The following is a 124,885-nucleotide window of genomic DNA, read 5'->3' on the forward strand; positions in this document are numbered from 1 at the left end:
TTGTCTTGTTGATTTTGAGCGTTTTTAAAATTCTGACTGGAACGTGGAAATCTTTGTTTTTTGGCCTGTTTTACGTAACGCGAGCAGAATTAGGACGAGCATGCTTTCCGTTGTGACTTGCTGGTTCAACCCTCATCAATCAGCTTCAAATAAACGTTCACGATGAGGTCAAAGAGCCGACCAGCAGAGTTCAGAGTTCAGAGTTCATCGTTACGTTTTGACTGATTAATGACACGTCATGCTGCGGCACCTGTTCCCACAATGAAATTAGCATTTTATCTCATTTCTTCTCACCGAGCGTCGAGTCAGAAACTCCAACATCTCGATGATCTCGATGTTTTCAGTGTTTCAATACGTTTTTGTCAAAGGCCAGAAGAATATTTCTAATATTTTATGTATTTTCTACCTTGAAGGTAATGAACCTTCAGGCTTGATGTCTTTTATTCAGCTAAGAAATCTGAAATTAATTGTGTTTTCTTTTATCACACTAAATACTCATAAAAAAAGGTCACGTTTATTTTGATTAAATTTAGTCGTTTTCCATAAAACCAATAAGAATGTAGCAGCAACAAATGGAGCATATAAATACCGGCTGTCTTTAAATTCCCGGGATACTCAGATGTAATTATGTTTCTTTTGTTTTGTTTCTCTTTCTAGTGGAAAATTTTCAATAATTTTAAAATATAAATTTAAAAATGTAGATGAGTAGAAAAGATTTAAGTTGGACCAGGAGATCAACCACCACACAATTTTGGGGTTTTGCAAACAATAGCAAAAACTGATTAATAAAAATAATGACTTACATTATTAACTGCTTGCTATGAAGTCAGTTTTGACTCTTAGTTCTGTTTTGGGAAGAGCACGATTTAAAAATTTGCCTTCTCTGGTTTGTCTTTTACTTCTTTTTACATGAAGCATAATTAAATAAGGATGTGTAGCTTTATTTTGAGGGCATATTTTAATATTTAATACAATATCACAGTGCAAAATGTATTAAAAGCAATCTTTAAGAAAATGTATTCAATGTTGAGAAAATCCAATGTTATCAGATTTAATTGTGTGCCAGTCAGTAGCATCTTTAGAAGTTCAGCTAAAATGCGTGTAATTGAAGCACAGCAGAGGGAGGCAGGTGGATGAATTGCTCAGCAGATGCAGCTTACAGTTGATTAATATAATGACACTTGTGACAGTTTGATGACTGAGAGCCCTCATTAAAAATAAAGATGAAAAAGATGCATCTTCATTTTGTTTCCTGTCTGTGCAAAGTCATGTTTATTTCTCTAGAAATACACATGGTAAAAAGATTAAAATGGAAATAAAACAAAGAAAATGAGCTACTTAACACAGATTGTTCATAAAATAAACGATTATAAGTTTGTTTTTAAAGAATTCTTCATCTTTTTTGTGTTAAACCTGTAAAGATTTATCTGTTTTAGGAGGATTAAACAACAGTAACAGAAAAATAGGTCCCACATTTGCATATTCAGTTTAATCAGGCTGTAAAAAAATGTGCCCTGTGGAGAGTAATGATGCCTTCGCATCCTGACGGATGACTGATTTTCTGCAAGTGTCGATCACAGTTAATGTCATAGCTGCTGAGTTTCTGAATAGATTCATGCTGCAGGTCATCGTCCTCAGCCTCCTGAACAAGAAAACACATTAAAACTTAACATGTAAGGGGAAAATCTTAGGAAATCTAAATATTTATCCTGGATGCTACGTAGGTGAGCAGATGGGCAACAGCTGTAGAAGAGCAGGAAGCTGAGGCACTGAGGAAAACACCACACTTATGATCAAAGATGGGAACAAAATGAAACACAAGGCGCTGCAACAGAACCACCATGACTCCAAACTCAAAGTTCAGCAGATCATGAAAACATTGAACAGGAGATATTGTGCAAAATTCACAGTTTATTCTTCCATTTTGGTCTCAACTGCTACTAAAAACTGTCCAAACATTTTAAAAAGATCACTTAGCTGTTTTTCACAAAAGTTGATCTTTTTGGTGTCTGGAAAATGAGCCGTTTCAAAAACTTGCCGACTGTTAAGTCACAATCCATGAGCATTTCACCGTTACCTAGCAACTCCACACGAGCCAAGCCCGGTTACCGGGCCTAGCAACCCAAGCCTAGCAACCCAAGCTGAGCTCCAGGACGTTTGGTCTTACCGCTGTACAACGACTCCTGGAAAAGACAAGCGTTTTGTTGGTGGCTTACCATCCAGAAACCACTTGCTGCATTGTTGTTGGTTGTGCAGGTGGCTCCACTTCTGCTTTTCAAAGATGTACAGTAGGATTATTGTATATCTGTTTGCCGCCATTTTGACATGGGAGTGTAAATGTTGCATTGGGGCGGTGGGCGTGGCCAGCAGCAGCTAATTTGGATTTAAAGTGATAATACGCCCTAAAACTACAGCAGTGTCATTGGACCACTGTAGATAGATAATAAAGGAGTAAATTTTCACACAAAATACGGCAAAATCTTTAGATTAATCTCAAATATTTTCTAGAAAAAATTTTTTTTTTCTTAATTCGGAAATTCAAAACTTTTCATTTGTAGTTAGTTGTGTTTTAAGTGGCAATTTTGGTATTTTAAGAACCAAAATGACAATAGTTCATATAAATAACAAAACATAAAATCAGGCAAAAGAAAATGTTTTCATATCAGTTTCTATCAATAAAAAAGTTATGAAACTTTAACAAAAACTGGATGTGTGTGTTTGTGTCTGGTGAATTTTTGGTTTGTTTTTCATTCGGTGGGCAGAAAATCTAGAAGTTTGACTCAAGTAAGAGTAAAAATATTTAATAATAAAATTACTCATATTACAGCATAGTAAATATACTCCTAAAAATAATTTATTTCTCCAAAAAAGTTACTCTAGTAAATGTAATTCATTAAATGTAACTAGTTACTAAACAACTTGGATTTTACTACTTGACAAGATAGTTTGAAAACAGTTTAGTTTTTACAAAGTATTATTTTATGTAGAAGCTAACAGCAAAATCTGTTAGCTAACCATCCAAACATTTGAGAAAAAACATTTCCTGATATTAACAGTATTGGTAGCAGATGTGCATCAAAGTCTCTCAAAATGTGTTTGAGTCTCTTTTGTCATCCAGGTAAATTGTAAATTGTTAAACCTTCAAAAGCCCAAACGTTTCTTTAGGGTCAGAATCGTCTGGCAGGAATATTAAGCATGTTCATTATTCAGAAGAAAGGGGCGAGCCGAGGCAATGCCATTAGGCAGTAAACAGAGGACAAGGAAGACGCCTGCTAGCTCTCATGGGACGGCATCCAATTAGCACTTAAGCTTTTTCCCCGACATGTTGGCTATTTCAAAAAAGAGCGACAAAAATCACACAGAAACACAAACTGAACATCTTTTTTTAACATTTGCAGATCCATCAAAGGTTCACCTGATTTTCATTTGTAGCGTTTTGTGTTTTTGATACTAATGAATTTAATTTGACTTTTGTGTTTCAGTTTGACTTTTGTGTTTCATTATAGCTATGTTTCCATTGACCTTAAAAATGCACAAATTGTAATTATGAAAAATAATTTGCTCAATGGAAATGGATGTTTGAGCTCAGACGAAGTAGTATTTCAGTTGTATCAAAATTAGTTTATTTGGCAAAACTACAATGGAAACACTTTTCACATCACACAATTCATAGGATCAACAACAAAATGTTACTACTGGTGGAAACGACAAAAAACGACAGGAAGTAGTTGGAGTATGATGGCGCAGCGTTTTTTTAACAACTTATCTACTTGTAGTTCTCATTTAATGGAAATACAGAAATTGTACAATTTTGTTTTTTCACCATTAGTGGAATATTGACAAAGTTTTGCACACATTTGTAATGGTAACAAAATAAAGCTCAAGTATTGCCTTGTTTTGTGTTCCATACAGTAGCTTATATAATTTAATCAACAGCTGATCCAACCTGCCTTGGATATTTCTTGAACATCATGTTTGCAGAAGAATTACTGCATCTCTCACATGCTACCATATTTACACAACTATGATATAATTGTAGTTAAATATTGCAGCAACTACCCAATGTTGTTTATCCTCATGATACACAATGCAAACACTCTGTCTGTGCTGATGAAGATTCACCCACATTGGCATCCAGGATGATTAGCACTAAAATTTAAACTGTTTTACCTATTATTATTAATCTGGTAAAGAAATTTTAATCCCAGAGCAGTGGTGCCCCCAAAGAGGGGGTCAAGGGAGGCCGTGGCCCCATCTGGAAATATGCTGGCCACATTACTAGCATAATGTCCAGGTCATATAAAACTATACAGAGTTTTAATCAATACATAAATACAAAACCCAAAAAATAGATAAATAAATTTAGAAAAGTAAACATCATTTAAATATGGTTATGTACTCAAGGAGCTAATAGCTAGCACACTGTGCTAACATGATGCTACTGCTAGCAAAACAATTCTCAAGATATAACACGAGAAATTTTATTCAAAATTAAAGTTTGTTATTATAGAGTTTATTGTCATACATGTATATACTGTATATTAAAATATGATTATTTAGCAGTGATAGATTTGTTTTCTGACAGGTAATTACACACATTCAAACCCAATATACTCGCACTATTCAACCTGGCATTAAAAGTGACAGAAATACTTCAAATATATGAAAGTATTTGCTGCTTTATTTCCTGCAGACCAGCTTGTTCTCCACTGCTCTTGTGTCTCCTGCTGTCTTGCTGAGACTGACCTTTCCTTTGTGTCATCACAGGTCTTATCATCTTCACACAGAAAACATACATTCCCAGTTAATCTCTGTGTTGAACCTGCTGCTGGTAGCTCAAAGCAGTAATAAAAGATGGAGGATCCCCTGAAGAGAAGGAGGAGGAGGAGTTCCTTACCTCATCTTAAATGTAATCCTAAGAAACAGACCTAGAAAATCTGTAATTCAAGTAAAAAGCTTATATTTGGAGGAAGGAAGTGAACAGCCTGAGACTGATTTTCTAAAACATTTTCCACACTCATTTAATATGCTTGATGTTAACGTTTATAGTAGAAATCTAGGCAAACACCAATTCTGTTTAATCAGCTTTAATCCAACTCCAGGCCGTTTGCCTAGAAAGTCCAGTTCGGTTGGGGAGGTGGGAATGCTAATTGAACTCTGGTCCGCCTTCAAACCTCGGTCTCGGTTCGGTTGAAGTGAACTCTGGTGTGTTTTGAATGCATATGTGAACAGCAAGCAAACCGGAGACCGCTCCAAAAGCAGGAAGTGGACTACAGCGCAGGGCATTCTGGGTAAATGAAACCAAAACAAATGTGTTAGCCTAGCGCTAGCAGGAGAAATGGCTCGTGGTCTTTAGCCAAAGAAAAAAAAGAAATCCTCCGACTGCGAAAATCTGACGGAAGAAAGGAAGTTGCATTAGACATCTTCTTCAGAGGTTTTTGTGTTACTTCCTTTAGTGGTTCTTGGTGCAGCGCCGCCACAGGCGAGGAGGGGAACAGGTTCTTTAAACGATTTGGTTCATTTGATTCAGTGCAGTGTGAAAGCGAACCGCAGCAGCTGGAAATGCAACAAATGTTGCAAGTTTGGTCCCAAGCCGAACCAAGTCTACCGGTTTATCGTCTTTACTCAGCTCCATTTTGCAAGCAGCCCTGCTGATCATGGCTTGTCTGCAGGTTGAAGGACCGCTTGTCCTCCCACCGTCCCCCAGTCTGCCAACAAAGGCTGATGTTATTGGGTCAGACGCTTTTCCTTTTGCCAAACAAAGACAGAAATGGAGGTGAACTCAGGAGGAAACCAAGGAAACAAACAAAATGAACAAAACATCCAAATATTGTCAATTTCCTGCAAAAACAGAAATAAACCTTCAACCCACATAAAGATGTAGGGCTAAAGAAAATTACTTCCCTATTTATTGCAAACAAATTAAAAATGAAAAGATTCCAGTAAATAAACAGAATACTCATGTAGCTTAATGTAATTGAAATGCATAAGCTGCTGCAGCTGTAAAATTGGAAAAACTTATTTGTTTTTTCATATTGTAACGTCTGAGAGGAAGAAGTGAAGCTAAACCCGATCATGCAAACACAACAAACATAAAGCAAATATATGCAGCGTGTAATTTCAGCTCCAAACCGAGGTGTAAACGTATTACTGCTTGGTGAACGCAGAGGCAGAGAGCGTGCACTGATGTGACGATAATGACAGAAGAGGGACTGTCACACACACACACACACACACACACTTTCCCTCGGGGGATTTGCTCGTCCCGCTGAGTGGCTCGGTTTGCAATATGAAGCACAACAGGCAGGATTTCTGTTGGGACTCTTCACGCTACGCGTCTCATTTGAAAGTGATGCAGACAGGATGATGTCACTTCCCTCCACTGGGCTTGAATTTCATGTATAAAAATCAAGTTCCTCAAAAACAATACTGAGGTTTTAAAGCAATAAAAAGTAAAAAATCATGTGACACACTGCAAAAACACAAATGTTTTTGGTCTAGTTTATTAGTACACTTGAAATAAAACAAACTTACAAGTAACTTTTCAGCAAGATTCAGGAGCTTTTTGTTTTAAGTCAATAATTAATTAATATTGATGAAAAAGTTCTAGTTCACAGGCAAATTATAATATAAAAAAATTTCTTCCCATAAATCGTAAAAAGGATAAAATCTTCTGCCGTAAAAGCTCAGAAATTGTCTTGAAAAGAATACAAAGTTTCTGAGTTTCAAAAGTAAAGAAATGGCTAGACAAAAAAAACAAGAAAAACTTGAGATTAATCTCAGAATTTTTCTACAAAACCTTGTACATTATTAAATTAATCTACAAAATGTTGACTATTATGAGTTTCAATAGTCTAAAATATTTGACTGTTGAAAGACAGAAATTTCTTTTGTAGCAAAATTTTGACTTTCCAAACTCAGAAATGTCCATTTTTCTAGAAAATATCTGATTAAAATACTTTTTTTTTTCAAGCAAACTTTCAACTTTTCCAACCAGGAATTTTTCCAGGAGTTTCTGAGTTTTGTCCAGAAAATTTCTGAGACTAATCTAAAAATTTCTGATTTTTGTCCAAGCATATTTTTGACTATTTCCAAGTTTTTTTCTAGAAAAATTTTGATTTTTTGGGGGCAAAAATTTACTCCTTACCCTAATGCGCCGTCATATAAAAGTGAGTAAATTAACTTATTTGACGTAAATCCCTCCGTGTGGCCATGTGAAATCAAACACATGCTCCCGCGGCAGAGGCCGGGTCAACGGGGTGACGCGTGGGTCGGTCCGTCCGTCACCAAACTGAAAACAAAATGGCGGCGCCACCGGCGGGGCGTGGACGAGGCTGACAGGCGGCCGTGTCATCCTGCGACATGTCTCTTCCTGTGACTGACAGCCGATCCCAATTAACCCCAGACAGAAAAACACACACAAGTACACCTGCTCTCCGTGTCACACACACTGGTGAGACACTGATCTGCGATTTTACATCCATCCAAAACTCTATTACACATCATCCCCTTCTGTTTGAAACAGAATCAGACCACATCATACCTGCCAACATCTACTAACATTAATGAGACACAAGCAGCTGTAGAGCGACACAGTGGGGTCTGCTCCCCCGGAAATTAAAATAAAATCTACTCAAAACTATGCATTTCCAGTCATTTGAAGAACATTTTACTAAAACCAGTTTATTATCAAGGTAGAAGTTCAGGTAAATGAATCGTGAAAATGAGTCTTTAACCTGAACTTTATTTAAAAATCATACTTAGAAATTGCATTACCCTTATTTTTATCTGAACGTTGGCCTTTTAATTTTAATATGAATGTTTGTCCATCTATGGAAAAACATTTCCATGTCTATGGAAAAGTAGACATGAGTCAGGTTTTACTATTTCAGGTCACAGTTCATGATGTGAGTCTATCATAGTTTCACCTTTCTGTTCACAGGACACAGAAACAGCCCAACATCCGGTGCTGTTCTTTAGTTTGACCTTATTATGCGACTCTAGAGAGGTTTGGAAAATTAACAACAGTCACTAATCAAACTTTTAAAAAGAGCAATAAGAGTAATTAACAAGGCTAAGGACTGCATTGCCACCTAAAATTGCTCATTGCAAAAAAAATCACTAAGCATAATATTTTGCATTGCAAGTTGCCATCTGAATTAAGGTGCTGATGATAAAAGTCTGGCCTCTTAGCTGGTTAAAAAAATATATAATCGTCTTCACTGTTTTCTTTAGAGGCTGGTTCTAGACCAAATTTACCACAGGGGCCTGTGTAGTCAGTGTTTGTTTATGGAGAAAACAAAGAATTAAACAAAAACAGAGCAATATTTCATCATTTAATAATGTGAACCGAAGAGCCACTTGTGTCTCCAGAGATTCAGGTCTTGATCCGGCAGATGGAAAGTGTGATCCTATCTCCATACAGCAGCTAAAAGTGCAGCGCTATAATTTTTAATTTGTTGTTAAAATAAAATTGTGAAGGTTTAAAATACATCCACCACTGAATATTTAAAACAGACATTTATTTAATATAATTTCTTTAGAATCGCCACTGATTTTTACTCTGGTAAAAAGTAAACATTGAAGAAATGACTCAAGAGTAAAACAGTATTTGGTTAAAAGTCTACTCAATTACTGAATAACTGATCAACAGCAGAAATTGTTTCAGTCACATTTCAGAGATTTCAGCTCTCCTGTGCCACCTGCTGGTTCAACCAGTCACTGCAGGTTAAAGTTTCTTCAAACATTAGCACAGCAGGACTCCCTTTATACATCTTTTATTTTAATTTCATTGTCTTAAACTTTCAAAATGTCTTTATTTTGAAGGGTTGGTATCTTGAGCCTTTTTTTGTGCTTTACTCAGAGGAATTACCCATTGCATCCTGGGAAGTGTAGTAGAAATGCATAAATCAGAGTTAATCAAAACATCAAGACAGTTGAGTAAAATATATCTGCTGACAGGAAAGCACAGTGAAAACATGCCCAAAATATTAAATTTATTCTGGCTACAAACATTTTCTCAGGTGTTTCATTCAAACATGACAGGAGGCTGTTCAGTAGCTGAACGGGCTGTAAGGGGAGGAGCTGCGTTGCTCCAAACATCACCTGAGCTAAAATATTCCCAACTAGACCTGCTGCTGCAGCTGCAGAGAGAAAACGTTCAGGTTTCCAGTTCTCTCAGCTTACAGCCTGACAGACAGGGCCAAAACGACCAGAACTATTATTGTTTTAAAGTAAAATGAACTTAAGCCTCTCTAACTATGTTTTATTTTTAAAAATTTTGAGATATGTAACATCTGTTATTAATTGAAGGCATCATGTTAGCAACAAAAAATACTTCAAATCAGGATTTAAACAAAGATTTAAGCAGGATGCATTTTCTTTACATTTCATAAAAGCTGCTGGAATACAAAATACCTGAATAATCACAGATACAACGGGATTAATGTAATGTAAAACATACTGGAACGATTTAATATTTCCTCATTTCTCTTCTTCTATGGTCAACATATGGGGAACATAAAGCTCTGTGGCCCGCCAAGCTTTGAGACACTGGAAACATTGACATCTGTCTATATTTCTAAGTCGTCTTCAGGCTGCTCTTGGTCCGATCCCTCCCCTAGGAGCCGTTTGACACGGCGGACCCGACCCAGAGGCATAAAGCCTTTGACAGCTCCTAGGATCTCTGGGACACTCAAACCCCTCCACCACAATAAGGTGGCAGCCCACGGAGGGGGAAAATAAAACCGGAAGCAAAAGAAAAAAGGACCAAAACAAAAGACAGACAAGACAAAAACCAAGACTTGAATTGACCCAAGACTAGACAATACAAGACAAGAGTGGAACCAAAAAAGGACCAATAAAACTTATATTAAGAGTCTTTGCTGTCTAATTGGTTAATCCCAAAAAAAATATCAGATTTTCTTGCATTTTAGGCAAGAAAACGTTTTTCAACCTCTATTTGTCTTAGTTCAAACTGAATTAAATTAGTTATTTGCATTTATTTGTGTATTTCTAAATAAAAACAAAACAAAATCTTAAATAAAAAGACTGAAGTTTCAATTTTTTTATTGAATTGATCGATTCATTGACAGGATAATTGATTAATCAATAAATGAAGAAGTCCTTAATTGCATTTCTAAATAAATTACACCTCTGACACGAATTCCCACTAAAAAATATTTAATTTATTCCCCACAGCAGGAGAAATGTGACTGGCTCCCTCTAGTGACGATATGGATGCAAAACGAAATGCCTTTAATTGGCAGACCGATTTTTTTAATAGACCAAAACAAAGTAATTGCAATTAAATAATAAAATATACTTGTTTTATAATCTAAATAAAATACGGAAGAGTCCCTTTTTGAGTAATTTCATCTCAATATAAATTCATCTGTTCTGTTTCTGACCTCAGAACATTAATGAACAAACACAGAACCCATAAAACAAACTTTATTTTGGTGATTTGTTGCTGTAAGCGTTTAGATATTATTGTTTTCTATTCTGTAATAATGTGAATAAGCTGCATTTCGTTTGAGAAGAATGTGATTCCGGCCAGTAGATGGCAGAGTTTACACATCTTGTTTTAAAAAATAATCATATAGTGCCCTGAAAAGCTACGAAGCATTATTTATACAGTTTGTCACCCTATTATTACTTCATTAAAAAAATTTACTGGTCGAATTTCTAGTGCAAATATCTTAGTACATTGAAATAAGATTAAACTGACTTACAACTAACTTTTAAGCAAGAAATAAGGGCTTATTTTACATAAATGTTTTCTTAATACAGATTTTAAAAATTACTAATTACATTTCCATATTATTTCACTTGTCTCATTGAATAAGGGTTCTTTGATAAATATTCTGCCAATTGAATATTTAACATTAATATTAAGGATTATTGACTTAAGCTGCTGAACATTTACTTATAAGTTCCTTTTATCTTATCTGAGGTGTAGTAAGATATTTGCACTAGAAACTAGACTAAAAATACTTGGTAGGATTTTGTGTTTTTGCAGTGTTCCCAGGTAATTTACGACTAACTAAATTTAGGTCAACCGGAACTACTTCCGGTCAGAGGCTCCGCCCACTTTGAGACGTTAATGAATGTTCATTGATCAGAATGAACTTCTTCGAGTGTTTCTCAGAGTAATGTAGGAATAAAATAAAATTCTGGTTCTGTTCGGACCTCCGGCGGTGCTGTGGGAATGGCGAACCGGCACCAGATGAAAGAAGCCCTCCAGCAGCGCATAGATTCGCTGAAACAGCAGCTCCACAGTCTGAGTCGGGACATCTGGACCAGACCGGAAGTCGCTGGCGAGGAGGTGAACGCTCACGATGTGCTGGTTCGCTTCTTCTCCGAGCAGGACCAGGCATGGACGGTCCAAAGCCACTACGAGCTGCCGACCGCGTTCCGGGCCAGCTGGGGTTCGGTCGGTACCACCGGGGAACCCCGGCGACTGAACGTGGGTTTCCTGTGCGAGTATGACGCGCTGCCGGAAATTGGGCACGCGTGCGGTCACAACCTGATAGCGGAAGTGGGAGCTGCGGCCGCTGTGGGGCTGAAGGCGGCGGTGGAGACCCAGCCGGAGCTCCCAGTGGAGGTAACGGTCCCTCTCCGGGTTTTACTGGTCTCACTGGGAGGAAGAGCAAAGTCCCAGAGGCACAAGTTAAAACACTGGTAGTATAGATACGTACCCCCTTCCCTAGCTAGCTAATTGGTCATAATTACACCAGACGTCTATGGAGTATCAGAAGTATCAGAAGTCAATAAGTCCTGTATCATGTTTTAAATATCGACACCTTCCTAAAGAAATGGCCCATTTTATTTTTCACCAAAAGTCATTTATTTATTTATTCATTTATTTAGTTAAACACACTCAGGAATTTCTTTGTTTTTCTTAGAAAATTTTATAAAGTTTTTTGATGGAAATTTACTCCCATCCATCCATCCATACTGTACCTTCCTTGCTTGCTTGCCACTTTTGTATTTCCATGCAGGGAAAAAATCTCTAATTCTTAAACCATGAAGTACATCTTTGACTTTCTTCTCCAAGCTTTTTTTTTTATACAGTTCTTCTATGTCTCCTCCATTACATATTCTTGTTTGTGAAAACTTTATTTTGATCAAATATATAAGTAATAATTTCTGTTTACTAGATGAGCTGGTAGTTTGAAGAATGATGTAAGCAGAACCTTGGTTGGATAAACTTTTCTAAAGATGAAAGCAGTCTGAAACTCTCTGCTTTCATAATGATAAAGATACATACAATATCATAATCTTGACTTTATTTTAAAAGTGACCTATTATGATTCCTGGAACAGGCTAGGATTGGTCTAAAACATGTTTATTACATTTGTTGCACAAAATCGTTCTCAAATAATGAGAATTTAGTCGGCCCAGTTCTGGCTGTTTTCAGATGTTTTACGGCGTCTTGTCACTTTAGATCCAAATAATCTAGCTGCTGGCCACGCCCCTCAACTGTACATTTACAAACTTTCATAGAAATGGCTGTAAAAATGCACAATTATACAATCACATCTTTGAAAAGCAGAAGTGGAACCTCCTGCACAACTAGCAAGAATACAGCAAGTGATTTCTAGATGGTAGGTCAACAGCAAAACACTTGTCTTTTCCAGCAGCCATTGTACAACGCATACAGCAGTAAAACCAGCTGACCAATCGAGCTGAAGCTCCCCTGGGGTTGCTAGGTAACAGAGCAGCGCCTGTTAATTTATGACGTTATATTCTGGAGCTTTTTTGAACGGCTCATTTTTCAGACACCAAAAGTTTCTTATAAGCAGTTGAGACCCAAATGGAAGTACAAAAATATTCAAAATGTACATTTTGCCTAATAGATCCACTTTAATACTAGGCCAGTTGACTTATTTGGATCATGGATCCACATAAAAGCTGATATTTACATCAGGTTACTGAACCCTTTTAATCCCAGATAACCGTTCTGGGAACCCCCGCAGAGGAGGCGATGGGAGGAAAGATTGACCTGATCCGAGCCGGGGCTTTCACTGATGTGGATCTCATCTTCATGGCTCATCCGGCTCAGCAGGATGCCTCCTTCCTTCCCACCGTCACAATCGCTGAGTGAGCTCTTTTCCTTTCTTCTCCTTCTTCCTTGAAATAAAAACCTAAACTAACCATGTTGATGTCACAGGGTGTCAGTGAAGTACCATGGGAAGGCGTCTCATGCTTCTGCGTATCCGTGGGAGGGGGTGAACGCTCTGGATGCTGCTGTGCTAGCTTATAGCAACCTCTCTGCGCTCAGACAGCAGCTGAAGCCTGAGTGGAAACTTCATGGTGAGGGGAAAAAGTTAACAGCTATATTTCAGTTTGATTGGCCTGCTATAGAGAGAAAATTGTGTGGGTGTTCATTTTTCAAACCCATATTTTTACCATGTTATCCATTCATTTATACATTTATAAATACTCGGTGAAATCCAAAAAAACACTAGCTGCATTTTTATTAAGAACTGCGCCAAAACTTTGTTGATATTCTGCTAATGTTAAAAAAACACAATTTTGCAACTGCGATGTTTCCAATAAAAACACAATTAAAACTACATATGAATCACATAATTAGTCATTAAAAAACATGACGTGCCATCATCCTCCCACTTCCTGTCATCTTCTTCGTCATTTCCACCAGTAGCAACATCCCGCTGTTGGTCATGTGACTTGTAATGTGAAAAAAGTGTTTCCAATGCAGTTTTGCGAATTACATAAATTTTTGTGTTTTTTTTTTTTAGCCATATCAAATTTGGTTTATTTTGCAAAATTGAAACATTATTTTCGCATTATGAGTCACATGATCAACAACAAGATGTTTTTTGGAAAACATTAGTTTTTTTCCGAAATTGGCTTGTTTATTAAGCGTTTATTTTTGTGATTCCAATTTCCTTGTTGATAAAACAGCTGAATTTAAATTGAGAAAATTGGAATTACAAAAATAAATTTGCTCAATGGAAACGCGCCAATTTTGGGGAAAAAAAATTCTTTTGATGCTTTTTCAAAAAATTGGTATATTTTCATTAAACAAATTTAATTTTGTAATTCCTATCTGCACAATTATATGGTCAATGGAAACGTCACTAGTTTAAAACAGCATTTAATTATATGTGCCAAGTGTAAACCTTGTTGCTGCATATAAAAAGAAAATGGATGCTCTTTTCTATCCTCCATTTTTCTTTATGTTTTCCTTCCTAACAGGCATCATCAAACACGGAGGGGCGAAGCCCAACATCATCCCTGCCTACTCGGAGCTGGAGTTTTATCTGCGAACCCCGCGGCTCAGTGATCTTTGGGACCTGAAGGCCAAAGCCGAGGCGTGCTTCAGAGCTGCGGCTCTGGCCACAGGCTGCCAGGTGAGCTGTTGTCCATGACTCACCTGTCATCTAGCATCATCTTTTTTATCTCATTGCTGTAATTATGCTCCAGAATGTTTGTTGCTGTTGCATAACTGCTACCTTTTAGCTATACATCTTCTCAGTCTGCAGCTGATCTAAACAGGCTCCAGTTTCAGGAAACACACAAACAGAACAGCTTGGATGTGATCTTAACCTACATGAGAGGCTGGACATTTTTTATTACATTTTTAATAACTTTGTCTGTGTTAAATGGGAAGAATTATGCCAAAATTCACATTATGCATGTTTTTACATTTCCATTTGGGTCTCAACTCTCTTCTCAAAACAAACTAAGTGCTTAAAAAGAAACACTCAGATGTTTTTTGGGCAATAAGTTAATGTTTTTTGGTGTCTGGAAAATGATCCGTTTCAAAAGCCTACATAAAATTGACTTTTTTGAGCTTTACATCATGTCATAATATTATTCCCTCATCAAAAGCATACCTGGCATGTTGCCTTTAATATTTAATAGTTAATGGAGGAGCCATGTTGTGATGGCTTCCTGAAGGCGGAGTTTCAGAAAGAGCAGGAGCTTTTAAAGAGACAGAGGCCCAATTTCAAGGTGTTAAATTACAAAGTCAAATTTCTTTCAAGTCATATTTGATATATACAGCATTTTTATAACAAGTGAAGTTAACATAGTTACTTCATTATGCTATAAAATGGCACTATGTGCCTGGAAAACACATAATACTGCCCCTTTAAGTCGCGTTCTATGGGTACTGTGTCGATACCTAGCAACCTCAGCCCGTCACCTAGCAACCCAAGTAGAGTTCCAGCACGTTGGGATTAGCTGGTTTTATTACACTTCCAATTTGTTTCACAGTTTAACATCTTGTCTTCCGATATGTGATTTTTATATATCTATCTCTCTCTATCTATCTCTCTCTCTCTCTCTCGCTCTCTCTCTCTCTATATATATATATATATATATATTTATATTTAAAACCAAAACCTTAGGTACACTAACCCATAAAGCACTAACCATAAACATTGTTCCACAAATGCCAAAACGCTACACCATCACAGTGTTTAGCGGAAACTAATGTTATAGCACTAACTTAAATTTCAATTATATCTGTCCTTGAAAAACCAAAATCCTCAAAGAATAGTTTAATTTCACTGCCATGTTTGTATCTTATTCTCTACTGTGTGTGTATTTTATTGTGCTTGTCTAAGTTGTTTGAAATAAAGTTACTGGGAAAAAAGATGAAAGAGTCTTCACCACTTCAAAATAAGAGCATGAATCTAAACCACTAACTGCTTAAAGAATTAACAATTGAAGAATAATTCAACAGAGATGTCAAACCTTACTCAAGTGAAGGTTTACAAGATAGATACAAGTAAATTATTGTTTGGAATTTATCTTTTTATCTTGAAAAAATATTTAGGGGAAGCTAAATGCGCTAAACATTTCAAAGTTAGCAAAAGTGCTAAACAAAAAAAACTAGCTCGGGTTAGAGGGAACAAACCAAGCTCAAATAGAAAGAAAGATTAAACCTATGAGATTGGATCTATATGGTAACACAACAATCAAACAATGAGGATTATTCTTTTCATTTTTAAAGTAAACTTGCCAATTCTTTTAAATCTTAAATTTTAAACACACTGACTGCTCCCTTTGGTCCCTGTAGGTGGAGATAATCTACCCGGCCCATACCTACTCTAACATTCTGCCTAATGACACACTGGCAACCCTGTATAAAAGCAACGGAGAAGCTTTGGGCATGGTGTTTCCTGAGCAGCCAGCTAGCTTCTCTGGTTGGTTAATATTTAATCTTCATAAAAACATCCTCCTCTCTGTCTGTTTTGCAGTGCTAACATTTAGCAGCAGGTCTTGTTTACAGGATTGTTTCGACACAGAATCATTATCACAGTGAATTTCTAATTATCCGGCAGGTTCCACAGACTTTGGCAACGTTTCATTCATAGTGCCTGGGATCCACCCGTTCTTCCACATCGGCACCGATGCATTAAACCACACAGAGAAATACGCTGAAGCAGCAGGTACAGCAAAATTATTATATTATTATACTAAATCTAGCAAAAACATTTTTAAGTGAAGTAAATAAAAACTATAATTAATGGAGAAAAATACAACTGGAAGTATAATGAATGTTTATAAAACTAAACTGAGCTAAAACAGACTAAAATAAAGATATAATATCCTTGTTTTCTTGTTTATGAATCTATTTTTACATAGTTCCCACAAGTCTGAACCGGAAGTGATCTTGGTAGGCAAAATATAGGTGAACTGTGGCTTCCAAACCAACAAAAATAAATTATATTGACACTCTTTAACGATATGGAAAAGAAATACATATGAACAAAATGGCTGCTGTCGTGATTGAAACAAGTCAGACGATATGGACAAGATACCTCCAATCTCATACTATCACATAGTTACCTACCTACTGAGCACAAAGAATTAAATCCATGGACGCATAAAATCAATGTTTAAACGGATTTGTAAAGGACGTACGAACTCTTCAGGTGAAAAACAAAATCTTGGTGACTGGCAGAGTAAGTACACATAGCAAGATACATGTATGCTACATGTCCAAAAGCTACACTAGCTAAGCTAACTTTGCTAGCGAGGCAGTAAGTGCTGCAGTAAATATCACTGATATTTATCTTAGTATTACACAGAGGTGGATAGAGTACTCAAAAATTGTAATTGAGTAATGGTTGTAATTTTATAAGTTAAATATGAACAAGGTGAGAGCTAGTTCTAAGCTTGTGGCTTGTTTATTGTAGTCATAGTAACTCCATAGCAACTGCCTACCAAGATGGCCGTCAATTACAAAGTTCACTGAAGTGTGACGTCACATGAGAAATGTGCATTAGCCTTTCAAACTGATGTTAAATTTACCCCCCTACCCCCAACACAAGCAGTTTATGTCAGCTGCTGGCAAATTACGGCGCTCCATACGCCTGATACGTTGGTCCGCAAAATGGCGACCGCAAAGTTTAGGAGAAAAAAAAAAAACAGTCTGTAGATTGTTCAGCAAAAATTTAGTCTATTTTTTGAAAATAGATGAAAAAACTAGAACTACTACTGTAACTAATAAAACTAGATTTAACTAATAATACTAACTAATAAAAACTAGCAAACACTAAAACTAACTGAATTAGACCAAAAAAAAGTCATAACTAAATAAAATTATTGGTTTCTGGCTATAAAAATGAACTCAGTGAAGATCCTTTCCATGTGATGTGGTGATTTCTATTTTTAGTGTTTTATTTTCCTTCCTTGCCCAGGAGCCGAGGAGGCCCAGTTGTACGCCCTGCGGGCGGCCAAGGCTCTGGCTATGACAGCTGTGGATGTGCTGTGCTGCTCGGATCTGCTGCAGCGAGTGAGGGACGACTTCAGGCTGGCCAAACTGAGAGAGGAGAAGTGACCAGAGGGCAGAGACAACAACTCACATTGAGACACACAAACTCCCCGAACTCGGCTGGACGGTTTCACTCCAAGAATTAATGCTAAAACAACAAATTAATGGCACTTTGAAACAAATGTCAATGCATTTTACATGATAAACCAACACAAGTGGTGTAAAAAGGTGAAGCAGAAAGAAAATTAATTATGATTATGAATTCCTTTTCTTTTACAAATAAAAAGTAAGTGGTGTGCAGTTTACTAAAAAGCTCATCAGCGCTGCAAAAACACAAAATCTTACCAAGTATTTCTAGTTCTTGCGCAAATATCTTAGTTAAGTTGAAATAAGATAAAACTAACTTACAAGTATCTTTTCAGCAATATAAGAACTTGTTTTAAGCCAATAATTCTTTAATATTGATTTAAAAAGTTAACTTATTAAGACATTTTTCTGTGGTAAAAGTAAAATAATCTGCCTGTGAAACTAGTACTTTACTACTGATCAAGCTCCTATTGTGCTGTAGTTACTTGTAAGTAATTTTGTTTTATTTCAAGTGTGATAAGATATTTACATTAGATATTAGACAAAAAACACTTGATACTGTTTTTCGTAGTGAAAACATCTGTTTACACAGTGAATCTTTACAGATGTTAAGTGTTACAGTGGAGATTATAAACCAACCAAAATACTTGGTCAGATTTTGCCGTTGTTCCGTCTTTGTGTCTTTTACAGCATAATTTTCCAGTTTTTAAACTCTCTCTTCTTCAGCAGCTTTTATGTGATAAAGAGTCGGATATTTCCCCTGAGGCTGCTTGGAGATGAAATGCAGAGTTAAAGGAAAACGCTCAAAGCTGAATCTCTTTCACAGGTGAGCAGGAACTCATGATGTGGCCTCAAATGAATGTTAATGCTGCAATGTGCCTCCCTAACTGCAGGGGGTGCTTCACTTTGAACTTTTTTTTAAACATTTGGTGTTGGACCAAACTGGGGTTTATGCAATTTACATGCACACATCCTGTCATTTAGATCTTAGTGATGTTTTCACGACTGAAAAGTGGCAGAATACTGGGAATTTATGCAAAAAAAAGCAGCATCAGTTCAAAGACATAAATTGGGTGCACAAGTTCTAGTTTCAGTTCGACATTTTTTAAATCCAGAGTCAAAATTTAAAGTTCTAAGAAATTACAAGCATTTTATATCCCCAAAAGCAAACTCCTGGTACTTTTGGTTTCATATTTCATCACTTTTTTGATCAGAATTGGTGGATTTTGTGGCACAAACCCAACTTTTAATCTATTCTCAATAGAGCTGAATTCCAGAAACTTAAATGTTTACATGCTTTGTATATTAAAAGACTACTTACGATGTATAATTTGGATTATAACTGTTGGAGCATTCAACTGCACCAAAATCCTAACAATTCAAACCCAAACTGTCACTTCTGATGAACCCAATTGATCGGGTTGTTCCGGAAAAACCCAGAAAATACAAAGAACATTGATTTAGCTGTCAAACATGGTGGTGGCAGCATCATTCTGAGGTTTTACTTCAAGTGGTACTGCTAAATTACTCAAATAAGGTCCAAAACCTACTTTAACTTTCTCGCAAATAAAAAACAAGATGGTAGATGCGTAATTAAAAAAAATTTCCTTAATGTTTGATGCAAAATCATTCAAAACCAGAAAAAGAATAGTTTGAATAAATAAGTATTAGCTCAAAATTAGTTATTCCAGTTTTGTAAATATTTTGCTTCAGTTTTCACTCTTAATTTTTTCTAATTTCTTTCTTTTATTAAGGTTAAAAATAATAATCACAGCCATGCATGTCAAAGCTCTTCATTATTCTTATATTGCATGCAAGAGGGAATTTACATCAGCTGTGATAAATTCAGCACAAACAATTTTCACATTTTTAAGAAGATAAAACCATTCTCTTCAATCTTTAGTTTACCTCAATCAAGGTACGTTTGGTCATTTTACAAATTAAATATCTACAGAAGATTAGGGTGACTAAAAAAATAAAAGGATTCTGAATTTCTTTCTGACTTCTAAGATTTTTGAATTTTTCTCAAAATTCTGATTTTTCTTTTAAAGAATTCTGTTTCCTCAAAGTTCATTTTTTTCTTATAATAAAGAGTTCTTTTCCTTCAGAACCTTGACCTTAATATTCTGAAATCAAAATTCTGAGACAGTCAGAATTCTGAAAAAAAATTAAAAATCAGAATTTTTTTTTTCAGTGGCCCTAATCTTCTTCCGTAGATATCTCTATTCCATTTCACCAAAACTTTATGATAAAAGATAAAACTATCAACTAACAGGTCACAGTGAACCTCAATGCCTCACAACAAAAACAGGAGATCAGCTTCAGTATAAAAAAACATAAATGAACATGAAATACAGATGTTTAAAAAAAAATACTAAAACAGGTGTTTGGGATTTACTTCTTATATATTCAAATATTTTAAAACTCTTTTCCTAAACCTAAAGAGATTGGCAATAAAACAGTTCCCCTGATCAAAAATGTATGTAACATAAACTGAAAATCTGGAAATCCAACATCAGAACTGAATACAAAACTTTAACTCATTGTAACAAAATTTGTTTGGAAAACTCTGAAATTTTGAGACTAATCTCAGAATTTTTTGAGAAAAAACTCAATTCTTTCAAATTTTGAAATTTCCTAAATTTTCTACAAAAATTTTGAAATTTTTACACTTCAAAAGTTGAAATTTTTTTACTTTTCAAACTCGCAAAATTTCTAAATGTCAAATATTTCTAACAAGTTTTTTTAAAGCTCAGAAATGTTCTCACTTGTAGAAAATTTCTGAGATTAATTTAAACATTTCTGAGTTTTTTGACAAAAAAATTACCCCTTTTATCTACAATCGCCCTGATGCGATGTCGTAAAATATAAATATTCTATTGGATATCAAAATCTCCACATCGCCAGTAGAAATACTTTAACATGTAACATCATGACAAACTTGACATGAATGTGATTTTAAGCAAAAACGGAAGTTTTTATGAAGTCGGAATTAGAGGTATTAGCAGATAAATTCCCTTAAACCTTGGAAACAGGAGCTCATTTAAAGTTTTTTTCCACTTTAATGTTAAATGAGTCGATTCTCTCCCAACAAACCTGAAAACTGAGCGTCACTTTGCTCCTCTGAGGCTTTCAACGTCTTTGATTGTCTGCAGAGCGGAAATTTTTAAAATGGCGGTTTGTCACTTTTTTCACGAAAGTCCAACGTTGTCATCGACACCAGACACGCAAAAGCACACAGATTTGACGGAGTGATGAAACGGTGTTCTCAACAGTTTTAAGTGGCTGGGGCAAGAAGGCAAAAGTTTTCCATCTGTTTTTGATCCCCAGTTTATCCTCTGACAGAGCATCGGTTTAGCTTCTGCTCTAGCCAGTCGGCTAAACAGCCCGCCAGCTCGCTAGCCATCCGGCCAGCTAACTAGCCTGCTGGCTATCTAGCCGGCTAACTAGCCCGTCGGCTGTCCAATTGCGCTCTATTTAAAGCATCCCAGTTTACGAGTATATGGACCAGTAAATGATGTTGAAGAGGATGTACGCGCCGGGGAAGACGACCCGGGAGTATTTGTCTATGGCGTGGGTGTCTATCCAGATGTTGACGTAGCTTCGGGAGGCCTTCACCTGACCCGTGATCTGAGGGTCGTTCAGCGCCACTTGAGCCAGGATTCGCTCCTGCCGCCCGCCGTTCTCAGGTATTCCATAATTCCCCGTGGTGTTGACATCCATGGAGCCGTAGCCAGTGATTTGTGGGTCGATCATCATCTCGTCGGGGTTGCCAATGCCACATGTGCACGGCAGCTAGACGATATAAACAAACATAAAAGGTGCATAAATCACATTTACTTAAAGGTGATCATCTCTTTAGTCATTTTATAAATTTTTTGTTCAAAATTATTCTTAGATAATGAGGTTTAAGTCTGGTCTGTTCTGAAGTTTAGAGTATGACGGTATTACGGCCACGCTAAGAAAATAAAAATTAGAAAATTATGAGAATAAGGTTATATTTTTATGAGAATAATCATAATTATTATGACTTTATTCCCGTAAGATCACGACTTTATTCTTGTAGTATTTTAACTTTATTCTTGTACAATTTTATTCTTGTATTATTTCAACGTTATTGTCATATGACTACTCTTAATTGTATTTTTTTTATTATTATTTATTAATAATAAAAAATAATATAACCCTAATACCCTATTGTATTTGACCTCCTTTCGGAATGAGCTGTTTTAGGGCGTCTTGTCACTTTAAATCCAAATAAGCTGCTGCAGACCAGGCCCCTCAATGTTTTCACTTGCACATAAAAATGTCTGCAAACAGATGCGAAATTATACAATCATACATCTTTGAAAAGCAGAAGCGGAGCCTCCTACAGTTTTTAGATGTGCCACAAAACACTAGAATGAAATGGCTTAATTGCCTCCTCCTTGTGTAGATCAGTTCTCCAGAGCCTTAATGACCTAATTATTCTATTCAGGTGTGGTGCAGCAGAGGCACATCTAAAAGTTGCAGGACTGCGGCCCTCGAGGACTGGAGTTTGAGACCCCTGCTCCTACACAACCAACAAGAATGCAGCAAGTGGTTTCTGGATTTCAAGCCAACAACAAAACACTTTTCTTCTCCAGCAGTAAAATGACTAAACCTGCTGGAACTCTGCTTGGGTTGCTAGGTAACAGATAGAACTCTCCTGGGGTTGCTAGGTAACAGAACGCTCCTGAGGTTGCTAGGTTGGGCTAGACTTCACTGGGGTCACTCGGTGAGGGGTAGTGCCTGCTAATTAGTGGCATTACATTCCGTAGTTTCATTTTCCAGATACCAAAAAGCATCAACTTATTGCAAAAAAAAACCAGCTGAGTTTCATTAAGCGCTTGGGATGTTTTTAGAAGCAGTACAAACCCAAATGGAAGAACAAAAACTTGCAAAATGTGAATTTTGCATAATGTGTACCTTATTGTCAAAGGTAATAAACTGTCTTGTCTCTTAAGTGTGCTTATTTCTGCATCACACTAAGGGCATTGAAATGAGTTTGCTGTGGAAGATTTATTGAAGATGTTTTTGCTGGAAATGTTCCTCGAGGTATGTGGGCAGTTTGGCTCCATATGCCACAACATTTGGCACATGAAGAATAGCAGCTCCGCATTCCCAGAAATAATTTACCGTAGCCCTCTGAGGAGCTTAAAGAGAGACGATTCAGAAAATATTTATCTGTTTATTGGCAACGGACATGAATCATTAACGCTTGTTTCTGCCAGTTTGGAAATATTTTCCCCATAAATCAGGTCAGCCTTGACTGATGCATCAATGAGCTCGATTTAAATGTCTGAGTTTTCTGTGATTATAACAGGTTTTCTTTCACCACAATAACAAAACTTTAATATTTTCTGTGTTTTCTAAGCCGATGTTGACCAAAATATGCTTTTTAGTATATAGTTTTGGTTTAAAAAACGTGTTTCTCTCAGAATTAATGAAATATTGAAATGTCACCAACTTATTAACTGCGACTGCACAGATTGATGTTGACAAATCTCATAAATTACATGTAGGCAAATATTTAAAGTATATGAAAACCTTAGTTTTTTAGCACATTCCTTTATACATTTGGAAATTATCCCAGATCTTTGTAGTAAAATTAACTGAGTAAAAAGCTCCAGGAAAGCCAACTAGAATGTGGAACAACAGTTCTGCTACTGAGGACAAACAATGTGGAAAAATCAACAGGATAGCTTCTTCAGTAGTTACCTTACTACCGAAGAAGCTAGTGGTGCATTCAATTTCTAGTCAGAACTTGTAAATTCCGGTGTCCCAGTCAGAAAAAAAACAACTGGAACGCCCTCCAAAGTGGGGCTTCCTACTGGGAAAGTTGACCCTAGTTACGATTTGTAAGGCAGTCTTTGCGTTTCAATATGGCTGCTCCATTAACAATAGCATATAAGAGTGAATCTAATGTCAATATTGAACGAATTTAAAGTGATGATTGCTTATGGAAAGTAAAGCTTAAAATGATGTAAGAGGTACTGCTAACAGTGTTTATGGCGCCGCCATGTTGAAATCTCCAACTACTTTAACTGGAACGCTGTGACTTTGAGTGTAATGTTAAACCCAGCTCCAATTTCCAACTTTTGCTTTTTGTGTTTTTTATATTCACTTACAAAACCAACATTAAATATTTCAAAACTCTTTGGTTTGAAAAATTTTGCCATCAGATCAAAATCATATTTATATTTCGCAGCAGCCAGGAAACGGAGAAAAATCCAACAAGCAAGCAAACAGAAATAACTTACTCTCTCCCTCAGCTTCCTCTCTTTCCTCTCCTGCACAGTTGAGAGGTAATTCACAGCCGCGTACTCGATCACCGAGAGGAAGACAAAGACGAAGCTGACCCAGAGGTAAATGTCCACGGCCTTGATGTAGGACACGCGAGGCATGGAGGCGTTGACCCCGGTGATGATGGTGGACATGGTCAGCACTGTGGTGATACCTGAAGAGAAGACGACAAACACTTTGGTAAACACACGGGGAATTAAAAACTGATGCTCCGCTCTGTAATGTTAAACCAGGTTTATTTATATGGCACATTACAGTTCAAAGTGCTTTAAATTATGGAAACATAAAAACATTATACAGTCAACTAAAAGAAAATATATTGACTCTCTTAACCAATGTGCAAGAGAAACACATTAACATAATGGCTGCTGTCGGGATCGACTCGTATGAATCGGATAATGAAAACATGTCTGACGATGTGACGCCTACCTTCTAATCTAAGTAGGTAATCTATGCGTTCATAGATTACAAGAATCTATGCATTTGTGGAAGTCAGCAGAAAAAGACGAAAATATAATTTAAGTCTTGTTTTATTCTCAATGTCTTCCAATCAAAACCAAAAATAGAATGAAGTAAAACCATTGGTGTCATCTCACCTCACCTTCACCCCTTCACAATAAAAGTATACATTCGGGTGTGAAATATATACATTGTATACGTCACAGAGGCCTCCCCGGAATGACAGAATGTCACAAACACGTCATCACAACATCACAAGTACATTAAAGAAAACGCACAAAGGAAAAACTTAACAGCAGCGACAAACAAACCAAATGAAATACCTAACGGTAACGACGAGGGAGTTTAATAAGTCAGCCACACGTTCATAGATTACAGGAAGTGTAATCTATGAACACATCAAATAAAATGCTAAAACAGATTTGTAAGAAGCGTGCAAACTAAATAACAAGGTTCTGGTGATTGGTAGAGTAAATATATGTAGCAACAAACATGTAGGCTACATCTCCGTCTTAGCCTAGCAGGTAGAAGCTACATTAGCTAAGCTAATTTTGCTAGTACAGCAGTAAGTACTAAAGTAAATATCACTGAAATTTATCTTTGTATTACTCTGGAGGGTAGAATACTTAAACTGTAATCGAGTAATAGCTCTAATGTACTTCTATTATTTATAAGGATTAAGTACGAGGTGAGAGCTAGTTCTAAGCTGGTGGCTTGTTTATTGTTGTCATAGCAACTCCATGGCAACTGCCTTCCAAGATGGATGTCAGTTACAGACTTCATGGAAGTCTGACGTCACATGAGAACGTCAAATATGTCTGTCAATGTTCCATTTATTATGGTTCATTGACCAACAAGTGAGTTTTAATTTTTCTACGCAGACCTGTGATCACACTGTTGCAGTAATCAATGCGACCAAAGATAAACGCATGGACGAGTTTCTCTAGATCTTGCTTGGCTGTTAGTCCTGTAGTCCTGGAAATGTTTTTCAGGCGATGGAAGGCTGATTTTGTAACTGCCTTTATGTGACTCTGAAGGCTCAGGTCAGAGTCCATCACTACACCCAGATTTCATCCTGATCTCTCGTTTCCAGCTGTGATAACTGAAGCTTTGTGCTTTGACTAGATCGTTCGTCTTTAGGTCCAAAGACAGTCATTTCTGTTTCTGTTCAGCTGAAGAAAGTTTTGGCACCCCCACACAATGTTTTTTCTAAGCATCTGTTTAGTAAATCCTGTTTGTAACCTGAGCAAGAGAGCGCATTTAGATTTTTAATAGAGGGCTGTAGCTGATATTATCCTAAAAGTTACAGTTTAAAATTTAACGTAGACTATATTTAAAATTGATGGCGAATTACTTGAGGTCTAACACTGTTTTTGATGAATAGCTCAGATTCTTTGAGTTAGACGTTTTTATGTGGTTGTTTTCTTCACCTCTGGCTCTCAGAAGAATCTTATCAGTGTCTTATAGAAAAAACCCTGAAGGATCTAACCTTCCTGAAAACAAAAAAACATTTTTCTTTAGCTTTATGAACAGCCTCTGCATTTCTTTTCTCCTGTTTATTTATTTCATGTTGCAGCATTCAAGACCAAAAGAAATAAGATTTTTATCTCTTTATAATCCTGTAGCAAGCAGCAACATTACAATGTTTTAGGGTTTGTAATGTTTAAAGCAGGGATGAGGCAGTCATTTTCTCTATTTAAAGGCATAAACTTATTTTGGATTAATTAGCATGCCACATTGAAACAGACTCAACATGAACCGTTAGTTCATGTTGAGTCTGATCAGACAAATGAAGACTAATCAGGTCAGAGTGGGTGTTGAACCCCCACTCTGCTCAGTTCTGCCTATAATGAGCTGTTTTAGGGCCTCTTGTGACAGTCTTCTGACCAAATATGCTTCTCAACGTTTACACTCGAACGTGAAAATGGGTGCAAACAGATGTGCAATTATACAACCTACATATCTTCGAAAAGCAGAAGTGGAGCCTCCTGCACAAACAACAGGAAGATAGCAAGTAGTTTCTGGATGGTACGTCAACAACAAAACATTTGTCTTTTCCAGCAGCCATTGTACAGGGCATACAGTGGTAAAACCAGCTGACCAAACGTGTTGGAACTTCGCTTGGGTTGCTAGGTAAAGGGCTGGGCTCAACCGGGGTTGCTAGGTAACGGTGCATAGTGACTCAACTAGACCAGACTAAAGACTTTTGTTCTCCAATTTTTGGTAGAAAGAGGGGAAAAAAAGAAAATATGATAAGTCATGAAAATTTAATTAACTGATTTATTGCGTAATGCGACAGGCCTAGACTCAACAATCAGGGACATTTTTGAAACTAGCTCATTTTCCAGACACCAAAAAACACTAAGTTATTGGCCAAAAACCAGCTGGATGTTTTTTTTAACCACTTTGAAGTGGTAGAAACCCAAATGGAAGTGTAAACATGCCAATTATGCATAATAGAAAATGTACCAACATCAAGGGATATACATTTAATTAATTTAGTGTATGTAATTTTTGCAGAGTTAGCATTAAAACACTCAAATTATATACCTAAATTATTGAGAAAGCTTTAATAGAGGCTATTTCTTAGTAAAATACTGTATATCTACCTAGTGGCACCCTGGCAGGCACGGCCCTGCGATCGATCCAGAAGGACACCCAGGACAGCATGACCATCAGCGTGGCGGGGAAGTATGTCTGCAGCAGGAAAAAGAAGATGTGGCGCCGCAGGGTGAAGTGGATGTACAAACGGTTGTACCAGCCTGCAGCACAAAAAGAGAGACAGCGCCAGTTATTCCCACATTGTCAGCTGATGAGCTGTGTCAACACTGCAGGAATTGTCCCTGCAACTTTGGCAGAGAAAGATAGCACACAAAATCCTTTTCATGCGCTGAGTCGCTGGAAAGTGACATGTGGTTGTGTGAACAGTGCAAAGCTTTCTGTGGGTTTCCTGCAGAGCACAGCAGGTTCACAACAGCCTGTCTGCTTCGGTTCGCTGCAAGGATTATGGATTCTTCACTGCAAAAACACAAAATCTTACCAACTATTTTCTAGTGCAGATATCTTGCTGCACTTAAAGTAAAACCGGAACTATCTTTAAACAAGATATAGGAGCTTCTTTTAAGTCAATAATTTCTTAATATTGATGAAAAAGTTCTTGCTTCATTTTACTGATAATGTAGGAAAAATGTCTTGTTATAAGTGAAATAATCTGAGAATGGAACAAATACTTTTTCATTAATATTAAGGAATTATTGACTTAAAACAAGCTAATATTTCTTGCTGAAAAGTTATTTTTATGTTAATTTTATCTTATTTCAAGTGTACTAAGATATTTGTAGTAGAAACTAGACTAAAACTACTTGATAATAGTTTGTGTTTTTGCTGTGTCCTTTCTGTTCGAACTGACATGAGAAATGAAGTTTTAATTCAGGTGTGTGGTAGCTACCTGTGCTGCTGTAAAACGCCAGCTTTGTGGTGGTGTGAAACTTTTGGATCAGGAACTGGGACAGAGATATTCTGTCATCCGTGTTCAGAGATTCGTTTCCTTTCTTCCAGTACAGCATCAGGTCGTCATCTGTGTACGCATCTGTTAGGGAAACATGTAGAAAATTTAAAACATTTTAAGTTACAAAACAATATTAACCCATTTGAATAATAAACTGAACTTGGATCCAGGGCTAGCTAAGCTAGGTTAGTGGCGTTTATTAATTTCCCTTTTGGATCAATAAAGTATTTTTGAATTTGAAGTAACGCACTAACTCTTTGGTTACCTAGCAACAACCTGCTGAGGAACTTGTTACCTAGCAACAACTTGCGCAACAGCAGTTTACGATTTTGCCGCTGTGCCTCATAACTGCTTAAAAATAAAAAACTGCAGAGGGAACGGTTTTGCCAACTGTTTGACGGTATTTCAGATATTTAAAACAAAAAACTAATCAATAACTATCAATATCGACTGATATGAAACGCCTATTTCATATCAGTCATGATACGTTTTGCGACCATATTGTCCAACCCTACATCATATATATACAAAAATACTAGCACTCTTCAGAAATTAAGAAATTACTTGCGTTAAGAGACAGTAAATATAGTTTACTGTCCCAATAAGGTTTGTTGATATTTGAACAAACCTCAAAGTAAAATCTAGATGCGTTTCAGTTATTGGTGTGAAACTATGGAATAAAGTAAATGATAATCTCAAATTATGTGCTTTTTTTTTGTTACTTGTTTGTAAAATAGTGTTTTATTTTGTTTCCTTTTTTTAAAAAAATGTAAATTTTCTAAAACAAATCTAATCTGAATCTGGAAGAAAATGTGAACTACCCAGCATCATCAGCAGGCGTTACAGGTCTCTACCTGCCAGGTGTTATCTACATGCTGCTCTTTATTCACCGTGAAGTTTTACATGAGACGGACTTAAAAGTACAGCGGCAGAAAGTCCTAAAACTTTAATGGCGCAGCAGATCTGGGGTTTCAGGGAATATCTGGTATGCAAAGCGGACATGTCAGTCTCAGCAGGGGGCAAGAAGAAAGCTCCTGAAGAGTGATGATATTAAAAATTACTGTCAGGCAACATGATGTGTGGAAAAGAAATCGACAGGAATACTCTGGAGTCGGGCGGAAATCTTTCATGTTTCTGATGGGGGGGAAATTTTACTGCAAATATGTAACCAGACTTAAAGTGTCAGTTTAGCTGACTTTATTTCAGATTGGAGTTTTTATCCTGTGCTTTTCCAGGTGCTTTATTTCTATTTGCATTTTTTTTTTTTTTATATAAGGGGAACCTATTGTACAAAATTTACCTTTTGTACTTCCATTTCAGTCATACTGCTTTGAAAAACAGATCATGTGCGTTTAAAAAAAAACAACTGTTTTTTGGTAATAAGTTATTTTTTTGGTATCTGGAATATGAGCCATTTCAAAAATCTATGGAATGTAACTCGACAAATCAGCTGCCACTGTGACATGAGTGACCCCAGCAAGGCCCAGCCCGTTGCCTAGCAACCCCAGCGGAACTCCGCTCGTCACCCAGCAACCCAATCTGATTTCCACAACATTTCATCAGATTGACTGTGTAAATAGCTGTTTGCAAGTATTTCTTGTCCAGTATTTAGTGGAAGTCTCTTAGTATACTTAAAATAAGACAAAACTAACTTATAAGTAACTTTTCAGTGAGATTTATTAGCTTGTTTTAAGTCAATAATTCCTTAATATTGATAGAAAAAAGCTAATTCCATTGGCAGATTACTTCACTTATAACAAGGGAAAAATGTGTAGCTATATCTGAAATAATCTCTTAGTGGAACTAGTACTTTTAAAGATCAATGTAAAAAAATTATTGACTTAAACGAACTCTTATATCGCGCTGTAAAGTTACTTATGAAAGTAACTTTGAGTTTCGTACTAAGACATTTGCACTAGAAACTGGGCCAAAAATATTTGGTAAGATTTTACGTTTTTTGCAGTTTAACATTAAGTTCTGAGGGAGAAATGATCTTGAGAATGAATGCTGTTTTACTTTTTGGTATTTCCAAACAAAAAAGTTGAAAATAGATCAGCTTATTTCATCTCACGTCTTATCTTAAACCCCAGCTGTAAAACAAAGATCCAAGTCTGAAATGTTGAACTTTGCCCCTGGAAATCATTTCACTCACAGCTCTCAATCTCCAGTGAGCAGGTCTGGGTGTCCAGGGGGAAGCGGCTCAGGTCCATGTTGCACATGGCAGTGACTGTGACCCTGCAGAAAAGACAAAGCAGATATCAGATGAGAATCACTAAACCTGGAGCTGCTCTGTTTTATAACAAGGAAACTAATTAGTGTCTTGTATTGCTGTGTTAAAAATGTTCTATTACCTTTTAAAATGTAATCAGTATTAATTATCTTCAAGTGCGAAAGGGATGAGTCATTTCACCATCACGACTCACCGACTTAGAAAAGCCTCTTTGATTTATCTCCTCTGTGAAACTGTGAGATATCCTTTATATTCAATCAAGACCTGCAGCTGAACAAAAGTCTCTCAGCCTCCATTTTACCTGCAGTGCTGGCAGAGGAACGTCCTATTCAAAGCACCTTTCACACTTCCAACAATGGTTCAAAAGCTTTAAAATGCATTTGTGGGGTTTTTGGAGCAGCATAACCCAATTAAAATGGAATATTTTAATTTGAGTACATTTATTTATATGGGAAAAATCCAATATAAAGAAAAAAGTTTCGTTTTTTTTCTTGCATCACAATTATTGATCCACCTGTTATTAATGGTTTGTACATGTACATTTTGCCAATACTCAATCTCTCTGCATCAGTGGAGACTTTTGACCCTAATTACTGGTTGAGTAAACAAGAATCATTAGTCAAAAAATTGTTTTTATCTCTTTGAAAGTACTATTTTTATTACTTCACCCAATTCTACCATAAGTGTGCTTTATTGTTGTCACCTATGGTATTTTAATTTCTTAAGAGGATCCCAAGACCAGTTGCTGGCGATTCAATTTAATTTAAATCGATTCAACAATACTTTATTAATCTCTAAAGGGAAATAAAACGTTGTTCTAACTATAAGCCCATTTTGCACTGCACCGCTGGACCCGGGTCGACTCGGGCCGACCCGGCTTTGAAGCCGGGCCTATTGTTTTTGCATTAGCACTTCCTGCCCGGTACCACCTCGCTCCCTGGAGCCCCGAGAGCCGTGGTTCCAATCGGGCCGGCCAGACCGGGCCGCTTTGGAGTTAGCTGTTGATTGGTTCATTGGGCGAGACAAAGATCAGATCTCTGGATCAGAGGAGCACTAGACTTTCTCGATGGCTGTCATTTCAATACGCTGCATCAATAAATTCCCGTCTATTCTTACCCTACACTGGGATTACAATCGCCTCTTCAGCCAAAGATTTTAATGGCAAATGTAAATAACATTTCTCCAATTGAACCGATCAGAAGTGGCGAGGCTGTGAACGAAGGGATTTCCGCATCTGCCGTCGCTCCAGCAGGGAAATCCCGCCTGCCGCAGCGGTAGTTCAGCTCAGAGGCGACATTCAGATGAGATTTTTTATTTTTTCGTTAAATGTAAAGCTGAGGTAAATGTTTCCCTCAGCTTCCTGGCTCATGAGCGCATACAGAAAAAATGGGACAGGAGACCCAAGAAGAAAACTTCTCTGCGGTCGCTGTGGGGAGATCTCCTCGGTAGCTTTAGCAACAAGTCGATTTACGTGACGATCCCGCTCAATGCAAAACGACCAGGGCCATAGCACCAATAGAACCTGGGTCGAACGGAGCCGGGCCGGGCCAGGTCGGGCCCTGCAGTGCAAAAAGGGCTAAATTAGCAGCATTACTTGGACTTATGTGATGTTAACAGTTGTTCCCAGTTCAAAAACCACCTTGTTGCTATGGTTACACATCATAACGGATGCCGAAAAGTAACAAAAAAGGAATCTGCAAAAATCCTTCCAGCTGCATAGCATCCACGATCAGAGGGAATAGATGATCAAAACTGTAGTGTTTCTGCAAGAACCAGGGAAATTCATGATTCTTAAAAAGACAAAATCAGAATGAGGGTTTAACGATGCGACACCAACATGTTGCCAGCTTTATAACAGAACTGACATGAAAACTGTGTTGGCCAGTCTCTGACCAAAGATCATGCCTTCAACTGAAATCCAAGTACAGCTAAATAAACTTCACACATTAAGTTTTGTTACAGCAGCCGGACATACAAAAGTATCTTTTACTGTAAACATCCACTTTGAATTATTAGCATCTAATGGTTGCTATGAAGACTGAGAGACTTACCAGTCTCTAACCTTCTCTGGCTTTTATCAGGTTATAGTTACAGCCTAAGAAAATAGGAACTCGTGGATTGAGATTTAGAAGTCCCAAATACTCCGATTAGCGAATAGAGCTAATTTTTTAAAATCTATTTAACATTTTTACTAACTTTGTTGTAAACTTTCAGTTGAATAAAGTTCGACATCTGCTGGTTATCGCCTTAATAAGAATTCCTGAAGTAGTTAGATGTTTATATCCATGCTCTTATTTTGAAGTCTGTTTATGCTGAAGTTCTGTTTCCTCTCATCACCTCCTCTGTCAGCAAACGAACAGATGAGGTACATTTACATGACCAAACAACCAGGATTGATAATTAAACAAATGCAAATATTCTGAACTGTTTTGAGAGCATTTTTGTTGGTACATGTTTTCCACCAGTGATGTTGACATTTATTCTGTACCCAGAATGCATTGCAGAGCTAATGTTTATGATTACCGCTTTAAGGTTAGCGCAACAGTTATCTGTGCCCACCACTGGAATATATAAAATTACCTTACTAAAATATGTTATGTGAAATTGTTAGGTATGATGTAGTATTATAGAACACTAATAAAAAATTTAAAAATAAAATTACGATGACAAAGTCATAATATTACGAGAAAAATGTTCAAATGTGAATCAAGTCATATGTCAAGAATAAAATCAGAGTATTACAAGAATTAAGTCGTACAAGAATAAAGTGGAAATAATACAAGAAAAAACTATAACATGAAAATAAAACCATCATTTTTGAGAACATATTACAAGAATAAAGTTATAATATTATGACTATTATTGTAATACTATGACTTTAATCTTGCATTATTTTGACTTTATTCTCATAATTTTATTTTTTTTAATTTTCCTAGTGCGCCTGATGATATTATCAAAAATAAAGCCATATTTTTAACCACTAGTTAAATGCTCTGAGACTAAAGGTTGAATTTTTTTCAAGTATTGTTCTCAGATTATTTTACCCTCATAAAAGACAAATTAGCTTTTTACATATCTTTATTAGGGTGCCGATCAGGAAGATAAAGAAAACAGCTACACTGAAAACATGTACAAACCTGTTGCATTAGATGTGGTTACACACCTGCATCATTACTGCTCTTTGCTTTGTGAATTAGATAGAAGAAGAGTAAAAATAAGTTTGTTCTTACCTGAGACTGTAGAGCACGTTGCCGTCAGGGTAAACTCTCAACATGACATTATCAGTGGTGGTGTCGTGGATGAAAGAGCGCTTTGAGTGAACAAAAAACATGTCGGGAACCCAAATCTTCTTCACCAGACGACTGTCGAAAGTCATGCTCTGGTTGTTGGTGCTGGGAAACGACAGCCGCTCATCTTTCCAGTAGTGACGCAGATACAAAGTCATGGTGAAGTCCTGCAGGATCAAAAATATTAAACAACATGAAACAAAATTTCAGTTCATAACAAACATCCTAATGCACTTGGCAGGACAAACATTCAAATTTGTCTCAAGTGAAATTCTGATGAGATTAGATACAGATGGGCAACAAAAACATAACTTTTTATTTAAATTGACACCATTTATCACCCTGGTTTAGATTTAATCTTCCTAAAAAATTATGGATGTTAAAAAGAATTTATGATACAGATTTCATTTTCAGAAACATCCTGTTGTAAATATGCTTTAAAACTCTTAATAACATTAGGTTAGCTTGAGAGATGAAATGTAAAACAAGCTTTTGGGCAATGTTTACATTTTATGTTTTAGCAGGTTTGCATGTTTTTTACCCAAAACATGAATAATCTCATTATTGATGTTTCTAATAGAAATTTCAAATCTGTAAACTCAAACTTTCATACTAAAATGGTGCAACTATTTTCGAAAAACTTTTAATATATAATTTTAGAAAATGGCTGCCAGTTACACCCGATCAGTTGCTTATAGCAACATCAACGCTAACCCTAACGGCTAATCAAAATGTGCAACACTTCCCAAACAAAAGAGCTTATGACTTCCAGCATCAGAGACACAGAAACACTTTTACTTTAGTGATATCATCAGAAGACATAGTTCTCATGTGACGTCGCACTTACAGGAACTTTGTACAGTAGTTGACAGCAATCTTGGTAGGTATCCGTAACTAACTGTTATGACAGTTACTAAGGAGTTGCTATGACAACAATAAACAAGCCACAAGCTTAGAACTAGCTCTCTTCTATTTCCTACCTAACTTATAAACAATATAAGTACATTACAGCTATAAAGCCTTAAACTTTATTTCATTCACGCTTTGCTCTGAGCTTGCCTACCAAGATGGCGGATCAGTGGCGCGGATCAGTTTCAGTTCAGACTTGTGGGAACTCAGTCGATCCCTTAACTGTAATTATTTTTTTTTTACCAGTTACATGGAGTTCTTGATGTACAATAAGTAAAGTGTAACCTGTGATTCATGACTTCTTTTTTAATTTAGAATGATTTTTATGAACCCAAACAGCTCTGTCATGCTTACCATATCCACCTCAGAGATGGTATCAATACTTTCCACCTGAACATCAACACCGACAGGTATTGGAGGACCTGAAAAAAAAATCATTTCAAAAGTCAGTGTGTTGAAATATTATTTTCTGCTTTTCTAGAAGATAAGAAACAATGTAACTAAACACGCAATCATTTTGACCTTTCACCTACAAAAGCTCTCCTCTCAGCTAGCCAGCTGGTTTTACGGTTTAGTCAAAATAAAGTTTTATTTTAGTCATTAAAGCAGCTTTCTAAAGAATAATTGTTTTTTTCTGACCTTGCAGACTAATGTTGCATAATGTTTCTTTCATAAAACACACCATTACTATACCTAATGTACTGTCACTATGGTAACGCCAGGGCCGGCGAAAAACCGTTTTGGGGCCCAAAGCAGATTTTCTTTTGGGGCCCCCAATACTAACAAGTCAACACCAGATGCTTCATCATTCCTACGCTGCTCTATGTGTGTAACATACCTGCTATTATTAGCATAATTTGTAATTAACTTACATCATACCGCTGTTACTACAGCTGATGATTTTAACCTTACAGGAGAAACAAACTTAAAAAGAAATATTTTGATTTTGAAATGCAGATTGGTATTTAAGTGTGGCATATTACTTTAACTATTTGAAAGTATCACTTGCGGTTTAAATTTAAATTACAGTAAGGAAGTTAACAAGTTTGATATCTTATATTTCCCTAACAATGGCAGCAAGAAACAAGAAGAGATTAATCTATTATTTGCGTAACTATAAAAACAATATAGAAATTATTATTTCATATTTAAAAGCATTTAGTTTGTGTTATTCAATACTATTATATATATATGTAAGTTTTTTAGGATTACATGTACTGCCGTGTTGTTTATTTTAGATTATAATAGGACATAAAAGTTTGAATAAGACCAGTGTAAACAACATTTCTTCTTTTCACTAAGCCAAATCTTGATCATTTTTACACCTTCAATCAGCTTTAATTCTGACAGAAAGGTAAGAGCTGGGGGGGGGTTGGTTACAGTCTTCAAAAAAACATTTAATTTCTGTGTTGATTCTAGTAACATTCATGCTTCAGATGACAAAACTTTCATTGAAAAACTCTAAAACTGATTGTATTTTTGAGGAAGTAGCTCATATTCACTGGATTTGTTTACATTTTTTTATATAAACAGCGTTTAAAAGAAAAAACAATGGCACAGACACTAACACACAGCAAATGCTCAAGCTACAGCTGTGACAGTCAGGCTTTGATTTATCTTTGACCTATTTCAGCCCCTGTACTCTGCATCATCAAACTCCCACAAGCACAAAACAACAATCAGGTCATAACAGATAAAAGCTGATGCAACACTGGATACAACACGACTCTCTTTTCCTCTTCATGCTTCACATTGGACATCACAAAGACGATCCTGCAAAGCGTCACTTTGTGTTTGTACATTGTTGTGATTAAAAAAATAAATAGCAGCACATGTTGCAAATTAAAAGCGCTCACGGCTGATTTGTTGTTGCTAAAATAAGCTTTTGTTTTTGCATCAAAGGAGAATCAACACTGCAAAAACACACAACCTTACAAAGTAATTTTGGTTTAGTTTTTATTGTACACTTGAAATAAGACAAAGCTAACTTACAAGTAATTTTTCAGCAAGACACAGGAGTTTGTTTTAAGTTAATAACTCCTTAATATTGATGAAAACGTTCTAGTCCCATTGCAGATTATTTCATTTATAGCAAAACATTTTCCCTTGCTATAAATGAAATAATCTACTAATACATTATCGGTAGGTTAAAAAGAAGCAGAACATTTTCATCATTATTGAGAAATTATTGACTTAAAACAAGCTCTTGTATCTTGTTGAAAAGTTACTTAAAAGTGAGTTTTCTCTTATTTCAAGTTTACTAAGATATTTTCTCTAAAAAGTGGACAAGAATTACTTGCTAAGATTTTGTGTTTTGCAGTGTACCACTCTGTATTTCAAAGTCCAAATATTTAATTTTAGTTTGTTGCTCCTGTAAGGTAAAAATCAACAGCCATAACTGGTAGGATGTAAGCTAATTACAAATGATGCTAATGATAGCAGCTATGCTACACATAGAGAAGTATAGGAATAATGAAGCATCATTTTTGGGGAGCCCCCCAAACAACAAGACAGGACCCAGAGGCCCCAAAAGGGCTTGGACCGGCCCTGTTTAAGTGTACTAAGATATTTGCACTAGAAACTGGACCAAAACGCTTGGTAAGATTTTGTGTTTTACAGTGTAAAAAATAACAAATACATTATATAATTACTGTCTTCCAGTCTGCGTTTATCTTTGCATAATCGTTCAACAAATCCTTCCAGTGGAAACAAAATGAAAACATGAAGCAGAGCTGCTGATGATAATGGCGTTCTTAAGGTTTCGGGGAGATTAGAGTCTGCAGGACTAAAAGGTTCAAACAAAAACAACAAAAACAGAAAAACACCAATTGGATCTTAGTGTAGCATTTCGGAGTGTTTTAATTCATAAAGTAGTTTCTAACCTCCAAACGCTGGCCTCATGGTGAAATCGTGATCATCTATTCTCAGCAGCTGCTCAGATTTAGTCATCGGGTTTTTCGTCAGGTCTGGGCTTCGTTTGTAAATTGGACTATTTGGAAAATAAAAGCAAAATGTTCGTGAAATATAAACTTTTATATTTAAAAAAAGAAAGAAAGAAAATGCATTTTTCTTAAATTTTACCTTCCAGACTTCTGACTGCCTCCTCCCTCCATTCTGGTGTCTCTTCGTGATCTGGTGATTCAAAACAGAAAACATTATGGCAGATTTATTAATATTGTTTTTTTCTATCGTTTTATGTATTTCTTTTGTTTTTACAGTTTTGTCACACTTAAATGTTTCCAATCAGAAACACGTTTTAATATCAGACAAAGACAACTTGAGTAAATACAAAAAGCTTTTTATATTTTATGTTTTATATGTTACAGAAAAAAATCAGTCTAATCACAACAGCTAACTTTGGATAAAAATGAAAAAGAACCAGCTAATATAATTAAATTTAGATGTAATAACGTTTTTAGCTGTTTTTAATTTACTTCCTGGAATATTTGCATTTAATTTTCACAAAAATAACACTAAAAGTACTAATATTGTATTTTTAGTTGTGATTTTCTTGCCATTATGTTGGGAACTTTGAGCTTTTTTTTATCCCACTAGAAAAAGATCTATTCTGTTTTTGCTAAATTTCATTATAGCTTTATTTTAAATTCTAAAAATAGGAAATCAATGTGTGATTTAAAAAAATGATAACTCGTTTATAGAATAGTTGATATTTATCTAAAATTATAAGTTGTCCTTTTTCAAGAAGTCATGTGACATTTACAGCTGTAATTAAGTTTTATTTAGCTAGCCAGAGAATATAAATCTCCAACTCAACGTTTACACTCGCACATGAAAATGGTTGCAAACAAATGCACAATTATGCAACATCTTTAAAAAACAGAAGGGTAACCTGCTGCACAATCAACAAGAACACAGTAAGACATTTCTGGGTGGTAAGTGAATAACAAAAACACTTGTCTTTTCCAGCAGCCATTGTGCAGGAGTAAAATCAGCTGCCTAAAATGTGCTGGAACTCAGCATGGGTTGCTATTTAACAGTCTGGGCTCTGCTGTGGTTGCTAGGTAAGGGCACGGTGATCATGGAATGCAACGTAATGATCAGGAAGCTTTTGAAACAGCTCATTTTCCAGACACCAAAAATTATGAAGTTATTGCTAAAGAACAACTGGGTGCTTTCAGAAGCAGTTGAGACTCAAATAGACTCGTACAAATGATCAAAAAGTGAATTTTGCAACGGCAAAAATACTCCTGAAAGTTAATTTTCCCAAACAAGTTACTCAATTAAAAGTACTCTAAAAGTCTATTTTTCCAAACAGATGACTTAACTTAAAAATACAAAAGTAAAAATACTCCTAAAAGTATATTTTTCCAAACAGATTACTCAAGTAAATGTAACTAGTTACTATCTAATTCTGGTTATAATGAGTTGCAACCAGTTGGTAAATTTTGCACCACGTCACCAGGGTGTTACTTTCCAACATGGCTGCCAGTCGCTTTGTACCTTAGGTATAAATTTTAGGCCACGAGCAGAAAGAGGGACAGAATAAATTAAAAAATAAAACCCAAACTGGATTAATAGAGTAGCGCTGTGCTGTGACAGGCGAAGCCAAATCCCTGTCGACTGAAGACATGCATTAAGGAAATATCAAAGACGGAGCGGAGCCGAGACGCAGAGACTGAAGCAAACAAAAGGGGGAATAATGGAGAGCGAAATGAGAGCGAAGGAACAAGGTTTCATTGGGTTAAAGCCGCAGCGCAGTCGGTGTTGGGCCAGTGGATGCTACACATCCACCCAGCAGCTGGCTCTTAATCCTCTTGGCAGAAATGCCTCTGCAATCCCCTCTCTGCTGGCCTGTGGCACATGCAGGCCGCCTGTCCGCTGCGTGGTCCGCCACCGCATACATCACTGCTGAGGCCGCGCCACGGTTACTGGGCCAAATTTGTGCAGAGGTCATTATGGACGTGTTCACTAGCAGCAGGCCTACAAATAACTGCAACAGCAACTGAAAACAGCAGGATAACTGTAAATAAAACACTTAAGAGGCAAATATTGTATTTTAAATGCATTAATCCTATTAAATGTTCAATATTGAGAGAATTATAACACATAAATCAATTCAAAAATAATTTAATATTTCTGCTTTGTCGAAAGCAGAAATATCTTTATAATCATTTCAGAGTAATTTTTGACAACAGTCTCTATGTGCATCTTTCTGGATAAATAACTCAAACTATTTACAAACACAAAATTGTAAGAATTCTAATTTAAATCCCAGAATTCTGACTTTTCTGAAAATTCAGAGGGAAAAAAATCTGAATTCTGAGAAAAAAGTAAAAATTCTTTATTTTTAGTACCATAACCCTAATCTTCCTCCGTAATAATGACTCTGTGGCTTCATGCCAACTAAATATTTAGTTTGAAGCTACATATCTCACTAGCTAAATAAGTACTTAGTTTGTAAATAGATATTTAGTTTGTAACCTAAACAGTTTAAACATTTAGCCTAAGGCTAATAGACTTCAGTCTATTTAGCTTTAGACTGAAGCTAAATATAAGTGGATATTTAGCTTGCTAACCAAATATGAAGTTTGGAGGCAAATATTTAGATCTCTAATTAAAAAGTTAGCTTCAGGGATGTGCTGTGGTGCCGCAGGGGTTAAGCACAACCCATATAAGGCCTTAATCCTCGATGCGGCTGCCACAGATTCGATTCCCGGCCTGACGACCTTTGCCGCATGTCTTCCCCCTTCTCTCACTACCCACTTTCCTGTCAATTAACTATCAAATAAAGGCCACTAGAGCCAATAAAACCTTTAAAAAATTTAGTTTCAAACTGTGACATTTATAAATGATTAAACACCATGGTGAAAATATAGGCTTTGAAAATTATCCACCATTTTTTCTCTTATGACTGGATAAATAACTCAAACTATTTACAAACAGAAAATTGTAAGAGTTTTGATTAATGTCCTTTAAATAAAACACAAACAGGCTAAATTTGTTCAGTTTGAAATGGTAAAAAATTTGCTGTTGGGACTTTCCCTTCAGAAAGTGGATTTTTAGCATCTCCACTATGAGGCGTTTTCTCCTCTGCTGTTCTGCCTTCGGTGCGTCTCGTCTTTCCCGACTTTCCAAACCCAGCAGCACCCAGTCGCTTTGGGGATTTCACAGCCAAGACAGGAGACAGGTGATGAGAAACAGAGGAGGGGAAGAGTTGAATCCAACTAAATAAAAACTGTCTGAGGTTTTTATTCAAATTGAATTCACAGAGCCTGCATGTGCCAGCAGGGAGAAGTTTGATGTGAGGTGACTTTTAACAGGAAGAATCAGCAAGCAAAGCTGCCTTTACATTACTAATATATGCAAAATTTGTTGATATTCCACGAAAAAAAACCCCACAGTTTTACAATTGCTGGTTTTTACATTAAATAAGAAGTGCAATTAAAATCACAAGAGAATAAGTTTGTTCATTTGATATGTTGTCAGAAAACAACATATCAAACCACAAGTGTTGCTTGTGGTTGGAAGTGGTGGATCTTCCAACCACTTCCTGTCGTCTTCTTTGTCATTTCTGCCAGTAACAACATCTTGTTGTTGATCACATGACTCATGTGATGCCAAAAAATGTTTTGCCAAATAAACCAAAATCTATACAGCCAAAAAGTAAAACCTCATATTGGCTCCAAAATGTTTTATGATGTTTCAAAATTGACGTGTTTCCATTAAGTTAATTTATTTTCGTAATTTTATGATTAATGGAAACACAAGCTGCATTTCCTTTAAAATGTGCAAAACTTTAATATTTTGCTAACATAAAAAAAAAAAAACATTTCGCTAATGCAACTGTTTCCACCAGTAGGATGTTACTACTGGTGGAAATGACGAAGAAGACAATAGAACGTAGCTGAAGGAAGATGTTTTTAATGATTTATTGAGTGAACAGAAGCATTCATGGGTGATTTTAACTGCCTTTGTTATTTAATGGAAACACCGCATTTGCAAAATTGTGTTTTTTACCGTAATATCGACACAGTTTTGCGCACATCTCTAAAGGAAACTTAGCTACTGGCATTTATAGATTACACACCAGTTTGGAGCTGCATGTCCTGTCATACTAATAATAATTTTAACTAGGTTCTGCTTGTATTTTAATGATCATCTCACCAGAGGAGTTTTTCTTTCTTTCTGAAAACTGACCAGTCCATTAACTTTGACCCTTTTATCAGGATCTCTGCACCCAGCAGCTGTTTGTTAATTAAAACCTATTTATTTCCCTCAGATGGAGGAGTGTCTTAATAAAGAATTCATTTTTCTGATATATAACAACCAGCTGAAGCATAAAAAGTGATACTGCATCTAAAGGCAGGGGAGGATTATGATTTGACAGGGTTTGTTGAATATATTAAGTGGATGCTGATAGCGTTTTGAGGCGTTCAGCGCTGTTCTGGCACTCTTTGGGGAAATCTTATCATCTTCAGCAGATTTTAATTCAAAGAGAGCTTCTCACTTCAGGCAACAGGCTGCAGCTGCACTTAGTGCTGATATATTTTTAAATGACAAGCTGAGACCGCTGCTGTGTGTTTACCATCCACAGAGAACTTTCTCTTCTTTTTTCCCCACATTTAAAGTTGAGTGTTGCTTGTTCAAGGTGCTTATTTACCTGATGCCTTTGCAGAAGTTGTATTTATGTTTGCACAGTTTCTGTGGCAACCAAACTGAAAGCAATTCCAGGAAATGCACTTTTTGCTTATTACAAAATGATGCAATTATATCTGAAGAGCTTTAGGAAAGGATGCCAGAGTTTTATGCCACTGTATGAGACAAAACTACAGCATTTTCTTTCTATTATTTTTTTCTTGCTTTATATGGCACCAATTTATACCAATTTTAAACTACAATTTAATTCAAAAGCACCTTATTAATAATAATAAAGAGAACTTAAATGTAGTTCATCCAAGTTTCCTCATAGAGTTGTAAAGTTTAGCTGTGGGCAGGACGGATCTCCAGTTGCTGTCTGTACTGCAGCGTATCTTAAGGAGCCTCTAACTGAAGACACTCTATTATAATGCAACTGTCGATGCTGCTAGCTAGAAAGCTAGCTGCGCTAACCCTAAAGCCATAATCATAAACATTAGTTCTGATAATGCTAAAGTGCTAACTTCAGTTCATATTTTATCTGCCCTTGAACAGACTACAACCTTAGAACACCAACTTAATTTTGACATCATAATTTACATGTTCTAACGCCCAAGATATGTATTTATGTTGATATCTTGTTTTCTACTCTCAGTGTTTTGGTTTGTTCTTGTTTGTTTATTGCTTTGAGTAAAATTATTTGCAAAAAATGGGGAGAGGAAACAGAACAGCTGCTTAAACAAATTTCAACCACTTCAAAATAAGAGCATGAATATAAACAGCTAACTACTTGAAAAACTCCTAACGAAAACTGTAAAACAGATGTCGAACTTTATTCAACTGAAAGTTATAATTTATTAAAAAATATATATTTAAAGGAAGCTAAGTGTGCTAAGCATTTTCAAAGTTAGCAAAAGCGCTAAATGAAAATTACCTAGTAGCTTATTAGCAGAAGTGGCCCACCACTGTTCATAATGAATTTTTTTTTTTTTACCTTTCTATGTTTCTCTTAAGAAATCTACAATAATCTTGTTTGTTTTGATTCCATTCAAGATGAAATGATTGAACTGGACCTTTTCCCGCCAAAATAAGCAATTAAAACCAAACAATTCAGTCATGTGTTAACATGATTGATCTGAATCTTAATATAATCCTGTTTAATTTAGTTTTTAACTGGTAAAAATGTTGCCTACAGTACTATATGGTATGGTTCCAAGGTCAAAAGGGACAGAGTACAAGAAAAACTTTGAATAATTGTTGAGAGGTGATCAATATGTCGATCGCGATCTACCAATCGATCGCAAAGGTCGCATGACATTAAGGTATGCCTATCATTCAGCCCGTTACTTCATTGATATAAGGGGCAGTTTTACCAGTTGGTGGCGGTAATGTCTCCTTCACTTGTTATACAAACACCATTATAACAAAGAAGAAGAACGGTCGCTGACGAATATGTCACTGCGCATGCGCAAACATTGGCGAGGGGCGCAGCTAAAAGAACTAGATAGCTAATTAGCTCCAGTTTTTAGCCTTCGGCTCTTCTCTTAGAAAATAGATTAAAAATAAGCAAGGGAATACTTACAGGACTGGAATACGTGATCTGACACCAGTGAGTGGATTTTTTTTTAGTTTTTGTGAGCGTTTTCTTTCGTCAGTGTAAATTTTTAAATCTTCAGATACCAAGAATTAAGCATCAACACTCCGCCTACATGAGACGCTGCCTGTTTTAATTAGCTGTCAGAGTGAATGGAGGAGAAGAGAAGAATTTTAATTACTTTAAAAAGTTAGTTTGTTTTATTCTGAAAGGTTTGGTGACAATTAGAAAAGCTTGATCATTAGATCAAATGGCAGACTTGTTTTGAAAATTGGGAATGTAGTTAAAAGGGCCTGGATTTAAACATTAAAAGCATTTATTTCCATTTTTAATGTGAAGTGCAGACAGAAAGGCAGCTAAACTAGGTGAGCTGTGCCCTACTTTAAAAAATATTTTAAAATTTTATTCAGACAGCTAATACTCTCACATCCTGCACCTAATATTTAGCAAGACTTCATGATTTAAACAATATTTCTTAATATTCCGTAATAAAAATGCAAAATAAGTGTAAAAAATGGCTATAATTATTGTTTGATTTTTGCAAAACTGGAATTCTGAACATTAATGGAGCTTCAAAAATTAGAAAGTGGTTAATTCAGGGAAGAAATGTGTGAATTTTGTTTTAAAAAAACATATCAAGGGTTTATTTATCATGATGTTACCTGCAATGAAGATAAAAATTGATATATTCTGACTGCAGCTAAAAGTTGATTAATCAGATTAAATCAGACAGTTTATAAATTATTTTGTTGATAAGATGACATTAGCTTTTAAAATTAAAATACTTTTTAAACATAAATGATCCGAATGCCAGAGGTCAGTCCTGAGACATTACTTCCAGTCATTAAACTGGAAACGCAGATGTTTCATCGACTGATCCAGTTTAGACCCCAGTAAAAACGTTTAATCCAATGCGCACATTAACCAGGCTGCAATTAGCCTAAATAATCACCTGAAATGACATTGGCTACAACTGCAGCCGGCAGGGAAACAGTCATTATCTGCCCTGCAGCAGTTGTGGGGCAAGAGAGCACAGCATCGTCCTGTCGTACATAAATAGAAGTAGGGATTTAGGTCTCCCTCTCTCATCTGGCCGACCTGCTGTCTGAATAAGTCTGTTTTCTGAGGGGAGGGAGCGTCCAGGTGATGCAGGGAAAAGGGAGAAAACACTGTGGATGCAAAATAAACTACAAACAGGGAATAAAACTTTCGGTCTCTGTGCATTTTCAGATTAAATTATTTGCCTTCTTTCTATAGCTGTTCCTATGATGGTGCATTAGGGCCATAGTAGATAGAAAAAAGCAGTCGACCAAAAAACACTCAGAAATTTTGAGATTGATTTCAGAAATTTTCTAGAAAAAACACAAATATTTATGAGCCTGAAAAGTCATAAATTTGCAAGAATAATACTAAACTACAATGATAAAAATCTCAGAAGTTTTGAGTCTTCTTGAAAAAACTTGGACATTTCTGAGCTTCAAAAGTTGAAAATTTTTGACTTTTGGAAATTTTCTGAGTTTGAAAAGTGAAAAATATTCGGTTTTCGAGCTCAGAATTTATTTTTTTTTCTAGAAAATTTCTGAGATTTTTTTTCACAAATGCTCAACCTTTGGAACTCAAATATGTCCTTGTTTTTTCAAGAATATTTCTATGATTAATATGAAAACTACAGAGTTTTTTTCTTACAAATGTACAACTTTTTGAGCTCAGAGAGTTTCCTTGTTTTTCTATAAGATTTCTGAGATAAATCCCAAGAATTCAGAGTTTTTTGGCTGAAAATTACTCTTTTTCTATCCGCTACGGCCCCAATTGTCACTTGTGGGTCGTTACCTGGTTTGTTTGTAGGGCTCCAGCTTGTGACCTCTCGGCTGAACCATCTTCGCCGCTGATCCTGCCATCCAGACGCAGAAAAGCATCAGAACCGTTTCCGCCTGCATGGCTCACATTCCCCGGACCGCTCCTGTCAGTCAGAATCCGCTTCCCACCGGGGTTTCCAGCACTCTGCCCTCCTTAGACATTCCCTTCTCCAGCGCCGGAGGAGCCGATAAGACGGAGGAAAACGGCAGCAGCAACCCGGCTATTCTCCGCGCTGAGAGGAAAACATCCTACTGTGCTTAATCTCCACAGTGGGAAAAGCAATTTTGACTAAACCCGTAAATCCTTGAGCGTCAGATGGTACAGATTTGATCCCTCCAGCGGCGGATGTGCCTGCCTCTCTGCTGCTTTCAGATACCCTGCACTCTGATGCGCTCTCCTCCACTTATTGCGCCGCCCAGAATCACCAATTCTCGCAGTGATGCAGCGCGCTCGTTTTCTAAGGTCAGTCACACAGAAGCAGAGAGGAAGCTCTTTGCTTCAGCAGGATCCGAAGAAAAGATGCTTTATGTTTACACATTCCAATGCCAGCAGAGGTTTTTCTTCTGAATATTGCTGATGCTGCGTTATTTTTCAATATCTGTGTTTCTGCGACCATAACACTGCTTAAATTGAAATTTCAAAAATAAAATTTCTAAATCGAAACACATAAATAAATAAAAAACAACTCAAGTTTTGGCACTAGGTCGAGGTGCTGTTTTCTTCTTGGGTTTATCAAAATTTGTTTATTTCACAGAATTGCAATGGAAACACTTTTTTTGCATCACACGTGTTGTGATCGATAACCAGATAATACTTCTGGTAGAAACGACAAAGAAAACGAAAGGAAGTAGTTGGCTGATGACTTTTTAATGACTTATCGCGTGAAAAACGTATTTATATGTGATTTTAATTTTGTTTCTTACTTAATGGAAACACCGCAATTGGAAATTTGCGGAAATTGGAATTATGAAATTAAATATGCTTAATGGAAACGCGCTAAATTTGATAATACGTGGGGTTTTTTTGGGTTGAAAAGTGTTAGCATGAAGTGTTTGGTTTTTTTTTCCTTGTCAAAATACATGTGTTTCTCAAAAACAATGGAAACATCACAAGTCATATGATCAACAATCAGATGTTTCTACTGGTGAAAACGATAAGGAACATGACAGGAAGTAGTTGGAGGATTATGGAGCAGCATGTTTAATGACTTATTGCCTTAACAAAGTGCCATCATCCTCCAACTACTTCCTGTCATCTTCTTTGTCATTTTCCCCAGTAGTAACATCTGGTTGTTGATTGTGTGATTCGCGTGATGCGAAAAAGTGTTCCCATTGCAGTTTTGCAAAATACAATAATTTCAATACAGCCAAAAAAAACACCTTATCCTAGCACCAAAACTTTTTAATCAAAAAATGCAATTTAAAAAATTGTGAATACGTTTGTTTACGCGAAATGTCATTAAAAATCACGCTGCGCCATCCTCCTCCTATCACTTCCTGTTGTTGTCTTCTTCTTTGTTTCTGCCAGTAGTAACATCCTGTTGTTGATCATGTGACTCGTGTGATGCAAAAAAACAGTTTCAGTTAGTTTTGTGAAATAAACCAAACCATCTCATCCCAAATTTTATTGAAAAACGTGTTTTGTTTTGTTTTTTTAAATTGACGTGTTTCCATTAAGCAGATTGATTTCTGTGATTCCAATTTGCGCAATTTTATGGTCAATGGAAACGCAGCTGGTGTCAAAACGTTGCAGCAGGTCCTGCAGCAACCCTGTAAAACTGCAGCTGTGTGTTTCTGTGGTGACTTTTTGGTTAGAACAAGTTTCTTCTTCATTCAGTGAAGCTACCCACAGTGGGCAGAGTATTTAAATTTTTTTACTAAAGTAACTTCATAGTGAAATTACTCAACTAAAAGTAAAAAGTACAACGTGCTAAAAATACTCCTAAAAGTAATTTTTTCCAAAAAGGTTCCTCATGTAATTGTAACTAATTACTCCCCTGCTAATTACTGCTAGTATGTTTAATCCAACCAACAGGAAATCTGAATTTGTTTTCAAGCTAAACAAAACGGCACGTTTTTTCCATCAAAACGTGCCGCTCAGCTGCAAACGCCAGTGAAAAAAAGCGCTGACATCATCATCCGCCTGGCCACGTGTCTCCCTTTCCAGACCGCACAGCTGGATTATAAGATCATGAATTTGGGTTAACTCCACCTACGTCAGTCTAAAAATTGGTCTAAATAATCTTAAGCATTATTTGTTTTTCAGATTTGCAGGTCCTTGTTTACAAAAGTGTCACTGACCGAGTGAATACAAGGATCACAGATTACCCAAAGTCTCATGAGAGTCGTTATTTAGACATCAGGACTTTGTTGTTGTGCTGGTTTAAAGTGCAGAAAGTAGGTCTTTAGAAAAAATACATATATATATATATATATATATATATATAGTTTAAAAATAATTATTTTATCAAAATATTTATTTCCAGAGCAAAATTTTACATTTCCACTCAGAAATATCTTGTATATTTGAAAGTGGAAAAAAAAAGTATGGAATGCCAAAAGAGCCATAATACAATACAATAAGGAAATAATTTGTTAAAAATATATTTAGATAACCACATGTTTTAAAAACAAATGATCTGTATATATGTTTATATATCTATGCAAAGCGTAACACAATAAAGAAACAAATAATTACTTACATGCTTATATGATGATCATTTAAGAATGTAGATAAATAGATTATCCGTAGTCATAAATTAACTTCAGTTTTCATTCTTCAGCACTTTTGAAATAAATATTTAATGGAAACTTTATTCTCAGAATTTAGCTAAGTTTTACAGTGCCAGACTCCAAAATGTATGGAATGCCAAAAGTGCCACAATGCAATAAAGAAATAATTTGTTAAATATTCACATAAGCATTATTACGGTGGTCTTACAATGTCACAAAGGGTCATGAAACGAGTTTCAGCAATATTTTTTTTTAAAAAGACTGAATTTCCCTGCAGAATTAATGTTTTCTTAAATCTAAATCTGTATTTTACTAAATCTCTGTTTAACGTAGCAAAATTTAGTTCAGGTTCTACCAATCCAAGTATTTTAGCTGTGAGCTAGAAATGATAAAATGCGAGTCATATTTCTATTTAAAAAGCGTAATAACCTTCTAGTTTAACAAAAAAATAGCTGAAAACGTCAAATCATAAAACAACTTCATAATCCTCAACCAGCTGCAGTACACGTACTGGGCAGAACACAAGGGGGCGCCAACTTCACATTTACTCATAATAATAATAGATACAAAGGTAGTTAATCTTAAGACATTGTTGCTAATTTTATGTGTTTAATACATTTAATTATTCAAGCTACGTTCCTACCCCCTACTCACGCTCTCTTTTGGTCATTGGACTCAGAAATCATTAAAAACTTTTTAGTATTCTTAAAGCCCTGAGAATTTAAAGGGAAACTTAACAAGCTGTCCACAAGAGGTCGCTGTTCTCAAATTAGATAGCAGTTTAATGTATGTTGTTTCAAAATTGAAGTCCACAGGGGCCACAATTCAATAAATAAGTTGTTAAACAAATGTTTATCTAGGTGATATTTAAAATATAAATAAAAAACATGTGTGGCCATATTATGTTTAATATTTTCCAAACCTTTTCCAACTTGAATGGTGAGATAAAAAAATAAAAATATAAAGTTGTCACCTCGTGTTGAAGCACTTAAGACTCTCATATCCTTAATGATGATGGATAATCAACACGCATGTTTGGGATTCATTTTTAATAGGTTTATAATTGTGATGATAAGCTGTAAAAGTTGAAAAAACAAACTAAAAACTGAAGCTATAATTGAAATTTTAATTTTATTGACTGTGTTCTGGTTTAGGCCATGTTTAGGCTCCTTAGTCTGTACTGAACACCATAACGCTGTCATTTTATGTTAATAAAGTTAGGAAACAGTCTCGACTTTAACGCGTTAATTTCACCCTGAGTTTTGACTGTTAGACTGACTTTTACTCAGAAAGAAATATTATTTTTCATGACGATGATGCATTGTAATTTTTACGCTATATTTTCTGAGAAATGTGTTAATAAACCTCTAGAGTAAAATGATGTAGCTGAAAATTGAGTTTTGTGGTGCTGTAATGTTCGATGTTTCAGATAGCGGGACTGTGCCTTGCAGACAAAACTCCGGGTAAATTAACCATCGTTGTCATTGGTTATCGCCTTCCTGGCGGGGAACTGTGAAGCTTATTGTGCATTTTGAGCCAAATGTCGGCGATGTTTACTAAGATGATTACAGTAGGTCGTTGCTTTCTTTAATCTGACACCCAAACCGACCATGAATGTTGAACACGCAGATAAGCGGCAGTTAAAATGAGCTAAAGGTTGTTCGGTTTATCCTTTAAGAAACCAGCGCGAAGCTAAAGTTGTCATTTCCTCCCAGTTCCAGGTCTGCCGCTAGCTAAACAAAGATGAGCTCCTCTCGGGAAATTAAACGCAAGTATCTCTTTGTTTACGTGTTTTTCTTGCTAGCTTGGAAGGAGGATGTTAACCTCCGCGCTGTTTCTGTTTGTGTTTCAGAGCTGCAGAGAGCAAAAAGCAAAGCTCAGGCTAACAGAAACTTGAAGGAAGAGGCTAACATCTGCAACCAGCTCGGAGAATTGCTGTCCAGGACTGGTAGGACGTGTTTTACACTTAACATTCCAATACATAGTGACAAAAACAGTTTTTAAATACATAAACACAATGTTGTGACCATTTCAGACTGCTGCATTAATTTCATGAAAAGTTTAGTGGAAGGATAAAGTGTGATGACAAAAGGTGCTCTAGCAACCTTGACTGAATTATGAAGCAGTACCTGAATAAACTTTGTATTGAGGACAATATTTATGCTTTCTTCTTATTCTTATGTAATCATATTTTCTGATAAACTGAATTTGTGCTCATGAGCTGTAAGCCAGAATCATCAAAATAAACAAACTTTTGAAACTGGTTTAATCAGACGATATTGCATAAAAGTTTAGATTGTTGAATTAAATGATTCTTTTGTAATAACACTGAATACACATCTACTTAAAAAAATTCTGTTTTATTTTCTACCAAATTAAAAAATTTGGTTTCCAAATGTCTGAATATTGAGAGCAAAGGGGAGTTGCAGCCAAATCCCTTATTTGTTTGCACAAACATGACCAATAAACTTATTTTGGAATTACTGAAATTAAGTTTAGATTGTTGAATTAAATGATTCTTTTGTAATAACACTGAATACACATCTACTTAAAAAAATTCTGTTTTATTTTCTACCAAATTAAAAAATTTGGTTTCCAAATGTCTGAATATTGAGAGCAAAGGGGAGTTGCAGCCAAATCCCTTATTTGTTTGCACAAACATGACCAATAAACTTATTTTGGAATTACTGAAATTAAGTCAACATACTGTAATTTATTCAGTTTCACCCATGTATTAACAGGATTTTTGGTTTTCATTTTACTTATTTCATTCTACTTACTTCAAACTCTTCTGTAGTTTCTGAGCATCTTTGCAATGATGCATTTTACTTAGGGCTGCAACTAACAATTATTCTAGTTATTGATTATTCTATCAGTTATTTTGATAATTAATTGGATAAAAACATTGGCACATTTTGCAGATTTGTCATTTAGCAACTTAAGCTATTTTTACACAATATTTGAAAGAATCAAATTAGTAAATAATTCAGTTACTTTTTTGAATAAGAAGTAAGAAAAAGTGCTTAAGATTTTATTCTACAGATGTTTAAACAGGTGAAGCTAAACATGCTACGTGAGTCTGGGGAGAACATAATTACCGAATATGAAGGTTTTTCACATTAAAAATATATATATTATATATATATAGTATACATATATATAATATATATATAATATAAAAATATATATTGGCTTAATCATTTCTCTGAATGTATTATTTTTCAGAAAATGGCAATTTTTAGAGTCTGTATGCTCCAGTTACTGATTAATCAATTACCAAATTACCGTAGTTGACAATTATATCAATAATCGATTAATTGCTTCAGCCCTTCTTGGATTCATGGTTCCTTCTTTCAGTTTGTCTTATTGGGTTTATTTTTCACCTCAGGTGACTATGAGGGCGCCATTAGGGAACACCAACAGGAGCTGGCGCTCTCTGAAGCGCTGAATGACGTGATTGGACGGGCTGTAGCAAACCGCAAAATAGGAGAGTGCTACGCTGAGACGGGGAAAATCGAAGCCGCTTTAAAGGTTGGTTTTTTGTACAAAAAAGCCTGGCGTCATTAATGGTTAATTAGATTAAAATTAGTTTCAATCGATTAACTGATAACGTCTGCTTAGACCTTTTTTTAACGTTGTAGTTTAGCCGCCATTTGTTATGGGAAGATGGTCAATCCTTTTGATACAAGAGAAAATTAAAGTTTTTAAGAAAATAGCCGGTTATCAATTCATTGCTAGTCGATTTACTCATTAATCAATAACCTGCACCCCTACATGCATCGCCTTTAGCTCTGATACTGAAGTCGTACCTTAAGAGTAATAACCCTGAGTATCTGCATAAGGAAGTCTGAGATGTTTTGTTCTCCAGCACCAACGTTGTCACCTGGACCTGGCCCGCTCTGTCGGAGATCATGCAGAGGAGCAGAGAGCGCTGGCCACCATTGGCCGAACCTTCCTGTTCCGGTATGAATCCGACCAATCAAAAAGCAGCTTAGAGCACGCTGAGGACGCTTTCAGGAAGAGTTTGGCTGTTGTGGATGAACGACTAGGCGGTGCGTGTCGTTTTTGTTTAGTTGATTAGTGAGTGAGGTTGAGTGATTTTCTGTAAACTATGTAATAATGCTTTTATTTTCTATTTTTAGGGACGTTGCCTCAGCGAGAAATCAGTGAGATGAAGGCTCGCCTCTTCCTCAACTTGGGTCTGGTCTGTGACCATCTGGGGGAGCCCAAACGCTGCAGCGAGTTCATCCGGCGGAGCGTTTTCATCGCAGAGTAAGAACAAGCAGATAGTTTATTTATATGACATCAGGTGGACCATCAGAGTGATGTCAGCACATGGCGGCCATTTTGTTTACAGCTTCTGTTTATTTGAACTTTGAATTCATATCAACTCTCTGACGGAAAATTAGGAGCAGGCTAAAAAACTTTAATTGGGAGAATAAAGTTGTAATATTATGAAAATGGAGTCGTACGACAATAGAGAATACACGAGAATAATGTAGTAATTTTATGACAACTCAAGACATAAACAATTTAAATGAGGACTGTTGAGCATCTTTTGAAGTGATACTTTGGTTTTGCAGATAATACTTGATAGAAATACTTAATCAGATATTATTTTATTGTAACTAAGCTAAAATACTTGTAGCTTTGGTCTAATTCTCTGTTGTACAACTCAGATATGAATAAAAGGTTGGTTTTTGGAAAAACTTTAATAATTTCATTTTAGAAAAAAGAGCAAGAAAGTTAAATCTGCAAAAACAATAATTTTTATGAATTGATCAAATCGTAACCTGATTGAAATGTCTTATAAGTCAGGAAGTTTCGTCATTAATTTAGTATTTTATGTTTCACAGATTGCCGATGTTGTGCATCATTGTTTTACTTAAAATATTTTCCCCGTCTAAAGGAAGAGCCAGCTGCTGGAGGTTCTGTACCGGGCGAACTTCAACCTGGGCAACATCTACTTCCGCAACGGCGAGCCGTCCAGCGCCGTCCGCTGCCTGGAGCAGGCCAAGGAGTGCGCCCGGAAAATGAAGGACAAGTTCAGCGAGAGCGAGTGCTTCCACTGCGTCGGCAAGGTCCGAGCCAAGTTTATTATAATTTCATTATAGTTTAGTTTTATTTCGCAGCCACTTTTTTTGTCTAATTCAGTTAGTTTACTGTTTGTGATTATTAAACACAAGCTTTATCGCTTTATATAAGCGTTTCATAACAGCTTATCATTAAATATTGATTCGTTTTTTTGTTTTTAAATATTTGAAATATCACCAAACTGGCGGTATAACCTCCTGTTTTATCCACAGTTTTCACTCCATGTTGTAGTTTTTTTATTTTTAAGTAGTTATGAGGCAGGGTGGGGAAACTTGAAACTGCTCCTGTGGAAGTTACTCACCAGGTTGTTGCTAGGCAACCAAAGTTAGGGGGAAGTTGAAACTGCTTCTTGTCCAGCAGGTTGTTGCTAGGCAACCAAAGAATGAGTGAGTTAATTCAGGCCACCAACTTTACTTAGCTAGCTGTGAGAGGTTAAACAGTTTAAGTCTTTCCTCTGCTGCCCAGAAGGCAAATTTCAGTGAATATTATATTTACTGGGTATTGAATATTCCTAGATATTATTTAAGTATTGATATATAATCTATTGATTATCTATTGATATATAATATTTATTTATTGTCCAGACCTGTTGGGTGATGAATACTCAACAGAAGATACTATTTTAAAAAAATGAATTCACTTATTGTTGAACAAATGACTGACTCAGGCGTTTTATTCCAACTTTTGCTGTTGCCATTATTTGCTGGCTGCTTGTGTAGCTGAGGAAAAAAATCAGTTTCTTATGAATTTGAAAGGCTAAGAAATTGATTCATAAACACAAAAACCAAGGATATTGTACACATAATTACAGTATTGTGCGTTGTTTTATAAATGCTGCAATATAGTTCCATATACTGTATATTATAGTGTACATGGAAACACTAAACACTATAATAATGTGTATTATAGATTTTTTCCTCATCATTTCCTTTTTTAATAATTTCAGTTATTGGAAATGTTTCCGTTGTTTTGTTAGTTTCATTTAACTGGAATAATCTCATCAACAGGTTCAGCTTTCTCTGGGCGACTTCGTGGCAGCCCGACGATCTCTGAAGAAAGCCCTGCTTCTCGGCTCGCAGCAGCTGGCGGACAAAATGGCCGTGAAGAAAGCTTTCAAATATGGTGAGGAATCCTCTCCAGCCTTGTTTCTGGCTTTGTTTTTGTAAGACAGTTGCTTTTATTTCAATATTCTGCAGCTGATAAGGGGTGCAGGCTGGAGGAGGAGCTGTCGGAGGATCAGGGCAGCAGACCCAGCTCTCACCAGGCCGTGGAGCTGACCGAGCAGCTGGGGGATCTGTGCTGCAAACTGGGCTGCTACAGCAAAGCTCTGGACGCCTACCGGGCTCAGGTGAGACACAAGACTGGGCCATAAGTCCATTTCAATGATCTGTTTCACTTTTGGTGAAACTAAATACTTTCATTTGTTCGTCAGATTTAACTTTTTGGAAAGTCTGTATTTTTTTCCCCACCAATTCTCAAGGGCGGCCATCTTGTTTCACAGCTTCTGTTTATTTGAACTTTGAATTCAGGTCAACTCCGTGATGAAATATTAGGACCAAGCTCAAAAAGGTTTAATTTTGATCATAAAGTCATAATATTACCAAAATAAAGTCGTATTAATACAACAGTCATATTATCACCATATTATAGTTGTAATAATACAAGAATAAAGTTGTATGACCGTCATATTACCAGAATAAAGTAGAAATATTGGGATAATAAAGTAGTAATTTATGATAACTCAAACACTGAAAATAAAAAATTAAAATGAGGAATGTTGAGCATCTTCTGAAGTTATACTTTGGTGTAAATTTTTACAAATAATACTTAATGCTTAGTTAAAATACTTAATCTTTTAACAAATCAGCATCAAATTATTATCAGTAGCAGGACAACTTTTTTCTTGTAATTTTAAGACGTTTTGTTTGGTAAAATTGCATCTTTGTTCTCATAATTAAACAAAAGTTCTCAAAGCCTGGCTCTGATAACACTCTATTGTCCAACTCACAGAAAGAATGCTTGAAATAAACAACACTTTTTGAAAATATTGTCAGTTTTATTTATTTCCATTTTAGCTAACCCCCCCCCCCGATCTGTTATAAAAAAAAATAGGAAATTTTATTTCAAATCCACATTGAGAAGCATCAACATTTTTGCCTGTGAACTCTCCCTGCCGACATTCACTGCATTTTGTTTTCTGTTGCGGCTCAGCTGACAGCTGCTGAAGCTTTGGGGAAGCCGGATCGAGAGCTGGCCGTCATCCACGTCTCCCTGGCCGCGACCCACACCGACCTGAGGCAGCACCGCCAGGCCGTGGATCACTACAGGAAGGAGCTGGCGCTGCGCCGCGGCAACGCCGCCGAGGTGCTGAGGAGCAGCGCAGCTGCTGCGTCTTCTGGACTTCAGTTCACTAAAAATCAGACAAATTAAATGAACAAGGAGCATTAAATCACAGAACAACAATATCAGAAACAACATCATGAACCGTTTATTGAAATAATGGTCAACTAACTGGAATGTACAGGCTAGAACATTGCTAACATAACAAGACAATCAGCGGTAATTAAGTCAAAACTGTACAAAATCTATACATTTTGCATATAACAGGAAAAAAATCTCATTTTCCTGTACAAATATTTCTCCTCTAGTGGCAGTTTTAGCTTCAAATGGTTTAATTTTTGTTAAAATATAATTTTGCTATTCAGTTATTAATTGCTTTATCAAAAACTAATAAACAGATCAGTCCTACGCCGTATTGGTGTAAAGTCGAGCAGAAAGTGTTGAGCTTTTTGCATATTGATGATGGGATTTTTTTTAGCTACAGATGGATGTGTTGCGTCTGTTATGGGGAAAAAAGAGACTAAATTTCCCCAAAAACTTTCCCAAAAATTTGGTAGAAAAAACTTGGAGATTTCTGAGTAAATATTTTTGTGGGAAAAACCCTAGAAATTTTTTCGTTTTATTTCAGAAATTTTCTACAAAAAACAAGGACATGTCCGAGTTTCAAAATGTGGAAATTTTCAACTTTTGCAAAATTAAACAAAATTCAGAGTTTTGCCTTGTGAATTTTCAACTTTTGGAGTTATAGAAAAATCTAGAACAAAAGGAGTTTGTGTCAAATTTTTGAATGTTCACATTTTAAAATTTCTTTGTATTTTCAAAGACAAGTTTCTGATTTATTTAGCAGAAATTTACTTCTCCCTTTATTTTTATTTTTAGCAAAACTATGCCCCTGCTACATCATCATAGTTGTTGCATTATAGACAGTACAGTTTTTATTTTCTTATCTAAAAACAAACTGTTTGCATTTTTGTTATATTTCAAATATTGCATAAAATAAGTTTAAGTGGATATATGAAAAATTCATTACAAAAGTTCATTCCGATTACTTGATTAATGGTCAGAATAATTGGTCACTAAGACAGTGTTGATTGTTTTCTGTGTTGTAGGAGTGCAGCACTTGGCTGAACATCGCCGCCGCCCAGGAGGAGAGCGGCTGCAGCTGTGAGGACGTGGAGAGCAGCTACAGCTCGGCCGTTAGCTGTGCTGAGGCGTCTGGCCAGGCCCGGCTGCAGGTGAGCTGATGAAATGGCTCCAGTAGAGCATTTTATTTAGCCTTAGAATAAATCAACAAAATGTATAAATGCATCTGTAGAAATGAGCTTAAAGTTAGTTCCCAGCATAATGTTTATTATTGCTGTAATGATGGCAGCATCAGCATCACAGGCCTCCTCTATGGGAGCTGTTGATGGAAGCCGGCTCTCGTTCCTGCAGAAGCGGGCGCTGCGGCTCTGGCTGGCATCCCGGCGGCGGCGCAGCGCGGCGGGCGATGATGCGTTGGAGGCGCAGCTGCAGCGGCTCTGCGCCGCGGAGAGCTGGGACCCCGAGGGGAGTGACGGAGAGGAGGAGGAAGAGGAGGAGATGGAGAACAGCGAAGCTCTGGATGACAGCGACGTGGTTCTGTCAGACTCGGGTTCGGAGGCGCTCATCAGAACCGAGAGAGAGCAATAATCAATCGATCAATCAGTTGATTAATTGATCCTGTTTGATTTTCCTGCAGACGACGATCTGGACGGTTACGACAAGATGGTGTCAGGAAGAAGGAAGACAGGAAGGGTGAGTGGCACAAATATCTCAGTTCAGACATTTTCAGCTTTAACCTGTGACCTTTCACCTTTGGCCCTCTGTGCTGCAGTGGAACAAGAGGAACGAGAAAGGAGAGACGTCTCTGCACAGAGCGAGCATCGATGGAGACCTGAGGCAGGTGCCTCTACCTGGTGGAGCAGGTGAGCAAACTAAACGCCTTCATCTCTACGTCAGTCGTTTGTTCATTTGTTCATTCATTCGTTGTTTCATTCATTCATGCTTTCTATTTTTTCGTTTTCCTCCCTTCTATTCTTCCATTTTCTTTCCTTCCTTCTCTTTTTTAAACATTTGAAGTTAAAACGAGGAGTTTTTTTGTCTGACCTGTTTGTGTTTCAGGGTCACCCGGTGAATCCCAGGGATTACTGCGGCTGGACGCCGCTGCACGAGGCCTGCAACCACGGTCACCATGGTAACCTGCTGTTTTTGTGTTTTATTCATTTATTTTTATTTTTGTGGAAAATGATCCGCCGTGTTCATGTCGTTCCTGTTTTGTTTTTTGTTGGGGTTTTTTCCCCAGACGTCGTAGCCATGCTTCTGGACCGCGGCGCTAACATCAACGACCCCGGCGGCCCGCTCTGTGAGGGCGTGACCCCGCTGCACGACGCACTCACGTGTGGAAATTTCAAAGTGGCTCGGCTGCTGGTGGAGCGAGGCGCCTCCGTCACGATCCGAAACGCAAAGGTTTGCGTTTTCTTTTTCTTTCATGATGGGGAAAAAACTCTGAATTCACCCAGAACCAAACAGGCCAGAGGTCACAGCTCTGAGTAGTTTATAGAATAATAAAAACGCAGCTGCAGACGTAATAAAAGCAGATTCAGGGTGTTTACAGCAACATGTTGGGGCGGGGCTCCTGCAGGAAGTGGAAAAGGATCCATTGATTTCATCGTTTTACTTTCCGGTTTGGGGAAAGTAAATAAAAGTTTGAAGAGTTTTTTTCAGATGCTTTTCTCTTCTTATTGCCTTAAAGAGGCGCCCTCCTTTCTTTATTACTTCCTTTCTTTCTTTTCTTCCTTCTTTCTTTCTTTCCTTCCTCTTCTTTACTATTCCTCTTTTTTATTTAGTCATTTTTCTTGCTGTTTTTTATTCTTTTTTTCTTGTTATTTTGCCCTTTCTTTTTCTTTCCTGTATTTTACTCATTCTCTTTCTTTTTTGCTCCCTTTTTCTTTCTGTTTTTTGTTCCTTCCTTTATTTGTTTTCTCTCTTTAGTTTTTTTCTTTTCCTGTTTTCTTCATTTTTTTTCTTTCGTTTTCTTTATTTTTTTCTGTTTCTCTTTCATTTTATTTCTCTCTTTTTCGTTGCCTTTCATTTTTCAATTCACATCGTCTAATTCTGCACCCTGTATAAATATTTTCTATAAATTATTTTCTATTTTAAAGTAATGCAACTCTGCGAAGTTGGTTTTATTTCAGACTCAATGTTTGTGGTTTTCACACTTATCTGGTTTTTCTTACCAGTTTTCCAGATGATGTCACGATGTGTAGCCCTGTCACAATGAACAATAAATCAATTAATCGCATGATAAATTAAAATTGCTCAATAATTTTCATTTGCATGATGATGTGAGTTATGGCAACATTTTAAAGTATAATTAAGTTCAGTTTAATATTGAGTCCCAGTTTTGGAGGCAGCCATTTTGGAGCATGATGCTGCCACCACCAGCAGAATTATTAATGCTCAGCAACAAAACTCTGAAGCCTTCACTGCACCGACATACTACTACTTTTATAGCTTTAATTTAAGTTTCAAAACATTGTAAAGTTTTCTACGGCTGAAGCGATTAATTGGTTTAATCATGATTAATCGATTATTAAATTAATCGTAAATGGATTTGGTAATCGATATACAGTCAGAGCATTACTAAAGCCTAACCAGTACAATATATATATAGATATATTTTCCTTTTAACATGGAAAACACTTTCTTTCTGTAAATATGGTTCAAATTCTTTAAAAGAAAATTCCTATTAAGCCCCTTTCACTATCTAAAACAACCAGCAGACCAGCCTTACACTGTATAGATGTTAAGTCGAGCAGAAAAAGGGCCTCCAGATGCATCCTTTGCTACACATAATCAAACATTTCCTTAAGGAATGCTGACATTGCCTAAAATGCAATGAAAAGTTTTTTTCTTCCTTATTTACAAATAATTTAATATTATATAAAAAAGGCTTAAATAAAAAACAACTGCCGAACGTACACCTTTTTTTGTCTATCAGAATAATCCATTTGTAAAATACTAGTTGATTGTAGCCCTAGAGTTTTCCTTCCGACTAACTGTTTTGCAACACTTTGTGTGATTTTAACGGAACGAAATGTGGGAACCAGTCAGGATATTTTCTTCTCATGAGTTTAGTCATCTCCGTTCCTTCAGGGTGAGACTCCGATGGACACTCTGCGTCTCTGGCAGAGGACGTACAGGAGGGAGCTGGACGAGGAGACCAGGCAGGAATGTCTCTGCACGGAGAAACTGCTGAGGAAGGCGGCCGCAGGAGGAGGTGAACTGTTACCTAGCAACCCCGGCGGAACTCTGCCCGTTACCTAGCAACCCAATCTGAGCTCCAGCACGTTTGATTACCGCAGTATGAGCTGTTTAATGGCTGCTGGGAAAGACAAGGGTTTTGTTGACTTATCATTCTGAAACCACTTGCTGCATTCTTGTTGGTTGTGCAGAAGCTTCCACTTCTGCTTTTCAAAGATGTATGGTTGTATAATTGCTCATCTGTTTGCAGCCATTTTCACGTGCAAGGGTAAATGTTGAGTTGGGGGCGTGGCCAGCAGTAGATTATTTGGATTTAAAGTGACAAGCGGCCCTAAAACGACTGAAAACAGGCAGAAATGACCAGATTAAAATCTCATAATCCAAGAACGATTTTGTAATGAACATACTTTGTTTCACCCATAGACCTATTCTAAGGTCACCTTTAAAACAACACGCTGCTAAAAACTTTTAATTTCCTCAATTTCTTTCCCACACAGTTCCTGCTGCTCCGGCTGCAGCCAAGCCGTTTGATGCCCTGCAGGACAGCCAGCTGTTTGATGCAGAGAACTCAGAGCCCCTCCTGGCCACCGGAGGGCGCTCTTCGACAAACCAGGACAGATCCAGCCCCAGGCAGCGGCCGAGCAGCGGCACATCGAAGCAACACAGAGCCAGAGGGACCGAGGGCTCTGTTTTATACGGGGTAATGTTAGCAAAGACAACATTAGAGAATGTTTTTGTTTGTGAAATAGAGAAAAGTAAACCGGAGTCTGTCTGTGTGGTTCAGACGTCCAGCAGCAGCTCAGACGGCAGCGACTCCGACAGCCCAGGTCAGTCCTCTCCATCCCGTCCGTCCCAGACACGCCATCCCAGCCGCTCCGAGTCAGAAGGAGAATCCCTCAACCCAGGAGCCGCTCAGGACCGAAAGCACCAGAGATCCCCCTCCGCCGTGCGTTTTCCAACGAGACGAGTACCACAGCGCCATCCGCAGCTTGGGCAGCGCCAAAACTCTTCGTCAGGCTCTTTCGCAGCCGCAGGTCTCCAGCTCGCCGACTGTTTCGTCCGCTCTGGTTCTGGAGGAGGAATATCTGGCGGACGACTGGTTGGAGGATGATCTGGGTGAGATGCAGCCGAAGAAGAAGAGACGGCTTCGAATGGATTTTAACGAGTCGAGACGGGAGGAAGCGGCTTCGTCATCGGTTAGAAGTCAGAATCATCTGAGCTCAGAGTCGTCCTGCAGAGGTAACCGCTTAGATTTCAGTTCTTAAAACGAGTTTCTTTTCCAGTTTCACTTTCCTACGGCTCAAAGGCTGCAACTAACTATTATTTTAGTTATTGATTAATCGACTATTTTGACGATTAATGGATACATCTTGTTAAAAACTGGTGCATTCTGCAGACTTTTCATTTAAGTCTTGTTTATATGAGATTAGAATTACATTAACAACATGCAAATAAACAATTTAATTGCTTTTTAAATAAGAAAGTGCAACTAAAGTGCAAAAAATAAATTTTTCAGTAATCAATTTTTTGTGATGAATCTACGATTAATTGTTTGATCCCCTATCAGGCTCTCTTCCTCTAGGCGCTGTATCGAGCTCGTCCAGCAGGGGGCTCTCTCAGAGGAAGAACGGCTCGCTGAAGCCTCACCAGGTCAAGATGACTCAGATGCCAGGGATGGTGAGGCTGGGCACACGAGAGGTCAGCAGGTCAAACAGCCCCTCAGTTGCAGACGACGAAGACGTGAGGCCCGAAGCTCCTCCACTGGTCACCTTTCAGGTGAGACGCCAGACACTAACTTCAGCTAAATGCTGTTTATTTATACAGCACTGATGCTTAAACTTAAATTTTAAGTTTCTTCCTTAGTGAGGCATCCAGTCAACTGTTGCTTTTTTTCCCTCAAAAAACTGGCATAAAGAAGTTTAACTGTATTATTTTTTAGTGGATTAAAACATGATTCAAGATGGTGGCTTTGGTGCTTCACTGAAGTCAGTTTTTTTGGCGAATGAAACTTTTTCTGACTTTATATTCTGGATTGGAAAGTCTCTATGTTTGATTCATTTGTGTTTTCAAAGTGTCTTTAAAATGACATTTGCTGTGAACTAATGCAAAGACTGTAAATAAATCATTCCTGATGTCACATTGAAGGTAAATTTCAGTCTCTTCCTGGTTTCTTTGTATATTTTAGCCTCCAGCTCCTTGTTCTGCTGCTCCCATAACAGCATCACTGCCTCCACCAATCAGGATGAGGGTCAAGGTGCAAGAAGATGTCTTCCTCATCCCAGTTCCACAGAGGTTCGTGTTGCAGAAGCCCTGGTTTCAGATCTGGAAGGTTTTGGGTGATTTTTCCCAGTTAAACCATCATGCTGGGGTTTTTTTGCAGCGAGGCGGACTCCTGCACCGTGTCGTGGCTTTGTGAGCAGGCGGCTCAGCGCTACTACCAGAAATGTGGCCTCCTGCCACGCCTCTCGCTGCAGAAGGAAGGAGCGCTGCTCTCTCCACAGGACCTGCTGCTGGATCTGCTGCAAACCAACGAGGAGGTGAGGGATAAATAAAGGAGATTAATCAATCAACTTTAGATAAACTGATTAATCGATAACTTGCATCCATAATCCTTTCTCCAGCTGAACAAAAACAAAACTGAAGTCATAATCTTTGGACCTAAACAGGAATGATCTAGTCAATGCACAGCTACAGTTATTACAACTAAAAACCAGAGATCAGACCCGGAGGTGATGGACTGTGACCTGAACCTTCAGAGCCACATAAAGACAGTCACAAAGTCGGCCTTCTGTCAGCTGAAGAACATTTCCAGAGTTAGAAGGCTAATGTCTCAGCGAGATCTAGAGAAACTCATCCATGCCTTTATCTTCAGTCGTATCGATTATTGCAGCAGCGTCTTCACAGCCTGCCTAAAAAAAATCAGTCATCCAGCTGCAGCTGATCCAGAAAGCTGCTGCTGGAGTTCTGACTAAAACCAGGAAGATAGAGACACCACTGAGTTCTACAGTCCTTCCACTGACTCCCTGCGGCTCAGAGAACAGATTTAAATTAATACTGTTAGTTTATAATTCTCTGAACGGCTTAGCACCACAGTACATTAAAGATCTGCTGTTGTTGCATCCAGAACCAGAGGACCTCTCAGGTTCTCTGGTTCTGGTTCAGGTCTGTATCCCCAGAGCCAAACATGGAGAAGCAGCATTCAGCTGCTATGCACCACAAATCTGCACCACTTCCTGAAAACTGCAAAACAGCCGAAACACGGAGTGTCTTTAAATCTAGACTATAACTCAGCTGTTCAGAGTTGCTTTTGAGACAATAAATGAAACAACGGCAAAATGTAACATTCATTTGTCGACTGTTTGATTGATTGATTGATTGATTGATTGTTGGTTTGTTGGTTGGTTTCAGGTTTTGGCTGAAGTTTGCTCCTGGGATCTCCCTCCTCTTCCTGATCGCTATAGGAAGGCTTGCCAGAGTCTGGCAGTGGGTGAGCAACATGGACCGTAACACAACGAGTTTTCTGGTTCTTATTTCCTTTATTTGCTGTAACCAAACGTGTCTCCGCCTCCAGACGAGGACAGACGCGTCTCCCGGCTGTGCGAGGTCCAGGACGGCGGCCAGTCCGTGTCGCTGTGCGGCCTCAGTTTGGCCCCCGCCTCCCTCAGCCCTCTGCTGCGCGCCCTCAAGCTCCAGGCCAGCCTCACCGAGCTCCGCCTCTCTGGGAACCGTCTCCATGACAACCTCCTTCCGGAACTGGTCGCCACGACGATCACCATGCCCCACCTCCGGGTGCTGGACGTTTCGGCCAATGGCATAACGAGGGAGGGGCTGGAGAAGGTTGTGGAGGCGCTGAAGGGACAGAGTCACCCTGCATACGCGGTAAACTGCTTCAAGTTTCACACTCCTCCCACTTTTCTCATTTCTAGTCGCATTATAACCACAACTTTTAGAGTGAAGCACCAAGTACACTGCAAAAACTAAATCTTACCAAGTATTGTTGGTCTAGTTTCTGCTGCAAATATCTCACTGCACCTAACAGTTCTGTGAGGCTTATTTCTGTTAATTTGAGCATTTCTGTCATGATTTTGTCTGGTTTGACTCTGTAGAACCTGGAGGAAGCTCGATCTGAGCCTCAACCCGCTCGGAGACGGTGTGTCCGAGTCTCTGTCCTGCCTGCTGTCCAGCTGTCCTCTGCTGTCCAGGTTGTCTCTGCAGGCCTGTCGGCTCACGGCCCGCTTCCTTCAGCAGCACCGCCTGCTGCTGGCCGCCGCGCTGACGGGTAGGCTGACGTAGTTCTGCACTGCTAAGAGCCACTTTAGTGTCTAAAAGTCGACATTTCAGGCCATTCTGCCGACATAAAGCAGTAAAACAGCTGCATTGTCTTCTTTATAACATAAACATCCCCTTTAAAAGACCAATATTACAGTGAACCCTCATTTTTCGCTACGGTTACGTTCCAAAAAGAACCTGTCATAGGCAAAATCCGCGAAGTAATAACCTTTATTTTTTTACAATTATTATACAATGAAATACTCCATAACACATTGAAACCAAAGAAAAAAACCTTTTTAAAGGCCCAAACATTTGTTTAACAAATAAAAGTACTGTATAAACTTTTTTTTTTTTTTTTACAAATAACTACTGTACTGTAAAATAATAATTTTAATCATCAATACGAACTGAAGGCTTCAAATTGCGGAGATCAGCGCCGCCCCACCGCGACCCGAGTTATTGGATTAGAACGGGAGAAAATAAAATTGATTATGAAAAAAAACAAAACAAAGTACAGTAGGACAAATAGTGACTCTCGTGTATTTCACTGCTCTTCTGACTGAGCCGCTGCAGCCTGACTCCGCTCTGCAGCGTTTTTTCTTCTAAAGCCCGAGGTGCTGGTGTGTTTTTTCGAGAGAAGAACATAGTTATCGGTAGCTGTTGTCGCTCTTTTTTCTTCTGGGCAAAAAGATTCTTGAAATTGGCAAGCTGTTTTACGTACGTGTACATATTAAACCGCAACGTTATTGACACACAGGTAGAGAAGAAGCTGAGAGACTGTTTACCTCCTAAGTGCAGTCAAGTTCTCCAGAGTCCTGCTAATGATCTCATTATTTGACTCAGGTGTGTTGAAGTAGAGATACATCTAAAAGTTGCAGGAGACCGGCCCTCGAGGCCTGGAGTTGCCCACCCCTGTGTCTGTTATTGCGTAATAGCCAGCCCCGCCCTCTTCATCACAACTCCCTTGGGCTGACTACTGACCAGTTCTCCGTCTAACAGGTCCGGAAAATCTCTGAGACCTGGGTATTACCCCAAAAGTGCTCTATGAGAGATAATCTGTTTAAACTGGTGGCGAAAGCGATTCGTCTAGCTCTAACTACCTCCAATCCAGAAGTTACGACCCTTTACAGTTAAGAAACAATCAGCTGAGTAGCCTTCGCAGCTGCATAATTCCAATAACCACTTCTGTTAACGGTAGCTCACTTTCTAAATTATAACTCGCTCTTGGAACCGGCTAGATTATGTTTAGTGACTTGGATGTAAGCCCCAGGGTCATTATTTACTCTCACCAAAGGAAATTATGAAGCCACCTATTTACTGGAATCATGTATATTAGTTTTACCTCAATTAAAAGAACTGAAGAATGATTAACTGACTCAATTAATTCCAATGTCCACCAACCTCATTAGAATTTTATAATATAAATTTATTAAGCAAGCTTAAGCAGGGATATGTGACATACAAATCAATAATCAATTGCATATAATTCAAGAGCAGTATAATAAAATCCACATGTATAACCATACCATCCTGTCTCTTTCCCTAACCTATGTCACAATTTCTAAGATGGATTTTTATGGAGCAGATTCAACTCATACCCAGACGATGGTGGATCTTTTAGCAACAGGAATTTCTAGCATCCTTGGTCGAAGTCTTTGTCTGGTGTGGAAAAATCCTCCTTAGGAAGGAAACAAAGCGGAACGGGTCCAAATCCTTTTGCAAAACCCAGTTCCTTATCCCTTAGGGGTCTTCGTCCTTCCTCCAAGTCTTGTTGCAGAGTTTGAAATTGTTGGGTTGAGACGGGACCGACGGTCGAATGAAGAACCAGAGCTGAGGCGGTGGGATCCAGTCCTTTCTTAGCGGTGTGAAGTCCGAGCTTCCCCGTGGTTCCGAAGTGCGGTCCGTTGCTCAATCTGCTTCTTCATGTTGTCTCTTCTTCAGCGCCGCCGGACTAGGAACAGTTGGTTCCTCTTTCCAGCCCGTTTTTATACACTTCTCCACCATGTGTGTGTATGGGGAGTTTTTGGTCTACGTGACTTCCTGAACATCTGCTGTGTCTCGTGAAAAAGTCCCAACGTTTCCCAACCTGTTTTTGCTGACTGTAGTGGAAAGTCCCATCTCTCCCCTACTTGCGACATCGCCTGCCAACAGGACTACACCCATCCTGCTGACTTTGACATTGTAACTTCCTCTTTTTTCTATAACTCATAACCATCTGTTATAAATCACCAAACCCATTCAACATGTATTAAGAACATTATTAAAACCATTTGAATCACTTTTCTAGCAATCACAATGCAGAACACAATGCACGATGAAATCCGTGAAGCAGCGAGACCGAGAAAGGTGAAACGCGATATAGCGAGGGTTCACTGTACTGTTAAATCAACTTTTATTGATTTTATAGAATTTTTGGTTTTTGTTGTCATAGTTGGAACATTTTGATTTTTGCACTCATTGGGTTTCCGTAGTTCAGAGTGATGTCATCATGCCCAGGTCAGCCATCTTGTTTTACAGTTTCTATTTGAATTCAGATCAACTCTACGACAAAGTATTAGCAAACAGCTAACACAACTGTCATGATTTATAAAGATGTAATAACATAACTTTTTATTTTATTTGGAAAGAAAGTGAGGGAAAAAAATTATTAAAATGGCTGTTTAACTAAAATCCCTTCATGCCCCAGGACTGGGCCACCTGAAATCAGTGTCTCTGTCCCACAATGCACTGGGCTCCACTGGCTTTGAGCTGGTTCTGAAGACTCTGCCCCTGCAGACGCTCACTCATCTGGACCTGGCCGCCATCCGCAGGGGGCCAGCTGATCACCTGGCTCTGGAACACCTGGCCAAACTCCTGTCCCAGGTTCGAACACACTCAGGTTGGGACGTTATGGCCGTTTCTGTACGATGAAACCAGTAAAACCAGTATGTTTTTACAGGGCGAGTGTCCTTTGATCCACCTGAGTCTGGCAGGAAATGGACTGACGGACGGCAGCGTCGCCATCTTGGCCAGGTTTGTGAGTGAATGAAGCTCTCCCATGTAGGGCTGGACGATAAATCAGTATCGCAGTAGAGATCGATATCAATCGATAATACATCTGATGGAAACTGAACTCCGATCCGGAACCGCACCGCATTCTGGGAAATGAAGGCAGAGGAAAGGCTAGAGCTGCTAAATGTCTCACAGCTAGCTTAGCAGAGTTACTGGAATCAACTAACTCACTTGGTCTATGGTTACCTAGCAACAACCTGCTGACTAACTGGAGCAGAAGCAGTTTCAAGTTTTCCCACACTGCCTCACAACTGCTTAAAATGAAAACAGGAATAAATGTAAGGCTGTATGAGATCCGATTTATTCTCTCCCAAATTACAATTCATCTTATTTTATTTTTCCCTTTTCATCACATTTATTAACCCAGAAATGTCTGTAATTATGGTGTGAATGAAAAATAAAAGGGAACAAATCTAGAGTCCAACCTTACTGTTGTTCTGCTTCACAAAAAAGTGTTTCCAACTCATTTCTTTGAAGAACTCGAACATTATGTGCAAAACTAAGAATCTCGTTTTTAACATAAAAGGAAATTTAAAAAGCTTTAGAGTTTAATTCAACATCAAAATGTTCCACATAAAATAACAGCAAAAAGTAAAAGTTTGGCACACTTCCATCGTAATGATGAATACTTTTATTTCCTTCTTCTGTTACAGGCAACTCTATGGAACAACATTAGAGCCACTGAAAGAATTCTGACTTTTTTTCTTAGAATTCTGACATTTCCAGAATTCTCAGGGTTTTTCTTCCTGGATTTATGTTTTTTAATTTTTTTTCTAATAATTCAGACTTTTTTATTAGAATTCTGTTTTTTTTTCTCAAAATTTTGACCTTTTGCTTTACTTCATTCTATATTTTCTTAGAACTCACTTTTTTCTTAAATTCTGACTCTTTTTTTAATTCTGACTTTAATCTTTTGAGATTACATTTCCTAACTGTTTTTGTTCTTCCGCGGCGCTGATCCTTTTCCATTTAACTCAATTGTAGTAAATAGTGTTTTTGTGCTTACTTTAATTTTCTCGCAGCACCTTTAACTCTCGATTCTGCTGATTTATGGAAACTTTAAGAAGTTAGCACATGTGGCTAGCTGCAACTAGCTAGCTTCCTAACAGCGGGTATGGGAGCTGCAGAGGCCAAAACACGACAGACTCCTGTTTATCCTTTTCTTATCGCAGATATCAGCTAATTCTGTGAAATTCTGCATTTCCGTTTTGTTTATTAAATTCAGTTTGCATATAAATGTGACATCATCAGCTCTGTTTCTGTTTTCCGTCAGGTGTCTGCCTTCATGTCCAACCCTGAGGAGTCTGGACCTGTCAGGAAACCCGTCCGTTTCCTGGTCGGGCCTCCACAGCATCCTGACGTCCGTCCGAGAGGCTTCTCGACCTCTGACCCTTCTCAACCTGCAAGGTAGACATCAGCCTGTAGTTCTTTTTACACACATTAGTAAATATCCAATTAATTGTCAGAATAATTGATTAGTAGATTAATAATAAGCTGCAGCCTCACTGCTGTGTGCAGTTTTAGTTTCTGGAGCCGGTTGTGGTCGAAGCTCTGCAGCTGCATGTCGCATAATCACACAAATCACACAAACCAGACGCACATAAAGGGTTTACAGAGCAGCTGATGAGCAATAAAGTGTTTTTCTGGCAGATAAAACCTTTGGTTCTTAGTGGCAACGTTGAACTGATTTATTGCAGCTTTAGTGACTGAAACATCAGTTGACTTGTTCATATTCTGTTTGAGTGTATTAAGTTTTATTTAAACTTTATAAAGTTTAAATAGTGAATTTAAACTTTATTTAATTGTATTGTTTTATCTCCGAAATATGGTGCTGGGAAAGTTTGAAAAGTGATTTGAAAGAGGCGACTCCCATTCCTCTACGTTTATTAACATTTTGATATTTTTGTTTAATTGTATATTTTGTTAATTCTGTGATTAATTAGTCATACTGTTCATCAGGTTGTCATGGTTTCTGGTCCTTGGAGCAGCGAAGAGCTGGACGGTTTGTCCGAACTGGTGCAGGATCTCCGGCTTTGCTCCCAAGGATTGAACAAGCTGGACAGAGACGCGCTGAGGCACAGCTGGGGACTCCAAGATGGAGGCTGTGTGAACCGAAACGCCCAGTTTCTGCTTTCTGCAGCAGCAGCAGCCTCATCATGAGGAGGCGCGTTTCACTGAAAATGGACGATCCTTAGAGCCAGCTGTGGTGTCGACTGTAAATATTTGTGTTAAGTATTGTTTTGTTTGTTCCTTATACACTAAATAATGGAAACTTAAATTAAAAAGCAATAAAAATCCATTTATTTCCAGTTGTCTGCATTTTTAATTCCGTGAGTATGTATGGGTCTGTATTTTTGTAGTATTTTTGTATGTATGTGATATCAAATTTTTTATGAAATAGAACAGCCAAAGCCTTTTTTAAGGATAATGTTGGAGAAAATATTTAAAACTGTCTTAGCTAATCATCTCCGATCAAATGAAACGGTTATAAATATTGAGTCTTGTGGAGAGGATTCTTAAGGTTGACCGAAATTTTCTCGATTTTAAAATATTACTTGCACAGTAAACTCTAGAACAGAACCAGCAACAGTGGGCATTACTAACTAAAACCTCGCTAACCCTAAGCTCTAATCACGGACATTATTTTCAGCTTACAAGAGCTTCATTTTAAAAAATTGTTTGGCTAACACTGATGTTCTACGCCAACACAGTATAGTGAAAGCTAATGCTAATGTGCTAACTTAAAATCATATCTGCACCGATTTAATTTTTACATAATTTGCATGCGCTACAATACAGATGCTGTAATGTTTATATCTCTTTCTCTACTGTACGTCTTTTTCTCTTTGAAATGTTTCTTTGAAAGTTTTTGAGGAAAAGCGAGAACGCGAGGAGAGGAAACGGAAGTGCTTTGTAAACAATTTTCACCACCTTCAAAATAAGAGCATGCACATAAATCGCTAACTGCTTGAAGAATTCATAACAGTCTATAACCAAAACTTCAACACAGATGTCAAACTTTATTCAACTTATTAAAGTTTATATAACAGCCATCTGTGTTAGCTCCTTATTTTGGGGGAAGCTGAGTGGGCTAAGTGTTTTCAAAGTTAGCGAGGTGCTATGCTAAACATTAGCTCTGCTATTAGCGCATTATTAGTGGAAGCCTTTTTCAGGTTGAGCTTCTTTAACTTGCTGGTTCTGAACAGATCTGCAGAATAAGTTCTAGACTGAATATTTCTCTTTGTTGACTCAGTGAGAAATGGACACAATGTCAAACTGTCAACTTTATTTGCTCAAGGAAAAAAGTTTTTAGCAGAAGATATGCTTTAGTTAAAGGAAGCTAAGAAAAGCTAATTATTTGCTGTTTTAATGCTTTCAGTTGCATAAAGCTGTATTATGTTTGACTTCACTGCTCTTCATGCCTCGCGATTCTTGTTTGTTGGGATAGAAGATAATTTCCAACTGAACATGTTAGGATGTTTTTTTCCATCATGTTATAATTTTTCCTCCGTTTTTCTGTCAATGGGCTCTTTGCACCTCAGCTTCCGCATTCGGGGAAAAGCGGCTCAATCATTTCCGATCTATTGAAAAAGGCTCTTTACACTCGGTATTTGCAGGGCTTGTCCAAGGTAACAATTAATGATGAACATCGATCCGAAGCCCCAACAATAAGCTGGAGAAAGGTTTTTAGATGTTCGCCTCGTTATACACAGATACCAAGGTGAGTTTTACTTTCTTTACACTTTGTGGCTAACATTAGCTTATGCTAGTAGGCAATATTCTCTGACATTTTTCTTGTAAAAATGTGCTATTTAAGTATCTAAACATTTTTCATCCATTCTAACGGACAATGTTTTTACCTTGTTTTCAAGTATATTACGTGCGTTTATTGTCGTTAGTGTCAGAGACCAAGTAACGGGGATTTTACTGGTTCAGGCTTTTTGCTTCTGAAGCCTGAGGAACACCAAGCCCATAGCTTAACAGTAGAGCAGCTCTGGTGTCGGAGTTCTAGTTCAGCTGACGGTTCAGGTTCAGAGTTGTTGCTTTTAGAAAAATATGGCCGTGTTCCTTAAGGTCTCCGTGTTATTTCGCTTTTTTAGTTTTGCATGTTCTTGTGAAGCAGGACGGTGTTTACAGCGGTGTGTACAGGCGGATCAGTAGCTCGGCTGTTTGGCTCTGGTCTGCTCTCTCGTTCCCATAAACTCTTTCAGGCTGAATACAGAAGTGATTCCAAGGAAATAACACAGGAGGCTCCTTTACCTTCTGCTTTAGGCTGAAGAAGCTCATCCGGAGTGAAGTGAAGGCTGTAAACTTTGCTGTGCAGCGTTAGCTTTAACTGGTAGCAACGAATATTTTCAAGCCACCATCTTCTTAATTCAGGACCGTTTGGAAATCCATGAAAACTTAAAAGCCCATTATATTAGGAAGACAGCAATGTTCATAGTATTGTTGTCTTTTCTAGCTGTCATGGTAACTCAAAGCAGAAAAAAGAGAGCCGCATTTGCTCATGCGGTTGTGACTTCAGCGCAGCAGGTGCAAAGAGCCCATACCTGGTTTCATAGCAAATCAGTAATTTTCGAATGAGAAGTTGACACCGCTTAGTCATAAAGCTCGTCTGAATGAACTTCTATTAAGGTAAAAGTGTAAGGATAACGGACTCTTTCCCGTTCAAGAGTAGCCGTCCGCCATCTTTGCTCCTTTACCAACGGCTCCGCTTCAGGATAACCACGGCGCCCCCTGCTGGATGGCGACCAAACCACAACACTAAAAACGGTCCAATTGGAGTTTATTAATGTATTGGAACTAATTTTAAACTAATAAACTTTTTATGGATAATTAATCGGTAACGCGGTTAATTATTTGCATCTCTAATGCTGACTCTTTCTTATGACCTTATCTAAAAATTATAAAATGAAGCCTGTAGTTCTTTAGATGTTGTATTGCTTTTCCCAAAAGGCCATTTAGGTTTGAATTTTTTCTCCCATAATAATAAATATCTCAATTTCATTTTATTTAACTAATATCTAAATTGATTTCATGTTATGAAACATAAACATGCAAAAAAAAAAAAAAAGGAAATCAAGAAGAGGTGATTAGAAAAAAAACCTGACAACGATGTCAAAATAAAGCAACTTTATTTGCGCAAGGAAAGAAGTTTTCAGCTGAAGATATGCTTTAGTTAAAGGAAGCTAAGAAAAGCTAATTATTTGCTGTTTGAATGCTTTCAGTTGCATCAAGATACATCATGTTTCTCTGGTCGTCAGTTGACTTCACTGATCTTGATGCGTCGCGATTCTTGTTTGTTTGGATAGAAGATAATTTCCAGATCCTTTGGCCTGAAGAGAAAAAACAAACAAAAATGAACAGATTAAAGTGATGCAGTGAAAAAACTGTACAGCTAATCTGCGGCGACTCACTTGCAAACTCCAACAGTTGACGCAAATCGTTCTGACATCATCAGTCGTCGTCAGCTCCTCAATCAGGATTGCAAGGTTTGCGTCCACAAATTTACGGCACTGTGATTTTAGTAATCCAATGCCATCGCAGACAGATCTCAGTTTTGCTTTAATGGCCTGGAAAAACACAAATAGATGACTTTTTTTTCTCTCCATGTGTCTCTGATGGGACTTTTTGCTGCATGCAGCCATTTTGAACTTTTACCTCCGCAGTGGAGTTTGATCCAAGTTTTTTTTTCAACTTGTTCAAAGCCCATTTGCATCCCCAGCACATCCCTGGAAGCTAAAAGCAAGAGTTTGAAAAATAAAAGTTTAGAAAAAAATCTAAATTTATTTCACCTCATGCAGAATTAATCCAAGTTTTCATTTGAATCCGCTTTAAACCAATGTAAATGTATAACTAAACGAGGCTGGGTAGAAACTAGTCACATTAACTCACATTTACTTGAGTAACTTTTGGGAAAAGTTACTTTTAGAGTAAAATATCTGGGTACTCTACCCACTGTGAGTAACTTCACTGAATGAAGAAGAAGTTTGTTTTAATCAAAATTCACCAGAAACACAGGCCTGCAGTTTTAGCTAAAGTTTCATATTAAAAATAATTTGATTTTTTTTTTGTCTGATTTTATCATTTTGGAATTATATTATTTATATAAAATTATTTTCAGTTAGGTTATTAAAATACAAAAAAATCCATAGACTAAAATTTATATTTTAGTTCATATGATGATCTAACTTTTAAATAATATAAAGTTTTTGATTTTTGAAATTCATAAAATTTCTATGTGGACAATTTTTGACTTTTTTTCTTGAAATGTCTGATATTAAAGTAAAAAAGTTTTTTTTTTTCCAAGAAAGTTTTAGAGATTAATCTAAAAATTTTCTTGTTTTATTTTTAGAAGATTTCTTAAATAAATCTAAAAATGTCTTTTTTTAAAATTTCCAGCAAATTTTTAACTTTTGAAACTAAAAAATGTCCTTGTTTTTTTCTAGAAAATTTCTGAGATTATTCTCAAATTTCCTGAGTTTATTCTAGCAATATGCTCAACTTTTCAAACCTAAAAAAATCTTGTTTTTTCTATTAAATTTCCAAGATTAATCTAAAAAAAACTGAGTGTTTTCAAGCAAATTTTTGACTTTTCTGACTCAATAATTTTCCTCTTTTTTATAGTATTTTGGCAGAAATTTGCTCATTTTTTTCTATCTGCAATGGCCCTGAGACGCCGCTTGTAAATATGACATATTGCTTAGATTGTGGTGGAAAAATGTTAACAGATTAGCAAAGTCATAATATGTTACCTGGTAATAAAAATATCCACTAAAATGGAACTAAAATCAGAAAGTATTTTGCAGCGTTTATGTTAAACAAAAATAATAATCATTGAAGAGTAAATAAACGTGAGAAAAAAAAATGCTTACATATTTTTGTAGCATTCTGTGGCGTTTTTAGCCAGAAGTTTTCACTATTTATCTTATTAACTTTTTTTCTGGTTTAACAAAAAATTGCCTCTTTCATGTTGCATATATATTTTTTTGTAAATCCTTTATTATAGATACAATGGAAATTGGGAAAAAATAACTACCAGAATAATTTTAACCAAATTTTTAAAATCCTTACCCCTTGTACGTCTACATCAGGTTCTCCCAGCTCATCATCATCGATCCTGATCTTTAGGCTTCTTCCCTGGACCATCCAGACTGTGGAGAGATTAAACAATTTTATTAATCCAAACCTAATTTAATGCAAAATTTGAAAGAAAATGCGTACTTGAACATGCCAGAACGATGCACAGGAGGAATGAGCGGTTCTCCATTGCTGACTGTCAGCTGAAACCTCTGGAGCAAAGTCGCTCCCCAGTATTTATGTCTGATGAAGGTGAAGGAGGTGGATGTGAAATGCAAACCGTCATTAGCAGCAGACATCCGCCATGGTAACACCTCCTGCCTCTTCTTTAGAGGTGTTAGGCTGGTGGTCTTCTTTATTGTTTTAGTCACTGCTGTGAAAGGAAATGAGGGCGTTGGTCTAACCGTCATTTTTTATTCACTTATTATTACTCACTATCTTCATTTCTAAGCTCAAGAAGTCATTTAATAGACAAATATTTAAAATAAACTCTGTAAAATAACATTACTGTTGGAAAATGTATCCTCAGTACACAAAGGAGCATTAACACAGATCCTTCCTATCTGGCCAAACAAACAGTTTTACTCAATTCAAATAACATTTCTGCTGGTATTTAAACATCTCTGTTACACAGTTTTTCTTTTACATATATTGTAAATATGCTATTGTCTTTTAAAGAACAAATTAACATATTTACACTGCAAAAACACAAAATCTTACTAAATATTTTCAGTCTAGTTTCTATTGCAAATATTTTATTACACTTGAAATGAGACAAAACTAACTTACTAGTAACATTTCAGCAAAATATAGGAGTTTGTTTAAAGTGAATAATTCCTGAATATTAATAAAAAAGTACTGGTTCTATTGGCATATTATTTAACTTATAACATGAGAAAAATGTCTTGTTATGAATTAAATAATGTGCCAATAGGAACTAGCACTTTATTATCAATATTAAGGAATTGTATACTTAAAACAAGCCTCTATATCTTGTTGAAAAGATGGATGGTTGTAAGTTAATTTTGTCTTATTTCAAGTGTACTAAGACATTTGTACTAGAAACTAGAGCACAAATATTTGGCAAGATGTCGTGATTTTGCAGAAAGATTAAAAAAAGAAAACAATGGAATGGAATATTAATTGAAGAAGCTTTGTTGGAAACTCGCTGTATGAAAAGAAGCAAAATGTGAAGTTTCCAAATAGACACAATTTTGGTGAGAATGTTGGTTAACATCCAGTTGGGTGAATGAGTCATCTCAGACATTTTATGGTGTCTGAGGTCAAGACATCATAAGAGTCAACTAAAAATGGTATTAAAAATAAACCGTATGTGAGAAACTCAATGCTAATGCTCAATGCTTTTTTCTGTCTTGCTCTCAGATGCTTTTTTCCTCTACTCCCTCCCTGCCCATGCCTGCCCTGCTTGCTCTGTTTTTGTCTTTTTCTATATTTTTGGAGCCTTTCTTTGCACATCCTCCAAATCTACAAATTATGGATCTGGTCAACCGGTCTCTCAGTGCAATTTATCAAATTTTGTCGACGAGAAGACTGGGCACAGGAGAGCCCTCTTGTCCTGTGCGGACACACCCGACGGGATTCACCCAGGATTTATTCATGATAACAGGATTTCTGCTGTTTGGAGCTTGTGGATTCCTGGCTTATCGACAAATTTGTGACGGACTTGGCCAAACTAGCAAACAGTCAGACTTGGTGTGGACAGAGTCACAAGTTGGATGTGAGTCTTGGTGAGACTCGCAGCCCAGCTGAAGGCTCAAAAACCCATTAGCAGGATGGAATCGATGTTGGAGAAGTTGCTAGTTTCGGTTAAGTGGAACGACCAAACTAATTTGGATAATTGGGAACTGAGATGTATCGGAGAGACTTTAGGGAAGATTGAAATTTATAATCTACCTGACCTAAGACATTCTCTATCTGAATTGGCTTTTCCCATGTTGCATATTTCAATCTCCTTGAAGATATGTAAACACAATGCTGCTTCCCACCTCACCACCTCCTGTTATCCATGCAGCTGTGGAGCTGAGCGCTCCCAAGGACATTCCTCGATAACAACATCTTATCGGACTTCTGCCGGGAGGCTGAGCAACGTGGTTTCATGGCCCCTGATGTCACCGCCTTCACTCATGTCTTTGTTTTGTCCTTTGTTTTGTCTGAATGTTGCCATGTGCCCTAATGTGTCCTTTCCTCTTTTTATTTTATTTTGTTAGAAACTGTGGAGTACTCACTTTTAACCTAGAAAAGGAATTAGAACAAACTTGGAATCCATAGACTCTAGTTTATTAGTCACTTTTTAGCTTGTATTTTAGAAACTGTAGAGTATTCACTATTAGAGCAATATTAGATTAAGTTTTAGATGGGCGTGCCGTGGTGGTGTAGTGGTTAGCGCGACCCATATTTGGAGGCCTTGAGTCCTCGACGTGGCGGTCACGGGTTCGACTCCTGGACCTGGCGACATTTGCCTCATGTCTGCCCCCCTGTCCTACCCCCTTTTTGTCAGCCTACTTTTGTATAAGGGACACTAGAGCCCACAAAAAAAACCCCTGGAGGGGTAAAAAAAATAAGTTTCTCCTTGTTGTATTTTTGGTCCTCATGATGTCATTTGTTCTCTAACAGTCAGTGATAAACGTCTTACTCATTACCAGAACAGCAGTGCAGAGTAAATGACACCTATTGCAACACTTCATCATAAAGTACAAGAAGACTTGAATTTATATTTCCCTCTAATGGCAGATGCAATATTGCATGTGTGGAATAATATTTCTGTTGAAAGGAAATGAAACTAAATCAGCAGAATCTATATTTTTATCACAGTTGTTTAAAATCTTTATTTATGACTTAAATGAACCATGATTAAAATAATTTGTGGCCTTTTGCACACAAACTGCAAAAATCACCGTTTGAATATGAGAAATAATTACTTTGCTCAGGCAGATATGAACCAGCAACAAAGGCAGAAAATTCCACCTGTTAAGAATTTTTATAAAACAAAAAGAATAAAAAAGTAAAAGCATTGGTGGTGATGTATTTAAATTATTTAAAAGTTGGTTAGGAACGAGGCAAGGGATAGTTCTACTGTTGTCATAGTAACTCCATAGCAACTGCCATGGCAGTTAGTTACGGATACCTACCAAGATGGCTGCCAGTTACAAAGGTTGCAGAAGTGTGACGTTTGCGGCATTATCAAAAATTGGAAATTTTTTACTTTTGGAAAGTTTCTGAGTTTCAAAAGATGAAACTTTTGAAAGTCACAAAATTCCTTATCTTCTGTAATTCTGTGATGAATCTCAAAATCTCTTCAGAAATTTACTTTTTTTCCATCTACAATATCCATAATGTCCAGACAGAAGAAACGTCTTAAAATGGGCAAACTAAGACGGTGGCATCGTATTCAGACTTCAGGCAGGAATTGCTGCTAAAGTTGGATCAACAAAGTATTTGGCAGAGAATGGAACATTTTCTACACTCAAAAAATGTTTCCACATTGTCATAGTGTATAGAATTATACAAGAGATTAATTTAACTCAGTTTAAAACAATGTTTTAACATGAAATGTGTAAAAAGTGAAGCGCTGTGAATATTCTCCTGATGCTCCCTACATTTGATGTTGCTAAGCGATTGAGTAAATCCATAAACAACTAGCTTAACAAAGAGCTTTTCTATTTTCAGCGTTTTGAACATGTTGCCAGCAACCTGCTTAAAATAGTTGGGAAGGGGAATTGTACTTCATCACCTGCTCTTTTCTCAACTTTCTGTAAATACTCAGTGGCCTTTGTGCTGCCATTCACACAACACAAACTCACACTATCAGTGTGTGAAAACATCAAGCAACAATGTGGTTTCACTATATGAATATGTGTTATGTGGGTTAACTCTACCACTATTAAAGGTGACATCCTATGTTTCCCTGAACAGGTTAGGATAGTTCTATGTTCATTATACTTTGTGCACAAAATCATTCTTAGATAATGAGATTTTAATCTTGAGCTGCTTCCAGAATGAGTTGTTTTAAAGCTTCTTATCACTTTAAATCCAAATAAGCTGCTCAATATGTATACTCGTATGTGAAAATGGCTGCTAACAGATGCACAATTATGCAGCAGTTCATCTTTGAAAAGCAGAAGTAAACCAAACCAGCTGACCAAACGTTTCAGTGCTATTTGAATGTGACTCAACAATCGGGGGGTTTGTTTGAAACAGCTCATTTTCCACAAACCTAAACATTAAACTACTGCCAAAAAATGGTTGGGTGTTGTTTTTTAAGCATTTGGGGTGTTTTTAGAAGCAGTGGAGACTAAACTTGAAGTACACAAATGTGCAAAATGTGAGTTTTGTATAATAATAATGCTTTTAAGGGGTAATTTTATGTATCGCCCAGGGAAATGGTGCCATTTTATAAGACAATCAGGTAACTATGTTATCTTCAGTTGTTATAAAAGTGCTACATATATCAAATATGACTTAAAAGGAATCTGACTTCTTGATTTAATGCATTAAAAATGGGCCTATCTCTCTTTAAAACCGCTGCTTTTTCTGAAACTCCGCCTCCAGAGCTCTGAAGCTTGGAAACTGCAGCTCTGAGGAGGAGCTGAGGCTTGAAAGCGGGGCTAGGTCTATCCAGGCGTTTGAACAGCTGAATGGTTGCCATGGCAAATAAAGGGTTTCTCAAACATGCATGAAGGAATCAGGCAACACTTCAGATGTGTTTCTGATGAGGGATTAACATTATAACATGATGTAAAACTCAAAAAAGTAAATTTTGCACAATACTGCCCCACTAATACTGATCAAATCTCAGATGAAGTTCACCCACATGGTCAGCTAATGTTCAGAAAATGCAGTGAACATGTTTTGCATCACTCATATATCTTATCTATCCTAACCTGTTCAAGGGAACAGGTTCCCTTTAAGCCAAACCTCAGACTAAAACTTCAATTCAAACCAGAAACCAGACCCAACCAGGTTCCCACAAATATTGGTAATACATTGTACAATACTCAAGGTTAAACTTATTTTGTGCGAATTTCGTGCAAAGAATTTGATCTCAGAGTGGCCTAACTAAGGCCTGGACTCAAAAATGATTAGGATGCTCTGGTATACCTTTAAAAAACTCAACATACTGCAAAACTTATGATATACTTGCTAGCATAAGTTCTGTTTTAAACTCAACTTCGGTTGTGGCTTTTGTTGTGTTGTGAAGTCAAAAGAGTTTAATTTGGACTCATTTTAAATGAAACTGTGAGCTATTGATGAATCAAACTACCGGACTATTGTAGTTTATGAGTTCTTGTGGTCTGTTTCGTCCTCTGATGACACATTCGTGGTCCTGTGTCAGTGTTTCTTGAGCCAGCGCTGAGTTATTTCTGTTAGCTGATTGCAGCTTTAACTTAATAATAAAATGTATTTTTTATTAACAAAAATGCCCCATATTTTATCAACATTGTGATATTTTCCATTCAATCACTTAATTGTGGATTTTATATATATTTTTTGCTTTACTTTTTGTTGGTTCTATAGGAAGAATTTACTGCTTTTGTTCCCACATGATGCTACAAGCACTTTCTACAAAGTTCACGGGCTGCTCTTTATTCCAGGTGAGAAATTAAACATGTACAAATGTCATACAATCCAACAGAGGTGGGGACTCGAGTCACATGACTTGGACTCGAGTCAGACTCGAGTCGTTAAAATCACGACTTGAGACTTGACTTGAAAAAATGCTCAAAGACTCGGACTTGACTTTGACTTTCATGCCATTGACTTGGGACTTGACTCGACTTGAAGCTGTTTACTTGAAAAGACTTGATATTTTTTACTCAAAGTTTTAAAATTTAAAACACATTATTTATAAAGTGGCGTCATTAATTAATTTCACTCATTCCGTATCAATATGCGCAGACCGTCACTATGTTTTTCCTCTCTCCTTATGTATGTATGTGTACGTAGCTGCAGCACAACCAATCAAATTAACAGGATTTGGACGTTTAAAAAAACGCGGCAAAGCTACAGAGCTCAGGAACGAAATACGAAATAACCGCTCGAATATGCTTCCGCGAGTAATTTCTTTTGGCTACGTAGGTTATGAACTTTCGACTAAAAAACGAACTGCAACTTGTAAAACATGCAAGAAGAGAATATCGGATGGAGATGCCACGACGTCCAACTTTGTCCGGCATTTGAAGCTTCACAAAGATCGGTAGGTGGCACTTTTCTTTTGCTGTAAGATAGTTGACTTTAGCTAACTTCATGTTAGCATGTGCACTCCGGGTTAAATTGGTGATGATTTACCATAAATCCGGTCCTTCAAATGCCTCCACAAATAATGTGCACCGTGTTAGCTCAGGAAGCCGGTGGATAGTGAGCGGGGCTCCGGAACAGAAAGCAGATTCTGGACCTGAACACAGGGAACAGAGTCTCTCTGTCCCATCATGATGATGAGCCGGGTCTAGTATCATCTAAGGATGGTTGGTGTATTTGAAGACATCTACGTTGGGAAATTATATTGACAATATATTGTTTACTGCAGTCAGTGCATTAAGTCAACTGTTTTTGACTTAATGCACTGACCGGCGTGACTGTCACATGTCGCACAGAACCCATTTCCAAGTAGTATAGCTTTGCTGGGAAAAAAAAAAAAGACCAAATACAGTGACTGTCCCAAATAAATTTTGTGTTTAGAATATCTGTCCCATATTTACGGAGGACTGAAACTAACATACTTAGAAATAAAAGCAGAAAAATAAATGCACCAGACCTTCCTGAGTTTACTTGTGATAACTTCATTTATACTTATTTCATTTTTTGAAAACTATGATCGTTGTAGTGTTGATGTTTATTTATGAATAGAAGGAGTAAACTGAAGTCAAATGTAATTCATGAAAGGCTGTAATTTATTTTCTGACATCTGTTTACTTCTGACAGATTTGAAGAATACCAGATGAATAAGAGGATCACAAATGAACCTCAAATACATATTTTAAAAAGAACAAATGGTCTAATATTTGAATTTTATGTATAATTGCAAATTATTAAAAAAAAAAAAAAAACGACTCGAAATGACTTGAAATTAAAGGTTCCTGACTTGAGACTTGACTCGACTTTGCCTGTCTTTACTTGAGACTTGACTCGGACTTGAGGACAGAGACTTGAGACTTACTTGAGACTTGCAACACAGTGACTTGGTCACACCTCTGCAATCCAACCTAAAAATAAAATTTCTCCCACTCAAGCATCTAGCTAGAAATTTATTGTTTTCTTACATGTTCACAAGTCATAACCAGCAAACCGAATATCAGCCTTTAGAAAAGTTTCTGTTCGAGTTATGATGCTGTGTAAAGTATTCGCTCCCTTTCACAGATACATTTTAACGTCACACAAAGATAACGCGAATACAAACAAATTATAATTTAATTGGTGAAAGAAGTTATCCAAACCAACTTGACCTTGTGGAAAAGTTTTGCCCCATAAACATTGCGGAAATCCCGAAGGGAAAACCAGACCCAGGATGAAATGTCGATCATTTTACTTTTGTTGTTTTTAATATCGCTGGCCTGCGACAGCCTGGCGACCTGTCCGGGTGACCCCGCCTCTCGTCCGGAACGTTAGCTGGAGAGGAACCAGCAGCTCCCGACCCCACTAGGGACGAGGGTGTAAGAAAATGGATGGATGGATGGATGGATGAATATCGCTGGCTTACTTCTCTGTCATCGGATTTTAATTTATTTCTTCAGTTTCACCAGCCAGCAGTTGTAACCGATTGTACAAGGTGACTTATTACGCACTAAGATATAATAACGGCAGGCTAGTCCGCCATTAGCAGCATCGCCATGACTTCTCTTCCCGCCTCTCTTAACAGAACATCCGGTTGCATTTCAAAATAAGAGCATCGACATAGCACTGTTTTAAAAACTAACTGCAGCGATTTGTCAGAGATATAAGGCTAAATGTCAGTGTTACTATGGCAGCGTATTGAGGCCATTGTAAATAGAAAAAATGGAATACATTTCCGCCCAAAAAAATCTCAGGAATTTCCTAGAACACACTTGGAAATTTCTGTTTGAAAAGCAGAAAATTTGCCAGAAAAAAATAAATTTTGAGATTAATCTCAGAAATGTTCTACAGAAAACAAGGACATTTCTAAGTTTCAAAAATAATGAATTTTCGACTTTTGAAATGTCCAAAAGTCACATTTATTTTTACTTCTGAAACTCAGAAATTTCAAGTTGTTGTTGTTTTTTAAAAAATCTGTGATTAATCTCAAAATTTGAGTTTACTAGAAAATTTTCAGCTTTTCAAACTTCAAAATCATGCATCTCCAACCACTCCCTGTCATCTTCCTCTTCATCGTTTCCGCCAGTAGTAACATTCAGTTTTTGATCATGCGTCGTGTGTGACGCAGAAAAGGTGTGTCCATTGCAATTTTGCAAAATAAACCAATTACGATACGGCCAAAAACAAAACAAAACAACAAAGAAACAAACGCCTCATCCTGGCTCCAAAACTTTTTATTAAAAAATTATGGAGTTTTTTTTTTTTTTTGAATTGCAGTGTTTCCATTAAGCAAATTTATTTTTGAAATGTCAAACTGTGCAGTTATATTGTCAGGAGATTTATTTAGCACATCTTTTGTCTCGTTACTAAATCGCGACCATTATATTTTCAGGCTACATTTGGGATATCTTGATTCTACTGGTCTGTCAGTAATTATTGCTGAATGTGGCATTTATTTTGGTTTGAATAGGATTTCGCCCTCAAATGAAGTCTTCGTTTAAAGCATATTTTGCTTGTATTTAATCAGGTTAGCTTAGATGATGTTTTTTTATTTACTTGATAATAAAAAATTGACACAAAAGAGAAATAAAGACTGTAAGAGGCAATAACTTTTCACAGCTTTATAGTTTAGATAACTTAAATCTTTGAGGAAAAATAACAAAAAAACCACAATAAACTGCAACTTGAAATTAAAAATGAGTCATGTAGAAAATGTTTACAACCTACCAAGTAAAGTGGCAGATGATAGGATAAAGATACTGCAAGACATTACACTGGATATTTACTGTAGGTTACAGTTTTTTACTTTCATAATATAGACTGGAGGTCTTGAACATCGTGTATTCTGGATTTTGGTTGTTTTATGTTAAATCTTTATTTCTTCTAGCAGTCTAGATGCAGTCTTTAAATATTTAGATAAATCCTTCATTTTTGGTCTTTTACAAGGTCATACTGAGAGCATGTAAAACTACATTTTGATTTCTGTCAATAGGCTATGTAAAAATGCCCTGCAGGGTACTGCGTTGTTTACGTTAAAATCCATGGGTTGTTGCAGATTCATGCAAAGACCGAATCAGTTTTCTTGCTTGTCATTTTGCCTCCAATCATCCTAAATTATTGACAAAATGCCAGAAGACTGGCAGTAGTTTATGTCTCAATAAAATCTGTGGTTTAGCTAACATGCAGTAATTAAATTTAGAATGAGTTTCACTGTTTGAGTTGTGTTACTATTACTGAAATGCAATTGTTTACCAGTTTACATTGGCTGAATTAACCTGGACGTCTGTGTACAACTTCTTTATTTTAATTATTACTAGTTACCTGCTACCATGTTCTGGACCAGTTAGCTCTGTTCATTTGACTCTTATTTGATCTAATTAGGCAGTATTTAAGTCTGTTCTTCATACTGTATGATAAAAATGCCTTTGTATATTAAATTAAATACTCAAAATTAGGTAAGCTAAGGGTTTCTATCTTAAAATGGAATTTTGGCGTAATAATTTTGGGGGCTCGTCCGGGATCTCACTGAATCTATTACAATGTGAAAAATGTAACAATGTAACTGTTTCTGATTAATTTGAACACAGTGAGGGTCACTTCATAAAATACGTTTTGGATTTAAGGACTCATTCTCATCTTTATCTTTCAGTTTTACTGTTTCAGAGTCATTATAGAATAAAAATAAGGTTTTGTTTGATGTTAAGAAGAGAGCTCAAATGAGTAGAAACATAAATAAGAAACAAATTCATAAACTTTTAGGACAAATCAAGGCATAAATGCTCATATTCTCTTATTGTAAAGAGACATGTTTGCTTGTGGGGTCAGTAACTCTGTCATAGAAAACTACACTTACCATTCTTTACATCCGTACAAATGCAACATTTATGTGGAAAATCCTGTAGTATAAAAGCATTGGGAACTAAACTATGTAAAAGGGGAATTCTGTTAATGTAATAAAAACTGTAAAAAATAATTTCAATAAGCAATTGTCTATGTTTTTACACTTTATGCTGTTTTCTTTTACATGAGCAACAGCTTATATTTAAATAAACTACAGAAAAACAAAACAAAAGCCACAGGCTCTATAAATTAAAAGTAAAAAACAGTGACACAGTGATTTCCTGTCTCCTTGCAGTTTGTTGTCGCAGCGTCTTCTTGAGCAGGATCGTCTGAGGTGGAGTTTTTTCTGAGTTTCTGGTGCCAAACCCATCAGTGCTTGATTAAACTCCATTTTGTGACGATGTGAACGACTCTCTTCCTGCTCCTTCGGTTCCTCCACCTCTTACGTCCCAGTGGCTGATCCAGTCCGACTTTTTATCCCTGTCATGCTTCCGCAGAGTCTTTGTCTCAGATGATTTCCAGGACGTCACAGGGAACGTAGCCTCTCTTCTTCCCAAACGCCACTCTGATGAAGCCGCCACGCTCGCCCTCACTGCTCACACAGATCTACAGCAGAGGAGAAATTATCATCAATTAATGGATGAAAAACATCTTAGGAGTACAGCAGCTGCTCTATTCTCTTACTACATTATGCCAAATTTACCTTTTCTATCCCAGATTTAAAATGAGTGACAGTTGTCTGCTTTCGGACGGCAACAAACAATTATTTTAGTAAACGATCAATCGCTAGTTTGACGATTAAAAAAATTCCCTTAACCACGTAAGAATTTTTTTATACAATATTACAAATACATTAAAGAAATAATTAAATTTTTTTCATAAAGAAATAAACATTTAATTGCCTAAAATGCAACAACATAATTTTCATTTAGCGGACGCTTGATCATTTATAGCAAACGATGCATCAAATGTGAGAAGCTCTATCAATACATTGTAGGGGCAATCTGTTGATTATCTTTTGGATTAATCAATTAATAATTATATAGCACACTTAATTGGACATTTTTAAGAAAATTTGAACCAGATGAATCTAAAACTGCCACTATAGAGGGTTCATGTTTACAGATGAATGCCTTTTTGTTTTGGCTTTTTTATCTTAAAGGCAAAATGTATTTTTTTGCACAGTTTTGGTTTAGTTCCTGCTCTGTGCTCTTTATTCAGCAATTGGCCTTTTTTTTGAGTCTATGTACTCCAGTTAGCCATTAATCGATTACTAAATTATTATTTTAATATTTGATTCGTCACCATTAATCTATCTTAATTAAATATTATTATAGAAGGAGAGGAAATGTGTAACATGATAATAAAACATGTAAATGCTCATCAGTTCATTTTTGGTTTGCTGTTTTGGTTTAAAATTCCTGTCAAAAATAGCCTGTCATCATTTTTGCTGCCAGGCTGTTTTTAACAAAAATCAGTTTCCCACAAGCTCATGAAAAAACAATTTTACTTTTTTTTCTGCATTTATTAACTTCCATATCTTATTTTATTTCAATCAGATCATTCACTCCTTTACAGCTGTCACTTTAAACGTACTACAAATGGATTTGTCTTTAGTCGTGAAGCTTTTCTGTTCCTCGAAACACACCGAGTGTTTACCTTTTTGGAAGGGCCTCGTTTAAACTTCGACCCTGTTAATGGGACAGGACACATGAATGTGCATGTCTGCTCTGAGCATTTCTCCCCTGGGTCTGAGTGAATGGAAAAGAGAGTCAGAGGGTCACAGATTCATCTTGCTGAGTTGGTTTTATCCCCACTGGGGCGCGTTTACTTTAGGCGTACTCAGAGTCTTCAACACAACGGGTCCTGGGAAGCAAACAGAGGCTGGTCTGAGATCTGCTAACAGCTGAGATGCTAATTTGATTAGATTAGATTCCTGAGAGGAAAGTCTGTTGACTCCAGATTAACTTTTCTGTGAACAAGTGTGTGCCAGAATAATTTAACTGAAGAGCTGTCGGATAATTTGAAGCTCAGGTTCTTAAACGTTGAGCTGTGACTTTGCATTCATGTGTAATGTATGAAATTAGAGGCTAGTTATGTCTGAATATTTACACTTGAGATTATATTACCAAATGCGTCTTTGTTCCACTGGTAGATTAATTCTCATATCTAGAACTTTTTCATCAGTATTAAGGAATTATTGATTAAAAACAAGCTAAAACGTTACTCAGTTAGTTTTGCCTTATTTTAAGATATTTACATCAGAAATTAGACCAATTATACTTTGTACGATTTGTGTTTTTCCTGCTAAAACAAGAACAAAAGAAGAAACTCCAGTAGACTATGTTTGTGAATACCCCACTGGATGGTTGTGGGGTAAATTAGCTGCAGTACCTGCCCCTCCTTCAGAGTGAGCTGCCCTTGCTCTTTGCAGCCGATGAACGTCCTGTTGCACCTGAACACCTGATCTCCCTCCTGCAGCTCATGAGCAAAGGCTGCTGGGAAATAACCGATCCTGTCCTTAATCACTCCCTAAAAAACAAAAGACAGACATCCATCAAGCTAAAGCCTAGCGAGTCTAAGACGGCCACGCCGAACAAAAGACATCAGGAAGGTGTGCAGGAAGGTGTGGACACATCTGTCCCTGTCTTGAACTAAGGACAGATGTGCTTTTTAATCTGCGCCTGCCAGACGATGTTAAAATGCATAATGAGTTTCCGTACGCTCTGCTGGAAACAGGCCGGCTCGGCCATTTTGTTCATCTCCTGATGTGTTTAATGAGTCCTGGAGAATTTTCAGCTCAATTTCCCTGATTTATTATAAAGTTGATCTGTATTTATCTTTGTTATGAACAAAAAAAAAAAATCTCAGAGCGACAGTTTGGAAAATGAAGCATTGATTTCCTACCTACCTTCCACCAGTCGTCGTTGGAATCATCTGCCAGCAATATTCTGTCTCCTGCTCTGTAAGGAGAAATACGGAGGAAGATTAGGGCCAACGTAAAAGAAAATAATCTCACTTTAATCTCAGCATTTGTTTTTTTTTCAGTATTCGTTTTTTTCTCAGAATTATTGTTCTTTCTGACAACTTTGTTTTCTTTGAGAATTCTAACTTTTTTGCAGAATTCAGATTTTTTTTTCTCAGAATTTTTATTTTTTGATCTCGGAATTCTGATAATTTTTCATCATAATTCTGACTTTTCTTCTCAGAATCAGAATTGTTTAAATTGCTTTTGCACCATAGGGCAAATCTAGTCTTAAAACTTAAATCTACTAAGTTAATCTGGTAACATGTTAAAGTGCAAGTTTACAAATCAAGGGTTAAACAGTTATGTTATTATTTTCATAGACTAACGACATAACTGACACATAACTAGGATGTTTGGTTATTTATTTGAATTTTGGCACAGAATCAGAATTCTGAAATTAAAGTCAGAAATGTATTTATTTATTTGTTTGTTTTAGGCCCATAATCTTCTTCTGTAGAAAACAAAGAGATATTTGTTAAATAAGAAAACTCATAAATGCACATAAGCATATGAAACCACTAGAGGGTCCTGTTTCAGCATTTATCCCCAATAAACAGTGTCTGTATGATTTTGATCTCCTAGTAAAAGAAAAATCTCAGTGTTTACAGTAAAAGGTGTCCAAAGTTTAACCACTACTTCCTGTAATCCTCTGAGGAAGAAATGTTTTGCTCCACTGAGGCAAAAATATTAAATATTACGACCAGATTCATTCTGATTCCAGTATATAATTTCCTTTGTTAAACAATTTTTTATTGTAAAATTTAGAAAATAATTTTCCTTCCACTATGCTGGTGTGTAAAAATAAAATTATTGGCTGAAGATGTGGAAAGCTGAAGTTAGTTACAGTCTAAAAGGGAATTAAGTATAAAATATTAAAACCTGAAGATAAAATGGAAGAACTTCTTTCAGGATTTTGCTCTCATTTAAAAGTGCGTCATCATCACATGTTGAAAAAAAAGACAATAATGTAATTAGAGTCCGTGTTGGCAGCTGAAACTAATCAACAAACTAATTTTCTTACTTTAAATCAGGATGAAAATGAACCCTTTTGATTGGGGATACTCTTTAGTTTGTCATTTAAAGCATTGATTTATTTCTGAGCTAAACGGGAGGAAAAACTTGGAAAAAACGAGGAACAGAGAAGTGCATCTTATCCGAAGTTTCCTCAGGAGATTTCTGTGAGAACCGGATACAAATTGATACTTCGGCTCAAGGACTCATCTTTCCCGAAAGCCTATTTTAAAGTATCCTGCAGATCAGGAGCAAAGAGCCAAAGCTTGGACAGAGCATAACATCGTGGACTCCATAGGAAGTCCTTTAAGATGAACTCCAGTAATGAAACAAAAAATGTTTCTGAAAAATACAAATAATTCACTAATACTCAGGTTTTTACACGCTGTTTTAAGGGCGTCTGTCACTTTAAATACAAATCATCTCCTGCTGGCCACACCCCCAGCTCAATGTTTACAATCACACATACAAATGGCTGCAAACAGATGTGCAATTATACAACCACATATCTTCGAAAAGCAGAAGTGGAGCCTCCTGCACAACCAACAAAAATAAACACCACAAAAACACAAAATCTTACCAAATAAATTTGGCATTAAAATAAGTAAGAAATGCATATTAATAAATCAATTTCATTCATTTATTGCTTAAAATGCAGCTACATAACACTCCTTCAGTGTATGCTTGATAATCTGTAGCAAAGTATGCATGTACAGCTAAAAACAAATACTAAAAAATACTTTAACAATCCTTTTTCGCTTCACTTAACATCAGCGCAATGTATGGCTGATTAATCTGTTCATACATTTTTTCAATTAACTAATTAATGACTGGATAACAAAAGGTGCTTAATATGAGATTTTCTTTAGAAAATCCAAACCAGGTGAGGCTAAATTTATCCCTTGAAGAGTTCTGGGTAGAAAGTAATTACTGATAAAAAAGATCTTTCATCTAAAATATAAAAATGTTTAAATTTTTGTTCAGTTTTGGCTTAATTCACTGCTCTGACTGTGTTGGTTTTTGAGTATGTATAGGTCCAGTTAACGATTAATCGGTTACTAAATTAGTTGAAGATTATTTCAATGACCGATTAATCGCTGATTAATCGTTCTGACCTCCGTCAGTACAGTTACAGGGAACGTTTCTACCAACTTGTCACATCTAGATGCTGAAGCTTTTGACTATTTTTATTTGCAAAACAACTCAAGCTCAGTCAGATTTGATGGAGAGGAAACTGAAGACAAATAAATTAAAAACCTATTAAAATTTATTTTCTTCATAATTATGTCTGATTTTGTTCTAATAGAAAATCTAAATGCTATTCACATTACATAAGAATCACTTTAGAAAGCTAATTTTCCTCTGATTTATCTTTCATTCGTCTTTCTTTCACATCCTAAATTATAGCAGAATCTACTTCTGTTCTAGGCCTGAAATATGCAACACTTTGTCAGTTTAATGGCAATAAATCATCTTTGTATTAGGTTTCAAACACGGTGCAGTCCATCTTAGTGAAACACCCTGATGGGAGCTGTTAATGGAAGATCCTGGCATCATTCATCTCATTCAGGTTAGATATAAAAAAAGACTGATTGGATATTAATACTTAATACCATTTCTCCATCAGGTATCGTTAATGAGGTCACTCTGCACATCTGAGTCTTTGGATCATTTATAAATATAAACATTTTACTGCTGTAAGTTATGTTACAAATCAGGGTTACAAAATAATAGAGTGCAAGAACAGAGGGAAATGCAGAAGTAATATAGGGCTGAAACGATTAATGGTGATTAATCGATTATTGAAATAATCATCAACTAATTTTGTAATCGATTAATCATTAACTGGAGTATACAGACTCAAAAAAGGTCATTTACTCAAAAAACAGAGAAGTATTTAAGCTAAAAATGTACAAAAATCACAGTTTTAGCTTCACCTGGTTCAAATTATTTAAAAAAAATCCCTACAGTTTATTGATAAATTAAGAAAGTGATGAACTTTTCAAATGTATGTTAGTATTTTTTTAGCAGCAGATGAATCCTTTGCAATAAATGATAAAGCGAAGACTAAAGGAACAATAAGTTATTGTATTTTAGGCAATGAAATGTTTATTTTCTTATACGAGAAAGGAATTTAATTATTTGTTGTCTTTTTGCATTTTTAATGCTTTTAAAATATTGTTTTAAAAATGTTTAAAGTGGTTATATGAAAATCTGCAAATGTGCCAATTTCTTTATCCGATTAATCGTCAGAATAATGAACTAGTATAATCAATTGCTAAAATAATAAATAATGCTATATTCAGCAGAGAAAGGTGAATCAAGGTACATACTGCTAATTTATTAATTTATGAATAAACATGGAGGGAGTTATTAGCTTTAAGACACGTAAAGAAGAGGGAAAAAAATCAGATTTTTGAGGATTTTACCAGCTACTGAGAGCCATTCATGAAAATTTTTTTATCAGATTTTGAGCTCTAATTGATGGAAAAATGTCTTAGCCTGATTAATTGAGTAATTCTCCAAACTGAAACTGCAATATGTGAGAAGGAGAACAGATGGAAACTTAAATCTGGTTTCTTTGCCAAGTTGAATTGTTGGATCTGGAGAGGTGAGACCGCTGTGCACAGCGAGCCTCAGCCTTTTTGTTTATTTCACATTTTCAACAACAAAGAAAATCAATGAGGAGACGTCAGAGTCAATCAGTCAGCAGCGTTTCACCCGCAGGCCTGGAAAGGTGCTGTTCTGGTGGATGCTGTGCTGTTTGCCATAACTCTGTCTCTCTGCATGTGTGTGTGTGTGCGTGTGCAAGCGGACCTCATCTCCAGGTCATGGCTCTCCTGGGTGCTGAAATCGTACAAGGCCACCAACGTGTTGAGCTTGAGCGGATCGTTCTGCAGCTGGATCTGATCCATCTAAACAGAACAGAAACACGGCTGAAGCCAAATATTTACATACACCATATTAAAAAACACAACATCGGTGACCTTTGTCAGAAAGACAATGTATGGAGGTCTGGTAGTGCCTAAAAAGCATATATTTTGGTGGTTTTATTTTCTTTTCCAATAAATTGTGCTTAAATTTATTTTATATATAAATATATTTTTCAAATCTAGCCATTTTTTGTTTTATGATGGAATATATATATATATATACTTAATTTCGAATGAAACAGCTTTCCATATTGGAGTGGCCATCATAAATATCTTTTATTCTTCACATTTATGAAATATAAATAATTTTAGTAACAGTAACTGACCCCAAAACAGGAAATATTTAGTCTGATTTAATGTCAGAAAGTGAGAACAAACAACTTTTTCTATTCAATGTGTATAAATTATGATTATTATAGGTAACTAAAACTAATGAAATAACTAAAACTACTGAAATAACATTAGTTTTAGTTACCTCGCTGAAAGCAAGAAAACATTACTGAAATATATAAAAAGGTGATTAATAGGGAAAAACTATAACTTAAACTTCATTGTGCATTTATAAAACATACTGAAATTATATATTTCTTCAATTTTGTGTTTATGAATTTATTAGCCTTTTGGATGGATGTGAATTGTTTTTTTCCACCCAAACAAGCCGTTTACATCAGCTGTCGGCAGATTACGGCTCTCCATACATCAATGCTAGTCTGTAAAATGGCGTCAGCAAACGTCTGAAGAAACACCAGTCATTTGGTTGAAAACATTTGTTAAATGGTATCTTCTGTCGAGTATTCATTACCCAATCTATGTAATCATAACCACAATACAATACTTTTTGAATTCTCCACTTAAAAATTTACCAAAATATGAAAAAACTAAATTACTACTTTAACTAATAAAGACTCAAATAAAAGTAAACAATATTTAACTTATAATAAGTAAAAAAAACTAGCTAACTCACAAAAAAAACAAACTAAAACTAACTGAATTAGACAAAAAGTCACAACAAAAACCCCTAAAACTATTACAACCCTGATGTAAATATCTGGTTTCACCTGCAAATTAGACGTGTAGAATACTTAAGTTACTCTTGCAGGTTTGGGAAAGTAATTTGTTTCTGCTCAGTTTCTCTTCAAATCATCAATAAAAGTAAAAAGAGGAAGAATCGGGTTTTCAGAGGGTTGCCGTGTTTCCACAACTCATCAACATGGAAACTCAATCTGCATAGCAACAGCAGGAAAAAAATAATTTAAAAAATGACACAACTTTTAAGGAATTTAATTGCCTTTTTCTCCTGCTGGACAGCAAGAGACGGTTATAATAAAGTGAAATGGCTCCACAGGTGTGTCGAGTTGAAGGTGGCAGGTAAACGGCCTCGACGGCCTCGGGGTCCAAACCTTGATACGGGCATCCATTACAGAGCCGCCAAGACCACATTACCACTTCTGTGCTACAATTAAAATCAGATTAACTGTTCTGGAGCGTATCAAATACAGAAATCCAGCTAAGGTCAGAGTATTTTTAAATATACAGTTGAAACAAGAAGTTTATATTCAGCACAAAAAAGAAATAGTAAATTTTTTTATTGTTTGACATGAAATCACACTGAATGTTTGCTGTTTTGGGTCAATTAGGATTACTAAAATATTTATTTTTGCTAAATAATAAAATAATCAGAGGGGAAAAACTCAAAATATGCACAGAAACATGAGGAGCAGTATGTAACTTTTATAAAGAATATTTTTATATATATTTGTTGAAACTGTCACCATGTTGTGACAGTATATGAAACAGATAATCTGGGAAAAAACGTAGCTACTCCGCCTTCTCCCAGTGCTAACTACAAACAACCAATCAGAGCCAGGAGGCGGGTCTTGGCGCCGTCAATCATCTCATAATAAACTGACATGGTGACAGTTTTAATAAATATGTAAAAATACTTTGTTTTTAGAGTAAAAGTTATATACTGCATTTTTAATGTTCCATTTAGACAATTTATCTGAAAAAAAGGTTGATTTGAGGTTTAGTTGCTCTGTAAGGACATTTTAATCTGAGTTTAAATGTCTTTTAATAAAAAATTAAACTATATGCAAATTATTATTACTATGTCATAATGGAGTGTAATTATCTTCCAAAAGATACTTTATTTTTGCTAAATAATAAAATCCTTCTCAAGTTGCCATGACAGCGAAGAGTCTTTGTAGGTGAAAGGTCAATGGCTGTTTAGCCTTACACTTATCTGAAATCTGATTTTTGATTATGGATTTGTCTATTATCACCATAATTACTAAAGATTATGCATTTTGTTTACCTTTTTAGGGGAAATATAAACCGTACTGTTTGCTAACACAGAAAAACCTGATAATAAATCGGCTTGATAATAAAATGCAGCTGACGTTGCCGTGACAGCAAAGAGTTTTTGTAGGTCAAAGATCAAAATCTAATGACTGGTTAGTGCTACATTTTATGAAATTATATTTTTGGTTCTGGATTTGAATGCTACCACCTTAACTACCAATGTTTACGTATTTTATTTACCTTTTTCAGTGGAAATATGTGTAATATTTGCTAAGAAAAGCTGATTTCAGCAAAATCCACCATTGATGAAGAGAAAACCATTCCTGCATGGACGGCTCTCCTCTGGTGAAGAATGGGTTTTCCAGACGTTTTCTGGGCTCGTTACCCTGCAGAGCCTCCATCTGTCGGTCCGCCAGCCTGAGCTAATGGACCTGTCGGCTGACAAACCGCCCGCTGCCATCTGGCCCGCTCCAGTCGGGCCCGCTCCAGTCTGATGGGCCCGCTCTGAACTTCCAGCCACCTCCGGTAACGGACGACCGCTGGAGCGGCGGATTGCACAACACGGAGCTCCAACCAAAACCTTTTCACATTTTATCACCTTAAAACCACAACTTTCAGTGCTTTTAATTGGGATTTCATGTGAAAGACCAAGCAGTGTTTATAGGTCAACTATGACAATACAAGGTATATAAAGTTAATTTTTACAAATAAAAATGTGATTAGTATTTCTATTCAATCCCGGCAGAAGTGGCAAAATTTATAAAGCTGGCTCTAATTGGTTGTTTCTATTCAGCACTGGAAGAAGGCAGAGCAGCTCGATTTTTTCACAAATTATCTGTGACTTTTCAACAAAAATCATGAAAAAGTATTTTTCATAAAAGTTACATACTTTACTTTAAAACTGTAACAGAGTTTCCCCCTGAAGAAGACGATAGAGAGGATGAAGGCTAATGAAACCTGCTCCATGAAATATTCATCGCTGAGCTGCAGGAGGTGATTCGCAGAGGTTTAACCTTTTTCCTTTCTGCAGCATGAATTTCGCAACATCAGCACTGAATCCAAGCACAGCAGCAGCAGCAGCACAGAAAATGGCAGCAGATCGAAGGTTTAAAGGTCAAGGTTTGTCTGCACTGCCACAGGGAAACAGTCACATCAGTTTGGGTTTGATTTGTTATAGACGGCATGAAAACTGAATTTTCCCGGGGAAATTGAGCAGAGAATTACAGCTGGGGGAGGAAAGATTATTGGCCAAGTGTGAATTCTCATAAAACCATAAAGTAGATGAAGAGGTTTTCAGATAAAGAGCTGAAAAATATTTTCTTAGGCAGTAATTTCTCACCGGTAAGTCATCGGCCTTTCTCTCTGGCAGGTACAAACACTCGGCTCCGTTCTGCATAACTGTGAAAACTAAGAAAACAAACAGAAAAGTGACTCACTGCAGAAATCTGAACTTTCATCAGAGTGGAAAACTGCAAGAAAACAAGTTCCTGGAACAGGTACTCACCGTCATCGCTGTGTTTTCTCGACAACTCCTGCCTACTGTTGTGAGCCACAACCTCCTCTGGGACGTTATCCAGATCGCTGGCCTAAAAGCAATTAATCAATACAGAAACTGATCAGCTAGCAATCAGCAATCATTGGTTGGGATTTATTTGTAACATTTCTGACAAGTAAAGCTCAGATATTTAAAGCATACATAGGTACTGACATGATGACATTCTTAAGTGCTGCCACAGATTCTTGATTTAGTTCTGGACTTTGACTGGGCCACTCTAACATACCAATGAGTTTAAATTGTGGCCAATTCATGGATTTGTTTTATAGAGAATAATTAAATAAGCTTGACGCAAAAAGCATTAAATTAATCAAAATATTAATGATCGATTTTTTTGAAGATAATAAATTATTTATACAGATTCAGATTTCACGACAGCATATAACGCCGTTCGTAGGTATAACAGAAAAAAAGTAAATTTTTGCCAAAAAAGTCAAATTTTGAGATCAATCTCAGAAATTTTAGAGGAAAAAAATTATAAATTTCTGAGCTCCAAAATTTGAAAATTTATGAGAAAAGAAATTTCAGAATTCTTTAGAGTAATTTCAGAAATTTTCTAGAAAGGTTCCTAAAGGTCAAAAGTTTTCCTAAAATATTTCTGAGTTTTTACTAGTAAATTTCCATTTTTTCAAGCTCAGAAATTTCTAGAAAATTTTAGGTAAATCTCAAAATTTCTGAGATTTTTGGTAGAAATTTACTGCTACTTTTTATTTTATTTTCTATCTAAAACAACCTAAACAACAGCAGAGCCTTATTTTCGCTACATTTGCCATTAAATATGGATAAAATACGTGCCAGTTAGTTCAGTGCCAGTTAGTTCACCAAAGTCAGTGGTGGCCACATTTATGCTAGTATGCTAATCTGCGACTTTGCTAATTCAGAGCTAATTTTTAGCTTAACGCTTTAGCATTTTTGCTAACTTTGAACACAATTAGTGCACCCAACTTCACCTAAGTAAATTTTTCCAGATAAATTTTAAAGCGCTAATTTACTTGACTGTTTTGTAAAATAAAATTAGACATCTGTGTTTAAGTTTTGGTTCTTGACTCTTAGAAATTCAAGCACTTATAATGTTTATGTTCATGCACTAACAAATATGACACTGTAGATGGCGACAAAGTAACACATGTTAACAAATAGTATCAACATGGTTGAATTTAGCGCGCTAGCATTAGCTTCTTCTAAATACTCTTTTAGTGTACTGAATTAGCGTTAGTGCAGTTAGCATTTTAGTTAGCCACTGCCTAATTTATAACAAAAAGTGCCAGAAAGTTGTTAAGCACTAAATACACGTTGTTTAACAAACACTTTTCGATTACTTGACATGCAAGAATGGCTGGAAAGTCACCAAGAGAGAACTTAAAAATATTCACAACTTCAATCAAAAGCTGTCACAAAAAAGTAATTGAAGACAGACGTAAAACCGGTCGCCAAAATCCTGACATTAGGCAACTTCTGAAGGCAGTTAGATGGACTAGATTATACTTAAGTGAATCAGTATAATTACACCACACTTTTCAGATATTTAATTGTGCAAAACTAACAAAAAAAGAACTTTTCTTCAACGTCACAATTATGTCTGCTGGGTGTTCTACTGAATGCAATCTCAATGAAAATAATTGAAGGGTTTTTAGTTGTGATGTAACAAAACATAAAATAAGCAAAGGGGTGTAAATACTTTAACAAAGCACAATAACTAAACAAGTTAAGTTTCAGAGCACTAAGTTTGCTAAAATGAATCTATTTTCTGTGCTGAACTGCAGATGGGAGTAAACGTGCCGTTTCCTAGTCTGCATTTGGAAGCTATTATCAGGCTCCTGCTGAGAACACATTGTCTCTAAAGTCTCCACACGCGCACCCCCCCCACACACACACACACACACACACACACACACACACACACACACACACCCGCATCTCTAACAGCTGCACAGGACAGCAGATGATGGCTGAAACCCAGCAGCATTCAGATGTCATCATCCAGAGGCACGCGTCCAGATTCGGTTCTCCTTACATTACGATGTATACGGCATGAGAGAAGATTCTGCATGCAGCTGCAAATCAGTCTGATTCATCTTGGGAGCGGTGACACCGCCGTTCGCAGTGACATCTTCCAGCAAGCCCGCCTGGGCCACACTGCCTTTATTGGTAGTGTTTGCAGCTCTGCAGCATACAGATCTATCTAAACTATCATGTCTGCAAAATTTACATGAAGCCCAAACAAAAGTAATGGTTCATTCACACCAGCTCTGTTTAGTCCACTACAAACTAACTCCAGTTTGTTTGTCTAGAAAGTTTGGTTCGTTTGGGGAGGTGTGAATGCGTAATGGAACTTCAAAAAAAGCGAACTCTGAGTCTGGGTTTGGTTGAAGTGAACTCTGGTGTGGTTTGAATGCATAAGCAGACTGGAGACCGCTCCAAAAGCAGAAAGTGGACAACAACGCAGGGCATTCTGGGTAAATACTACCAAAACAAACGCGTTAGCCTAGCGCTTGCAGGAGAAATTGTTTGTGGTCTTTGGCCAAACTCAAAAAAAAAATCCTCCAGCCGGCTAAAATCTGACACTCCATTTTTGTTTACAGTTTTGTGAAACAGGAAGTTGGGCTCAGTGGCTTCTGCAGTGGTTTTTGTATTGTTTCCTTCAGTGTTTCTTGGTGCAGCGCCCCCTCAGGCGAGGACAAGCACAAATTGAACCTCCTGCACAACCAACAAGAATGCAGCAAGTGGTTTCTGGATAGTAAGTCAACAACAAAACACTGTTTCTCTTTTCCAGCAGCCATTGTACAGCACATACAGTGGTAAAACCAACTGACCAAATGTTCTGGAACTTAGCTTGGGTTGCTAGGTAACGGGCTGGGCTTCACTGGGGTTGCTGATTTGTGACGTTACATTTTGGTGGTTTTTGGAACAGCTCATTTTCCAGACACCAAAAAACATTAACTTATTGCCAAAAACCAGCTGAGTGTTGGTTTGTTTTAAGCAGTTGGACTGTTTACAGAAGTGTTTTTGTACTTCCAAACGGAAGCAAAACATTTTATTTTTCATAATTTGTCCCCTTTAAAGGGCTTGATTTGTTTCAGCAAACCGCAGAAGCTGAAAAATTTGACAAATGTTGCAATTCTGGTCCCAAATCGAACTGACAACAACCTAAAGCTCAAGATATCACATAAAGCCAAGTATTGGGTTCTTACTGAGTTTCTGTGTGGAGAATCTGAGCCGCTTGCCCTCTTGGCCTTTTGTGCCAGCGACGTCCCAAACCTCAGGGCTTCATACACTGGGTCCACCTTATTCCCACAGGCTTTGGAGCAAAACACAAGATAAGTTGAATGACCAAATAAATATGAAGCTTTCATCTCGGCCAAGTGGTTTTTCCATAAAGCCATAAACATTAAACAGGCAGATAAGCTCTATAATCTGTGTGATTAGATATACAGCAAAGTTTAAACACATAGAAGCAGAGGTGGGTAGAGTATTCAAAACTTGTACTAAAGTAACATTAGCACTACTTCAACATATTTTCACTCAAGTAAAAAGTAAAAAGTAGCCTTTTTATGAGTAAAAGAGTATTTGGTAAGAAATCTACTCACATACCTAGCAGTAGGTAGATAGTTATCTAGCTAGCAAAGATAGCTAGACAGATTATTAATCCCAGGTGGGAGATTGTTTTGCTACAGCAGGGACAACAACTAGAAAGTAAAAATTCTCCTAACAGTATTTTTTTTCTTCAAAAAGTTAGTCAAGTACATGTAACTGAGTAAATGTAACTAGTTACTTCCCAGCTCTGTGTATTAGATGTTTGAATCTCACCGATGGGCATGACTTCTTTAATGCAGCCGTACTGTTCCTGGTTCAGCAACGGAGAGCTGTAGTATCGGCGAAAACCTTTTGGCTGCAGAAGAGGAAAACAGTGAGTCAAAATATGTCTATATGACAAATCATAACCATTAAAAATAAAAAATAAAAATTACTGAAGCCTTGAAATCTTTGGATTTTTGATAAAGTTGTGGAGAGAGGTGTTTTTATCCATAAAAAGCCGTGCATCTGTGCAGCAAATGCGACCCATTTTCTCACTTGAGAAAAGAAAAAAAAAAGCAGACTGAACTCATCAAATCTTTTAGTCACCGGTTTATCAGCCTATAAAAATGCACAAATTAATAGAAATGTTGTGACAGCCACAAATAAAAGGCAGTTCAAGGGCAAAGTGGGTAACAGATGCCGGAGGGTGTGGCGCTCTTAACAAAACGATGTCAGACTCGGACGTCATGCTCAGCACAGGGCCGCCCTGAGGCTAACCCACATCGTCATTTCTACAGACTCTCAGATTTACCACGCTATTAAACGGAAAAATATCAGTGGCTATAGTTTAAAAAGGAAAATCTATTTAGTCATTCCTAAGGTTGAAATGTTGACGTGTATCCAGCTAGAAAAATGCCCAGAAAGTTTTCTAAATATTCCTAGAAATAGTTTAAAATGAGATATTCTTTTAAAAAATTCAAGCACTGGTGGTTTTTCTAGAAAAAACAACATTTTTGAAGATGTTGGTTTTATGCATGCATTTTGTTATGTTATATGACATGCAAATCACATGTCAGAGCCAGAAACACCTAAAACCATTGATAGTATATAAACAAACATGTATAAATCACATTTTTATTGCAATAATAAGCAGATTAGTAATTCTAAAAACTCTTGTCATACGAAAGAGAACTGCTGTAAAACAGGAGGGCACTGCGAGACATGGACGTAGAAATTTATCACAATATTTTATGGTAACGTTGTGATAATAAAAAAATATAAAAATCTATTTATAGCTTTTTAAATTTTTTTAGATGTGACCGTATATAGCAAAAATAAACACAAATATTGCTGTTGAAAAACATTCCCATTTTATATAGCCTTCTTCAGGAAGCAGTTTACTTAAAAAAAGATGTATATCACTAAACTTCAAAAAGTAACTAAATTTAAACATTTTTTAATTTTCTTTATTTCTAATAATACAGTCAGTTATTTTTAAACATCGTTAATTGGAATTTTTCTCATTACCTAGCAACCCCAGCAGAGTTCCACCCGTGCCTTAGCAACCCCAGCAGAGTTCCGCCTGTTACCTAGCAACCCCAGCAGAGTTCTGCCTGTTACCTAGCAACCCCAGCAGAGTTCCGCCTGTTACCTAGCAACCCCAGCAGAAGTTCCGGCCTGTTACCTAGCAACCCCAGCAGAGTTCCGGCTGTTACCTTAGCAACCCCAGCAGAGTTCCGCCTGTTACTTAGCAACCCCAGCAGAGTTACTGCCTGTTCCGCTTGACAATCAAGCTAAAAGAATGTCAGTAAAGAACATGCTTTGTTTTGCTGATAGACGAATCCTAACCCGTTCAGAGAATCCTAGCAGCCAACATATCGTATGTTTAAAAGCTTCTTTTTAGAGAAATTATTCAGGTTTAAAAAACACTTTCCAACAGGAAGTCACTTTCTATTGTTTGGAGGAAACCTGAAGGAAGCTGTGAAGATGAGCAGGAGGTGTTGCGGCCTCTCTTTATGTTTGTGACAAAACATTCCTCACAAAACAAAAAAAAAACTGAAGAATGAATCACTGATTTTCATCATGAGCAGTGCTGTGAATTAATTTGATTCCTTTTCAAATCATTACGCTGCAGATATTGTCCAACATGTGAGCGGCTGTCAGGATCCGAGTTTGAAGCAGTGACTCACAGATCAACTGACTCATGTTGGCTTATGTTAACAGGAAATACAACATTTAACAGTCAGAGAAAAAACAGTCTTCAAAGTATGAAACAAATATTTCTCCGGTAGACTGTTTATTGTTTTTCAAAGTAAATCATTTTAAAACCAAAAAACAAGTATTTGAGTCACAGTTCAGAGATGCATTTTCATGTATGGATCCTGTCCTGACAAATTGCATTATTTTCTAAGAAATAACAATTTTTCACATCAAAATTACATACTCTTCCAAACTCAAGTTCTTAGTGATTTTAAATGTAAAATATATGTATACACATATATATGCATATAGTAAATATATAGTAGAAAGAAAGAAACAAACTATCAAGGTCTTTCTGAATTATGTGAAAATTTCAATGATTCAAAGAGTTTTTGTCAAGAGCCAAATTTCTGCAGGTAACAGAGAGCTTTTAAATTCCAGGATAGGGTACCAGTCTGCTAGGTCTCTATGCTAATGTTGCTTTATCTTTGTCATCTTTAGATAAATATTTTCATTTTATGAATTCAGGTTGAAGCCAGAGGCTTTTCTCTGGGATTTTGTTACTTCACACATCGATACCTGATACCCAAGCTTGTCGCAATAAGCAATAAATCAATTAATTACATGATAAATTTAGACAAAATTGACTATTTCTATTTGGACAAGAAACGTTAAATTGAATCCCATTTTAATACAGTTGAAAATTGCTGCAAAAATCCTACCTAGCCCTTTTGAGTGTGTTTCCTGTCTAAGCTGAATGATTAATATATTTTCAAATGCAATTTTGCTTACAGAGATTTTAAAATCCATTTTAAATATTTTAGTTTAGGTTCGTTGTTTATTTATATGGGATATCTGAAATGTTTTCCATTTCCAGTGTTGAATGTTCTTTTGGAAATTAAATTTTTGTCTGTTTCTTTTCAACTCTTAAGTTGAAAAGAGTCTCGAAATGACAATATTATTGTTTATCGCAATCATTTCTGGGACAATTTATCGTCCTGCAGTTGTTGAGTTTTGAAAACTACACCCTGCTCTCCAAAGCTGTCAGTTTTAGTTTTTTGGGGGGGTTTTTGTAGAGCTTATTGGCAAAAATAAGTTTCAGCTTTAATGCAGCTTTGGAGCATGAAGTCACTTGCTTTTCTACTGGCTGCATTCAGTTAGCCAAGAGAAACAAGCATGGCAGCAAACGCATCCAAGTTTAGAGTTTGCTGAATTTAGAGCTGCACTCCTCTGGGGAAACTTCTCTTTATATGCTTGACCTTTCAACCTGATTTTCCACTCCTGAGAGCTGGTCATATCTGCGAGCCTCATCCCAGGGAAAAACGTAGCAAGAGGGGAAAAAGGAGAAAGCAAAGGCTGTGTTGTTGATTTTACAGCTACATCGTTTCCATATGACATTTATTCCCTTTTATCTTGTTTGACACCAACTCAGCGTACTCCAAATGTTCCTAACTGGTTCCAGTTATTGTTGCATAATGGAGACAACAGAGGAGCATTAAAGGGGGGGAGGTAACCATAAATTGTACGACTTTAAAGGCCTGCAGAGGCTGAGGTGCAGTGTGCAGGATGACAATAAAAAATGCCTTCTCTGTCTTTATGAAAACACCAGGACCACCCTGACAGACGCATCCCTTAGCCAGAAGACCTTATTTTAATTCAGGTTATAAATGATCCAAAGAGATAAAAGTTGTGACACATTTTTTCCAGATCTTTGTTTTTAACTCTTAAGAAAATGGCCTACAAGTTGAATCACTTCATGGTCTACAAAAACAGTGACAAAGACTTTCCTGGGAGTAAGATTCCTAAGCAAAGTGTTTTAAGGTTACACACTCACAGCTACCAAGGTGTTTAGAATCAGAGGACAAGAAAACGCTGATTACTGACTCAGCTGAGAAGAATCTACACATTTGCAGAAATAATGGAGCTAAAATGTAGCAAAATTGTCAATTGTTTGGAGCAAAATTGAAGGCAGTTTAAGTATGTTATTAATAAATCAGTCAACAAAAGCAGAAATTAAGTTTTGCCTTGTAAGTATTTACGCTGCTCAAAGTTTTTCACGTTTTGTCAAGTTTGAGCCACAAACTTTAATATGTTTATTGGAATTTTATGAGACAAAGTGACACGAAAAACGGCATAATTATGAAGTAAGAAGAGAATGTGAATTCTTTTATAGGTAAAAATGTGAAAAGTAACGTTCATATTCATTAATCAATAAGAATAGAAATTTATGATTCTACAGAGATGAATCTCAGGTGCAACAGCAGCCTTAAAGATGACCTGTTATACTTCCTTAAACAGGTTAGGGTAGATCAGTGGGCAACAAAAAAACCTGTTCATTACATTTTTTAAATAATGAGATTTTCATTCTGCCCATTGACCTCCTTCCAGAATGCGCCGTTTTAGGGCTTCTGTCACTTTAAATCCAGATAAGTTGCTAAATAAGTTGCTCCTCAACCAGATCGCTGAGAGCTAATCGTTTAACACAGCACTGGCCACGCCCCCAACTGACCAAACCTGCTGGAACTATCCTGGCGATGCTCGGTAACGGGTTGGGTCTTAGCTGGGGTTGCTAGGTAACGGGGAAGTGCCAGTTGAACGAGGCTCAACATTCTGGAGGTTTTTCATTTCAGTTATTATTTTATACATATTTTTGCTATAAATAAGCAACATATATTTTTCACACAATAAAGTCGTTTCAGAAACAAACCACCTGCTGCCACCAGAGGACTTTTAATGGGTTGGAAAGCAACGACGACACTGAAGTTTGTGCTTCTTGTTATTATTATTATTATTATTATTATCTATTTAATATTATTTAATTTTCTTTGGGGTCAATAAGGGAGCCATAACTTTTATTTAAAAAATGTTAAAAGTATTTTTTTTCTCCATATCTGTTCAAATTATCATGCCGTGACAGGTATAAGACAGGTAATCTGTGAAAAAAAAAAGTACGGTATGAGACCGATAATCTGGGAAAAAATTGTTACTCTGCCTTTTCCCAGTGCTAACTATAAACAACCAATCAGAGTCAGGAGGCGGGTCTTAGTGCTGTCAATCATCCTCTCTCCATCCCTCTCTTGCTAAGGCTAGTTAGCATAGAATCCAATGATGACGGGTAACCAGTTTTCCTGTAACGTTAAGTTGTTTCTTTGCCATTAGCACATAAACCAGGCATACATGAGCTTGATTGACAGCGCTAAGACATCTCCTCCTGGCTCTGCTTGGTTGGGAAAAGGTGGAGGTTGTCAATCTTTTTCACAGATTATCTGTCTCATATTATACTGGATATGAATAAACATTTCTTTGTAAAAGTTGCAGCTTTAAAGGGTGTGAATACTTTTTATTTAGCTGAATGTTTTCCATCTACATTTTAATCCAATCTGTGGACAAACTTCAATATTTCAGGAATCCAAACCATTTGACTTCCTGTTAAAGTCATGCACATTAAACTGCCTCAGTGATCTTTGATAAGTAGCCGGAGGGCCGTCGCGTTTGTCTTTATTTACGGTTTACGCTGATGCAGGCTGGACATGATGAAGATGAAGGGGAGCTCAGTGTTTTTAGACGGGGAGCTGCGCTGCTCTTATCTAACACGGATGATATAACGATGATGAGGAGGATGACGACGGTGGTCACAGATGCGCTGGCACACTGACACATAAAGTGTGATTTCTGAATAAGCACATTCTGGTGGGAAAGAGCCACGTTTCATATTTAAATGTGTCTGTTTTGGTTGCTGTCGCTGTGACACTGTGTTGCCTGACTTCCCGGGGCTCAGAGACGCCCAAACTGGTAAAAGTGCATGCATGCGCCATGCGGTCTGCGTCTCACCAGTTTCCCCATGCAACGCTGCTGGCCGACTCCGTTCTCACATTTGTGGTGCAGGCTCATCTTGCAGGCTTTACAGCGCAGGCCATGCTTCGCCGTGTTTCCTGCCAGGAACACCACGTGCTTGGCTGTTGTTCCTGATGCAAACAAAATGGAGGGAAAACAGGTTTAGAAGTAAACCAAAAATCCACTTAAAGCCAGAGAACCTGAAAAAGATTTTTCCAGATGCCCTCAGTGTTCATGTCTGGGTGTGAAAATGTAGTTATGCAGTGGTGAGCACTGAGAGAGCAGAGAGGACTGAAGATGATCTATTCTAATGTTTAACAATGTAAGATTAGCTGCTTTCCCATTACAAATGTGTGAAAAACTTTGTCAATATTCTGCTAATGTCGAAAAAACACATTTTCACAATTGCAGTGACTCCGTGAAATAAGAAACGCAATTTAAAATCACACCTGAATAAGTTTGTTTTTGCGATAAGTCGTTAAAAAACATGCAGCTCCATCATCTTAAAACTACTTCCTGTCGTCTTCTTCGTCATTTCCACCAGTAGAAACATCTGGTTGTTGATCATGTGACTCGTGATGTGAAAAAAGTTTTTCTATTCCAAGTTTGCAACCACCTCATCCCAGCACCAAATATTATTATAAAAAAAAACCCAGAGTTTTTTGAATTTGGTGCATTTCCATAAGAAAATTAACTTTCAAAATGTCAAATTGCACAATTATATGATCACTGGAAACGCAGCTAGGTCTCTGGTTCTGCAGAACTGTTTGCCAGGATTATAGGACTTGCAATTCTGTATCATAAATAGCAAACAATAAAAAGAAAATAGACAAAAAATCCATGTTAAAACTCTATAAAGGTTCAGTAGATTGTTAAAATATTTAAATCTGAAACAATTAATTGGATTAATTGTGATTAATCAATTATTGACAGAATTGTCAACAAATTTAGCAATCAAACAATCGTTAAGTGGAATGCACAGACTTTAAAAAACATCATTTAGATGAAAGGAGAACATACTCACCCAGGTAATTAAGCCAAAACTGTACAAAAATATATACATTTTGCATTTAAAATATAAAAAGTCTTTGTCTGCATGAATGTTTTAGGAAGAACTAAAGTAGCATAACTCTAGCTTCACCTGCTTTTTGGTTTTAATCGACATCCACGGTTTAAAAAAACTAAAGAAAGTAAAAATCTCCATTGGTTTGCAGATGTTTTAGTGGGAGATGGAGCTTCACAGATCACCACAACAACATCAGCAGCGGTGGAAGCTATGCACAAAACCCGCAGCATTTTTCACTTAAAATTAGATCAAGTAATTATGTCCTTTAACGAGCACCTCGTGTTTCACACCCCAGGTCAGCGGATCTTTAATAAAGGAGACCTTTTAGGATTAAGCTGTTAGTCTGTCTCTGAGGAAACTCAGGAACAGGAAGTCAAATATTTTCTCGTTAGGAAACTTTGATGCTGACGTGAGAGAATAAACACCAGAAATGTTCCTTTCTTTGAAGATAAATTCCTCTACTCTGAGCATTTCAAACTTTAAATATGAGCCATAAAATGTGTTTGGGTAAATGGACTGAACTTATATAGCGCTTTTCCAGTCATTTTTGACCACTCAAAGCTTTACACTAGTCACATTCACCCAGTCGCACTCACGCACACATTTATAACACCGATACGCAGATCGGTAGGCAATTTTTGGGGTTAAGTGCCTTGCCCAGAGGCACATCGACATGTGGCAGGAGGAAGCTGGAATCGAACCTACGACCTTCCGATCCAAGACGACTACTCTACCAAAGAGCCACAGTCGCCCCAGGCTTAAGGAGTAGAGCACCTTTAAGCCTTTTGAACAGGAAGTGCACAGGTGAAGACGATTGTGAAGAAACTGCAATCTTTAGGGCTGAAACGAGAAATCAATCAATCACGATTAATCAGATTATCTAAATTAATCATGATTAATTAATTACTAATTGTCTGTTTTATTTGTTTCAGTGTACAGCACATTGGCCAATAATGTTGTTTTAAAGTAAACTGTAAATAAATTTGTATTGTCCTGAAAGAAACATCAACTAATTTCGAATTTATTAGTTAATTGGATCATATAGACTCAAAGCAGAATCTATTCAGAGCAGTAATTAAGCTAAAGTTGTACGAAATAAACACATATACTATGTTGCATATGTGGAAGCCGGAGTACCTGGGGAGAACCCACCATGCACAGGGAGAACACGCAAACTTCGTGCAGAAAGACCCTGGACCGGGAATCGAACCCAGGACCTTCTTGCTGCAAGGCAACAGTGCTATCCACTGCGCCACTGTGCAGCCTAATTTGGTTAATATGATAATTAATTCCACAAATGAAATATAAAACATTGAAAACTTTCTATTTAAAGGCTCATTGAAGGCTGTTTTCAGAGTGGTTTACATGTTGATTAAAGGGCCACATTTACATGTCTCTCTACCTTTTCACTGCTTGTATTATGCAGTCATGTGTTCCTGACATAAGGCCCATCAATATTCATGGATTACAAGGATATCTGCTGCCAGAGAGCTTGGACTATCTGGCGAGGGAAGGACAGATGGAGGGACTGGACTCAGTGAACACAGACGGACTTTGCTCAGGTTGGGCTGAATAATCTGTGTCAGATTGAGCTGCAGTTCTCTCATGTATTTATCAAATGTCTTCTGTTAGAAAGCAAATATAAAGCTGAGAGAAAAAACCACTCAGCTGTTTTTGGCAATAGGTTAATGTTTTCTGGTGTCTGGAAAATGAGCAAACCTCCGGAATGTAACGTCACAAATCCGCAGGCACCGTTACCTAGCAACCTAAGCAGAGTTCCAGAACGTTTGGTCAGGTGGTTTTATCGCTGTATAATGGCTGCTGGAAAAAACTAGTGTTTTGTTGTTGACTTAACATCTGGAAACCACTTGCTGCATTTCTGCTGGTTTTACAGAAGGATGCCACTTCTGCTTTTCAAAGATGTACTGCTTGTATAATTGTGCATCTTCTTGCAGCCATTTTCACGTGCGTAGGTCTGTCACACTAACAAATTTTGCTGGATAATAAATTGTACCATGAGTTATTGCGATAGACATTATTACTGTTGTTTTGAGTCCATTTGCAAGCAATATAATGGTAATAATGACATAGTAATGCAAGAACACATTCTCAAAGATCAATGAATTTTAAGTTCTAATGAACATTTAACACTAGAACTGAAAGACATTTTAATATCCATCATAAATAACAGAAACAACAAATAAAATTAATTATAAAGTCTCCTTAAACAAAATTGTCCTTCAAAAAAGGGCTAGTTTGTCCTCCAGTTTTTGGTAGAAAAGAAAGAGAAAAACGATAAATCATACAAATAGAAATCATTGAATTAGTTTTAATTATCATGCGATTAATTGATTAATTTTGCTAGTTTCGGCAATAAGTACTACAGTAAATATCACTGATATTTACTTTAGTATTAGTACAGAGGTGGGTAGAGTACTCAAAAATCGTAATCCAGTAATAGTTGCAATGTACTTATATTGTTTAAGTTAGGAACGAGGCGAGAGGTCGCTTGTTTACTGTTGTCATAGCAACTCCTTAACAACATGGCTGTCAGTCACAAAGTTCATGGATGTAAAGGCAGAAGACTAAAATCACAGCTTAGTCCAAAAAATGTAATGAAAATGTTTTGTTGTTGCCTATTAACCTATGCTAACCTGTTTAAGAAGAATAATAGTTTTCCTTCATCCGCTGCTCTCAGGTCTCTGAAACATGGATCACGTCAGCAGAGGGCGGCGTTCGAACCATACCTACTATCATGTGGTTGCAGACGTCGCAGAACGTGGGCTTCTTGAAGATGTGCTCCATGAAGCAGTGGCCCGCCGAGTCCACCTGCAGCGGGTTGCGCGCCTGCGAGCGCGACGTTGGCGGCGGGGCGCAGGGGATGGCGGGCGGGACCGGAGGGATGGGCAGGCTGGTGGTGTGCGGCGGGGCCATCCCGATGTTGCAGAGATGGCCCGTGCTGCTGCTCACATCCGAGAGGAGCTCCGTCTTGTTCTCGCTGCTGTTCCGGAAGAAGTTGTCGGCGCTCTTGCTGCGGATGCTCTTCGTCTTGAAGGAAAGCGAGCGTTTGAGTCTCTGCAGCTGGAAGACGAGAGAAGATGAAAATGTAGAGCAGGTTTGTTTTAATAAACGACCCCAATAGGGACTGTATTTCCAGTAACCAGATAATGGTCATGCTTGTTACTGGTTTTCTTATCTGTTGACTTTATGGTGTCTTTTCTGACTACATGTTTTTGTGTTTTTATGAAGTAAAGCACTTTGAACTGCCTTGCTGCTGAAATGTACTAAACAAATAAACTCCCCTGATTGATGATTGCTCAATTTGACATTTTGAAAATAAATTTGCTTATTTACACTGCAAAAACACAAAATGTTATCAAATAATTTTGGTCTAGTTTCTAGAGCAATCATCTTATTCCTGCTCTTTCTGTAAAGCTGCCTTCAGGAAGTTATTATAACAAGGCTCATTTATTAACCCTTTAACCAAAATTTTATCAGCATTTCACTGAGAAGTAAGAATAATGACCTCAGCAGGTGCGTGGTTCAGCCAGGTGTTTGCTAATTGCTGCTGGCTAGTCTAAAGGAGCTGCTCTACGAGGCAGGAGCTGCAGCTCTGAGGAGGAGCGTTTGCCATGGAAGGCGGGGCTACGTCCACCCAGACGTAGCCCCGCCTTTTGCCTTTAAATTTCCATGGCAACCATTTCTATGGTTGCCATGGAACCATAGAAATGCATGAAAGAATCAAATCTACACTCCAGACTTGTTTCTGATGGGGGAATAAAATTCTAACATGTTAAGCTAAAACAAAAGTCTATCTTACACAATACTACCCCTTTTAGACATTTTAAGGTCTGAATTTAAAACAACTGCAGTTATTTTAATTGTATTTATTTAGACTTTATAGTTGGTGTTTAGGTATTGTTAAAAATGTCTTCCAATGGCAAATAATTAGCAAGGCATATATTAAATTTCCTGTCAACTTTAAAAAATTTTTAACTAAAAAACACAGTTTGTGGGCATTTATGGGATGGTTTATAAGCAGATTTATTTTGTTAATGTCCATCTGAGAATCTGTGGCAAGACTTGAAAACTAAAGTTCCCAGATGCTCCTCTTGAGCTTCAGCTGCTTCAAAAAGAAAAATTGGCCATTTTTTGTTCTCTAGATTTGCAAATCTGGTGGAGATGCCCCAAAAGTCTCTAATCACAGTGAAAGACTGTTGGAAAACAAATGCAAAAAGCACTGTGGTTTCACTGCAACAAAATGGGCAGAAGTTCAAGGGGTGTGAACACCTTTGCAGGGCACTGTGCGCGTTGTCTTCTGCGTACAGATGCAGTTTATCCAAAACACGAAGGCTGAAACTGCGGAGCTGCTAGCTGAATTAACACATTGTGCACACGCTGGTTTTGCTTGTCATTTTTCCTGAACACGGCTGTGCAAATCGTTCTGAGTCACTGCAGATGGGCCATAGTGAATCAATTCTCTGGGTCACTCTGGAAACAATCAATTTACAGCCTTTCTCTACCATTACCACCCACACACACACTTTCACAAACAAACATAAATCTACAACAGAAATACCTCCATGTTACATTAAATTACTTCGAAAAATAAACCTCATTTACAGAAAAGCTGGGAAGTTTTCTGAAATCCTTCAAAATCTTAAAGCGGTTTCAGTCCTGCTAGCATTGCTGTCGTATTTATAAAATAAATATAAATAAATGTAGAATTTGGTGCCAGTAAGGACAGGCAAATGTCACATTTGAGGCATGAAAAGAAACTCATCATTTTGCATATCAGCTGATAAAAACTGTAAATAATATTTCTGTGTCAGTCCACAGACCAAAGCAACAAGCTAACATTGCATTAGTGTTACCTTTGAGAAGCTAAGAAATGACGCAAGATTACAAAATCTTATTTATGGTCTAATTTCTAGATAAAATATCTTAGTACACTTGAATTGAGACAAAACCAAATTAAAAGTAAGTTTTAGAAAATTATAGGAGTTTGTTTTAAGTCAGTAATTCTTTAACACTGATGAAAAACTTCTAGCTTCATTGGCAGATTATTTCCACTTTTAATAAGATATTTTTAAATTGTTAAAAGTTAAATAATCTGCCAATGAAACTTGTACTTTTTCATCAATATTAAAGAATTATCAACTTAACACAAAAACTCCAAAATCTTGCTGACAACTTACTTTGTCTTAATTCAAATGCATAAGATATTTTCACTAGAAACTGGATCAAAAATATTTGGTAAGATCTTTTTTTTTTTTTTTTTTTTGCAGTGAACTGATGTTTGCGTGGATAAATCTGCATTTATTTTTGATTTTCAAACTTTTCTATGTTCCAGACGTGACAAAGGAAATACAGGCAAGTGAAAAAGCCAAGCATTGGGGTTTGTTTGTGGCTGTTGAGCTGATGCAGAAGCAAATGTTGCGGTTTTTGAGCGTTTTATGCCACCAGCTGTCAGAAATGTAGGGTTGGACAATAAATTAATAACAATAAATATTGTGATAGACACATGATCAATATTAACAGATAATAAATCTGATAGAATATTCAACATATATTCACTGAACTCTCTTATAGAACCAAACAACCAAATTGGTGGAATCAACTAACTCATTCTTTGGTTACCTAGCAACATCCATCCATCCATCCATCCATCCATTTTCTGTTCACCCTTTGTCCCTAATGGGGTAGGGAGGGTTGCTGGTGCCTATCTCCAGCTACGTTCCGGGCGAGAGGCGGGGTCACCCTGGACAGGTCACCAGTCTGTCGCAGGGCAACACAGAAACAGACAAGACACACAACCATACACACACACACACACACACACTCACACCTAGGGATAATTTGGAGAGAGCAATTTACCTGACAGTCATGTTTTTGGACTGTGGGAGGAAGCCGGAGTACCCGGAGAGAACCCACGCATGCACAGGGAGAACATGCAAACTCCATGCAGAAAGACCCCGGCCGGGAATCGAACCCAGGACCTTCTTGCTGCAAGGCAACAGCGCTACCAACTGTGCAGCCCCCTAGCAACATTATGTTGATAAAAACTGTAAACAATATTTCTGTGAGAGTCCACAGACCAAAGCAACAAGCTAACATTGCGTTAGTGTTACCTTTGAGAAGCTAAAGGTAACACTTTCTCAAAACTAAGCAGTTTTGCACAGTAGCAGTTTCATGTTTCGCTACAGTGCCTCATAACTGCTTAAAAATAAAAAACTACTGTGTAGAGTGAAAACTGCTGCTAAAACAGTAAAAGTTTTTCAGTATTTTGGATATTTAAAAACAAAAAACGGACAAGATTTAAGAATATTGACTGATATGAAACGCTTGTGATGCGATACCAGCTCTAGAGATTCAGTTTCAGTGATTTCCAATCAAATATTTAATTTAATATCATTATTATAAATGCATTAAAATATGTAGTTAAAAATGTAATCATAAGCATGATGCTTCCACCACCGTGTTTCACTCAGGAAAGGGTGAGTTCAAAGTGATTAGTGTTAGTTTTTAGCCAAACGTTTAATAAACTAAGAAATCATTTTTACAACTTTCTCCCTGCCAGACACAATAAATAAACATTTGTGCTGTTTGTGGTTTTGTTGGGACAAAATGTGAAGAATTTTTTGTGACTGTCACCTGGGCAACACGGCTTAAAAATAAATCTCAGATTTTTTCTATACCACAGCTAGTTTTTTGTTTTTTTTAACGCTTTCCTTACAAAAAAAATAAATGACAAATGTTGAAAAAATATTTTTAAAAAGTCAATTTTATTTCCATCAATCCTTCTGGAAATTTTATGCTAACGTATTATTATTATTGTTTTATTACAAGAATATAGTTCGTAACATTAGCAAAAAAAACCACACACACAATTTTACCAGATAAACATTATAAAATTACAAGAAGTTGTTTGAATGAGAATAAAACTTTAATAGAGTTATCTTGATCTGATTCAGTTCATGTGTTTCTTCTAAATAAACACATTTCAAATTAATGCAATCAGAGCTAAAAAACAAAATCCTTAAAAAAAAACAAACAGAAAAATCGTTTTGCGACGCTTTTCTTGCTGCATATTTTGATTTTTTATTCAATTTAAACGCTAATTTTCTTTCATTTTGAAAACTTCCCGACCTTTCTGGTGATGCAGTTGGTAGAGCAACCATTATTTGTGTAATTTTATCAGCCGTCTTCTTTTTGCTGCTGCAACGAATAGAGCGGTGAGGGAAATGCGTGCATGCAGCTCATGCATCAGGTTTATGGGACCCATCATAAAGCAGGGAGGCTTAAACAAACCGCAGCTACTACTCACTGCTAAAGATTAAAATCTTAATCACATGCAGAAGAAGAAGAAGTGCCAGCTATAAGTATGGGTGATGATGGATTTAACTGGATTCCTTAAAGTGATTTTACTTTGAAAGCACTAAAAGTTAATAATGTGAAAAAGGTTTTATCTATATATGTGCATGCAGGTATGCGTTTATATAATGAAGGCCTAAAATCAGCTGAGTTTACACAGGAGTGGAGGCTCACCTTGCGCTTCTGATGCTCAGGTCTCACAGTATTCTTAAAAGGAGGAATGAAAACACAGACACAGCTTTACTACTAGGGAACTTTTCTACTTTTTCTATCAAGAAAACATCCGGTGTGGCCCTGCAGCTCGTTTTAACTCAGATTTAAACTGACTGTCAGCACAGGTGAAGATAAACTAGACCAGCTTTACTGACATTTAGAGCGAGAGCAGGCCTGCTGGGTCCTGTGTGGGAGTTTTTGGGACAGGAGAGGAGAAGAGAAGAGCGGACGACTACAGTCCAATAATGTGCTGCTAATTGTAGGAGGCCGGCCAACATGTGACCCACATAGACAACGCCAGAGGCAGCTATAAATCTCTGCTGCTCAGCTTCCATCAGGAACAAGCAGAAAGTGCAAAACTGCTTTAGGTTAGGCACAATTATCAGAGCCAAAATTAACCACCTTTTACTCTAATTTAATCAGGAAACTCCTTATAACTTGTTGATTCAATAAAACATAATGCAAAAAACAATAATTATAGAAAGTAAGATAATAAAACACAAAGTTATAGGGATTTAAAATGAGTTTTATAATTTATCTGGCTCACTCTTACAGTGTAAAAAAACAAGATTTTACCAAGTATTTACGTCTAGTCTCTAGTGTAAATATCTAAGAACACTTGAAAAAAGAAAAATTAACTTTTCAGACTTAAAGTCCATATGATTCCTCAATATTGATGAAAAAGTTCTTGTTCCACTGGGAAATTATTTCACTTATAGCAAAACATTTTTCCACGCGTCACAAGTGAAATAATTTGTAGTTTTTCCATCAATATTAAGAAATGATTTAGTCAAAATAAGCTCCTATATCTTGCTGAAAGGTCATCTACAAGTCAGTTTAGTTTTATTCCAAGTGTATTAAGATATTTCCACTTGAAACTAGACTAAAAATACTTGGTAAGATTTTGTGATTTTGCAGTGTAGAGATGCAAGTTATCAATTAATCAGTTAATCTAAAGTTGATTGATTTTAGATTAATTGATAAGCAGCCATTTTCTCTTGTACCTAAAGGACCGACCGTCTTCTAACATAAAGAGATAATTTTTTCATAATATGCTGAATTTAACAAAACATCATTAAATTTTAGCATTATTTTGTCAGCTGTATAAGAAAACTGACTGACTAAACAGAATAATAAAAAATATAAAATATAACTAAATGGGAACTTCTTAAGTTGCTGAATAAAAAAATAAAAGGTGAAAATAATAAAATATGTGAAACACAAATAATTACTGTTTGTGGTGTTGAAGCTTTTCTCCATGGCGCTGAGCTTCGTAGCAACCCGGTATTTTTTAAATGAGAAGTTGAAACCGCTCCGACACGCAGCTCGGCTGGATGAACCGCGAGTTCAGGTGAAATTTGAGGAGCTTGTCGAGTGTTTATATTTTTAAACAGAATTGCATAATGTGCATTTTGAGCGCCAAACCGGACTGTGTTTGGACCGTTACTCTTCAGCCCTAGAATGGCCGTCCGCCATTTCTGTTTCTCTTCTTCTTCTTCTTTTTTGTTTTATGGCGGTTGGCAAACAACTGTCAGGTGCATTACCGCCACCTTCTGGACTGGAGTATGAACCAGATGCCTAAACCCTATAATCTCCCTATTAGACCTGTTTTTCTAAGAAACCTAAATACGGAATTAAAAACCACATCTCCAGAAGATTTTTGTAGCAGATCTCTAATATTTAATTTAACTTTATTCCTATTTAACTCTTCTACTAATTCCTCTCTTTCTAGATTATATTTATTACATTCCATAAAAATATGTACAACTGTTTCCAACTTTCCACAAAAATTACATAACCCCGTACTATGTTTATTTATTATTTTCAAAGTACTATTTAGCCCTACATGTCCAAATCTTAACCTAGATATAATATCTTCCTCTTGTTTATTCCTATTTTCCTTTCTACACTCCCCCACTTTTTTTTGAATACTATAATAAAACCTTGCCTTCTTTTCACCCTCCCATTGTTCCTGCCACTTCTTCTTGTAATATATTTTACTTATACTCTTTATCTCACTTTTACTATACTTAACTTTCAATTCAATTTCACTTCTCTTACTCGCACTCTTTGCAAATGTATCTGCTAATTCGTTTCCAATTATTCCAATATGCGCCGGAATCCAAATAAATTTGACAGTAGATCTATGTATCCCCATTTTATGTATTGATTTATTTATATCTATCAATATGTCTTGTCTTGCTTCCGACTCTTGTTCCATAATACTTATTAATGCACTACTTGAATCAGAACAAATTAACACTTTCTTGTCATTTAATTCTTCACTCCATTTTAACGCCATTGAAATAGCCAGTAACTCTCCTGTGTATACATTCAAACTATCCGTTAATCTTTTATTTTCCATGATGTTTAAATCTGGAATTATAAATGCTATCCCTACTCTATCATTTACCATTTTTGATGCATCTGTATATATTTGTAAGTATTCTCCATATTCCCTTCTTATGTATCTTTCCACCTCTCCTTCTACTGTCTGTCTTCCTTCTTCCAACAATGTTAAATCAACTTATTTCTGTTTCTCAATCGCTGGCTCCGCTTAAGGGTGACCAGCGGCGCCCCCTGCTGGATGGCGGCCAAACTACAACTCTAAATGAAGGTCAAAGTGGCCGTTATCAATTAATGAGAAGTTGCCGCTGCTCCATCAACTTCTCAGCTGAATTAAACTTAAGGTGAAACTTAAGGAACTTGTGAGTGTTTACATTTCAAACCTGAACCGCAGGAAGTGCATTTTGCCTCCCAAACCGGATTCTGTTTGGACCGTTTCTCCTTTCCGTTCTGGTTTAGCCGCCAACTTTGCTCTTGTATCAACGGCTCCGATTAAGGATGACCAGCCCAAACACTGGAAGAAGGTCTAACGTTATTAGTTAATCTATTGGAACTAATTTTAACATAATAAACCATTAATTGACAATTACTAGAACTATGAAGGGGGTTCTTTTTGAAATGAATCAGTGTTTTTCTAACCTCTAACCTCAAGCATGCACACACCCACACTGTCATGATTTATTAAAAAGAGATGAAGTTCATTAACGTTCACCCTGCTGCTTTCTCAAAAGTGAAACAAGCAGGTGCTGCTATTTAAAAGCACCGACTAGCAGATCATTAATAGGTCTGTCACATAACACATTTTACTAGTTGATAAATTGTCCAAGAAATTATTTGATTGTTCTAACAATTAATTGATTAATTAGAAAAATGGCGCATTCTGCAGATTTTTCATTTAACACCTTAAGCTTATTTTATACAATATTTAAAAACATGTTTAAAAGTGCTAATAAACAATTACATTTCTTTTTCTAAAAAAGAAAAAAAGTCTAAATGCAATAACATTAATGCTAATAACGTAATGCTAATTCCCTTAGGGTATACGTGCAAATTTGTCGGATGCATCTGCAGCTAAAAACAAACAAAATAAATGCTTACTTACACCTTTTCTGTATTACTTAACATCAGTGCAGTGAAGAGCTAATATATTAAATACGTTTTCAATTAACAAATTAATAATTGCATAGGAGAATTGTATATAATTTGAACCAGGTGAAGCTAAAACTATGTCACTTGAGGACTTCTGGGTGGAACACATTTACATACAAATAATTTATTTATTTATTTTATCTTAAATGCAAAGCGTGCAAGTTTTTTTGTACAGTTTTAGCTTAATTACTGGTCTGAGTATGTTGTTCTTTCAGCAAATTGTCGTTTTGTCTGTTTAATAGTCCAATGATCAATCATTACTAAGTTAGTTGACGATTATTCCAGTAATAAATTAATCACGAATAATCCAATTAATCTTTTCATCCCTACATTTTAGAGATAAATTCCTCTGACGGGTGGAGCTTGACCCAAACTGGGGCATCAACAGGACAATGACAACAAACACAGACAGGAATCTATAACAGAACAGCTGCAAAGAAACAACCAAAATGCTGCAACAGTCCAATTAAAGTCTAGACTTTAAGCTGATGGAAACTTAAAAGTCCATCATCTTGGACTTTAATGTTGGAATAAAGGGTCATTCACATTTCTGTGATATGAGCAATCCAAACAGAGAACTGCTAAAGAGAGATTTTACTTCTAAAAGTGCAGTTATGCACTCTCCATTTCGGCTCCATATGTGGTTAATAAACAATATCAGCGCGGAATCGGTTGTTTGCTCTCTTAAATTCAGATTTAATTAAAAATAATCTGATTTAAAACCATTTTTTACGCCAGGTTGGTGCATTTTCATCTGGTTCTCTAGTAAATAATAACATTTCTGATTATTATTCACCGATATGTAAGTTATTATGTCTCTGTCAGGGTGAAACTGTAAATATCCTAACATAATCACTCTGATTGGTTTTAAAACTACTTTGAAATTACTGTTGCTGTTTAGTTGATCGCAGCTGAACTGATTTGACAGAAGTTTCTTGTTTCTAAGACTTGCATCCTGTTAAAACTCGAGTGTCGGTTAGGAAATAGTGTGATTTCCAGGGCAGACCTTGGTTTCCTGCTGGCTGGCGCTCATCGTCGGGGATTTTGGAGCTTCATCCTGGTCCTGCTCGTCCTCTTTGCCTCCGCTGTCGTCCTGAACTGCGTTCGCCGGTGGGATCATCCTCTCTTTCTGTGTGCTCTGTTTGAAAAAACGCTGCTGCCCTTCAGAGTGGAAAGCTCGTTTCCACTCCCCCAACCCGAAACAGTCACAGCGAAGTCACCCAGAACCGAGTGACACAGGAGGAGGAAGAAAGAAACATCCGAGAGGAAATAAGCAGATGCGGACGGAAAGAGGAGGTTTCCGAACTAAACTGCGTCCCGCTTCGGCTCCAGCTGCGTGGCGTGGCGTCGTGCGTAAACCTCCCAAGACGTTTCCAAGAACACGCTGCGCGCTTTGCGCCTCGCAGCGCCCGAACCGGCGGCTTTAAGGGAAGATCCTGACGGGGAAGGAGGAGAAACGCGACGTCGTCACTGCGTGTTGTCAAAATTTAGACTTCCAGAACACGGAGGCAACACGCCCACTAGTATAAACGTGGGCAGCCCACTGCACGCGTGGCTCTTGTTTCTGGAGCAAGCTCGTTACTTAATACACTTTAACTTTCACAGGTTTTCACCATGACTTTAGTTCTGGTTACATTAACTTCCCCACGGATCATCTTGTCCTTCATGGCAGGAGAATCTTTAAGATGATTTATCTTTATGGTCAAAACTTCTTTTTTTTAGGTCTGCAGCTTCTTCTCAGTGTTGGAGGTGGCTAATGTGCACAGTTTAAAACAAATAAATAACTTGACAGTCATGTTTTTGTACTAGAAGGCAGAGTACCCAGAAAAAAACAATCCTTTCACAAGGAGAACATAGCAAACTGAAACGAATTAATCGGGTCAATCATGAATCAATTATGGAAATAACCATCAACTAATTAAGTGCCATTTTAAAGCTCAATCAAAGTAACCATGTTACCTTCAGTTGTTATAAAAATGCAATATATACGTATCTTTTACTTCCTGATTTAATGCCAAGAAATTGAGCCTCTGTCTCTTTAAAAACTTTGCCTTCAGGAAGTCGTCACAATATGACAACAACAATTTTACCAGCATTTCACTGAGAAGTAGCTCCTATAGTGATCTCAGTAGATGCTGCAGTGCCACCAGGTGTTCGCTAACTGCTGCTGGCTAGTCTGAAGGAGTTGAGTGGGCGAAGGGCTGCTCTGTGAGGTGGAAGTGGACTTCAGTGCAGGGCATTCTGGGTAAATACAACCAAAACAAGCACGCTAGCTTCGCGCTAGCAGGAAAGAAATCAGACGCTACCTTTTTTGTTAGCATTTTTCCGAAGAAGGAAGTTGCTCTCAATAGGCTTCTTCGGTTTCCTTTGGTGTTTTTTAATGCAGCGCCCCCACAGGTGAGGAGCGGAACAGGTTTTTCAGATAGTCTGGTTGGTTTGACTCAGTGCAGTATGAAAACGAACCGCAGCAGCTGAAAATGTAACAAATGTAGCTGTTTTGGTCCCAAATTGAATCAAATCTACTGGACTATCAGGTGTGAAAACACCCTGAAAGTGAACGTCAGTGTAGTTTCTATATCCAGAGCTCAAAGCTGAAAGTGTTAGCAATAACCACAGGCACACACACACACACACGCACCCACACACACACCCACACACCACACACACACACACACACGCACACACACACACACACCCACACACACACAAGTCTGTCCCAGTATGACTTACATTAATGGATGAATGGATTCCCCAAGAACCAGGGCTAATTAGCTAACTTATTATGAGCCTCCCCTGGAACGTCTATGCAGGATGCAACAAAGTAATGAGGAAGGAAGAAATATATAGAATATATATACATATACGTACGTGGGTGTGTGTGAGTGTGTGTATCTAGGCTCATCTAGCTGATGTGTCAGAGAAACGCTTCACTCTTGAGGAATTAACCTTATTAAATGACTTTCAAAGACAATACATTATGGTTAAACTGATTAACTATCACCCTGTGAAGCATTTTACTGGTGAAACATTTTGCTAATAATCAGAAATCCCTGATGTTCGCCCAAAATAAACCATCACCCTGTAAGAGGTGAACTAAAAATACTGAGGGGTATCCTGGCGAGTCGATGCCAGGAACATGAGCGGTGAATGTTCTTGTTTCTTGTGTTATTATGATTTTAGTGTCTTAATTTTTTTACATTTTTCTTGTACAACTTTATTCTTGTATTTTGTTTCCTTAATGTGGCTCTGTAGTACTTTGTAGTGTTCCTTTAAATATTTTTTTTAAATAAAGTTGTGAAATTGTCCTTTAACTACCAACTCTCCCAAACTCTCACACAACTTGCTCTTCTGAGTGGTTGAGCCTAAAAACCTAAAGTAACAATACTAACAAATTAAAATCACACATTTTTGTTTGTTTTGTTTTTAGGATTATTTTTCATTTTAATTCGTTTTAAGTGTATCTGGTGAAATAAATCTAGTCTTTTCTTGGATTGCGGCCGCAGATGATCTTTCCAAGAGCCTCTGATGGCCCCCGGGCCGCACTTTGGACACCGCTGGTTTAAACCAAACTGCACAGTAGAAGCAGGAGGTCATAAATATTCATACCTCCTTGTCCTGTGAAAGGCAGAGATTTTAACGGCAGGTTGTTGAACTCTGCCTCGTCTTTCAGAGCTGATTCATGAATCCTCTGCACCTCTCACAGTTCTGAGGTGTTAATTTCATCTGACTGGGATGTTGAACATTCTGTCAGCTTCTCTCGTTTGATGCTAACGTGTTGGTGCTAATTTTTTATATTTGCTGTTAGGTGCTGGGTTTAATTTATTAACTCTTTGCTGGCAGTCCAGATGCTCATTTTTAAAGATTAACGGAGTTCAGTCAGGGTTAAAGGACAACAAAAGCTAAGAAATTATCAATTTTGACTTCTAATAAAACCTACATTGTGATTTTTTGTGTTAAACCAAAATTACAAACCATTTTCTCTAGATCAAGAATCCCTCTCAACTTAAAGCCCATCTGTTCCCTCATTAATCATTCATTGATGACACACTAATAACAAAAAAGGCTCTGTTTAAGAGCATAATGTTACACTTAGTAATAAAAATTTAAATAAAATGCATTTCTAAAAGGTCACAGCACTGTTTTGGTTGGGTTGGAGTATCTTTTTAAAAAAATATTCAGAAGTATATTTTACAAAACAACACTAGCCTGAGGAAGAAACGATGATTTTAGATTGTCTTGCTGGAAATGTGTAAACGTTTTCATGTTTTCTCATTTCACAGATACAAACTTTAATGTATTTTATTGAGTTTTTGAGGGTAAGAGCTACAGCCTGTGGGGATTTAAACATTCATACATTCGTTCATGTTTTGTCATAAAAAAATGTATTTCAATGTATTTTACAGACGTTAATTTTATCCGACTGGGATGTTGAGCGTTCTGTTAGCTTACCTGGTTTGATGCTAATTTTTAATATTTATTAGGTGTTGAGTTTCTGTTATCAACTCTGCTGGCATCCAGCTGTTTATACAGTTAATCCTAAAGAATCAGTCAGTATTGAAGTGGTGAGCACACTTAGTCAGTAGTGCTTTAGCATGTTTGCTAACTTTGAAAACATTTACCCCACTTAGCTTTGCCTAATTGGGGCAAATTAGGTGCTTTAACTTTTGTTAAATATCAAATTAGTGTAGCACTTCAGCATTAGTGGAGTTAATGTTTATGATACTTTAGGGTTAGCGCTGCTAGCTCTTTAGCTAGTGGTGCTCACCACTGGTATCAAGGGACAACCAAAGCTGAGAGTAACCAATCATTGAGTGAAATTCGAGGAAAACAATATTTACATTGACCGTTCCCAGAATAAAACTTTTCTGTTGTAATGAACTTAACAGTAAAATTTGGAAGTATTATAGGAGCTGTGCTGAATTACAAACTGTTTTCTGTAGAGCGGCGGTTTTCAAAGTGTGAGGCGCGCCTCCCCTAGGGGGCGCCAGAGCACTTTAGGGGAGGCGCGGTGTGAGGGAAAAAATAAACCGGAAAAGAAGCTATCTGCTTGCTGTCTTGCGCATAGCGTGCGTAATTGTTTTTTCCTTTGTATGCCTCCGCTCTTTCATACAGCACGCTCTTTTAGCTCGAGATAAATTGTTTAGATGAGCCACAAAAAGAGCTCCACGATTTTGCAACTGTTTAGGTTTTTGATTTATTTTTTAATTTCAAGGAAATGTGCAACATTTACAGATGTGTTCCAAAGATCTGATCAAAATGTTTTTGTTAAGATGTGAAAACACTGTTGGTATCTCAAACATTAAACTCAGAATCTCAGATGTAACGTTTGTTTGAGAAAACGGTTGAAAAATGAGTTTGGGGTTCTTATCATTAGAAAAATGAAAAAAAGGGCGTATTTGCCATACAAAGGCCCTGATAAAATAATTAAAATGGGAGGAAATGTTTTAAAATGTTCATGTGTTAAATTTCATTCAGATAAAGTGTCATTTTAAAAGATGAGATGGTTCTAAAATAAAAGCAATTAGAAGGTGTTTTGTAGTGGCATTTGTTTGTGTGTGGGTTGATTATTGGGGGGGAGGCGCAGCAGGCATTGCGCTCCTTGGAGGGGGGCTCACACTTTCATACTTTGAAAACCCCTGCTGTAGAGCATCCACTGCTTTGTGTTCTTCATATGCATGCTTGAGTTAGGCCAAAACAATAAGTGTTAAAAATAAACGAGTCACGTTACAATATTACCTCAATAAATATAAAATGATGTGGATTGCTCAATAAAAAGAGAAGCAAATGATTGCAATCTTTATGAAACATGCAATATGTACATTCACAGAATTCCCCTGGAGTGAAATATTTTATTAATGTTTCGGGAAAACATTACCCACACAATCTGATTTATTAAAGATGGATTCCTTCAGCTGCCTGTCTGGAGATTATTACTGTAGCTTCTTCTGGGAGTAAAGAAAGTCATACAGTGTCTTTAAATGTGGTCAATCTTTGAGTCACACATTTATTACTGTTTATTTATTCTGGCTGTGTGTTGGATGTTTATAGATTATCCTTATAAAGAGGAGATGTCTTTAAAATGAACTGTTCAAACAATGTGGATCCTCCATTGTTTTATTCTAATAATATATTATATATTTAGTGGTGGGATTCTTTTTCTGCAAATAAATTATACATTGAGGATAATCTCAAAATTTTTCTATAAAATACTTGGAAATTTCTGTGCTTGAAAAATTAAAAAATTCGACTTTTGAAACTCAGAAAATTCCAAAAAGTATTTCTTTTACTTTTGAAACTCCCAAGTTACAACTTTTTTTCTAGAAATTCTTCTAGATTAATCTCAATATTTTTGAGTTTTGTGGCGGAAATTTACTCCATTTTATTCTACATGGTCCTAATATCCATGGTTAGCATTGAGATGCTATTTTGGGCTTTAAGAGCTTCGCTGATATGCTAACTCCTGTTAGCACTACTTCAACAATAGTGCTCAATAGTGTTTTTCAGATCGTGTTTTGAAACAAAAATGAACTCCAGCGGGCCAAGAGAAGCGACTTTTACGTCTATCGCTACGATGCTTAGCAGATGCGGCTTGTGCGTCAGATTTACGGGTGTACCAGAAACACGAGTATAAAGGTTCCATGTTGTGACTTTTGTATATTTAAAAAAGCGATTCAGCGGTAAAATTTTAACTCGTTCTATGTAATTAATAAAAATTAATGCGTTCAAGTTCCGACCGTAAGTTTTAGTCATTAGTTCAGATTATGTGCTGCATAACAGTGTAGTTGGTATTATATGGAGCTAAATTACGACCATAAAGTTTGTTCAAAAGAAGAAAAAAAAGTAAACTTATAAAAAGTTTAAAACTGAAAAAAAAATCCTACAATCCAAAAATAAAACGTTGAAACCTAATAGTAATTTCATGGGGTTTTTTCAGTTTCAAAACATATTTTTTAAATTTTAGATCTTAATCTTCAGTTCAAATATTTGTTTTCAGTTCTTTTTCTGTTTCAAATCTTTTCAGTTTCTTTTTCAGTTCCTTTGTTTTTCTTTTGAACAGAATTTATGGTCTAATCTAATCTTTTTTGATTAACAGGTTTTTCTTATATTGATTTTATATATTTATTTTCAGTCTTTTTCTGTTTAAAATCTTTTCTTAAATGTAACTTTTTTTTCTTTTGAGCAAACTTTATGGCCCCAATTTAGCTCCATAATACTATGGCTTCTCCCCATTCTCCATTCAATGAGTTTTCAAAACTAAAATTGAAGCTAAACAAAATATCTGTGTCTCTGCTAAAATGTTTGGCCATGATTACATTTTTATGTATCGATCAGACAGAAACATCAGCATGGCGCCACTGCTTGTTCTAAAATCATATTTGGGTAAATTGGTTAAAATGGTCGACGTTTATTTCAGGAAAGCTCCTGGAGCTTTTTATTGAATTTAGTTTATTTTCATTCGACCTTTTCAGGACACTACTGTTTACCCGCATCTTAAGAAATTACAAAAATCTAATTTATTGGGTTTTCTTAAGTGGACATTTATTAGATGTCCTGCTCACATGGCATCCAGCGCCCAAATAACAGTTTGAGGAATTGCAACATGTTGTTCAATGAATCTGAATAGAGTTTAGCTTCAAAAACACATTATATTACTTTCATTTAGGTTTTAAAAGAGCAGAAACCAACTGCAACAAGGTTCAATTAGGATGTATAAAGGGAATAATAAAAAAAAAACATGCAATAAACAACCAATTGGTGTAATGAAAACAA

The 124,885-nt window shown here is 36.9% G+C and overlaps 4 protein-coding genes across 9 annotated transcripts; 2 read left to right on the forward strand and 2 right to left on the reverse strand.

The window, feature by feature from the left end:
- Window positions 1-11,055: 11,055 nt before the first annotated feature.
- LOC116709539 (peptidase M20 domain-containing protein 2) lies at window positions 11,056-20,449 on the forward strand. Of its 2 annotated transcripts, none has more exons than XM_032548146.1 (7): window positions 11,056-11,605; window positions 12,956-13,104; window positions 13,175-13,317; window positions 14,227-14,381; window positions 16,058-16,188; window positions 16,323-16,430; window positions 17,685-20,449. In XM_032548146.1, exons 1-6 carry the CDS (start codon window positions 11,210-11,212, stop codon window positions 16,420-16,422), a joined length of 1,074 nt encoding a protein of 357 aa, XP_032404037.1. In that variant the 5' UTR covers window positions 11,056-11,209; the 3' UTR covers window positions 16,423-16,430; window positions 17,685-20,449. The 2 variants fall into 2 exon arrangements, with proteins under 2 accessions (XP_032404037.1, XP_032404036.1); XM_032548145.1 differs by having other exon boundaries at window positions 11,060-11,605; window positions 16,058-16,184.
- A 110-nt stretch (window positions 20,450-20,559) lies between these two features.
- LOC116709537 (gamma-aminobutyric acid receptor subunit rho-1-like) lies at window positions 20,560-45,694 on the reverse strand. The gene is made up of 10 exons (XM_032548144.1): window positions 45,583-45,694; window positions 37,644-37,694; window positions 37,445-37,551; window positions 34,917-34,984; window positions 33,597-33,820; window positions 30,289-30,371; window positions 28,077-28,217; window positions 27,238-27,390; window positions 24,127-24,323; window positions 20,560-21,640 (listed from the first exon to the last, which is right to left on the reverse strand). The coding sequence occupies exons 1-10, from the start codon at window positions 45,687-45,689 to the stop codon at window positions 21,338-21,340; spliced, it is 1,434 nt and encodes a 477-aa protein (XP_032404035.1). The 5' UTR covers window positions 45,690-45,694; the 3' UTR covers window positions 20,560-21,337.
- Window positions 45,695-49,839: 4,145 nt separating this feature from the next.
- Window positions 49,840-69,691, forward strand: tonsl (tonsoku-like, DNA repair protein). Its single transcript, XM_032548151.1, is given in 30 exon segments — window positions 49,840-50,109; window positions 50,194-50,289; window positions 51,730-51,872; window positions 52,210-52,393; window positions 52,484-52,613; window positions 53,251-53,422; window positions 54,443-54,557; window positions 54,632-54,783; window positions 55,647-55,799; window positions 56,885-57,010; window positions 57,210-57,408; window positions 57,496-57,551; window positions 57,631-57,702; window positions 57,704-57,721; window positions 57,918-57,990; window positions 58,099-58,262; window positions 59,952-60,075; window positions 60,557-60,759; window positions 60,844-60,885; window positions 60,887-61,298; window positions 61,642-61,835; window positions 62,245-62,351; window positions 62,440-62,596; window positions 63,468-63,546; window positions 63,631-63,952; window positions 64,175-64,338; window positions 67,018-67,193; window positions 67,270-67,343; window positions 68,656-68,803; window positions 69,342-69,691. Coding segments are annotated over 30 exon segments (4,281 nt in total). The 5' UTR covers window positions 49,840-50,084; the 3' UTR covers window positions 69,543-69,691.
- A 13,031-nt stretch (window positions 69,692-82,722) lies between these two features.
- Window positions 82,723-118,560, reverse strand: stac (SH3 and cysteine rich domain). Of its 5 annotated transcripts, XM_032547808.1 has the most exons (13): window positions 118,122-118,560; window positions 113,582-113,614; window positions 108,781-109,114; window positions 104,965-105,098; window positions 99,226-99,307; window positions 98,610-98,716; window positions 95,368-95,449; window positions 95,203-95,270; window positions 91,447-91,544; window positions 87,502-87,553; window positions 86,985-87,122; window positions 86,250-86,341; window positions 85,089-85,196 (listed from the first exon to the last, which is right to left on the reverse strand). In XM_032547808.1, exons 1-12 carry the CDS (start codon window positions 118,233-118,235, stop codon window positions 86,285-86,287), a joined length of 1,299 nt encoding a protein of 432 aa, XP_032403699.1. In that variant the 5' UTR covers window positions 118,236-118,560; the 3' UTR covers window positions 85,089-85,196; window positions 86,250-86,284. The 5 variants fall into 5 exon arrangements, with proteins under 5 accessions (XP_032403696.1, XP_032403697.1, XP_032403701.1 ...); XM_032547805.1 differs by lacking the exon at window positions 86,250-86,341 and having other exon boundaries at window positions 82,723-85,196; window positions 118,122-118,556; XM_032547809.1 differs by lacking the exons at window positions 85,089-85,196; window positions 86,250-86,341 and adding an exon at window positions 86,348-86,456 and having other exon boundaries at window positions 118,122-118,559.
- Window positions 118,561-124,885: the final 6,325 nt, after the last annotated feature.

Source organism: Xiphophorus hellerii, chromosome 19, assembly GCF_003331165.1.
Source record: "Xiphophorus hellerii strain 12219 chromosome 19, Xiphophorus_hellerii-4.1, whole genome shotgun sequence".
NCBI lineage: Eukaryota > Metazoa > Chordata > Actinopteri > Cyprinodontiformes > Poeciliidae > Xiphophorus > Xiphophorus hellerii.

Coding starts and splice junctions, on each gene's coding strand:
- LOC116709539 (XM_032548145.1), top strand. CDS start 11,210: ATGGCGAACCGGCACCAGATGAAAGAAGCCCTCCAGCAGCGCATAGAT. Junction 16,185..16,322: donor GCAGCCAGCTAGCTTCTCTG/GTTGGTTAATAT, acceptor ATTATCCGGCAG/GTTCCACAGACTTTGGCAAC. Junction 16,431..17,684: donor GAAATACGCTGAAGCAGCAG/GTACAGCAAAAT, acceptor TTCCTTGCCCAG/GAGCCGAGGAGGCCCAGTTG.
- LOC116709537 (XM_032548144.1), bottom strand. CDS start 45,689: ATGCAGGCGGAAACGGTTCTGATGCTTTTCTGCGTCTGGATGGCAGGA. Junction 37,695..45,582: donor GAGCCCTACAAACAAACCAG/GTAACGACCCAC, acceptor TTGAATCACCAG/ATCACGAAGAGACACCAGAA. Junction 37,552..37,643: donor GGCAGTCAGAAGTCTGGAAG/GTAAAATTTAAG, acceptor TTTTCCAAATAG/TCCAATTTACAAACGAAGCC.
- stac (XM_032547805.1), bottom strand. CDS start 118,235: ATGATCCCACCGGCGAACGCAGTTCAGGACGACAGCGGAGGCAAAGAG. Junction 95,450..98,609: donor ATTCTCCACACAGAAACTCA/GTAAGAACCCAA, acceptor AATTGCTTTTAG/GCCAGCGATCTGGATAACGT. Junction 87,123..87,501: donor CCAACGACGACTGGTGGAAG/GTAGGTAGGAAA, acceptor TTTGTTTTTTAG/GGAGTGATTAAGGACAGGAT.